Source organism: Hibiscus syriacus, unplaced genomic scaffold (assembly GCF_006381635.1).
Source record: "Hibiscus syriacus cultivar Baekdansim isolate YM2019G1 unplaced genomic scaffold, ASM638163v2 tig00110954_pilon, whole genome shotgun sequence".
NCBI lineage: Eukaryota > Viridiplantae > Streptophyta > Magnoliopsida > Malvales > Malvaceae > Hibiscus > Hibiscus syriacus.
Window position 1 is genome coordinate 602,169 of NW_024062931.1, and position 144,179 is coordinate 746,347.

The 144,179-nt window shown below is 32.6% G+C and overlaps 3 protein-coding genes, 1 long non-coding RNA gene and 1 pseudogene across 5 annotated transcripts; 1 reads left to right on the forward strand and 4 right to left on the reverse strand.

The window, feature by feature from the left end:
* Positions 1–37,036: 37,036 nt before the first annotated feature.
* LOC120148150 (ubiquitin-activating enzyme E1 2-like) lies at positions 37,037–42,820 on the reverse strand. Its single transcript, XM_039161333.1, has 6 exons — positions 42,433–42,820; positions 41,664–41,881; positions 40,299–41,093; positions 38,461–39,329; positions 37,930–38,362; positions 37,037–37,788 (listed from the first exon to the last, which is right to left on the reverse strand). Exons 1-6 carry the CDS (start codon positions 42,818–42,820, stop codon positions 37,192–37,194), a joined length of 3,300 nt encoding a protein of 1,099 aa, XP_039017264.1. The 3' UTR covers positions 37,037–37,191.
* A 2,606-nt stretch (positions 42,821–45,426) lies between these two features.
* Positions 45,427–45,542, reverse strand: LOC120148238 (annotated as a pseudogene).
* Positions 45,543–53,417: 7,875 nt separating this feature from the next.
* LOC120148197 lies at positions 53,418–56,133 on the forward strand. 2 transcript variants are annotated; one of them, XR_005518349.1, is made up of 5 exons: positions 53,418–53,775; positions 54,334–54,510; positions 54,851–55,028; positions 55,106–55,317; positions 55,610–56,133. It is a non-coding gene; the product is annotated as an uncharacterized LOC120148197 (long non-coding RNA). The 2 variants fall into 2 exon arrangements; XR_005518350.1 differs by lacking the exon at positions 55,106–55,317 and having other exon boundaries at positions 53,432–53,775.
* Positions 56,134–83,580: 27,447 nt separating this feature from the next.
* Positions 83,581–84,014, reverse strand: LOC120148196 (protein DOUBLE-STRAND BREAK FORMATION-like). Its single transcript, XM_039161366.1, has 2 exons — positions 83,930–84,014; positions 83,581–83,843 (listed from the first exon to the last, which is right to left on the reverse strand). Exons 1-2 carry the CDS (start codon positions 83,995–83,997, stop codon positions 83,609–83,611), a joined length of 303 nt encoding a protein of 100 aa, XP_039017297.1. The 5' UTR covers positions 83,998–84,014; the 3' UTR covers positions 83,581–83,608.
* A 35,021-nt stretch (positions 84,015–119,035) lies between these two features.
* On the reverse strand, positions 119,036–121,313 carry LOC120148184 (laccase-3-like). The gene is given in 7 exon segments (XM_039161355.1): positions 119,036–119,219; positions 119,306–119,440; positions 119,443–120,258; positions 120,338–120,466; positions 120,583–120,827; positions 120,901–121,052; positions 121,136–121,313. Coding segments are annotated over 7 exon segments (1,767 nt in total). The 5' UTR covers positions 121,295–121,313; the 3' UTR covers positions 119,036–119,088.
* Between the last annotated feature and the right edge of the window lie 22,866 nt (positions 121,314–144,179).

Genomic DNA, 144,179 nt, shown 5'->3' on the forward strand with positions numbered 1-144,179 from the left:
AGCTCCCAAGTACTCAACCAAGAGTGAATTTCCCCTTACCTTTGCTTTGGAGCTTTCACTAATCTCTCTCATTAAACAAGAAGCAAAAGCTATGATTACTAACTAAATTTGAAGGTTATGAAGGGTTTAGGAACACTTCCTATGACTAGAAATAACTAAAAACGGACTAAATCTTCCAAACTCCTTAAACCCCCACAAAACCTATTTTCTAAAACCATGTCTAAACTTTGATTTTATGGTCTCAAAAGGAAACTCTAGAGATGGTGATTTTGATTCTTACCTTTAAGTTACTAAACTAGGGTCTGGATACAATAAATCTTTTACCTTTGATGGCTCAAGGTTGAAAGGAAAATAAAGATGAATGAGAATAACAAGAGATAAAAAAGGTTGAAGAAAAATAAAGGGTTGTCAGACGTGAGATCACCAATATTAATGGGTTTTCAACCTTTATTTTGAACAATGGTAAAATTCCTTCATTATTCCTCCCGATTTTAGTTGCAAACTAAAAATATCTTTTTTTATCCATTATTGGGTTCAACCCAAGCCTAAATTCACTAAATCTTGGGTCAAAACTTTTTATAAACTAGGAAACTAATTCAAGGCCCAACTTAGTTGGCCCAAAACTACTAACATATAATCTAAGGCATTACAAAGAACCCCACAAATGCTACAACTCATCCTTGCTCCTTGCCTAGACCACTTGTTCTCAGTACGTATTTCACCTTCTTCTCTTCTTCGTTTTTGGTTCGGTCTTCTAGGCAAGTTTCAATGGTGGATCAAGTATGCCTTATTTTGGTACCTTTCCAAAAAATTTAACTTGGGATTGAAGGTAGGACAACAGTGTACTACTTAACATATACATGATTTTTGTATGTAACAAATACAAAATCTTCTAATTTGTTTCCATATACAATATGACACATATAATGTGGAGGCATGAAATACCTGTTAAGTCTCACACTCTACAAGTGCATGACCAGCCCTAATACCAACAACAAATATATCTTGATGACACATGACCTCATACCCTTTAGCCCTATTCCAAATTACATGACAATATATACTAATACCCTTTTTTAATTTCAAGTTTATTTTCTAATTTTAGGGCACAACTGACCTTTCCAGTTAAGTTTTTTTTCTTTTGTTGAACTAGCCAAAACATGAAAAAATGTCTAATGTCCCCAAACATCGAGATTATAGACCTAAATCTAACCCCTGGAATGGCTGAATTAAAAGCCACTGAAAAATTATTGTCAGTTGTGTCACACTTAGACTTAGTAGAGAAAAAGGCTTTGGACCAGTGATGTGGGTCCTTTATCTTTAGGTCATTAAATGTTGTCTTCTTCAGTCGTCTAATTCTTAAAGAATGTTGCTCGAATTGAGGATGAGGTGTAGCCTTGAAACATGACCAAAACAGTCGCTAAAGGTAACTACCTCTTTGTAGTTTCTTTCAATTGGCATACTTATGCCTAGTACAAAATATGTGTTCCACATTTGATAAGCATTGAAGAGCCTTTTCAAGTAGCTCCTTCACAATCACAACAAATAAAACAACATAAAAATCTTTGTAAAATTCAAATTGGATGGAACAAATTATTTCGATAGAATTATACCTTCTGCATATCACTAACCAAAGTGACTTAAAAACCATTTCCCAAGTCCAATTCATTCTGAATATGTTGCAAAAATCATGCCCAAGTCTCTCTGTTTTCCACCTCCACTACTACCCAAGCTATAGGAAAAAATTAATTGTTTCCAAGTCTACCCACAACCGACAAAATTTCACCTTTAAATGATCCTTTCAAGAAGCAATCATCCAATGAAATTAGGTTTACAAAATCTTTAAAATCCTTCCTTCAGTGAACTAAAACACATATAGAACCTCTTAAATTTAGGGTTTTTAGTTTCTATGGGCCTTTAAATCTTAAGATCAAATGTTTCCACTTAGATTGCTACTACTCAAAACAAAAATATAATCAAAACAATCTATCAAACTCAAGCACAACACTACCCCTGATATTTTCTAAAGCGCATTTCCTAGCTTTTAAGCATGTGTACATAGGTAAGTCAACTTTGAGTTCCTCTGTCACACCCCGATTTTTATTTCTTAAGTTAATTTATTTTAATTGAATAGTATTGAGGGCCAAATTGCTAAATTTGGAAAAATTTAGGGGTTTTTTATGAACTTTTTGGTTGTTTGGGGGTTGAAACATGATTGTTCCATCGATCTTTGTAAAAATAGGGGGTGTTCTCATCATTGATAGAAGCAGAAAACCCACAAATTTGGGAACATTAAATCCTTAAAACCCTCTCCTTACTGAAGCATCACCGACCTCCCCAAACCCTCATCGTCCGGCCACCGTTCGAACCACTGTTACCCCCTTTTAACTCTCCATCATCCAACGACCAAAAGCCCTCTATCCATTCACTGTAAGCCACCACCAATCATCGTGTAAAGCTCCGAGAAGGTTCAACTATTCCCCTCTCCGATTTCGGCTGCTACAAGCGACTGTAGGTCGAATCGGCGCCACCAATCAACTCGTCCTCCCATAAAGAGCAAAACCTGACCGCCCTCATTCTGGTTGGCCCCGTCGATCGATGGGGAGAAATGCTTAAAGCTTCGTCAACCATAGTGTAGCCACTGTTTTGGTTGATTATAGCCACCAAGACCGTAGATTCATCATACCGCATGTCTCATTGAGTTCTTAGTGTCCTTCCGACCAAAACCTAGTCAGAACCGTCGCGGACTGTCAATTTTATTGTCGTCCACCGTTGAAGATAGATCGATTCATTATTTCAAATTATTTTTACACCATTTTTGGCTGAATATTGATATGTTTCTGGTTGATTATGGTGAGTGCTTGAACAGGTAGTAGTCGGACAACAACTCAGAGCCCGCCATCGATGTCATGCACTACTACCAGCGCGTGGGGCTTGTTTTGGTCTAGGGAAATTTCTAGAATCGGGTCAACCCGACACACCTGTTCAACCTGCCTTTTCTACCCGTCTGATCCGACCTGACCCATTTGGTCTGGTCCGTCACTGAGTCAACTCGGTTAGGTTAACTCACTGATTTAACTCATTAACTTTGATTGAGTCAGCCCATTGACATTGATCGTTGATCGGTCTTACTGTTGACTTTGATCAGTCAGACCGTTGACTGGGCTATGACCGAAAAAGTCAAATTTTTTGAAAAAGACCTATTTTATGTTTTTCGACGTTCTAAGTCTGAATCCGAAGCCTGTTTTACCAATTTCACACCCGGTAAGCCATTTAGCAATGTTTTATATTCGAATTCAAGTTGGTTTCTCATTTAAGTTCAGTTTCTGAGGTAAATTCATTTGTTATGTATCCGAGGAATTATTGAACATTGAATTAAAGTTTAAGGAAGATCGAATGAAGTTTAAATGGTTGACCGATATGGCATGAAAATTGAGGTAATACTCTCTACCTTTTGTATGCTTTTCAGAATTCATTGATAAATGGTAAATGCGTGAATGTAAAAGATTGGTACATTAGGTGTAGTTAACTATGGTTGGTCTCAGACAGAAATTGGAATAAAGATAGAACACTGTACAAGACTCTGACGGCTTAAAAAAGAAATTGGTAGACTGATCGAAAACAAATCTCATTTAAATGATTTAATCAGTAAATAAATCAATCTCAGAATGTGTAAATTCTGATTTATATCGTTAAATGTTAAATGTTGAAAATATTTGGATAAGAAATTACCAAAAATAACATTATGAGGTAAAATTACAAAAATGCCCTTGTATTGAAAAATGATCAAGATTTCCCTTTGTGATGAAAATAACCTCCAGTGTTCAATTGAGCAAAGTACCCTGGACTCTAAAGGAACTAGAATACTTTCAATCCTAAGTTATCAAAAGTAATGCCACTGACAGAAATGAATGAAATGACGATAATACCCTTAAAGAGTAAAAAGGACTATGGATGAATATGATAAGGGAGACGACTTGAGAACTTAAATTATGATCCACTTGAATCTTGGAATCATCGATTAAATTCTCGATTTAATTGAAATGCCACTGAAGTGTAATATGATTCGAAGCATGTCCAAGCTCTGGAATAACTAAATACCCTCAGCTCTGAAATGAACAAATCAACCTCGTATACCAATATGACCATATTATATGACCAAGTTAAACATAATGAAAGTACTGTATGTATTCGAATTTCAAAACGATAGAATTACTTTGGAAACTCCGAAGTGATCGGGATAGACTTAATTACTAAATTACCTAAGTAACCTCAATGACTTAGGATTAAGTGAGTAGTTTGGATAAGTCTGGAAATGTTGAAGAACTTACAAGATATGTCATCCCTAAGGGTTATGAACCATGAATCAAGCACGTCGACATTACCTGATATCGTTGTAACGTCGACATGAAATAAAGATCCATTCAGTGATGATTATGAAGATGATCAATTCAACAAGAGTTGTCTGCATTGAAAAGTGAATACCCTAGGAGTGTAACGATTTGACCGGTTGACAATCATCAGTGCTGGGAATTGTTCAGTTCGAGTTAACTAGATATCCTGATAAATTAACATGAATCTTAAATATCATGAATCATCGTTACACCCTTATTGGATTAAATTATTATTAATTCTCCAAGAACCAAATGTTTAAAAAACCTCTGATTTGCGTGAATAATGGGAGCACTCATTTTATGTCTAAATCTTCAATAATTATGATGTAAAAGATTTTGAATGCCTTCCTGATACTTAATTGCCTACAAAAAAATTTGAATAGTGTATGATCTTGATAAACTACTTCCCGAATGAATGATGAATCAGTTAATTATCAAACCCCCTTGTATAAGGATCTTGATTTTAAAATCCTATTAAATCACTAAAGTTTCATGACCCCTTACCTGATAAATACCAAGTATCTCCGAATAATAATATATGGATCCTCTAGTGTGTTCCTTATGTGACATGTAAATGTTTTACATGTTTTAAATGTGATTTTCTGAAATCATTGATATCTTGATTTACTGGTTTATAAACTATGGTTACTAGAAATATGTTCTCTTGTTACTTGTTTTCACTGTAAAATATGATCGTTCCTGATTTATGGATCATGAAATCTACCGGTTACTACTTGAACTGTTTTATTGGGACATTATCTGGGTAGTCTGGAGTATGGAGGATCAGATCTGATCAAGCTGGTAAATGCTTACAAGCTTAAGGTGATCCTTGGGTAGGCTCTCAGGCCCCAAGGCATCATTCCCCTTGGGTTCATCATGGGACTAAATATGGTGTACAGGTGGAGGGCAGTTATATGGTTTATTTTAGTATCACACTTATAAGATTTTAATAGAGTACAATCCAGATATTACTGTTACTAATAAATCTGATTTCTACCGGATACTGTTTGGGTAGGATTATGGAGTATGGAGGTTTAGCTCTGATTAAGCTGGTAAATCCTTACTGACCTAAGGATACCCTTGTGCAGGCTCATAGGCTCCAAGGCATTCCCTTAGGGTGGCTCCCTTTGTTGTGTGCTTAGGGTAAGTCGTTATGGATGCAGTTCTGGGGAACTGCATAACGGTGTTCGGTTGGAGGGTTCTACTATGGTTTTGAAATATATTTTAAACAGTTACTGTTTTAAATATATATATATATATATATATATATATCATGAGTTTTTAATTGGAACATACTAGACATCCTATTTCATTCTCCTGAAAACATGGTACTCTAAATATTTCCTATTAACTAAAATCTTTATTACTTTTACTCAACAGAAATACAAGTGGAACCATAATTCATCCCGAAAACCTGTTGACATCTGAATCAACAAGAAAATATTCTGTTTTTCCACTTATCTATATGTCCTTCAGCATTATCTGGTAGTTTTGTATTACTGAGCTTCCCAAAGCTCACTCTTTTACTCATCATTTCAGGTTAAAAAATCGTACCAGTACAGCTATTGACATATGTAAAGGAGTTTCACCGGTGTTGCTTGTGGAGTATGGTGCATGTGAATAGGAGGCATGTAGGTTGTATTTTATTTTATATACGAGTCTGAAATCTATTTTATTTATGAATATTGGTAAATTTTACATTTGTATTTATAAATTGTTTTATGATTTTACGTGTTTTAACATAAATTTTAATTTTTTTCAAGATTTTTACGGTGGGTTGCTCCGGTGGCAATAATGTGACACCCCGAATCGAATCGGGTCACCCGCATCGGTCTATGGGTGTTACATCCTCCCCACCAAGCCTTTGCATTTCTACAATCTTTAAGTTAGGTACAATCCTAAACTTACAAAGAAAGTGTTTCCCTACCAACTTATAATTTGCTCTTGTGTTCTTAAAAGTCATAGAACGCTTGTGCTCAGTTACTAATGTCTTGATCTTGTAACATCCATCAGATTTATCCCAATAAAAATGTATAACAAAAGGGCATCCATTTCCCTTATATGCTTGTCTTTTCTGTTTAAAACAAACCTAAAATCAAAACTATTAGCTACTGCATAAGCATAAAGAGCATCCTTAAACTGTTGTTGAGGTTCAACTATCATTTCCACCCGGAAGTTAGGTTCAACAATTGAAGTATAAAAAAACACCTTACGTTCAACAATTGAAGTATAAAAAACACCTTACCACTCTTCTTACAAACAAAATCACTATTTAACTCGGTCTCAAAGCTACCAACATCTAAATAGTCTAAGTAATCAGTTTCCTCTCCACTAGTTAAGCCCTATAAAGCTGCTTTATTTTCCTTGGCAAAAAATGTATACGCTCTTCTCCTGTTCAACATCAACTCCTAAGTCTTCTAAACTGATTTTTTATTTTCCTTTGGTCTAGTATGAACTTACTTTTAATTGCAACTACCTCCTTATCATCGCCATCAGATAATAACTTATCTCTATCTAGCCAATCTAACCCACTACTATTCCCATAAGTATCATTTAAGTCTTCATAAATGATCTCATCAACTACTACATTAGGTCCACTAGCAACATTAGGACCACTCCCAGCATATGATTCACTAGCAGTATTATGACTATTGCCAGAATTAGGCCCACTACCAGCATTTGACCCACTGGTAGCATTCATTGTATGAAATAAATACAAAACAAATAGGTTAAATGTTATTATCATGTTATTAAGGAATATTTTAATATATTATTAACATGTTATTAAAGTGTATCATTTTATTAGTTTACTACTTTATTAAAGTGTATTACTTTATTAATTTACTACTTTATTAGTTTAGAAATTGATTAGTTTATTACTTAATTAGTTTTATACTTTATTAGTTTACTACTTAATTAGTTTACTATTTTATTAATTTACTGTTTTGCTTGAAACAAAATGAAAGTGTATTACTTTATTATTTTACACTATTAGTTTACTATATTAGTTTAGTCTTATGCCATATTATTACTTTAAGACTTTACTGTAAAACATAGTTAAAGTGTTCATTGTATTATTAGTTTAATTTTTTATTATTAGTAGAATCTTAGTAACAACAATGTTAACAGAGCTTTTATGTCCTTAGAAATACAATGTACACAGAACATTTATGTCCACAAAATCATCAACACGATGTACACAAAACATTTATGTTCACAAAATCATCAACACAAATATCTACAGAGCACTTGTATCCATATAATCATTAACACTAATCAATTTGTTAATATTTTAATCATCAATACAAATGTCCACATAATCATCAACATTAATTAATATTTATATTCACAGAGTAAAAATAAATGTATATTTATATCTCTAAAAATGTATGTACCTTAGGTCTTGGTCAATATATTCCCCAACATCATAAGATTGACTTTAATTTTGTATCTAAAATTTACACTAACCTGTGAAAATCAAAACATTAGATTCTGATTTAGGTTACAAAATGATAAAAGAAATAATTGACAACTTAAGCCATGTAAATACCCAAATTTACCTCTTAATAAACTTGGCTCGAAACTTTTTCTTTTTCTGCAGTTAGGGTTTCAGTTTTTTTTCAATCCTAGGTGCTTCTTCGGTTTGTTCTATGAATCTAAACCCCAAATTGATCACATTTTTTTAAATCAAAGTTAGTTTTTTTAATTTAGGGTTTGTTCAAAATGTGATTACGAATGAAGAAAATAGGGAGGAGAATAAACTCTTTTAGACAATCGAAACTCTTTTTGACAACCAAAACCCTACTCTAACAAAATCAATACACTGAAAGGATATATTGAAGGAGGAATATCAAGGGTGAAACAGAAAGGGAAGGAGAAAAATCGACTGTAATTTTTTGAATTTTTGTCTTTAGGGTTAAAAGTAAAACAAAATTAAAAATATTAAATGTTATTTTTTAATTTTGTTTTATTTTATATTAGAATTTAAATAAATTATCAGAAAATAAAAAAGACACATGTTATGTTTTAATTGGATGTCAATTTTTTTAACGGCAGTTAGAGATGGGCACTTAAAAGTGTAACGGAGTAAACCTTAGGCATCTATTTTTAGCGAAAATTCTTTAGGCACTAAAACATTTTTCGAGATAAAGTTCATGCACTTATTTTTGTATTAAGCTATTTTAAAACTTAACGTTAAATTTTGAATGGGGTTCTAAAATGAAAAAAAAAGTTTTTAATAGCGTGCACTAAAATGAAAAAAAGTAAACTTTAGGTATGATTTTGAAAAAAAAATTAAAAGTTTAAACATTAAAACGGATTAAAACTAATAATTTATATAATAAACATGTGGTTTACTCTTTTATTTAATTTACAGATCATAGGACAATAATGGTTGAGTTTTATACTCACAACGAGTTGTGAGTAGGGATGGGCATGGGACCCGAACACGACGGGTTCTGACCCAATCGTGTTAGTTTTTTAAAAAAATATTCGATTTTAGGGCAAGTCGGGTCAGGCCGGGTCGAGTTTAGGGTAAAAAATATCCAACCTGACCCGACCCAAAAAAAAATAATTTTACCTTATATATTTAGGAATAATTACAATAATACCCCTCTATATATTATTTTTTGAATTAAATCACTATTTTTATTGAATAAAAAAATATTTTTATTATTTTGGGTCGGGTCGGGTTTTTAAGTTATATATCGGGTCGGATGAAATCTTGTTTTGATCGGGTCGGGTCGGATCTCGAGTGGAGGATTTCTTGTTCTCGGGTCGGGTGGGCCAAAAACCCAACCCAACCTGACCAATGCGCATCCCTATTTTTGAGGCATGGATAAAAATAAAAATTATTAGTGGAGATAAGTGCAACGAGAGCATCTCGTAACATATCTCACCTGATTGACAATCCCTAATCAAGTAGTGTGGACAAAAAGATAAAAAAATATTTTAGCAAAGGCTAGTCCTAATATAAAATAATTTTAAATATCGTCCAAATTTATTTTCCTTGTTTTATATTTGTCTATATTTTCATATATTTTAAGTTGTTTTTAAGTTTAAATGATTCGTTCGATCCTTAAATATTATTACTGTTAAGAGACGTTTGGTTCGCAAAAACGATCGTTATCAAATTATAACTTATTATCAATAGTAGTATTTTTAGTTAAAATGATGAAACTTGTCATTACCTTCAAAATTTTAGGTAATGAATAATTCTCACCACTTTGGACACATACCTATAAAATAATAAATTCTTTTTATATGGATCATTCTCAATTCTTATTCTTTGTGTTTTGCTCAAAATTGTAAACTTAATAATAATAATAATAATAATAATAATAATAATAATAATATACAAAGAGTTTAATTTAATAAAATAATAATAAATTTGAGTAGTTAAAATTATTTTAGATTTTTAATACTTGTATATTAATTATTTTATAATCTTATGAGGTGAAAATGTTATTAATGTAAAAAGTTTAATTATTTAAAATAATATTTATTTTTGAGTTATTAAAATATATATCTTATTCATTAAAATAAAATATATTTGTCCACTTGAGATCATAATATTATTTTTATATTTATTTATATATTATATTATATTATATATAAATAAATATGATATTTTTAAAATTTATTTAAAAATATAAGTTTGATATACTAATTATAATAATTATATGTTAAATGTATTTTACTTTAAACTTGGATAGTGTAACAATTAAAATAATTTTATAAATTTTCATTCAAATATTTATATTTTAATATTAAAATTTAACATGTTAAAAAATATATATCATAAGGATAATTTGGTAAAACATGCACTTAAGTAATCTTATATTACTCCTCGAACCAAACACTGTAAGTTTACATTCTATCTAAACAAACCAAACATGATAATAACAAAATTTCCAGAGTAATGATACATTCGAATAATTTTATTTCCAAAGGTAATCTTGCATTCCGTGAATTAAAAGAAACCTGAGGTATGTCGATGTCATTGTCATCATTGTCTTCACAAGCCACAACGACATCCAGGTGTGTTGACGAAAACGGGTAAAGAAAACGAAAGAACACGAGAATTTTACGAGGTTCGGCAATGTGCTTACGTCCTCGGTGCCTAGGCGGCGCTAGAATTTTATTCAATGATATTTTAGGTCTAGGTTACATCTCTATTTATAATAGAAAACCCTGGTACATAATTACAAAATCAACCCTGTACCGTACCGCGGGGGCTGCGCCCCCACACCCCCAACCCACATAATTCGTAACCCCACAACGAGACTTTTTATGAGCCATACATAACAAATCTCCACCTTGGCGAATATCATGCCCCTTGGAAACTTCAATGTGGGTTGGGTTACCTTGCTTCTTTAACAACTCGAAACATTCAACAAGTCCAAGCAATGCTTGAACTTGTCTGTCGTAACTGGCTTGGTGAACATATCAGCGGCATTCTCATCAGTATGTACCTTCTGAAACAAAACCTCTCCAGATGCAACCAACTCTCTGATCTTGTGGAACCTTACATCAATATGTTTAGTTCTAGCACGATACACCTGATTCTTAGCCAAGTGAATAGCACTTTGATTATCACAAAGCAACTGAACTCCACCTTGTTGAACACCCAACTCCTTCACTAAACCAGTAAGCCATAAAGCTTCTTTTGCAGCTTCAGCCGCTGCCATGTATTCAGCTTCAGTTGTAGATAGTGCCACGACAGATTGAACAGTAGACTTCCAGCAAATAGGCCCTCCACCAAGAGTAAACACATACCCTGTCGTAGATCTTCTATTATCCAAGTCACCTGCATAATCTGAATCCACATATCCTACAACCAAAGGATTATCCCGCTGACTCCCAAAAACAATTCCTTGTCCCACAGTACCCTTTAAGTACCGAAAGATCCACTTGACTGCATCCCAATGTTGCTTACCAGGTTTAGACATGTACTTACAAACTTGACTAACAACATGAGCTAAATCAGGACGAGTACATACCATCGCATACATCAAGCAGCCAACAGCATTAGAATACGGAACCTTTGCCATATTTTTAGCTTCCTTATCTGTCTTAGGGCACTGTTCTGATGAGAGCTTAAAGTGATTCGCCAATGGAGTGCTAACTGGTTTCGCGCTGCTCATCGCAAACCTTTCTAGCATTTTCTCAACATAACCCCGTTGAGATAGCCGCAGTTTCCTTGAGTCTCTGTCCCTGCAAATTTCCATTCCAAGAATTTTCTTTGCAGCACCTAAATCTTTCATATCAAATTCCTGACTCAATAAAGTTTTCAAACCGATAACATCATCCATGTTCTTCGCAGCAATCAACATATCATCAACATACAGTAATAGAAAAATAAAAGAACCATCATCAAGGCTCTTAACATAGACACAACATCATACTCACATCGGTTGTAGCCAATCTTGATCATATAGGAGTCAAACCGTTTATACCACTGTCTCGGAGACTGTTTTAACCCGTACAAAGATTTCTTCAATCTGCAAACTAAATGCTCGTTTCCAGGTTGAGTGAAACCTTCAGGTTGCCGCATGTAGATCTGCTCCTCTAAATCACCATGCAAAAAGCAGTTTTAACATCCATCTGCTCTAAATGCAAATCCCAACTAGCCACCAATGCAAGTACTGCTCGGATTGAAGTGTGCCTGACCACAGGAGAAAAGATTTCATCATAATCAACTCCTTTCTGCTGTGAAAAACCCTTCGCTACCAAACGAGCCTTGAACTTCTCCCCCTCTTTTTCTGTTACTGCTGGTTTCTTCTTATACACCCATTTGCAACCAATCGGCTTCTTACCCTCAGGAAGGGGAACTAACTCCCATGTGCGATTGTGATTCAAAGACTCCATCTCCTCAACCATGGCTGCCATCCACTTGTCGTTTTCCTGACTAGTAACGGCATCATGAAAAGTAACTGGATCATCACTGCTAACAGTAAGTGCAAAAGATACCAAGTCTTCAAAACCCAATCTGTTCGGAGGCTTTATATTCGTCCGTCTCACCCTGTCTCTGGCGAGACTATAATCCTGCAAATCATCCGTAGTGGAACCACCAGAAGTCGGTTGAGAAGTTTCTGGTTTCTCAACTGGAAACTGCTCGAAATCTACCACTGTCGTGTCTTGCTTCTGCTGCAACATAGACTGTTCATCAAAAACGACATCTCTACTAATCACAACTTTCTTCGCAACTGGATCCCAGAACTTGAATCCTTTGACACCTTTCTTGTAACCCAGAAAAATGCACTCCTTCGATTTTGCATCAAGTTTGGATCTCTCATCACAGGTACATGCACATAAGCAGGACAACCAAAAATCCGTAAGTTATCAAAACTAACATCATGACCAGTCCATACCTCTTCTGCAACTTTCCCAGCCAGCGATGCCCTTGGCGATCTGTTGATAAGGTAACACGCCATGTTAACAGCCTCAGCCCAGAAGTGTTTGGGAAGCCCCGCATTCAACCGCAAACATTTGGCTCTTTCATTCAACGACCTGTTCATTCGTTCCGCAACACCATTCTGTTGTGGTGTCTTGCGCACTGTAAAATGCCTCTGAATCCCATGCTCCTTACAGAATTGTAGGAACTGTGAATCTGTGTACTCTGTACCATTATCAGACCGCAAACACTTGATTTTTCGTCCTGTTTGGTTTTCTACCTCAGCTTTCCACAGCTTGAACTTCTCAAAAACTTCAGATTTCTGTTTCAAAAAATACACCCAAACTTTCCGTGAAAAATCATCAATAAAAGTAACATAGTACCTAGATCCACCCAAAGACGATGTCGTGGAAGGCCCCCATACATCAGAATGCACATAATCAAGAATCCCTTGAGTTGTGTGCTTCGCAGTCTTGAAACGGACTTTAGTCTGTTTACCAAGAACACAATACTTGCAAAAATCGAGCTTACAGCTTTTGACACCATGCAACAAGTTTCTCTTGTGTAATTCTGCCATACCACGTTCACTAAGATGAGCAAGGCGCATATGCCACAATTTTGTCGTATCATCACAGGACTCAACAGAGTGAACTCCACCTGCAACGGTACTCCCTAACAATCTGTAGATATTCCCTGCAGTCATCTTGCCTTTCATCACAGTCAATGCTCCTTTAACAGTCTGAATGGTTTCCCTATCCTCGTCAGCCTTAGGGATAAAACTATTCTTGTGCAAAGTGCCCAAGGAAATCAAATTCTTCTTCAAGTCTGGGATATGTCGAACACCACTCAACGTCCGAACGGAGCCATCGTGCATCTTAATTCTGACATCACCAATACCAACAATATTGCAACATCGATCATCACCCAAATAAACCGAACCAGAATTAACCGGCATGTATGTCGAAAACCATTCCCTATTTGGCGTGATGTGATAAGAACATCCAGAATCAAGAATCCAAGCATCCGTCAATTGTGTCGTTGAAATAGAAAGCATATCACCCTCACTGCAATCAGAAGTATCATCCTCGACCACGTTCACAGACTTGGATGAGCCATCACGCTTCTCATCAGTCTGTTTTTTCAACTTCGGACAGTCTCGCTTCATATGTCCCGCCTCCTTGCACTTGTAACAGTGAATCGTCTTCTTATCCCTGGATTTGGATCTGGAATTCCGCTTCCCGGACCCTACCTTCTCTGGCTTCCGTCCACGATCTCGATTACCCTTGACATATAAGCTATCGGCTTGAGAGCTTTCCCCTGCATTCTGCTTCCGCTGGTTGTGAGCCAATAAGGCTGCAGTAATCTCCTCAACGTTGATAGTCTCTTTCCCATATGTAAGAGTAGTCACCATGTGTTCGTAAGAGGAAGGCAACGAACACAACAGAATCATCGCTCTGTCTTCATCCTCAATTTTCACATCAAGCCGAGCCAGATCAGAAACGATTTGATTGAAGACATTCACGTGTTGCGCCAAATCGTGATCGTCCTGCATCTTCAGCCCATACAGCCGCTGCTTCAGATACAGTTTTGTCGTTAAGGATTTGGACATAAACTGACTTTCCAACTTCCTCCAAATTTCGTCTGGAGACGATAGATGCATGACGTGATACATGACCTCGTCCGCCAAGCATAATTGTATGGTTCCTGCCGCTCGCTGCTGCAATTCTTCCCAATCTTCCTCATCCATCGACGCCGGCTTTGTAGGTCGCAAAGCCTTCAAGATCCCTTGCTGCGCCAATAGATCCTTCACCCTCGTTTGCCATAATCCGAAGTTACCCTGACCATCGAATTTCGCGACTTCGAATTTTGCTCCTGACCTCTGATACCAATTGTTGACGAAAACGGGTAAAGAAAACGAAAGAACACGAGAATTTTACGAGGTTCGGCAATGTGCTTACGTCCTCGGTGCCTAGGCGGCGCTAGAATTTTATTCAATGATATTTTAGGTCTAGGTTACATCTCTATTTATAATAGAAAACCCTGGTACATAATTACAAAATCAACCCTGTACCGTACCGCGGGGGCTGCGCCCCCACACCCCCAACCCACATAATTCATAACCCCACAACGAGACTTTTTATGAGCCATACATAACAAGGTGCTTTCTATTCGGAGGCAATTCGACATTTGTCGTTTCCCGGTCTATATCTACAATTTTCTTGTCCATTCTCTCCATGTGCCGTGGGAACATACTATTACACAGTAAGCAACTTCTATGAGATATGATATAGACATTCAAGCTCTTGTCCTTAAGTCATTGGATGAGTTCTCTCAATGTTGGGTTGTCTCTAAGGATCCACCGTTCCAAACAGTCCAGCATAACGGTGTTCGGCTACTGTTTTGAAATATATTTTAAACAGTTATTGTTTTAAATATATATATATATATATATATATATATATATATATATATATATATATATATCATGAGTTTTTAGTTAGAACATACTAGACATCATATTCCATTCTCCTGAAAACATGGTACTCTGAATGTTTCCTATAAATTGAAATCTTCATTACTTTTACTCCAAGGAAATACCAGTGGAACTATAGTTCATCCCGAAAAAATGTAGACATCTGAATCAACAAGAAAATAATTTGTTTTTCCATTTATCTGCTTTTCCTTCAGCATCATCTGGTAGTTTTGTTTTACTGAGCTTCCCAAAGCTCACTCTTTTACATCATTTCATGTTTGACATCAAGAAATGAGTTTCACCGGTGTTGCTCGTGGAGTACGGTGCATGTGATTAGGGGGCATGTAGGCTGTATTTTATTTTATATACGAGTCTGAAATCTGTTTTATTTTTTAATATTAGTAAAGTTTACTTTTGTATTTATAAATTGTTCTATGATTTTACGTGTTTTAACATAAATTTTAAATTTTCTGAGATTTTTACGGTGGGTCACTCCGGTGACCCTAACCATATCGAATCAGGTCACCCGCATTGGTCTGTGGGTGTTACATCTTCCCTACAAGCCTTTGCATTTCTACAATCTTTAAGTTAGGTACAATCCTAAACTTACAAAGAAAGTGTTTCCCTACCAAATTATAATTTGCGCTTGTGTTCTTAAAAGTCATAGAACCCTTGTGCTTAGTTACTAATGTCTTGATCTTGTAACATCCATCAGATTTATCCCAATAAAAATGTATAACAAAAGGGCATCCATTTCCCTTACACACAACCCTAATTTCTCTTTTCTATTTAAAACAAACCTAAAATCAAAACTATTAGCTACCACATAAGCATAAAGAGCATCCTTAAACTGTTGTTGAGATTCAACTATCATTTCCACCCAGAAGTTAGGTTCAATAATTGAAGTGTAAAAAATCTTATTTTTTAGAGATGGACACTTAAAAGTGTAACGGAGTAAACGTTATGCACCTATTTTTAGCGAAAATCCTTTAGGCACTAAAACATTTTTCGAGATAAAGTTCATGCACTTATTTTTGTATTAAGCCATTTTAAACTTAACGTTAATTTTGAATGCGGCTCTAAAATGAAAAAAAATTAAGTTTTTAATAGTGTGCACTAAAATGAAACAAAAAGTAAACTTTAGGTATGATTTTGAAAAAAAAATAAAAGTTTAAACATTAAAACGGAATAAAACTAATAATTTATAATAAACATGTGGTTTACTCTTTTCTTTAAGTTACGGATCATAGGACAAGAACGGTTGAGTTTTATACTCACAACGAGTTGTGAGTAGGGATTGGTATGGGACCCGAACACGACGGGTTCTGACTCGATTACATTAGGTTTTTTTTAAAAAAAATCAGTTTCAGGTCGGGTCGAGTTTAGGGTAAAAATATCCGACCCGACCCGAAAAAATATAATTTTACCTTATATATTTAGGAATAATTACAATAATACCCCTCTATATATTATTGTTTTTAATTAAATCATTGTTTTTATTGTATAAAAATAATATTTTTATTATTTTGGGTCGTGTCGGGTCGGGTCTAGTTTTTAAGTTATATATCGGGTTGGGGTCAGGGTCGGGTCGGGTAGAATCTTGTTTTGGTCGAATCAGATCTCGTGTGGAGGATTTCATTTTCTTGGGTCGGGTCGGGTGAACTAAAAACCCGACCCATGCCCATCCCTAGTTGTGAGGCATGGTTAAAAATAAAAATTATTAGTGGAGATAATTGCAAGGAGAGCATCTCCTCACGTATCTCGACCGATTGACAATCCCTAATCAAGTAGTGTGGACAAAAAGAGATAAAATATATTTTAGCAAAGGCTAGTCCTAATATAAAATAATTTTAAATATTGTCCAAATTTATTTTCCTTGTTTATATTTGTCTATATTTTCTTATGTTTAAATGAGTAGTTCGATCCACAAATATCATTATTGTTAAGAGACGTTTGGTTCGCAAAAAGATCATTATCAAGTAATAACTTATTATCAATAATAGTATTTTTTAGTTAAAATGATGAAACTTGTCATTACCTTCAAAATTTTAGGTAATGAATAATTCTCACAACTTTGGACACAAATACCTATAAAATAATAAATTCTTTTTATATAGAGCATTCTCAATTCTTATTTTTCGTGTTTTGCTCAAAATTGTAAATTTAATAATAATAATAATAATATAAAAAGAGTTTAATTTAATAAAATATTAATAAATTTGAGTAGTTAAAATTACTTTAGATTTTTAATATTTGTATATTAATTATTTTATAATCATATGAGGTGAAAATGTTATTAATGTAAAAAGTTTAATTATTTAAAATAATATTTAATTTTGAGTTATTAAAATGTATATCTTATTCATTAAAATATAATATATTTGTCCACTTGAGATCATAATATTATTTTTAAATTTATTTATTTATTCTATTATATTATATTATATATAAATAAATATGATATTTATAAAATTTATTTAAAAATATAAGTTTGATATACTAATTATACTAATTATATGTTAAATGTATTTTACTTTAAACTTTGATAGTGTAACAATTAAAATACTTTTATAAATTTTCATTCAAATATTTATAATTTAATATTAAAATTTAAATTGTTAAAAAATATATATCATAAGGATAATTTGGTAAAATATGCACTTAAGTAATCTTATATTCCTCCTCGAACCAAACACTGTAAGTTTACATTCTATCTAACTAAACAAAACATGGTAATACAAAATTCATAGAGTAGTGTTACATTCGAGTAATTTTATTTCCAAAGGTACTCTTGCATTCCGTAAATCAAAGGCACCATGAAATGAAACAATGACGATACATAAAAATTTGTTAATGATTTTTAAAAGTTAATGCTTGTTTACAAAATTAAATAAAAAAATTGTAATATTTGATTTTTGTCCGGCCTAGTTTTGTTGAGTTAATCAATCGATGAATATGGCCAAGAGGGGGGTGAATTGCCAAATAAAAATTCCGGTGGAAGCTTTTGCAAAAAATTGAAAGTAATTGCGCATCGATTTAGAGTGGTTCGACTTTCTCAACCAAAGTCTACGTCCACTACCTTAGCTATCCACACTAAGGATTTTCCACAAATTCACTAATTTGTCTTTCTTTTGAGGATAAAGAGTAACCTTACAAATCCCTCAATAAGTATACCCCAAATTCTTGAGAACACTCTTCTCCCAAAGAGAACAATACAAATTTTGCAAACTTACAAGAAAAATCCTCACAAGGCAAGATGTTTGCACAATTCTAGAACAAAGAAAGAACACTCAAGAATAATACAATTGAGCACAATAAGTGTTCTTGAAAGCAAAAATGAATATTGAATGAAATAGGCTTGAAAATGCTCAAACTTGAGGTTTGATCCTTTGTCTTTGATTCTCTCTTGATTCTTGTTGATACTTGTTTCTTGTTGTTGATCAATGGCTTCTAAGCTTGTTTAAATACACTTTCAATTGATTCTGAACGTTGGGGATGATTAGTGGAGTTATTGGAGCCGTTTAAGTGTGAAAACAATTAATAAAACAGCTTGGAGCGTGGGGGGAATCGGTACCCCCTCATGGGGAATCGGTTCCCTAAGTGTAAAATTCAAATATTTCGACCGTTAATCAGGGGGAATCGGTACCCCCTTGGGGGGGAATCGGTTCCCTCCGAGCATTCTATTTTTCTCGGAGCCAAACCATTCAGAGGTGAATCGGTACCCCCCTTGGGGGGAAATCGGTTCCCTCTGGACATTTTGGAATTTTTGGCTTTGAAATGGTTCGAAATACTTTGTAAAATTATTTTGAAATTATTTTAAGATTAAAACTTAATTTTACACTTGAGTAAGGATTAAAAATAACATTTGAAAGATTTGGAGTAATATTTTGATATTCGAATAATTATATCGAATATACTTAGAAAATATTTTGGAAAATCTTAAAATTCATTTATCTTAATTTGTTATATCAAAATATCAAAATGTATTCAACAATCTCCCCCTTTTTGATATAACAAAACATTTTGGTAATTTTAAGATTTTGAAATCAAGTTTTGAAATTACTCCCCCTTACTCTAACACTACTCCTCTTTAAAACGCTTTTAACATTTCTCCCCCTTTTTCTTAAATCAAAAAGACTCGTAAAAGATTTTAAACAAGGTTTTTAAATCATTTAGCCAATTGATTATATATATATATATATATATATATATATATAGCTTAAGCTGCTAAGATCACAATCAAGAGAAACGTTAGCCATTAGTTTCATAGTTAATATTCATAAACAATGTGACATGGTAAAATTGGTCATATATCTAACATGATGTAAATGATGAATAAATTTAACCACACCAAATATATAGAAATATAAGTTCAAACCATCCATAAATCCAAACAAATTCAAAGTCAAACAATCCTCAAAATTCAAACATTCCAAAATATCCAAAATGTTAAAACAATAAGTTTGAAGTTTTGATCCAATAAAGCTAAGCAAGATCAGGGCCTAATCGTCCATCGGTGCATCAGAAGGAGATAAATGTGACCAAATATTAGTCACATCACGTGAAAGTGCATCGACCCTTTCGTCTAATGAATCAAAATGACGATTCATCATTTCGGTGGTAGCAGTCAGATTTGAATCGATAGATGCAAGCCTCAAATCAATGTTCTCCATAAAAGATCGGAAGTATGGAGGAATTTGATACTCTGGACGAGGTTGTTCCTCTGGAGGTGCTTGTTCCTCGTGCTGCTCTGGCTCATTGTCGGAGTCGTCTTCTTCCGGAGGTTGCTCACCGGTACGAACCCAAAGACCAGTTTCTTCATTGATCTTCCATCCCGATTTAGTTAAAGAGAATAGATTGATTTGGTTTTTGAGGGGAAATGAAGCATCAAGACCAACTCTAAGCCCAGCCTTCTTAAATAAATTACTAAGAATACAACCGTAAACTAAAGAAGAACATAATTTCTTATTGGGAACAAGATTTACGGTTTCAACAAGTTCAAAAAAAATAATCTGTGGAAGGTTGATTTTGAGATTATTTTGGACACAATGAAGCCAAAATAGATCTAAGGCTCGAAGAGTAGAGTAACGGCCTCCGGATGGTCGAAACCACCAAGAGATCATTAGATGAAGAAAAACGGTCATGAAGGTCTAGAACACTTGCACTATCCCTTCGCTTATACTGAGATCCTACCGTAAGTTTTTCATTGTCTAACCCTTCATTATCTAATCCTAATGCTTTGGCAATGTATTCCGAGTCAAGATAAAAGAATCGTCCTAGAAGATAGGATTGGATCCCTATGGTTAAGGTTTTTCCTCGATTTTTAATGCAAACGGCATTAGAGTAGAATATACGAACAAGTTGATGGTAGACAATTGGTTCAAGCTCGAAGAGTTTGTCAAATTTCCACTCATGAAGAGTAGGAAGATGATGAAAATTGATGTCTAACATGGCTTGAAGAGATGGGATATGTTATTCCCGGATTTTATAGGACTCAAATTATTGACAAAACCTAAAGTAGAGATTTTGCTTACGACCGGGTTCATTGAAACAAGAATTGTGAATGGTCATGTTTGGATCATCGGGATTAGGAATAGGAATTTGTGGGATAGGTGGAGGATTTGCAGGTGAGTTTGGAGGTTGGCTAGAACGACTAGAGGATGCCCTAGAACGTTTATAAGACATGATTTAAGATAATCAGATTGGAAAGATAACCTGCAATTTTAAAAACATATGTATGCAAAATAATCAATCCCAAAACTCAATTGAGTCCTCAATATTTCAAGGTTCTTTATACCAATCCTAATGGGCAAAGTTTTTGAAAACTATTGAAAAATAAGGTTTTGAGAATCAATATATGTATAGTTTTTATAACAACAATATAATTCAATCAAAACACAATAATTTGAAAAACATTTTTTTTATTTTGAAAATTTCAAAGAATTTTGGAAAATTCTTGTGTTTTTGATGAAATTAGTTGTAAAATCTAGTTTCTAATCACTAAAAAATCAATTCCCAATCTAAAGTTCAACCTAGAACTAATTAAAACTAGTTCTAAAATCAAAAATTGATGAAATAGAAGTTTTTAGAAAAATACCTTGAAGAATTTCGGATTTGAGTGAGATTAGATGAAGTTTGCACGATTTTGATGATTCCAACAGGTTTAGGAGATGATATTTGAAGAGAATTCCGATTAAAAACGTTGTTTTGATGAAATATGGAGATAGGAGAGATTAGAGAGGAGAACGGCATGAAGAGAGAAGAAGAGAGGGTTTGAGTTTAATGGGTATTTTGCCCGTGTTAAAAACAGAACCCCATGGGGGTATCGATTCCCCTATAGGGGGAATTGATTCCCCTTCAAAGGGGGAATAGGTTCCCCTTCAAGGGGGTATCGATTCCCTCTGCACCAAAACTGATAAAATCTTATTTTAAACACTCAAAATGCTAAATTAATTTTCTCTGGTGGTATTGGCAACTCATATATTGAAAATTAATCATGTTCAATCAAACAAATTTATCATTAAAAATTAATTGAACATAAAGTTAATTTTCAACAAGAATCATAAACTCCCCTAACTAAAAGCAATGAATGCAATCAAAAATTACTATTATATGTATTCTTCATTTATTCTTAAAAATGCTAAGATTATTTTAAACACTAAGTGAAGATAGGTCAGTTAAACCTAATTCTCTCCTAAGTGTCCAAAATCTTTCCCTGTCTAAGGGCTTTGTAAAGATATCCGCTAATTGATGCAAAGTAACAACAAATTCTAGAACTACATCTTCCTTAGTGACATGGTCTCTAATGAAGTGATGTCTTATTTCAATGTGCTTAGTTCTAGAGTGTTGGATGGGATTTTTAGTGAGACAAATAGCACTAGTATTTTCACACTCTATAGGAATGGTACCTACTTCAATTCCATAATCAAAAAGTTGTTGTTTCATCCATAAAACTTGTGCACAATAACTACCAGCTGAAATGTATTCGGCTTCAGTGGTAGATAATGCAACACAATTTTGTTTCTTTGAAAACCAAGAAATCAGCATATTTCCAAGGAATTGGCAAGTACCGGAGGTGCTTTTCCTATCTAATTTGCATCCTCCATAATCCGCATCAGAAAAGGCATGCAAGCTAAAGCTAGAGTCTCTAGGATACCAAAGTCCTAAACTAGGAGTGTCCTTAAGGTATCTAAAGATTCTCTTAACAGCTAATAAATGTGATTCCTTAGGGCATGATTGAAATCTAGCACATAAGCAAACACTAAACATAATGTCCAGTCTACTTGCAGTTAGATAAAGTAAAGATCCAATCATTGACCTATATAATTTAGCATCCACATTTACCTCCTTCATCTAAGTCAAGCTTTGTTGATGAGCTCATTGGAGTGTCATAAGGTTTCCCATTTTCCAACCCAAACTTCTTGAGCATATCTTTGACATACTTAGCTTGATTGATGAAGATGTCATCTTTTCTTTGCTTGATTTGGAGTCCCAAGAAAAAAGAGATTCCCCCATCATGCTCATCTCAAATTCACTTTGCATTAGCTTAGAAAATTCTTGGCAAAGAACATCATTAGTAGAACCAAATATTATATCATCAACATAAATTTGAACTACTAATAAATCTTTACCTTTACGCTTTAAAAACAATGTAGTGTCAACCTTCCCTTTGGAAAACCTTTTTCAATTAAAAAGTTTGATAATCTTTCATACCAAGCTCTAGGAGCTTGTTTTAAACCATAAAGTGCTTTTGTCAATTTAATAACATGATTTGGAAATTTTAAATCTTCAAAACCAGGAGGTTGTTCCACATACACTTCTTCCTTTATAAAACCGTTTAAAAATGAACTTTTAACATCCATTTGATATAATTTAAATTCATAAAAACATGCAAATGCTAATAACATTCTAATTGCTTCCATCCTAGCTACGGGAGCGTATGTTTCATCATAGTCTATGCCTTCTTCTTGAGTATAGCCTTGAGCAACAAGTCTATCCTTGTTTCTTGCTATATTACCACTCTCATCAAGCTTATTCCTAAATACTCATCTAGTACCTACAGTAGATTTATTACTAGGCCTTTCAACTAATGTTCATACTTTACTTCTCTCAAATTAATTTAACTCTTCTTGCATAGCCATAATCCAATGTTCATAATTTAATGCTTCTTTAATATTCTTAGGCTCTATGCATGAGATAAATGCAACATAATTACAAATATTTCTAAGAGAAGATCGATTTGTTACCCTTTTTGATGGATCACCTATAATCTCACCATCCTTGACATAGTTGAACTCTCTTGGATAAGATGCTTCCCTTTCTTCAATGGTTGGATTCTCAAGAGGATCATGAGTTTCCTCATCTTTCGTTTCTTCCTTTGATGATGGTTCTCCAACGTCATGCCTAACATCATTTGTATTTATAATACCTACATCATCATTCAAACAAGAATCATTCCTCAGAAGGAGATTATCATCGAAAACAACATGTATAGACTCTTCTACAACTAAAGTTCTTTTATTAAATACTCGATAAGCTTTAGAATTTAAGGAATAACCCAGAAAAATTCCTTCATCACTTTTAGCATCAAATTTGCCAAGATTGTCTTTATTGTTGCTTAAAACAAAACACTTACATCCAAAAGGATGAAAATAACTAATGTTAGGCTTTTATTTTTGAAAAGTTCATATGGAGTTTTCTTTAAAATAGGCCTAATCATTACTCGATTAATAACATAACAAGCGGTATTTGTGGCTTCTGCCCAAAAATATTTTGGCAAATTGTTTTCACAAAGCATGGTTCTAGCCATTTATTCTAAAGTTTGATTTTTCCTCTCAACAACTTCATTTTGTTGAGGGGTTCTAGGTGCTGAAAAATTATGGCTAATACCATTAGAATTACAAAACTCAGTAAATCCAAGATTTTCAAATTCAGTTCCATGATCACTCCTAACACTAGTTATAGAGTAACTTTTTTCATTTTAGATTACTTTTGAAAACGAGATTAATTTTTCTAATGCTTCATCTTTAGTACTTAAGAATAGAACCCAAGTATATCTAGAATAGTCATCTACCAAGACAAATGCATATTGTTTTCAACCCAAGCTAGTAGTTTTAGATGGCCCAAAAAGATCTAAGTGGATCAATTGCAATACTCTACTAGTTGACATATCATTAATGGATTTAAAAGAAACTCGCTTTTGTTTTCCTTTAGCAAAAGCATCACAGATTTTATCATTATCAAATTTTAGTTTAGGTAGCCCTCGAACCAATTCTCCTTGAACTAACCGTTGTAAAACACTCATACTAGCATGTCCTAGTCTCCTATGCCATAACCAACTATCATGCTCATCCTTAGCAACTAGGCATAAATTAGTCATTTCTATGGAGTCTAAATACACCATGTATATGTTTCCTATTCTATGACCAACAAGCATAATCCGATTAGATGCAATGTCAATGACTTTACAACCATTAGTTTCAAATATGACATTGAATCCCTTATCACATAATTGACTAATACTCAAGAGATCATGCTTTAAACCATTCACATATAACACATTTTTAATTTGTATGGAAGAGGTATTACCTATTATACCTATACCTTCAATGTGACCTTTTGAATTATCACTAAAAGTCACTTCTCCTCCATTTTTGGAGTTAAGCTCTATGAACCAGCTTTTGTCTCCGGTCATGTGTCTTGAGCATCCACTATCAAGGTACCATGAATTTGAATTTGTTTCCCGTGCCTTGTAGCAATGCTCATTTTCCTACAAACATAGATTAATTTTTGATTTTTGGTACCCAAATTCTTTTGGGTCCATATTCATTAGTTTTCCAAATCCTAATACCCTTAGGTATCCATTTGTGTAGGATATCTTTATCTTTAGTAGTAATGAGTTCTTTAGGAACCCACATACTTCTAACGATTTTTCCATTAGAGGTTCTTCGGGGACCTCTATGATTGTAGTTTTTACAACTTTTTCTAACAAAGTTGGTTTTTGAATTTTCTCTTTTTTTCAAAACGTTTTGTTCCAACTTTATCAAAAGAAGCTTTAAGATCATCAATTTTCTTTTGATGATCATCATTAACCTTTGAAAGTAAATTTTGAAAATCCAAATTTTTCTTTTCAAACTCTTCTAGTTTGATTTGGAAATCTTTGATTTTACTTTCAAGATCACTGTTGGTCTTGGATATGAGATTCTTTTCATTTTTCAATTTTGAAATATCATTTTTATCTTTTAAAAACTTCTCATAATCCGAAGCCAACCCATTATATTCCTCTAATAACTCATCATAAGATAAATCATCTAAATCAAATGAGTTAGAGGTTACCTTAGAATCTTTCCCGAATGCCATTAAGCACAAGTTTACTACTTCTTGTTCCTCTTCATCGGAACATTCTTCATCGCTCCATGTGGCCACATGAGCCTTGTGCTTACTCTTTGATTGACCCTTCTTCTTCAATTGTGGGCAATCATATTTGACATGCCCCGGATTTTTGCATTCATAGCAAATGATAGGGTCCTTCTCTTTTGGTTTATTTTTGAGGCCTTCATTTCGTTTGAATTTTCTTTCTCGGTAAGGTCTCATCATTTTTCTGAATCGTTTGGCAAACAATGTCATTTCCTCGTCATCGTCATCTTCATCTGAATCACTCTCATCTTTTGTGGATTTGAAAGCAACTCCAATGTTTTTCTTCTTCTCCTTCTCCTTTGGTGTCTCGTCAATCTTATCGAGGTCCACCTTATCTTCAAGCATCATTTCATGAGTGAAGAGGGAACCGATTAGCTCTTCAAGAGTTAAGGACTTTAGGTTCTTAGCCTCGATGATTGTCGTCTTCTTGGATTGCCATGATTTTGGAAGTGAGTAAACTAACTTCCTCACAAGCTTTTCGTTTGGAATGATCTCTCCATATGATTTGAGACCATTTACAATCTTTGAGAATCTATCCGTCATAGCTTTGATATATTAATTTGGTTTCATCCTGAAATTTTCATAGCTATGTGTTAGAAGACTAATTTTAGATTATTTTACCTCATCGATACCTTCATGAGTGACTTGTAGTTTATCCCATATTTCTTTGGCGGTTGTACAAGATGAAACTCTTCCATATTCATCTGGTCCAAGAGTACAAAATGTGATATGGATGGCTTTGGAGTTGAGCTGGAACATTCTTGTCTCTCCTTCACTCCACAATCTTGGATGAGTGAGAGGTTTGATATAACCGTCTTCTACAACATTCCATGCTCCCATGTCACTTGCTTGAATGAAATACATCATCCTATTCTTCCAATAAGCATAGTTAGCTCTATTGAAGAAAGAAGGCTTGTTGACGGGCATCGAATCGAGACCGGAGTTGAAATTTAAAGTAGAGGTCATTGATGACTTGATAATCGATGTAACTCTTCCCGAATCGACTCAAGAGGCGATTAAACCTTCAAATGAGTGAGGCTCTGATACCAATTTTTGAGTTAATCGATCGATTAATATGGCCAAGAGGGGGGTGAATTGGCAAATAAAAATTCTGGTGGAATCTTATGCAGAAAATTGAAAGTAATTGCGTAGTGATTTAGAGTGGTTCGACTTTCTCAACCAAAGTCTACGTCCACTACCTTAGCTATCCACACTAAGGATTTTCCACAAATTCACTAATTTATCTTTCTTTTGAGGACAAAGAGTAACCTTATAAATCCCTTAATAATTATACCCCAAATTCTTGAGAACACTCTTCTCCCAAAGAGAACAATACAAATTTTGCAAACTTACAATAAAATCCTCACAAGGCAAGATGTTTGCACAATTCTAGAACAAAGAAAGAACACTCAAGAATAATACAATTGAGCACAATAAATGTTCTTGAAAGCAAAATTGAATATTGAATGAAATAGGCTTGAAAATGCTCAAACTTGAGGTTTAATGCTTTCTCTTTGATTCTCTCTTGATTCTTGTTGATACTTGTTTTTTGTTGTTGATCAATGGCTTCTAAGCTTGTTTAAATACACCTTCAATTGATTCTGAACGTTGGGGATGATTAGTGGAGTTATTGGAGTCGTTTAAGTGTGAAACAATTAATAAAACAGCTTGGAGCATGGGGGGAATCGATACCCTTTCATGGGGAATCGGTTCCCTAAGTGTAAAATTCAAATATTTTGACCGTTAATCAGGGGGAATCGGTACCCCCTTGGGGGGAATCGGTTCCTCCGAGCATTCTGTTTTTCTCGGAGCCAAACCATTCAGGGGGGAATCGGTACCCCCTTGGGGGGAATCGGTTCCCTCTGGACATTCTGGAATTTTTGGCTTTGAAATGGTTCGAAATACTTTGTAAAATTATTTTGAAATTATTTTAAGATTAAAACTTAATTTTACACTTGAGTAAGGATTAAAAATGACATTTGAAAGATTTGGAGTAATATTTTTATATTCGAATAATTATATCGAATATACTTAGAAAATCTTTTGGAAAATCTTCAAATCCATTTATCTTAATTTGTTATATCGAAATATCAAAATGTATTCAACAAGTTTTTTTCAAGGCCCACACATTTTTATTAAAGCTGATTTTGAAGTCTGGAACATCAACCGAGTTGAAACAAATTTTCAGGCAAGATCCAAACGTTTTCAGGGCATTACGTCTTCTTAACATAGAATTGTCTTTCAGATACCTTTCCAACGCATTTCGAAACGGCCCAATTTGACATCTGGAACTAAAGATATACTCATTTTAGTGAATCAAGGCGTGCAGAAATTTTGATACAAGCCTAATTCGGGAATTTGAATTTATTACGAATAATTTTATCGATTATTTGGGATTAAATTCATCTTTATACTTTCCATTATTTACTTATGACAATTTAGGATTTTTTTTCGTATTACTTTTCTTAATTATTGTATCTAGTATTAATAAAAATATACTATTTTTTTCCTTTTAAGATTTTTAATAGGTACTCTTATTTTGTAACAAGGAAGACTTTTTGTTTGGGAGATTCTTTTTCTTTGGAAGGGACTTTTGTTTTGAAGAAGAAAAGAGAGAGGAGTCACCCAAATTGAGAAATGAAAACCAACGATGGATTTAAAGGAAAAGATATTTACTTTATTTTTATTCTTCTATTTGCCTAACTTTCGCACTATTTTAAAAAAAATCTTTTTCCAAAGTTGATTTCATTTTTCAACTTTTTTAAAAAAATTCTTTTTCCAAAGTTGATTTCATTTTTCAACTTTTCTGATAAATGCTTCTTTTTTCTAATTATTTTTTGGTTAAGTTTTACCGTAGACACTTTCCTAATCATTTACTTAATTTAATTTGTTTTCATATTTAACTTGATTGGTTTTACTTATTCTAATTTGATTTTTGTTTTTTTTTTAATTTTGAATCAAAAGTGCTTCTTAACACAGGATACAACTATGCCAATCTATAGGTTATCTTTCCACTTGATAAATGAGAAGATCCCTCCACATGACCAGATGAAAACCAAGTAATTAGAGAAGATCGTCATATAGGAGACTATGTTACAATGAATTTACTGTGAAAAATATCCATCTTGGTTGGTCGATAGTAATAACAACATTGTAAAAGTTTCATCCTTGGTAAACATCCCCAAACAACAACGTCGGTAAGAATAGCCTTAGCTGAAGTAGATAAAAATATGAGGTATGTCGATGTCATTGTCATCATCGTCTTTACTAGCCCCAACGACATCCAGGTGCTTTCTATTCGGAGGTAATTCGACCTTTGTCACTTCCCGGGCTATATCTACAATCGTCTTGTCCATTCTCTCCCTGTGTCGTGGGAGCATGCTATTATACAGTAAGAAACTTCCATGAGATATGTTGTAGACATTCAAGCCCTTGTCCTTAAGCCATTGGATGAGTTCTCTCAATGTTGGTTTGTCTCTAAGGATCTACCGGTCTGAAACAGTCCAGCATAACGATGTTCGGTTGGAAGGTTCTACTATAGTTTTGAAATATGTTTTAAACAGTTATTATTTAATATATATATATATATATATATATATATATACATTCATGAGTTTTTAGTTGGAACATACTAGACATCCTATTCCATTCTCCTGAAAACATGGTACTCTGAATGTTTCCTATAAACTGAAAACTTCATTACTTTTACTCAAAGGAAATACCAGTGGAACCATAGTCTATCCCGAAAACATGTAGACATCTGAATCAACAAGATAATATCCATTTATCTGCATGTCCTTCAGCATCATCTGGTAGTTTTGTAGCTCACTCTTTTACTCAGCATTTCAGGTTAAAAAAACCGTACCAGTGCAGCTATTGACATCAGTAAAGGAGTTTCACTGGTGTTGCTTGTGGAGTACGGTACATGTGATTATGGGGCATGTAGGTTGTATTTTATTTTATATACGAGTCTGAAATCTGTTTTATTTTTTAATATTGGTACATTTTACTTTTTTATTTATAAATTGTTTTATGATTTTACGTGTTTTAACATAAATTTTAAATTTTCTGAGATTTTTACGGTGGGTAGCTCCGGTGGCCCTAATGTGAAAGCCCGGATTGAATCCGGTCACCTGCATCGGTCTGTGGGTGTTACATCCTCCCCACCAAGCCTTTGTATTTCTACAATCTTTTAGTTTGGTACAATCCTAAACTTACAAAGAAAGTGTTTCCCTACCAACTTATAGTTCGCCCTTGTGTTTTTAAAAGTCATGGAACACTTTTGCTCAGTTACTAATGTCTTGATCTTGTAACATCCATCAGATTTATCCCAATAAAATTGTATAACAAAAGGACATCCATTTCCCTTACACACACCCCTAATTTCTCTTTTATGTTTGAAACAAACCTAAAATCAAAACTATTAGCTATTACATAAGCATAAAGAGCATCCTTAAACTGTTGTTGAGATTCAACTATCATTTCCACCCGGAAGTTAGGTTCAACAATTGAAGTATAAAAAAACACCTTACCACTCTTCTTACAAACAACATCACTATTTAACCCGGTCTCAAAGCTATCAACATCTGAATAGTCTAAGTAATCAGTTTCTTCTCCACTAGTTAAACCCTATAAAGCTACTTTATTTTCCTTGGCAAAAATGTATACGCTCTTCTCATGTTCAACATCAACTCCTAAGTCTTCTAAAATGACAATTCTATTTTTTGTTTTCCTTTGGTCTAGTATGAACTTACTTTTAATTGCAACTACCTCCTTATCATCATCATCAGATAATAACATGTCTCTATCTAGCCAATCTAACCAACTACTATTCCCATAAGTATCATTTAAGTCTTCATAAATGATCTCATCAACTACTACATTAGGTCCACTAGCAACATTAGGACCACTACCAGCATATGATTCACTAGTAGTATTATGACCATTGCCAGCATTAGGCCCACTACCAGCATTTGACCCACTGGTAGCATTCATTGTATGAAATGAATACAAAACAAATAGGTTAAATGTTATTATCATGTTATTAAGGAATATTTTAATATATCATTAACATGTTATTAAAGTGTATTATTTTTATTAGTTTAATACTTTATTAGTTAAAGTGTATTACTTTATTAATTTACTACTTTATTAGTTTAGAAATTGATTAGTTTATTACTTAATTAGTTTTATAATTTATTAGTTTACTACTTAATTAGTTTAATACTTTTTTAGTTTACTATTTTAATAAGTTACTGTTTTGCATGAAACAAAATTAAAGTGTATTACTTTATTATTTTACACTGTATTAGTTTACTATATTCGTTTAGTCTTATGCTATATTATTACTTTAAGACTTTACTGTAAAACATATTTCAAGTGTTCATTGTATTATTAGTTTAATTTTTTACTGTTAGTAGAATCTTAGTAACAACAATGTTAACAGAGCATTTATGTCCATAGAAACACAATGTCCACATAAAATTTATGTCCACAAAATCATCAACACGACGTACACAAAACATTTATGTTCACAAAATCATCAACACAAATATCTACAGAGCACTTGTATCCATATAATCATTAATACTAATCAATTTGTTAATATTTTAATCATCAATACAAATGTCCACGTAATCATCAACACTAATTAATTTATTAATAGTTTATTAATCAACACAAATGTCCACATAGCACTTATATTCACAGAGTAAAACATAAATTTATATTTATATTCTCTAAATATGTATGTACCTTAGGTCTTGGTCAATATATTCCCCAACATCATAAGATTAACTTTAATTTTGTATCTAAAATTCACACTAAGCTGTCAAAATCAAAACATTAGATTCTGATTTAGGTTACAAAATGACAAAAAAAATAATAGACAACTTAAGCAATGTAAATACCTAAACTTTACCTCTTAATAAACTTGGCTCGAAACTTTTTCTTTCTCTGCAGTTAGGGTTTCGTTTTTTGCAACTTAACCACACAATCGTGTATGGATTTTTTCAATCTTAGGTGCTTCTTCGGTTTGTTCTATGAATCTAAACCCCAAATTGATCACATTTTTTTAAATCAAAGTTAGATTTTTTTTTAAAATTTATGGGTTGTTTAAAATGTGATTACGAATGAAGAAAATAGGGAAGAGAATAAACTCTTTTAGACAATCGAAACCTTTTTTGACAACCGAAACCCTACTCTAACAAAACCAATACATTGAAGGATTTATTGAAGAGGAAAATTGAGGGTGAAATGGTAAGGAAGATATGACCTGTTTCAGACAGGGAGGGAAGGTGAAGAATCGACTGTAATTTTTTTGAATTTTTATCTTTAGGGTTAAAAGTAAAATAAAATTAATAAATATTAAACGATATTTTTTAATTTTGTTTTATTTTATATTATAATTTAAAGAAATTATCAGAAAATAAAAAAGACAAATGTTGTGTTTTAATTGGATATTGATTTTTAACTGCAGTTAGAGATGGACACTTAAAAGTGTAATGGAGTAAACTTTAGGCACCTATTTTTAGCAAAAATTCTTTAGGCACTAAAATATTTTTCGAGATAAATTTCAAGCACTTATTTTTGTATTAAGTCATTTTAAAACTTAACGTTATTTTTTTAATGGGGTTCTAAAATGAAAAAAAAAACTTAAGTTTTTAACAGTGTGCACTAAAATGAAATAAAATGTAAACTTTAGGTATGAATTTGAAAAAAAATAAAAGTTTAAATATTAAAACGGATTAAAATTAATAATTTAGATAATAAACATGTGGTTTACACTTTTCTTTAATTTACTATCATAGGACAAGAATAGGCATGGGACCCGAACACGATAGGTTCTGACCCGATCGGGTCAGGGTTTTTTTTTTAATTTGGGTTCAGGTCGGGTCGGGTTTAGCGTAAAAAATACCCGACCTAACCCGAAAAAATATAATTTTATCTTATATATTTAAGAATAATAACAGTAATATCCCTCTATATATTATTTTTTCAATTAAATCATTGTTTTTATTGAATAAAATAATAATATTATTATTATTATTTCGGGTCGGGTTTTTAAGTTATATATCGGGTCGGGGTCAGGTCGGTGGAATATTGTTTTGGTTGGGTCGGGTGGACCAAAAACCATACCCAACCCGACCCATGCCCATCCCTAGTTGTGATGCATGGATAAAAATAAAAATTATTAGTGGAGATAAGTGCACAGAGAGCATCTCGTCGTGTATCTTGCCCGATTGACAATCCCTAATCAAGTAGTGTGGACAAAAAGAGATAAAAAATATTTTAGCAAAGGCTAGTCCTAATATAAAATAATTTTAAATATTGTCCAAATTTATTTTCCTTGTTTTATATTTGTCTATATTTTCTTATATTTTAAGTGATTTTTAAGTTTAAATGAGCAGTTCGATCCTTAAATATCATTACTGTTAAGAGACGTTTGGTTCGCAAAAAAATCATTATCAAGTAATAATTTATTATCAATAGTAGTATTTTTTAGTTAAAATGATGAAACTTGTCATTACCTTCAAATTTTTACGTAATGAATAATTCTCACCATTTTGGACATAAATACCTATAAAATAATGAATTCTTTTTATATGAATCATTCTCAATTCTTATTCTTCGTGTTTTTCTCAAAATTGTCAAGTTAATAATAATAATAATATAACAAAGAGTTTAATTTAATAAAATATTAATAAATTTGAGTAGTTAATTTTTTTTTATTCTTATAATAATTATTTTATAATCTTAAGAGGTGAAAATATTATTAATGTAAAAAGTTTAATTATTTAAAATAATATTTAATTTTGAGTTATTAAAATGTATATCTTATTCATTAAATATAATATATTTGTCCACTTGAGATCATTATATTATATTATATTATATTATATTATATTATATTATATTATTATATTATATTATAAATAAATATGATATTTATAAAATTTATTTAAAAATATAAGTTTGATATACTAATTATAATAATTATATGTTAAATGTATTTTACTTTAAACTTAGATAGTGTAACAATTAAAATACTTTTATAAATTTTCATTCAAATATTTATAATTTAATATTAAAATTTAACTTGTTAAAAAATATATATCATAAGGATAATTTGGTAAAACATGCACTTAAGTAATCTTATATTCCTCCTCGAACCAAACACTCTAAGTTTACATTCTTGCTAAACAAATCAAATATGGTAATACAAAATTCTCAGATTAATGTTACATTAGAATAATTTTATTTCCAAAGATAATCTTGTATTCCGTTAATCAAATGCACCATTAAATGAAATAATGACGATATATAAAAATTTGTTGACGATTTTTAAAAGTTAATGCTTGTTTACAAAATTAAATAAAAAATTGTAATATTCGATTTTTGTCCGGTCTAGTTTTTTTTCAAGGCCCAAACATTTTTATTAAAGTTGATTTTGAAGTCTGGAACATTAACCGAGTTGAAACAAATTTTCAAGCAAGATCCAAACGTTTTCAGGGCATTATGTCTTCTTAAGATAGAATTGGCTTTTAGATAATTTTCCAACGCATTTCGAAACGCCTCAATCTGATATATGGAACTTAGGATATACTCATTTTAGTGAATCAACGCGTGCAGAAAGTTTGATACAAGCGTAATTCGGGAATTTGAATTTATTACTAATTATTTTATCGATTATTTGGGATTAAATTCAGCTTTATACTTTCCATTATTTACTTAGGACAAGTTAGGATTCTTTCGTATTACTTTTCTTAATTACTATATTTAGTATTAATAAAAAGATACTATTTTTTTACTTTTAAGATTTTTAATAGGTACTCTTATTTTCTAACAAGGAATACTTTTTGTTTGTGAGATTCTTTTTCTTTGGAAGGGACTTTTGTTTTGAAGGAGAAAAGAGAGGAGTCACCCAAATTAAGAAATCAAAACCGACTGTGGATTTAAATGAAAAGATATTTACTTTATTTTTATTTTTTTATCTGCTTAAATTCCGCACTATTTTAAAAAAATTATTTTTCCAAAATTGATTTCATTTTAAACTTTTCTTGTAAATGCTCCTTTTTTTTCTTTTCTTTTCTTTTTTTGCTAAATTTTATCGTAGACTCTTTTCTAATCATTTGTTTAACTTAATTTTTTTTCATATTTAACTTGATTGGTTTTACTTATTCATTTTTGTTTTTTTTTAAAAAAAATTGAAGCAAAAGTGCTTCTTAAACACATGACAACTAATAAGTCTAACCGATACAAATGCAAGCAATCTATAGGGTATCTTTCGCACTATTTGCTTTATTTTTTAAAGGAAAAAATATTTACTTTTTTTTATTTTTCTATTTGCCTAACTTCCGTACTATTTAAAAAATTATTTTTCCAAAATTGATTTTATTTTTCAACTTTTCTGATAAATGCACATTTTTTCTAATTATTTTTTTTGCTAAGTTTTATCATAGACTCTTTCCTAATCATTTGCTTAACTTAATTTTTTTCCATATTTAACTTGATTGATTTTACTTATTCTAATTTGATTTTTGTTTTTTAAAAAATCTTTTTGAAGCAAAAGTGCTTCTTAAACACATGACAGCTAATAAGCCTAACCGATACAAATGCAAGCAATCTATAAGGTATCTTTTGCACTATTTACTTTATTTTTAAAGGAAAAGATATTTACTTTATTTTATTTTTCCATTTGTCTAACTTCTGCACTGTTTTAAAAAATTTCTTTTTCCAAAGTTGATTTCATTTTTTAACTTTTCTGATAAATGTTACTTTTTATTTTTTTGCTAAGTTTTATCGTAGACTATTTCCTACATTTGTTTAACTTATTTTTTTCCATATTTAACTTGATTGGTTTTACTTATTCTAATTTGATTTTTGTTTTTTTAAAAAAAACCTTTTTGAAGCAAAAGTGCTTCTTAAACACAGGACAACTAATAAGCCTAACCGCTACAAATGCAAGCAATCTATAAGGTATCTTTTGCACTATTTACTTTATTTTTAAAGGAAAATATATTTACTTTATTTTATTTTTCCATTTGTCTAACTTCCGCACTATTTTAAAAAATTTCTTTTTCCAAAGTTGATTTCATTTTTCAACTTTTCTGATAAATGCTCCTTTTTATTTTTTATTTTTTTGCTAAGTTTTATCGTAGACTCTTTCCTAATCATTTGAAAAAACCTTTTTGAAGTAAAAGTGCTTCTTAAACACAGGACAGCTAATAAGCCTAACCGATACAACTGCGAGCAATCTATAGGATATCTTTTGCACTATTTGTTTTATTTTTAAAGGAAAAGATATTTACTTTATTTTTATTTTTCTATTTGCCTAACTTCCGCACTATTTTAAGAAAATTTCTTTTTCCAAAGTTGATTTCATTTTTCAACTTTTCTAATAAATGCTTCTTTTTTCTAATTATTTTTTTTGCTAAGTTTTACAGTAGACTCTTTCCTAACCATTTGCTTAACTTAATTTTTTTCATATTTAACTTGATTGGTTTTACTTATTCTAATTTGATTTTTGTTTTTAAAAAAAAAACTTTTTGAAGCAAAAGTGCTTCTTAAGCAAGGGCTAACCGATACAAATACAAGCAATCTATAGGTATCTTTCGCACTATTTGCTTTATTTTTAAAGGAAAATATATTTACTTTATTTTTATTTTTCTATTTTCCTAACTTCCGCACTATTTTAAAAAAATCTTTTTCTAAAGTTGATTTCATTTTTCAACTTTTCTGATAAATATTCCTTTTTTCTTTTTTTTTTTGCTAAGTTTTATCGTATACTCTTCCTAATCATTTGCTTAACTTGATTTTTTTTTCATATTTAACTTAATTGGTTTTACTTATTCTAATTTGATTTTTGTTTTTTAAAAAAAAACTTTTTTGAAGCAAAAGTGCTTAAACACGGGACAGTTAAATAAGCCTAACCGATACAAATACAAGCAATTTATAGGTATCTTTCGCACTATTTAATTTATTTTTAACGGAAAAGATATTTACTTTATTTTATTTTTCTATTTGCCTAACTTCCGCACTATTTAAAAAAAAATCCAAGTTGATTTCATTTTTCAACTTTTCTGATAAATGCTCCTTTTTTCTAATTAATTTTTTTTTTGCTAAGTTTTACCGTAGACTCTTTCCGAATCATTTGATTAATTTAATTTTTTTCTATATTTAACTTGATTGGTTTTACCTATTCTAATTTGATTTTTGTTTAAAATAAAAAAAAATTGAAGCAAAAGTGCTTCTTAAACACAAGACAGCTAATACGCCTAACCGATACAAATGCAAGCAATCTATAGGGTATCTTTCCACTTGATAAATGAGAAGATCGCTCCACAAGACCAGATGAAAACCAAGTAATTAGAGAAGATCATCATATAGGAGACTATGTTACGATGAATTTACTGTGAAAAATATCCATCTTGGCTGGTCAATAGTAATAACAACATTGTAACAGTTTCATCCTCGGTAAACAACCCCAAGCAGCAATGTCTGTGAGAATAACCTTAGTTGAAGTACATTGAAACCTGAGGTATGTCGATGTCATTGTCATCATCGTCTTCACAAGCCACAACGACATCCAGGTGCTTTCTATTCGGAGGCAATTCGGCCTTTGTCACTTCCCGGGCTATATCTACAATCTTCTTGTCCATTCTCTCCCTGTGTCGTGGGAACATGCTATTATACAGCAAGCAACTTCCATAAGATATGCTGTAGGCATTCAAGCCCTTGTCCTTGAGCCATTGGATGAGTTTTCTCAATGTTGGGTTGTCTCTAAGGATCCACCGGTCCCAAACAGTCCAGCTCATGTCACCGTGTTTGATGACTTTGGGTGGAACTGGCTCGGCCATAGAGAACAGAGGCAATGCAAGGTTTGCAAAAGTGTTGCGGTAGTCCTCCAGTTTGCGTCCTCCATCAAGAGCCTTGTAAAGCTCCAGACAGACGAGACCTGTGGCCATAGCCGTGTAGGTAGCAATTGCAGGGATGATTCTTCCAGCAATAAACTTGGCTTTGAGCTTATCCACCTCGGGAATGCTGTAGTTCCTGGCCCTCATATTTGCTAGCCCAGCTATTAGATCCATGTGGTAGTTTGTGTCATCATCCTGCAAATTCACGAGTTGGTATTATTATTATTATTATTACTATGGAAAAGCATTTGTTACAGTTCCACAAGTTTCAAAAGTGAAAAGCATACCCAAATGATATACAGCTAAATAATCAGAACAAGAAATACAACAACCAACCTTTTCAAACTGAATAGGTTTCATCTTGAATCCTTGAGGCAATTTTTTTGTGCAAAGTTCTAACTTGAAGATGATTTCATTGACAACTGCTGTATCATCAATAGATGCAGTAGAAAGAGTGGTAGCCTTGTCATCTGTTACGATTTTCGCATCTTTCTTTGGCTGGAAATCTGGGACTGTCACTTTGTCAACAGCGTCTGCCAACATCTTTGGTTGCTTAACCCAATCAGGAATTTGAATGCCAAATGTTTCAGCTCGAAGAATAGAAGCAGCCATAATAAACTGCAGGTGGCTCAAATCAGCTGCTGAGAAATGAAGTGGGTGAGGGAATCGTTTTGGGGCAGACCAGAAGGGAGCCCCAGTACTGGTTGCAGCATCTTCAGGAAACGTATAAATCAGCTGCTTCATACGGTTCACAAAATAGTCCTCAAATCTGAGCAGAAAAGAAGGATAAGGTCAGAAATAAATGCAATTATGCAACAAAGCACTACCTTCGATACTACACATGATTAGATCAAATATCAAAAGTACCTTAGACGAGCCCAGGTGATACAATCCTGGAATGTCACACACTTTTCTTTTTCAAGACATTCAAGAATACGTTCCAAATTATCTCTGGCCTGAGCATCGCCAGCATTCCTTTGTGCAGCTTTATATTCAACTGGGTTCGACAGATAAGCATTCACTTCAGCAGGAGTTTTCTCAAGAAGACCCTCAAACTCAGACCGAGCCCAGGTCAAACAATGATCAATATTGTGAGGAAATGAGTGTACGGTGCACATTGGAGCTTGTTTCTCGGGTGGATCTCTTGAAGCACCATAGTTTTCAGTTAGATGAGGAATAACCATCTGTGTGTTGCATTTAGCACCTAGGGTTCCAGACTCGAGAAGTGGTTTCTGGAAATATAAACATCTCTGATCAACATAAAGCCTGGCATTTACATTATCCAATGCATTAATAACCACAGTTAAATTATCCCAGAAGGTATCATCAAATACGTTTTCGGTCTCAGGAGCCACACGGTTTTGCAAAGCTTCAATATTTAAACAAGGATTTATTGATGCTGCAGCAGAAGCAGCAACTGTGGATTTGGCCTGCCCAATGTTCCAATCCCGGAAAAGAAACTGCCTGCTGAGGTTGCTCTTCTCAATAACATCATCGTCGGTGATTGTCAGCTTTCCTTGGTTACCACATGAAACTCCCATCAGAGCAATATTTTTTAGTAACTCACAACCTAGTGCACCAGACCCCACGATAAACACTTTAGCTTCCTCCAGTTTCTTTTGGAGCTTGAACCCAAACACTGAAATGTGTGCATCATAACGGCTATTTACTGGCCTGAAATCACTAGGGTCCCTGGGCTCGGTTGGAAGGGACTCCACAGAATCAAAATAAAAGAACTGTAGAATCAAATAGTAGAAAATTAGAACTGAGAAAGTGGGGTGTATGAGTTTCAATCAGCTGTAAAGAAAAATTATTAAAATCTTGTTTTCAAGTATCTGTGGTAATAATAAAAAGGAGGAAGATGGGTAGGTTTAATGGCTTCAAAAAGATGTTTGAGCTACAACTCAAGGTATTCCATCCTGCCATTAAGTATAGCTCCTTTCGTTTCGAAAGACTCAATTAAATTGTTAATCCGATAACTCCTCTTCCTCTTCTATGTTAAAACCAAACAAATTTTACCTTCTTGTTTAGTACCCAAAGAAAATTGATCAAGGCACATATAATTCCAACAATTCATGTTTAAGGGTGAGTGGAGTCAATTCTAAAAGTTTGAGATCGAGGTTATGTCAAAATAAGGTATACTTTCGCTAAATCAGAAGTGTGTCCAGTTTCTCTAAATTTGGTTGGGGTCGAAATTTTGAGATTTAGAATCCAAAGATCTTAGATCTTTCACTACCCCAACTTACAATGTTAGAAAATTACAACACTGCTGACAATCTTTCAGTACATTGATAAACTCAAGTTACAGATCAAGTCAATCAGAGGTAGTTAAGACAATATATCAAATTACCAAACCATTGGCCTCTTTAACTATATTAATAGTAAATGAAAAATTCAAAGCCTCTATTTAAAATACAAGCAAATGAAAGTCTCAGAATATAATATAATAACTTAAAGAATGTAAAATTGGGATTAACTAAAGATACTAAAAGTGGAGCAGGCAAAATGTCTCTTCAAAGTAAACACCAGATTGGGTATTGAAGATGCAGAAATGAACTTTATTTCAGACGCATGAACCTAGAAAAATGAGTAGCACCAATAGGTCCACCATGCTTAACTGGCTTGTATGAAATGGAGAACTCAGTAAGGTAATGGCTAATCATTTCACTAAAAAGCAATTAACACAAGGAATAATGAACACTAACATGAAAGAGGGGATGGAACTTTCCAGAGCATGCTTTGACAACCTCTTGTCCTACAATTCCACCAAACATGGCAGCCATAGGATTTAGTACAGCCCTGGAACCAAAGGAAAAGAATCGCAAAAGTTTTGGGTTGATATCTTCCAACCTTCCATCTCCCAAACTCTCATTAATGTTACCGGCAATAGAAATAAGCTTATTAGCATCTTCTTCTGAACCAGCAACAGGAAAACGTCCCAAACCAGAGACAAACTTATCCAATGCTTGGAATGCCAGGTGTAACAGAGGTGGACGGTCAAACTTTGAGAAATCACTCAGTAGAAAGTCACCAGGGTCTTTGAGAGCATCTCTTAATGGTTTAAAATTTAATACCTTGGGCTGTTTCACTTGGGTGACAATTCCACCTTTTATATACCTACCAAAACTAGTGGTGTCCTCCTCAAGAGTAAATGAATATGGCTTTGCACTCTTAATCTTCCTTGGTTTTCCATCATTTAGCTCCGTCATTCCATGAACTTCAGAGAAGACAACAAGATCCCCATCTTGAAACTCAAGCCTTTCATCGTCAACAAATGATACAAGTGCCGGATTGTCATTGCTAATGGACGCAATTATACCTGTGTGAGGATCCTCTCCATCAACATCAACCACAGTGAACCCAGGTCCAAAATCACAAAATATAGAACCAAAAAGACCTCTAACTTCAGCCTTGATGAAAGCTATGGGAGGCTGATGAGTATGACAGTAATCATTGAACTCAATGGCTTTCTCGAAACTGATATCAGTAAATACAACAACCTGAACAAAACAACGATGAAGACTAGTCACACGGATGAAATATGCAGAGAACATAAAAATCATCAAAATTAGAAATGTAATTTAGAGCAAGGATTTATATTAAATTGAACACTTTGTAGGGTAAACACACTTTCCCAGATTTTCTTTTACATCCAATCTCTTCCCAGCTTATAAGTACCTGAACTTAGGGTAATTCTAGAACAAGGAACTTAAAATAACGATAAGGCCAACTTATGTAAAGTATTATCAATTATGTAAATTATAACAAAAATTATGCAAATTATTACTACTTCTGCAATAATTTGATAATCTTTTACGTAGCTTGTCCTTAACTTATCCTTGTTTTAAGTTCCTTATTTTGGAACCACCCCTTAACTTAGTTTTACTCCTAACCAAATATGTAAATAGTTGAATTTTGAGATTATTTGGTCAAGCTTCAGCATTACTTCCGTAGGTTTCTTATGAAACGTAAGAGAACAATCCTAGATTCAGTTAACCTTTAATACTTCGAATATAATATAACATGGTAATCAAATATAAATTTGGAGAGATCCAATGATGAGGAAGTACCTGAAAGTCAGAAAGTTGTTCCTTTGTTAATTTTGTTGTTAAGGTGGAAATGATCACTGCATTGTTAAGTTCTTGTAATTTTTGGACAGAGGCAAGAGCCCTGTTTTTACCAACATCCCTCTCAGAGAACACAAAGTTACTGGACAAATCCCACAACTGCAATGCCCCTTCATCATGCAAAGTCACAGACTTGACACCAGCAAGAATAAGATATTTTGCTTCACAAGCAAAATACATAAAAGTATCAGTGGAAAAATCAGCCCTGATGCTGCAAGAAAAATGTACCAAACAAATATAAGACATCAAGATCCCAACCATGCCAATAAAATGGGGCGTTAATCAATAACTATCATATATAAATCATACAAGGTAACCGAAACATAGTTTTGAACCCAGGGGCGGGAGCAATCATGAATTCCATAAAAGTTCATAGATGTATTGAGTTCTAAAATAATTTTAAGCTGGTAATTTTCAACGATCACTTAGAACCTCAAATACCAAAGTTTTCACAAGAAAATTCGGAGAAAGACACGACCCAGCAAATGAAATCATTATAAACAAGACAAAACAAATTTTAAAACCCTAAATATCAATTCATCAAAATCTAATCAGCTTTTACAACGCATAATTCTGTACAAACAGTCTATCGAAATTCAACTGGATCTATCTTGATCAAAAGGAAATGCAATTATGCCTCTGATTCGATACAAACCAGTTAAAAATTAAGAAAAAAAAAAGATAAAAAAATCTAAGTTCGAAAAATTCACACCAATCTCAGCACCAAGACCCTGCATCCCGGATATAAGAGTATTCGACGCGAAAAGCCGCCTCATAGTCTCACGGCCATAAACAGCTAGCTGCCGGCTATGCAGATCCTCATCGATTTCAGCATGATTCGCATCGCCAAGAGCCATGGTCGATGGTGAAGATCCAACAACCCTACTATTACTGCGATATCCGATTCCTCCTACTATTACACTATTACCGCCGTTCCTGGCCGTCGATTCGTTATCCGCGGCAGCGATGGTGGAGCTATCAAGGCGGTGCTTCTTGAAGGATGATGCGGATGCACCCTTGTGGTTGGTGTTGCCGGAAGTTTCGGGATCAACTTCTATAACCATTCTTTCATCAGAAGCACTTCTCTTTCTAGGAAGCATATAGATAGGTGAACTGCCGAAAAGACCACAGAAACCAATTGAAATTACGGTAATGCCACCACAATAGAATATTTTTAGGGCAAACTATGCATATAGTCTCCTATGTTTTCGCTTTTATCAACTTTGATCACCAATTTAAAAATTAAGGGGGAATGACCTCTAATATTATTTATATATTTGATTTTAGTCTCTAATATTATCGATTCATTTAATTTTAATCTCTCATCTATTAAATCCCATTTGATTTTAATCTCTTAGCTATGTTAGGGACTTAAACAAAAGGAGTTAACGAAAATTAATGGTTAAGGAACTAGAATCGAACGTAACAATAATGTTAGTGATCATTACCCTTAATTTTTAAATTAGTAACCAAAATCGATCAAATAAAAAATATAGGGAACTATCCGCATATTTTACCCTATTTTAATAAGCATGTTTGTCGACGAGAGGAACAAAGTTTTGGTAGAAATACCCACCAAGATCGAAACTGAAATTATAAAGCCCACGACAAAACCTAACTTGGCATTCAATTGATTCAAAGATTTCAAAAAGAAAACAGCAAATAAAGAACACCGATTAAGACAATCACCAATAGAAGACTAGGGACACGAAGTAATTGGATTCCGTAGTAGATGAATTGTTATTCGAGAATCATAAATATTAATAGTGAATTTCAAAAACTCGACTTGAAAATATCAATAGTGGATTCGGGTTTGAGTCAAACTAGACTCGATTTGAAAAATCGACTTTTTTGACTTGAAAAAACTTACTCAAAATGACTTCAAATTGTAATTTCATAAACTCGACTTGAGAAAATTTCAAGTTCAAATAACTTCAAAATTTTTAATAAATAATGGATTAATTTTCAAGTTTAAGTTGAATTTTTCAATATGATATATGTATATTACATATGAACAAATATGAACAAATATATATGTATTGTATTTTTTTTATCAAAAATCACATATGAATGGATTGTTATATATATGTAATTAAATTTAAACAAAAATTCGACTTCACTCGATTTGACTCGAATTTTATAAACTCGACTCGAAAAAATTTCAAGTCAACTCGAAATTGTAAAATAGGATTTGTCAACTTAAATAACTCAAATTTTTTGACTCAATTCGATCGAACACTCATCCCTAGATATCAAGGGTGTAAGTGTTCAACATCAAAAGGTTAAAAGTTATATTTTAACAATTATTACCTTATATTTACCCATATTAATAATAAAAAAACAATAGAAGAATAGGGAAAATTCTAGAATATTTGAAATGCACTATTAATTTATAAGATAAAATTTATAAATAATCATTAAATTATGTTTAAAATAATATGAGCATATATTAAATTTTTAAAAATTACATAATGAATATTAAACTTTGATTTTTGTTATAAAATAGGTACACACTATTAACTATTATTAAAGAGATAATGTAACATGTTAAATTAATAAAAATATCTCATTTGATTCTTTAACCATAATTAAATTTTTATTTTTAACATTTTTTTATATTTCCAAATAAAATAGAACCAAAACGTAAAAATTATGCTCTTTTAAAAAATAATTAGTTATTAAAGAAAAATTAAATAATAGGTAAATGACCAAATATGTAATTTACACTTAAGCAAGGTCTTGAGTTCGAGTTCATGTGTATGCAGAAAATCTCCACTGGAAGACTCACCCACCAAAATTAGGTATGTGAAGCGGGTCGATCCTAATTGGTCAAAACGAAGCCTTGTAACAAGGAAATCAACCAAAAAATAAAACAAATATATTTTTTAAAGATACACATGTGCCTATTTTTTTACATAAGTAATGTTATGCCAACATTTATTGTTGTTCTATTGTTTGACGTGGGTCATTGTTAGATAATCACGACTACTTATGGTGTAATGAAAAGTCAAATAAGTCGTATCTATGTGCGAAGATTGGATGTAGGTGGAACGTGTAAAACAATTATATTTTTAGTTCTTTTAAAATAAATTTTAACTATTGGGTCTATTTCCATAATACTAAAATTAGTTCTAAGACCTGTAACTGTAATCTTTGATCTATCACGACTACTACATAAAAACATCTTATTTAAAATAAAATATACAAGTGAATTTATTATTAAATTAATCAACATGCTTGAACCATCAAGTAATCTCGATGGTCGAGATTAAATAGAGTATTATTATTTTTTTAAAGTCTTGAATTCGAGTAATTGTGTTTACAATATGTGTGTATTGTAAATGGTTAGAAAAGATTCTAAACATATGCTACCATTTTAATTAGCCAAACTATTAAAAAAGTTAATCAACATACTTTAATATAAGATAAACCTTGATTTCCCTACAATCAAACTTTATAAGTTTCTTTTTTTTAGATCAAACTAAGGTGATTACGAAGTTGTATCTGATCTAAATACTCTCAACCATTTCACAATGTATGCTCAATCACCCTGCGACAACTGCTAGTGCTCGAACCCGTGACCTTTAGGAGCAACAACGATTCCTTTAACCACAGGGCGACAGCTGTTGGTGCTCGAACCCTTGACCTCTATAAACAACAACGATTTTTTTAACCACTGAAGTAAGTTGGTTCGTGCATAAAACGAGGGATGCAACACAAGGACTTCTCAAGAGGTCACTTATCCTAGTACTATCGCCCGTACACGCTTAACTCCGGAGTTCTTATGAGATCTGATATATTAGTGCTGGTATGATCGCACTCAATTTTCTAAGTTTCAAACAAGTAAAAATGATAAATTATAGTTTAGGTAAAAAAATATTATATACAGAATTGAGGGTTTGTTTACTAATGTCGACACCGTTTTTCGTCTGGGCAGGGAAAGATTGATACCGACCCGGGAGTTTTCTCTTTTGAAAAAGAATTTCGAAATGTGAGAAGTCGCCACCAATCATTTAAGGCACGATTGGGACACCGTAAAAACCAAGTGAGTTTAATAAAATATTTTAATTTTATAAAAATGTAAGTTTTAAGGTCTGTGAAAATCTAGAAATCGTGTTCGGAAGTCAGTTACGCGTGTGGAAGGATTAACACCCCCACAAGCGCCCAAAAATTGGTACCTAGTTGATTACCCTATATTTAAAATTGGAAATTTAAGTTCGATCTTTATTTAATTTGAAAATCATTACGGATGCAAAGTTGAAAAGGGTATTAGTTTATTGAGACTGATAACATTCGCTCCCAATCGTAAATGCGGGAGATCAACTATTGTGCCTAATAACTGAATATTGCCTCGTTTTTAGAAAATCACGATGCGGTCTTTGAGAAGGATGTCGACTTATTTCGAGAATCACCAATAGTCACCCCCTGAGCATACTTACAGGAAATATACCATTAATTCTCTAATAAGTGAACATTGCCTTAGGTTTAAAAAAATAATGCAATCAAACAAATTGTTATTTAATTCTAATTAAGCTTAGGTAAATTAAAGGTTTTTCTAGCTTAAGGTGTCAAATTATGAAAATTAAAGGACCTAGAGGCATAAACCTAAAAGTGTAGACTCTAATATTAACCCTATTTGATTTTAATCAATTATCAGATCGAATAACCGAGATGATCCCTCGAGCATTGAGGCGAGGGCCAACTCAAATTATTCTCTAAATTAAGGGACTCAGTTTGAAATTAAGCATAAAATGAAGGCTCGAAAATATTAACCTATTAAATTTTAATTATTTGTGTAATTCGAATAATTAATTCGGGACTTCGAGCAAAAGCGAGAACCAAATTAAGAATTCGTTTAAATTTAAAAATTAATTATGAATCGAATAATTAAGGAGTCGAGTGACTAAATTAAAATTAATATTAAGGTAAATGCTAAGGATAAGTAATTATATTATCATATACTCTCAATGTAATATATTATTATAAACTAATAAAATGTGTTCGATATATTCATAAATAAAAACAAGTAATATGTACCTAATATAATATAAGTAATATAAGATATATTTAATAAATGTAAAATATAATGTGAATATAGTAAAAACATATCACAACATTTGATGATAATAAAATAATAGAAAGTTAGATATATACATACATATACACGTAAACATAGGAGAATAATTGTTAATCCCATACAATTAATACAAACATATTTGTACAAATAAACATATATTCATGCAATTAATGTTTAGCTATTACCATGAAGTAAATGCAAATGTAAATATGATGAATAATTTTTAATGGGCTAATATTAAAGGAAATAAATACAAATGCTAACATGATTCTAAAATGGATGGAAAGTAAGCTTATTTGGTAATTACATGTGAATAAAGTAAACTAAAATAAATGTAGACTTAATTATACAAAATAATAGTAAATTTGACTAAATTAATAAAAAAATAAACGATCATAATTATATTAAATAAGTAAATAAAAATATAGATTAAAATTAAAAGGCTAGATGACAATAGTAAGGAACATCCTCTATGGAGTTTGATTTGGAAGCTAGAAGTTCCACAAAGAATTCGTACTTTTCTTTGGCTATTATTCCATGATCGAATTCTTACCAATGCTGAACGATCTCGTTGGCACCTTTCTAGCCTAGTGGATTGTAAGATTTGTGGGGCTGTTAGGGAGGATGCTGACCATATTTTACGTCATTGCAGTATGGCTATGAATCTGTGGGTAAGGGTTATCAAGCCTGAGAAGTTTAATGAGTTCTTGGCTCTTCCTTACAAGATTTGGATTGAACGTAACTTAAGGGCTACTGAAGTGTATGAACGAATGAATGATAATTGAGATATTCACTTCTCTGTTTACTGTTGGCACCTTTGGAAACGAAGATGTAGTATTCTCTTTGATCCAAATTATGTGGAAAGAGAGGAGTTCATTTATCGTTGCGATCGCTTTGTTGATGATATTGTGATTGCTAAGGTTAGCACCACTAATTCTAGTCCATCGATATCTAGAAGTATTTTGTCTTGGATTCAGCCTCCCACGGGTTGGATTAAGGGAAATTTGGATGGGGTTGTAAGAACGTGTGATAATATGGCGGCTGCAGGAGGTGTTCTGCGCAACTCTGAGGGAGAATGGATTTTTGGTTTCACGCGTAGCCTAGGAAGGTGTTCGATTCTTACCGCTGAGTTGTGGGGTGTTCATGATCTCTTGTTGCATGCTTGGAGGCTAGGAATTTGAAAAATTGAACTGGAAACCGATAATCTAGAGGTTATGAAGATCTGCACTTTTTCTTCGGTTGCGCTTCTGGGGAGTGCTTTGGTTACTAAAATCCATGAACTGCTCGAACTTGAGTGGATCATAAAGGTATCACATGTATTTAGGGAGTAAAATATGGTTGCGGATAGGCTGGATGCTTTGAGTCGAAGAGCCCCCATTGATGCTACTGTTTTCTTAGAGCCACCTTCGGAGTTATCTTCCACGCTGCTGCGAGATCTTCAAACCTCTAGCTAATTATTGTCTTATTGGTTGTCCCTTTTTCCCATATGTATGGGGTAAGGGGGAGGTAAGATAGTAGGCTACCCCCAACACCAGGTTGAGAGCAGCTTCCGTAAGAGACCTCCGAATTATGAAATGCTCTCCGTGGGACTCGATCCCACGACCTCAAGGTTAAGAACCTTGTGCTCTACCAACTGAGCTGGATGGTCATTTCTAATTCTTGTCTTATTGTTATATCCAAAAAAAATTAAAAGGCTAGAACACTAAATACAAAAAAAGTAAAGTGTTGAAATTATGGACTAAAATAGAAAACATGTGTGAAATTAGAGGGACCTAAAGGAAAATAAATCATTTATTTAAGTCTAAAAAAATATGTTCAAATAAAAAGGAAAAACTACAAAATAAGTCAACAAAAATTTGAAAAAAATTAAAATATCAATACACATGAGCAAAGTATAAAAATACTCTAAAATAGGATAATAAAAAGAGATTATACCAAAAATTACAAAGAACAAAGAGAAATGGAAAATTCTGAAAACGGTTCCTTCTAGTGACCTTTTTGTAAAAATACTGGAATTATTGGTAGACTAAAAAGCAATTTTCCTCGAAATTGTTCTATAAATACAACATTTTCTCCTTTTTTATATTTTTTTTTTCATTTTTTCGGTTTAAAAAAGAGAGAGAGGCTCTCCCCTCTATAGAATCCGGCCATCGTCGGTCGTCTGGTCATCGCCTGCCTGGCAGCCGTCTCTGGTGGCCCTTGGCCACCAAAATTCACAGTAAGGCTCGTTTCGGGCTCCTCGTCACGGATCTAGGCTCGGTTTAATACGAAACGGCTTCCATCGTATTGAAAACGGCCGAGACCGTTCAGCTTTTCGGGTTTCAGTGACTCCTCCGACGATTCAAGGTTACCCCGATTCCCTCCTTTTTTATTTTTTCGTATTATTTGCTGTAAGTATGCTGGGATCGTTGGTTGTTAGACTGAAAAAAACTACGTATTTTCTATTTATTTTTTGTTCGAACTGTGGGTTTTTATTTCAAAATATGTATTATTTTTTTAAAGAAAAAGAACTAAAGATATTGTTTATTCGAAAAAACTAAAAAAGAACCCTCTTTTTTTGGGTCCAATAGTAATAACAGTAACAAAAAACAAAGAAAAATAAACGAGAAAGGCCTTCGAAATTAGGAGAAAAAAATAACCTGGGAACTCTGTTGTTTATTTCTTTAAAAATCGGATTACAGTGTATCTTTTAGAGAGACTTCTCTGTTTTTTTCGCAGGGGTCTTTATACTTGTTTTACATAAATGAAATCATCATTTTTTCTTGTTTCTTCTCTCTTGTTTTTGCAGTGGAGTGAGGTTGGGGCTGGCGTGCAGGGCCAACTTTCCTCTGGTTGGTGCAGGAAATGGTGGCCAGCGGTTGGGGGAGAGGGGCGGCTGCTAGCTAGGCTAGATTAGGCCCGGGTCGGGTCTATAGTTGGGTCCCGGGTCGTTTGTTTCTTGGCTTAACTTGGGCCAGTAAAAAATGGTGTTCACAACTAAATATATATGAATGTGTGCGTGCCAATGATAGTAAATTTAATATAATAGAAATTAGCAAAATTTTACTTGCCCCAAATTCTTTTATTAGCAAGAATATTTACAATCCATTTAATGGATTCAATGTGTTATAAAAAATGTACCATTAAGAGCAAGAAACTAATTTCAAATTTTAATCGTTCTTTTTCCTTTTATATGTCAAACACGCATTTGTACATTCATTTTGTGCATGTCCAATTAGATCAGTGTATATTAATTTTTAATATACAAACAACGTATTCTCAAACATACATTTTTTATTAATCCGAGATAAATACATCACTCAGCACTAACAATTGCAAAGAAAATAGTCTAGAGATTATAACTCAAGACCTTTGACTCATGAGAGCAATGCTCTGACTAACTGAGCTACAAGATCAATGATTTTATTATTTATTAATTAGCTTAATTTTTTTACTTCATAATTTTATTCAAATTTGTGATAAGTAGGAAGAATTATGGAACATTGATATATTATTTACATGTGCATTGTTTTAGGGATAAAATAAAATATATAAGTGAATTTATTATTTAAATTAATCAAATATAATTGAACCCATCAAGTAGTCTCAATAATTAAAGAGTGTTATTTTTTTTAAAGTCTTAAATTTGAGCAGCTGCGTCTACATGGTATGTACATTATAAATAGTTAAAAAAGATTCTAAACATATATTATCATTATAATCACTTAAACTATTAAGAAAGTTCATCAACGTACTTTAGTATAAGAGAAAAATTGCTTTTCCTACAACCCAACTAAGTTTCAAATAAATAAAAACGATAGATTATATTTTATGTAAAAAAATTATATACAGAGTTGAGGGTTTTGTCTACTGAATATAGTTTTTATACATGTGAATAATAGGGTTTAGGATTTATTATGTACGTATGTTCGACATGATGAAGGCTGGATTGAAAATGGACTTTGAAATAAATGGTGTTATATATTTTTCAAATGGGTAAATTTTATATTTTGTCATTTATATATCACTTAATTTATGTTTTGGTCACCCAATTATAATTTTATTTAAAAAATATACTTAATGTTATGTTTTGATTCTGTTTTGATCACTCACAATGATAATATTAATGTGATATTTTTTTAAGTTGATGAAACATTATCTTACTATGACATAAATATTTTATTAATTTTTAATGATAAGTGAGCAAAATAAACTCAAAACATAATTTTTTATAAATTTTAAAAATATTTTGAATTTTTAGTAAAATTTTCAATTTTAAATTTTAGAATTAGAATCAAATTGGCAAAAAAAAAAGAAAAAGAAATAAATATTATATTTTAAGAATCAGGACCAAAACTAATACTTTTTTTTTGGAAAGTAAATAGCAGGATTTATTAAACTAAAATATGAAAACAAAGTCATTAACAGCTGGCCCGCTGTTTGGGAAACCGAGAAAACATAAATAAAAAAAAGCAATCAAAAAATAAAAACAACTTTTCTAAACTTAACCTAACTCACAATCCGGCCGATTCTCTCCCCATTATCTCTGAGAACTCAATGAAGCTCATCAATTGGGAGGTTCAACATCTGGTAGAGCATTGGTCTTTTTCTACTCTTCAGCAAGCGTCTTGAGCGATGGCAATCTCTCTCCGATCCTCCAATATCTGTATAGTCGCATGCTCGGGGGCTTCCTCTATCCAGTACCTATCCTCGTTGTCGTCAATTTCATCGTTGGTTACGAGGTGAGCGACTCTGTTTCCTTCTCTCGGTGTGAATCTGAAATCACAAGAGTCAAAGCCCTTTGCTATCAATGAAGCTCATCAATTGGACGTTAAACATTTGGTAGAGCATTGGTCTTTTTCTACTCTTCAGCAAACCTCTTGAGGGATGGCAATCTCTCTCCGATCCTACAATATTTGTATAGTCGCATGCTCGGGGGCTTCCTCTATCCAGTACCTATCCTCGTTGTCTTCAATTTCATCGTTGGCTACGAGGTGAGCAACTCTGTTTCCTTCTCTCGGTGTGAATCTGAAATCACAAGAGTCAAAGCCCTTTGCTATTTGTTTGATTTTCCAGATTAAGGCACTAATTTCAGATTTATCTGGGTTTGAGGATTTTTAATTTTTCTGTTATTGCTCTGGAGTCACCTTCGAGAATAACCCGTCGAAATCTCAGATCTGCTGCTAGTTGGAGACCATGACCCGCTGCTATAGCTTCTGCTGCAAACGCGGATGAGACATGTAAGGTCAGTCTTCTGCATGCTCCCATCTCATAGCCTTAGTCGTTTCGTATTACGATTCCTGGCTATGTATTGGTCTGATGATTTGCGTTTTGCGTCGTAATTAATTTTGACTACGTTGTCTGGGGGTGGTTTCCATTTTGTTGGCTCCAATCTCGTCGGTCCTTTTATCCTGCTATTCGTTATGGCGAACTGTTGACACTGATTCTTTATGAAAGAGGTAACATTACTGTCGTGTTTTGCCCTTCGTTGGTTCTTCTGTTTCTCGCATACCAGAGGACCCAGATGGTAACTAAAATTTCTCCGTGTTTGCCTGATGTAGTGTTGTCCAGTATCCAACTTAGCCATTCCTTGATGTTCCATTGTGAAACTTGCACCGGCCTTTGGCCAAACTTCTTGTGGCTTACAATCTCTATCAATGTGTAGGCTTGATTCTGTTTGATTTGGGCATAGCGTACATAATGAGTCGTTTATTACTCTTCTTGTATGTAGCATCTGTTTTGTTGGGGCATAGTTGTTGCAAAGTTTCCAGATTTGTATATTGACTTTCCTTTGGCATCGAGTATCCCATAGCTTTTTAGACATCAATGTATATTCCTCTTCCGTGCTCACCCTGTGCATAAGTAGTTTGTAGCGACTTCGGACAGTGTAGTCCCCTGAGTGTTCTCCTCCCCAAACCTTAGCATCTCTTTGATCGAATCTTAAGATCGAGATAGATTTAATCGCAGTTGCCTCTTCTGGAGTAAAACTTCATCTATCAATTCTTCTCCCCATTTCCTTGAATCTTGGCATATAAGATCTGGAACTCTTACAATATTGTCTCTTTGTGGAGATGTTATTTTCTTTGGAAAATCCCCTGGCGCTCTAAATCTAGGAAACTCATTCCTCCTTCCTCTTTGAGTTTACTTGAATTTCCCCATGAACTCCAGTGTATTCCTCGTTGTTTCTATGACTTTTGCCACCAAAACCTGTTGAGGATTCTTTCCAGTTCATCACACAATGTTTTAGGTAATAAGAAGCAATTCATATCAAATAATGGTAAAGCCTGCAAAACTGCTTTTATGAAAACTTCTTTTCCTCCTTGTGATAATGCCCGAGTACTCCAGTTATGGATTCTTGCCCACATCATCTCTTTCATCTCGATAGATGTTTGTCTCTTATTCCTGCCTATCAGTGTGGGTAAACCCAAATATTTTCCCGGATTGGATATATTCTCCACTTCCAGAATTCGGCTTACATCACTTCTATTAGAATCAATAACATTCGTGCTGAAGAAGAGGCCGAATTTATCGAAATTTATGAGCTGTCCTGAGCTATCTCCATATTTTCAAAGAATTTCTTTCAAATTACCTGCCACTTTTGCTGTTGCTTCGCTGAAAATTAGACAATCATCAGCGAATAAGAGGTGTGTTATAGTTGGAGCGTATCTGTTGATTTTTACTCATTTCAAAATACCCTTTTCTTTCTATCAAAAAAAAAAAACCCTTTTCTTCCGCTTTCCGTAGGAGAAATGAGAGGCCTTCACTGCATAGAAGGAAGAGATAGGGACTCAAAGGGTCTTCTTGGCGAAGGCCCCGGTGTGGTTTAAATTGTTGTCCTGCTTCACCATTAACAATTATTGAGTATGAGACTGATGAGACGCATCGGTTGATTATGTTTATCCATCTTCTGTCGAAACCTAGCTTTTCCATTACAAGCCATACATAAGGCCATTCAACCCGATCATAGGCCATTATATTACAAACCGAGAAGGAGAGAAGGTTAGTTTTGACATTGACAAATGAACATCTTTTCACAATATGATTTCTGCTTGTAGCATAGAAGGTTTCTCCATTGATTTTACAAGAACTCGGACCATCTTTTGCCCATAGAGGCGAATCCTCTGAGGGCTGATCGTTATTATTCAAATGCCACAGTTTGTACATTTTGAATATAGCAAACTGCTTATTTCCTCATGTGATGGTGATGTTTCAAGAGGCGAATGCTCCTGTTTGTTTCCAGTTTAATTAATTTACGGGCAAAACACAACCAACTGTGATGTTCACAGACAGTGCTGTCCAACTGCAAAAGTCCTGCTCCAACGATGTCATTTAGAGCCAATGAAGAGCTGTTTTAAAATTTTATGGATTTAGTGCCAATGAATCATTTGCTTGGGTATTTCTTTAGTGATTTCATATATACTTGATTGTATATTATATAGTAAACAAAGATTCGGACATAAAACTTCGCTAAAAATATTGTAATTTGGATACACAACTGTTTTTTCATATTTCTATGATGCATAAAGTTTGACCCTTATGGCTTCTTAAACTCTATAGATCCTTCATTACCTGAAAACTATGCGACCCCATCAGCTGCTTGAGCAAATGGTTTGTACTGCCTTCAGAGCATCAGCTGACACTCTAAGCCAGACAAATTTTGGAAGCTTGAAGCAGATGAACATGAAAACGGACCAACTCTACCGACTATGGCATCTACGTTAAGGACTATGCAAGGTATTGTCCGTCATTCTTAGAAGTTTCCACTTTGAAATTGAGATTAATTATATTTCAAGCTCTTTTGTATGTTGCAGTCAACCTATCATCTAATGTCAGTAAGACAATTGAAGACCTCCGTCAGCTTTGTGTCGTTTTAAAATTTTATGGATTTATTGCCAATGAATCATTTGCTTGGGTATTTCTTAAGTAATTTCATATGTACTTGATTGTAGATTATATAGTAAACAAAGATTCGGACTTAAAACTTCGCTAAAAATATTGTAATTTGGATACAACTGTTTTTCCATATTTCTATGATGCATAAATTTTGACCCTAATGGCTTCTTAAACTCTATAGATCCTTCATTACCTGAAAACTATGCGACCCCACCAGCTGCTTGAGCAAATGGTTTGTACTGCCTTCAGAGCATCAGCTGACACTCTAAGCCGGACAAATTTTGGAAGCTTGAAGCAGATGAACATGAAAACGGACCAACTCTACCTGACTATGGCATCTACGTTAAGGATTATGCAAGGTATTGTCCATCATTCTTAGAAGTTTCCACTTTGAAATTGAGGTCAATTATATTTCAAGCTCTTTTGTATGTTGCAGTCAACCTATCATCTAATGTCAGTAAGACAATTGAAGACCTCTGTCAGCTTTGTGTCATTTTTGAACATGTTGAGAAGTTGTTAACACTTGCAGCTTCTCTTCATCGTAAATTTAGACAAGAACCACGTATCGCACATGCCATTTTCAGTTACTTCTAATACTTTAACCTTCCAACCATGGAAACAGGTTCTGTGGATGTAGTTACTGAGAAGGTAAATAGCCTCAATGCCGTGAATCTCCTCAGTTTTAGCATTCTAACTGATTAAACCCTCTGTTCTCATGGTATTGGTGAATCACTATTCTAGATGGATATATTTTCAGAGGACTATTTCTTTAGGAAGGCCATTTGATTTCAGTTTTATGCTTCTGAATAAAATCAAAACGAAAAAAGTCGCAAATATTCAGCAGTTTTCTACTACGTCTTGTTTGAACATGGATTTTTCTAATGAAAACTTTCCTGCTATTGTCTGACTACAATTTCTCTTAACATTGCTGCTGCATTAGGAATTTGTCATGAAGTTGCAACTCAGGATGAGAGACAAGTTGTGTCGAGACTCGGATGATTTTATTCAGAAGCATAAAACTGAAATCAAATGGCCCACCGTGAATCAGTCGTGGAGAAAAGTTTTAAGCATGGGCAATCATCTTAATGGCCATGAACCGATTATCAGGGAGATCATCTTTAGAATGTCTGATAACGCCAGTGGCAATCAATACACAACCAGCAGCCCCAGGGTTTATAAACACGAAATAGAAACATATCAGATTTATACACGTGGAACCTCAAATGATCTTCGGGTAGCACTTGCTATCACAACATATGATTAAATTCCATTTCAAATAATGTATTTACAATAAATTGATTCGTAGTTTTATTCATTTTATGGTTTTTTTTTACTAAATAAACTGAGTTTTGGGGGTTTATATTCACCTTTTAGAATGTTAGCAATTTAATGTATCTAGCAACTGGATATTGCCCATTATAGCAGATCAAATATTTTGCTTTTGAATACATGCATTTTTTTGTATAGGCTCTAGATAATGGAATAAGTGTTGAAATATGTCACCAGTCATTTACTTTATCGAAGTTGTGATATTCAGTTATTTTAGTATTCGAGAGGTAAAAAATATATTTTCATTTTTCAATTTAAAAATCGTAATAACAAAATTTATTGACATGCAGATCATTGACATCTTAGTTCCAGCTTTGTTTATTATGTATATTTAATAACAAATTGTTTAATATGTATATTTAATAACAAAATAATTATTGCTTTGTTGATGCTTTTAACAATGATACTTAGTTCATTTTAGTAGTATTTCTCAACTTTGTATTTCTAATCTCATTTTTTTCTTACAAGCATTTCATCGAATATCTATGTTTCACCTGAGATGACCTGTATCTAACATTACACTTAGAATCGTTGATGATCCCGATAGTCCCTTGATCGGATCTTCTTTCAATGGACTCTTATTCAAGTCAACACTTCCACATAATTCAAAATTAGATTAGAATTTCTCATGCATCCCCTACTGAAAAGTTACGTTGGAAATGAGAAGAGAGAAGCGAAAAAAGAAATTCGAGATCAAAAAAGAATTTAGGGTTTTAAATGAAATTAAGATTGTGTTGCGAGTTTTAAAAGTTGAGGGGTCTAAATACAAGCGTCTGAAAAGTTCAGTGATCATATTACAAATGTACTAACGGTAGTATAACGGTGTCAAACGGCCGTTTACGTCGGGGATTATATTGTAAACGAACTAAATATTGGAGGACTGTATTACAAGTTTTAAAAGTTGGGAGACCTAAATTAAAGTTTTAAAAAAGTTTAGTGACCATTACTATACTTTACCCTTAATTTAATTTAGTATTATTAGAAGTTAAGATAAATTTCTGGTAAATTTATCTATATAAAGAAATGGACGTTCCCTATTTGAAAGAAAAAAGAAATCAAGTTACAATAAGTAGATTAAGTAAGTCAATATGACTAACTTCTTCTATTTGATTTATTTACCTCATAAAAGCGTGTATTCACTTCCAAGTTTCAAGCCCATCCAGATGGGCAGAGGCAAAACCTATCCTTTCACTGTAATATTTTATTGAGGAAAAGAAAAACAGACATCTTTTCACAATCTTAGAGGCAATCTTCAATATCCCAAAAAACGGTAGAGATTAGAAGCAATTTTTGACAATGGGAACGTCTCAAGCCCAAATGACCTGAAATTTCCAATTGCTTGAACAGCGTGAAGTTTGATTCCAGTGCAAAACATATAATATATCAAGACTCTATCATCATGGATTAAATAAAACAACAATGAAGGAGAAAGCAGTAATTACACACATGATCAACACAGCATATTAACACGCTTTCTAAGACGCTAATAACTTTTATGTTGCAACTAATAACTTTTATGTTGCAACGATACACGGGATGGATATGGAAATGTGAAGTGATAATTTCTAAAATTACATGTATGATAAGGGTGTGAAAAATATAAATAAAGTTTGAAATTCGTAATTACTACAAAATTACGTACTAGACCGTATCTAGTCTCTATCATCATGTCCGATTGAAACGTTTCAAGTTGTGTTAGAAACATAACTAAAAGACGGTTCATATATAAGTGTAGACACTCATTTTCGTCCATATATATATTATACAGTTTGCAAACGGTTTTTGAAAATACTTATATAATATATAGTTTTTAAAACACTTTTGAAAACTATATAATATATAGTTTTTAAAACATTTTAGAAAATATATATAATGTATAGTTTTTAAAATCATTTTTAAAACTTATATAATATATAGTTTTTTAAAACATTTTTTTGAGAATTTATATAATATATAATTTTTAAAAACATTTTTGAAAACTTATATATAATATACAATATTTAAAACATTTTTGGAAATTATATAGTTTTAAAAAAATCACTTTTAACAATTATATAGTTTTTAAAAAAAAACATTTTTGAAAATTTATATATAATATATAGTTTTTAAAGAAACATTTTTAAAAAAATTTATATTATATAGTTTAAAAAAATACTTTTTATTTGTTATTATTATTATTATTCTTATTTATTATTTATTTGTTATTATTTATTATTATTTCTTGTTTATTTTTTTTGTTCAAGGTCCAAAATAAGGTTCACATAGTCTAAAGTGGGTCTGACCCAACCCGTACCTAATATATAAGGATTAGGGTTTTCAACGCCTGTCACAGGCGCCGCACAAGGGAGAAACCAACATTTAAGGTGCGAAGCGGCTGGCAAAAATCCCGGGATTGACCCATCCCGGGATGACCGGCCTCACGACGCTCACAACCCCCCGTATTTCGAAACTAACAAATGGCCAGAGGGGGTATAAATACCCCATTGTCGAACACTGCCGAAGACCATCAACGAAAAACAACGAAAACACACGGCCAACAAAAACCATCACCACAGAAATACCCTCGAAAATATCCGAAGCATAAACACAGTAACCCGAGGGAAACACCATCACGAAAACAACGACCACAGAAAAACCAACAAGCCACAAAAACACGATATCAAAGCAAAACACAAGCACATCAGACAAAAACAAAAAATGAAAAAACCAAAGCCTTTCTCATCAATAAGAGCGAAGAAACGACACCGGAGAAGAATGAACCATCGGTAGACAAACCATTCGCCGAGGAAGGTAAAATGTCGGAGCTTCCCTTTTAGATCTAGGCCAATTGAGGCCATTTCACGGTGATTGGTGGCTAGATTAGGGCTTTCGAAGGGTAGGTTTATAGGTAGTCGGCCGCCGTGGGTGATAGCCGGATTGTTCCCCAAGCGGCGGTCGTCAGCGGGGCTCCATCGGGGAGTTGAGAGGATTAGAGAGAGTTGATGGGCGTTTGTTTTGAGAGAAAGTGAGAAATGATTTGGTTTGGGGTTTATTTTTTGGTTATATACTAACCCATTGGACGACTCGCTTCGACCCGACCCGGAGGGGTGGGATCCGCGTGTTTTAGCGGTAAAAGGGGAAATTGTGTTTTGGTCCCCTCATTTTTAAACAATTCATTTTAGTCCATTTACCTCAATTTAATCCAGAATTCCTTTGATTTTCATCCTCTGTTTTGTTATTCTTTTAATTCAGTCCTTTTTTATGCTTTATTTTTTTATTACTTATTTAATATTAATTTTATGATATATACATTTTATTTATTTCTTTATTATTATTTCTTTATTTTTATTATTTACTTACTTATTTTTATTATTACTACTATTATTCTTATTCTTATTTTTTATTTTTATTATTATTATTATTTTTCCCTACATTTCATTACATGTGTATACATATATATATATATATATTATTCTTATTTTATTTTATTTTCCCCCCTTATATTATTTATTTATGTATTCTTTTTCATCTTCTTTTTTTGTTTATTATTGTTACATTTAGCATTTTTTTCTTACTCTGATTCAGCATTTCATGACAAATCTAACATTTCCATATTTTCAAGGGTCTTTGTTCAACCAATCAAAGGTAATTATTCAAATCAAATTTTAATTTTTAATATTTAATTTTTAATTTTCACAATTAAGACAACTGACAAATTAATTGGGACCGAAAAGGCGGTTCAAGGGTATTAATCCTTCCTTGAACGTAACCGACTCCCGAACCCGACATAATTCTGGTAAAACGCAGATCAGGTAAGATGGTGTCCGACCTACCTAAGATGTTTTTTAAAATGGTCGGTGGTGACTCTAACCCAATTATTCAAGTCGAAACCCAATTCCGGGCCCACCCGAAAGACGGCTGCGACAGCTTGGCGACTCCGCTGGGGACAGGTAAGTGAGTCAGGTCAGAATTAATTTTCGGTTGTCTTTTTAAGCGAAAATAACAAGTTTAAATTTTAATTTATTTATTAGATTATAATTATTTATCTTTGATTATTTTTCAAATAAATAGTTGTACTGACGTTTTTTTCAATGATTTCAGATTTTCAAAATTTTTATCTCAGGCTCTATACTTGAGCTCCAAACCCTTTTTAAGTGGGGGTGAAAGCAACGCCTTCGTGAGAATTTATTCTCTGTGCGGGCCTAGTAAGTAACCTTCTTGATTCATATACTTTATGTCTTCGTGTGAATTTATTCACCGTGCAGGCATAAGGGAATGTTTCCTCTCGAGTTTAACTTAGTCCACATAAGCTTATAATGGGCTTAGGACCAAGGATGTGGCAAGCGCAAGGGGGCACCAGCAGGGAGAACTCAGGTACCTTTCTTTAAAACCTAAACCAAGAGACTACAAAGAGTTAGAGCCCACCCCAAAGCCCCATTTCAAACCCTAGGCTGCTTTGATATTATTTCCTGCTTTATTTTCTGTTCAAAGCATGTGAACTAGAAATTTATGCGGTTAAGACTTGTTCAAAATACTCTTTCGGGATAAAGATCATGTCCGGGTAAGATTAATAAGCATGTGGGGTAGGACCTTTTATTATTTATTTTTCTATTATCCTTATCTTACTAACCTTTTTCCTTTAATTTTTATTTTTTTTTCATTTTTTCCATTTACATCATTCAAAAGAGGTGTTGATCAACAAAAAACGTGTTCGTTAAACATAAATAATCTGCATTAATGGACATAGGGGTTGTAATACAAGAGATAAAAAACGCAGAGGTCCGACTATGGTCATAAAAGATTCAGAAGAAAAAGAGAGACACTCTACAAGACAGTTATCTGTCACGTTCGATCGTTCGATCAAGAAGACATGGTGCCCACAATCGAAGAGTATATCACTTTGTTGGATTATGAATGACTCATAATGAACTGGGATTTACGCCAAGCATATAAAAAAAATCCACTTTTCGAAAATGGTTTAGCAAAGGTTGCAGGGGCAAGACGAGAAAAAGGTTGCTGACCTGAAGAGTCCCTTCAAAGAAAACAAGAACAAGATGGCAAAGCGATAGTTGAAATTGGAGGTCATTATTGATGAGTTCAAGAAACAAGCGAATGAACTTCAGATAGTCCCTTTGATGGAGGATTCCAATGGCATTTAGAAATGCAGTCATCCGAGACTTATTGAAGCAAGTACAAAAAGCAGCTCGTCACTTGTACGATTTAGCCAGAGGAGCCAGAACGGTTTGACATGATATTCAACCGGTGACAGAAAAAAGACGGAAGACGAATCAACCTGTCAGAGACTGTTCGGGATCTTTACCTTTAAAATGTTTTTTGTCTCTTAAGACGTAACACTTTTGTCCCCAATAAGGATTATTATAATAACATACATATTTTTGGATCAATGCCTCGAACATTTCATGCATCATGCATTCTTGCATATTTTGCATAATTTTTCTTTTTTTCATTGCATTCACATGAACTAACTAAAGATGACTCATAAGAGAGGGATATAAACACTGGACGTACCTCCACAAGCTTGGGACACGTGTCATCCTCACAATACAAGCGCAAAGGAAAATGGAAGCCAAGATTGCTCAACTTGAAGAGAACATACTAAGATTACAAAAAGAACTGAAAGAAAATAAATCGAAATCAAAAAAGTACCTTGGATTTCATCACTAGGAACCAGGACTTATTAGTTGACCAGATTATTTCACGGTTGTCTGGCTTGAATCAAGTGAATGCTCCTTGGGCAAGTGAGGCATCTTGATGAGGCCTTATTCAATTTTGAGGCATCTTGTTTGAATTTGTTTTTTTGAATTTTCTCATATTTGGAACTTGTTTTTGAACTTTCTTTGGATGTTTCAATGAATTTATGCGGAGCATTGAATAAAATTTATAACTTGAAATTATTTGAATATCAGCTGAATTAAAAAACTCTGTAAATGATTCAGAGTTACAGATTGTAACATCCTCAATACCGGGTTAGTGATCAAATTGTAAAGTTTCAGAATTTGGTGACGAGAGTAGAACCATGGATTAGTTCAATGATTTATTTGGAAATAAATCATAAAAGTTGTTGGTAATTATTAAATGAAGTAAAGGGTAAAATGGTTAATTGACAAGGAAAGATATTTTCTCCCCTTTATTAGGAGATTAACACGTGGGCGAGAGGAAGATGAAAACTCACTTTTTCTTCACTTGCTTTCTTCTTCTCCAACGTGCCCAAGCTAGGCAAAGGTGAGTTTCTTTATTTGTTGATTATTAGCTGAAATTTAAGGTTGAGTTTTGATTATTAGGTGATGATTAAGCATAAGAAGAGCTTAAATTATCTTGAAACAATAAGATGAAGAGAATAGATGGGATTAAAGAAAAGAGATGAATAAGTGAAATCTTAAAAGATGGTTCTTTAATAAGGTTTTAGAGTGAATTTGACTTGTCATCAATCTAATTAACATATATGAAGTATTAGAATTGGAGTTGTAACATGTTAAAATTTGGGTATGATTCTTGAATTTCTTAAGGAGAATAGGATATGGAGGTTAAAGAAATGATTATTGAGTAGAAATCAGGGCAAATATGTATATGTAAGTAAGGAATATGAAAGGGGATGAAATATGAAGCATTTGAGTTGAATTAAATGGATTTTCGGGCTTAAAATGCAAATTCTGGGCAAGGTGTATCGATGCACATTGAATGTGCATCGATGCACTCTTTAAAGAAGAAACACCGAATGCAAATGGTGCATCGATGTACAAGGAGTGCATCGATGCATCCCTTTAAAATGAAAACATCGAAGGTAATTTGTGTATCGATGCATGGGTAGTGCATCAATGCACATGTTAAAGAATGCATCGATGCACTGTAGCATGCATCGATGTACTTCAAGGGGAAATTGAAATAGACATTTCTTCTGGTGTAAGAAATGATAGATTAGATTATAACAATGGGATACTGATATGTATCAATGTATAATTATGTAGATATCGAACACGAACAAGTTCCGAGTTAAGTATCAAGTTAAGATTCGATCGAAAGAGAGGAAATCATAAAGTGGATTGAAACTTAGTGATGCCAAGGTGAGTGCACATTATTTAGTATTGATGTTAAATGGAAAATAAGACTTATGATAAGTCTATTTCCAATAGTAAAATGCATGAATTCATAGAGGTATGTATTTGTTATGATTTATATGTATGCATGAGTATATGTGTTATTGATATGATTCTATGATCATAGGATGTAAACTATGTGATAAGTGATAAGTGACTATATGGAATTATATTAGAACAAGAGATGACAATGATTTACATGTCATATGAAAACCAGAGAAGTGTTATAAGCAAAGTGACATATATGTGATATATGATGGTACAAATGATAATTATAAGATTATATGATAAAAGGAATCAATGATAGTGATAAGAATGAAGATGATGATATAGTTACTTGTGCGTATTTGATTTACAATAGGATATATGTTTTACATGACATGATATATATATGTGTTATATAGTATACGTGAGTACATGTTAAGGTATATGTGAATGAGTATAATTGATTGACATGATAATATAATAACAAGTCTATCAAATATATAATATGGACATAAAAGATCATAGGAACAGGAGATAAGAGATATGAATGATAATGGCATATATGTATGTATGTATTTGTTACATATAACATTATATGAGTTATAAGAAATGATTACTAGTAAATGTTTACATTATATGTTTATTGTCTCACTAAGTCATAGACTTAGCGTGTGATTATTTCACATGTAGGTTACAGAAGTGAGAAGAGTAAAGAGCAATGTGGAGCAAGACAAGTCAGTTCTCCTTACCAAAGGTCAGATCAGAAGAAAGATGAATAATATGTATGTTAACAACTAAAGTTTTAGTTGGCATGTATTCAAAATAATATATTGTATAAGCTCTGAATAGTTTTGTAAATGTTTTGAATAAGTTATATGTTATAAAAGTTTTAAATTATTCACTAATTTTGTACAAGCAAAAGTTTTGAAAAGTCAATGTGATACCTCAGACTCGGATCCAGGTCGGATACGGGTTGGGGGTGTTACATTTAATGGTATCAGAGCTAAGGTTTAGCTGATTCTAGGCTTAAACTGAAGTTAAATGAGTTTTAAAAATGTGTACATGCCAACATAGAGTGAAAATTTCTGATCTGATAGGGTAAGGAGTGTGATGTCTTGTTAATAGAGTTAAATTGTTATGTTATATAAGATAAGTGAATACTTGAGAATGATTTAGGAGATATATATGTTATATGATTGAATTGGATGATCATATACACACGTGATATATGATAGAAGAAATAATATGAGCACATGAATATATGAGAGCTTCCAAAGTGAAGCACAAGGCGATAGACCTAAAGGTAATATCATTCACCTTCCCTAGCCAGGCAGGGAGAAGAGCGAAAACCTCAGGGAATGCCTGTATAAGATTAGATAATGTTTCATGATGTTGAATGAATGTATAGAAATAGTTAAAAGAGTTAAGAGCACCTGAGTTCAAGGGTGAATTTGAGAAAGGTTCTGTTATTACAGACCTTTGAATAAATGATATGAAGATAATGTTAGATGGTTGTTATTTCTCCAAAGTGGAGAAATTAAATTGAGAAGTTTCATTATTATGAGAGAAAGCTAGAGTATGGTGGATAAATGTCACCATAAGAACGTTAAAAGATCAAATGATGTGGTTAGAATTGTAGAAGAGTTTAACAATAAGTGCATCAGTGATACGTTTATAAAATGAATGAAATCAGAGTTATGGATTTGAAACAAAGAAATAGTATAGTGTATAAGCAAGAGTATGAATATGATAAGGGTTTGTACTCTAGAAGAAAGAGTTAGTGTTGACTAACGAGATTACATGCTGAAAAATATGTTGATCATATGAATGAGATATAGTGAAGGAAATAACGATACTTATGGTTGAGGGAAAGTAAGGATTGAAAGAGAAGTATAAAGTAATATGAAATGATTATGTGTATTAAAGTACATATAAGGATTAAGAAATGATGAAAGGTAGGATGTATATGATTGGTTGACTAGGGTTTGTGCCCTAGATTGAACAGATGTTATTGACTAGATATTAGAGTAAAAGTGATAGAGTTATATGATGGTAGGAAAAGATAAAGTTGAGTTAATCAATTATGATGTGAAACTGAATATAGTTGTGTATTCTGATCAGATCACTATGATGTAGAAAAAGAGATAAGTATTTGCATGAAACCTTAGGGAAGAAAAAAATACAAGTATAAGAAATGATAAAGAATGAAGCTCTGTATAAGAAATGGGTGATCAAAGTTATGAAGATGCAATAGAGATTGGTACATAGAGATGAGTATATGTGATAAGACAAGAGTATATGAATATGAAAGGAAATATATGATTTATGTATAAGGAGATTTCAATTTGGAACAAATAAAGGAATAATGGAATAAAGGAATGAAAGATTAATTAAAGGAAGTAGCATGAGAACATTAGAAGATATGTTCTTATTGATATGTTCAGTGAAAATTCGAGGACGAATTTTCTTTAAAGGATGGGAGATTTGTAACATCCTCAATACCGGGTTAGTGATCAAATTGTAAAGTTTCAGAATTTGGTGACTAGAGTAGAACCATGTATTTGTGCAATGATTTATTTGGAAATAAATCATAAAAGTTGTTGGTAATTATTAAATAAAGTAAAGGGTAAAATGGTCAATTGACAAGGAAAATATTTTCTCCCCTTTATTAGGAGCTTAACACGTGGGGGAGAGGAAGATGAAAACTCTCTTCTTCTTCACTTGCTTTCTTCTTCTCCAACTTGCCCAAGCTAGGCAAAGGTGAGTTTCTTTATTTGTTGATTATTAGCTGAAATTTAAGGTTGAGTTTTGATTATTAGGTAATAATTAAGCATAAGAAGAGCTTAAATTATCTTGAAACAATAAGATGAATAGAATAGAAAGGATTAAAGAAAAGAGAGGAATAAGTGAAATCTTGAAAGAGGGTTCTTTAATGAGGTTTTAGAGTGAATTTGACTTGTCATCAATCTAATTAACATGTATGAAGTATTAGAATTGGAGTTGTAACATGTTAAAATTTGGGTATAATTCTTGAATTTCTTAAGGAGAATAGGATATGGAGGTTAAAGAAGTGATTATTGAGTAGAAATGAGGGCAAATATGTATATGTAAGTAAGGAATATGAAAGGGGATGAAATATGAAGCATTTGAGTTGAATTAAATGGATTTTCGGGCTTAAAATGTAAATTCTGGGCAAGGTGTATCGATGCACATTGATGCACATTCAATGTGCATCGATGCACTCTTTAAAAAAGAAACATCGAATGCAAATGGTGCATCGATGCATAAGGAGTACATCGATGCATCCCTTTAAAATGAAAACATAGAAGGTAATTTGTGTATCGATGCATGGGTAGTGCATCGATGCACATGTTAAAGAATGCATCAATGCACTGTAGGATGCATCGATGCACTTCAAGGGGAAATTGAAATAGACATTTCTTATGGTCTAAGAAATGATAGATTAGATTATAACAATGGGATACTGATATGTATCAATGTATAATTATATAGATATCGAACACGAACAAGTTTCGGGTTGTGTATCAAGTTAAGATTCGATCGAAAGAGAGGAAATCATAAAGTGGATTGAAACTTAGTGAGGCCAAGGTGAGTGCACATTATTTAGTATATTATGTTAAATGGAAAATAAGACTTATGATAAGTCTATTTCCAATAGTAAAATGCATGAATTCATAGAGGTATGTGTTTGTTATGATTTATATGTGTGCATGAATATATGTGTTATTGATATGATTCTATGATCATAGGATGTAAACTATGTGATAAGTGATAAGTGATTATATGGAATTATATGAGAACAAGAGATGACAATGATTTACATGTCATATGAAAACCAGAGAAGTGTTATAAGCAAAGTGACATATATGTGATATATGATGGTACAAATGGTAATTATAATAGTATATGATAAAAGGAATCAATGATAGTGATAAGAATGAAGATGATGATATAGTTGCTTATGTGTATTTGATTTACGATAGGATATATGTTTTACATGACATGATATATATATATATATGTTATACGTTATACGTGAGTACATGTTAAGGTATATGTGAATGAGTAAAATTGATTGACATGATGATATAATAACAAGTCTATCAGATATATAATATGGACATAAAAGATCATAGGAACAAGAGATAAGAGATATGAATGATAATGACATGCATGCATGCATGTGTGTGTGTGTGTGTGCATGCATGTGTGTATGTATATATATATATATATATATATATATATATATATATATATATATATATATGTTATATGTTATACGTGAGTACATGTTAAGGTATATGTGAATGAGTAAAATTGATTGACATGATGATATAATAACAAGTCTATCAGATATATAATATGGACATAAAAGATCATAGGAACAAGAGATAAGAGATATGAATGATAATGACATGCATGCATGTGTGTGTGTGTGTGTGTGTGTGTGTGTGTTACATATAACAGTATATGAGTTGTAAGAAATGATTACTAGTAAATGTTTACATATATGTTTATTACCTCACTAAGTCATAGACTTAGCGTGTGATTGTTTCGAACGTAGGTTACAGAAGTGAGAAGAGTAAAGAGTAATGTGGAGCAAGACAGGTCAGTTCTCCTTACCGAAGGTTAGATCAGAAGAAAGATGAATAATATGTATGTTAACAACTAAAGTTTTAGTTGGTATGTATTCAAAATAATGTATTGTATAAGCTCTCAATAGTTTTGTAAACGTTTTGAATAAGTTATATGTTATAAAAGTTTTAAATTATTCACTAATTTTGTACAAGAAAAAGTTTTGAAAAGTCAATGTGATACCTCGAACTCGGATCTGGGTCGGATACAGATTGGGGGTGTTACACAGATCTTTGACAAAATAACACGATTAAAAGCCGATAAAACAAGAGACTTTGACCTTACCCAGAATATACACTCGAACATCATATCCTTCTCTTACAAGAACCAATATAGCATTCTCCTCTCATCAGGGTATAAACAAGAGAATTTACATTTAGGTCCGCATAGGTGCGGACAACATGGAGCATCTTTTACATATGACAGTTATTATACTTTTTGTTTAAGACGTTCAATGATGATCGTTATCTTTACAGATGGAATAGTCGAGTAGGTGAATCTAGTTTAGGTCAGTTACTTGGAAATTAAACTCTAAAGATGAGATTCCTTGACTTTTAACAACACAAAGACTATAACAAGTTCTTCTTGACAAACTTAATGAATTGGACTCGTATACCCATATTATAATTATATATATATATATATATATATATAATAAAACTTGAGTTGTTCCTCTAAAGCAATTGGTTAAATGTCCCGGCTTTATGGATAAGATTCAACTAGCCTGACAAAGGTGATTATATTATACAATAAAACTTGAGTTGTCCCTCTAAGGCAATTGGTTAAACGCCCCGACTTTATGGATAAGATTCAGCTAACCTGATAAAGTTGTTTACATATTGAGTTGTCCGTCTACAGCAATTGTTTAAATGCCTAAGCTTTATGGATTCAGCTAGCCACACATGGCGAATTAAACTTATTTAAATAAGGAGTTTCGGTAAAAATAGACTAAGGGAGTTAAGGAACACCTGTTATAGTCAAATACACAGGAGCACTCAAGAATTTTATTTTTAGACCGATATTTCTGCACTACCTTTATTAGAGGAGCTTACAAAACTTGAACAAATGGAAGATTTCAGAGAACCGAAATAGAAGGTATAGTAATTGATAATGTTAGTTGCGTCATTTTGTCCGCATCCAATTAAAATGGCAAGCCAAAGAAAAAGCATGTTGCGATGTTTCAAAAAATGACATTTTGGATGACTGAAACCTTAAAAATGAGGCCAACCTAAAGCTAACTCATCTATTTGAATATTTGTCAAAGAGTTATAACTCTTAAAGCATTAAAAGAGATATTGATTCATTTGATATACTTTGAACTCATGTTTATAATTTGATTCAATTGCAAGCCTGAATTAAGGAACAATATTTTACAGAATTTCCCCCCCTAAAAACAAGAAAAAGGAAAAAAATATTTTCAAATAGGACAGTCTCAAATATGAAAGGTTTGTAAAGCCAAAGCTCGAGAAGCAAATGGGACACGATTGATCCCAAGGACCAGATTGGCGGACAGATCACGGGACTCTAATCCAAGAGATAAAACATAACTCATTCATGTTGCATGTATCTTAGGCATACTTAAGAGCATCACATTTATTATTTTTCGCATACATGCTTTTTTTTAAGCTTTTAGAGTCAAATTTCGACTTCAAGACGAATGATACTTGATTTGAAAGCACCTTTAAAGATTGATGGTGGTTGTTTAACTCAGCAACAAGAAGCTACACCTCAACCAATTCGACGGATTGAAAGATCGATAATCAACTTTAGATGAGTTCGAAAACCAGTGTCCAGTTCAGATTAACTCAACGACGAGTGGCTAGTTCCCGATTGACGTTTTCAAGTCATATTTCAATTCTACGACGGAAAATATCCGACTGGCAGAATTTATCACTAGACTTTCCTGTGAAGGGTAGTCATCCAAAAATCACATTACTTGGTTCAAACCCGCTCAGGGGAACCACCTGGAAATTATGACCGACTTAGACCTGTGAAGGGAAGCCATTTTTTTAAGAAACTATCGGCATCATAACTCAAGGGTTGTCTGTCAGCCAAGACCTTCGAGTTCAACTACGCTAAGCTCTAAGGCACATCATTTGCAGCATAGCTCAAGGCTAAAATGGTTATCTGCCACCAAGACCTTCGAGTTTGATTACGCTCAGCTCCAATGTATATCATTTGCAGCATAACTTAAGTTGAGAAGGGTTATCTGCCAAACAAAGATCTTCGAGTTTGACTACACTCAGCACTAAAGCACATCATTTGCAGCATAACTTAAGTCGAAAAAGGTTATTTGTCAAAGACCCTCGAGTTCGATTACACTCAACTTCGAGGGAACATCATTTACAGCATAACTCAAGGCTATAAGGGTTATTTGTGACCAAAAAACCTTCGAGTTCGACTACGCTCAGCTCCAAGGCATATCATTTGCAGCATAACTTAAGTCGAGAAGGGTTATCTGCCAAACAAAGACCTTCGAGTTCGACTACACTCAACTCCAAGGCACATAATTTGCAGCATAGCTTAAGTAGAGAAGGCTTATCTTCCAAAGACCCTCGAGTTCGATTACACTCAGCTTCGAGGGTACATCATTTACAACATAACTTAAGTCGATAAGGGTTATCTGCCAAAGGCCCTCGAGTTCAATTACACTCAGGTTCGAGGGCACATCATTTACAGCATAACTCAAGGCTAGAAGGGTTATCATTCACCAAAAGACCTTCTAGTTCGACTATGCTCAGCTCCAAGGAACATCATTTGCAACATAGCATAAGTCGAAAAGGGCTATCTGTAACACCCCTAACCCGTATCCGACCCGAATATGAGTCTGAGGTGTCACGTTGACTTTTCAAACTTTGTCACTTAAAGAAAAACAGGGAAATTTTAAACTTTCATTAAAACAAAATACGTTAATTTACATAAAAGAGATCACGAAATATAAAATCGATCAGAGCATTCGTAATTAACAACTTATTACATGTCAACACTCTATACACAACCCAAAATACCTACTTTGCCAATTACTTCTGATCTGATCTTTTAGTAGTGATGTTATTCTTGCCACTTCTAGTACTGCTCTTCTTGTTTCCTGGTACCTACGTGTAAATCACTTACACGCTAATTCATATACTTAGTAAGGCAATAAATAAACATGTAGCGATAGATTCATGAATACGCATTCTTACTATTTGATCATGACATTTCAATATGCATGTATATATTTCACTATAACTGATATAATCATGTCATGTACATATGAAACTTATCTTCTTGTATCACTTTCACCTTAATTTATCTTTCAATTGCCCATGTGCATTATTGAGAATAGAGGTATTTGAGTACATTGAGGTTGTGCATTGATGCTATCACCACAGCTCAATAAATTCCCTCATGAGGCACTGAATATTTGTTCAGTATTTGTCCCGAATGACCACTGGATACGTCCCGAAGAACTAATATACCCTCGACTCTTGGCATGCCAACTATACCTATAGTTATCGTATCATATAACATGGGCTTTAATATGAATAAATTTCTCATTTCATATCTTTTCATCACTTTTCATATAAACCCATAATTTTTTCCATTATTTCACATACCTGGATTATATTCTGTGGCAATGATATTCGTTACTTCAATGTCATATGAACATATAATGAATTATGCATGCAATCACTATTACAATAGTATATATGTGCATATACATGGGTATGGAATCATTAATTCAACTATCAGAGATAGACTTATCACAAGTCTTGTCTCTATACACTTTAACTATAAAATACACTCACCTTAGCCTTGCTTTGATTCGATTATAATCCTTCGATTGTTCTGGTATAAGATTACGCTCTAAATCTACATAGTAATACATTGATACTTATCAGCATACGAATTGATATATTCCAAACTATTAATCCTTACGCTAAAAGAAAGCTATTTCCATCTCTTACTGAAGGTATGCATCGATGCACTACACCATGTATCGATGCATCCCTTGACGGGTACATCGATGCACTATCCATACATCGGTGCATAAATCCTATTCGATGTTTGTATTTTAAGCAGGTGCATCGATGCACTAATGACATTCGATGTTCATTTATTTTAAATGAGTGCATCGATACACTCCATTTTCATCGATGCACCTTCACCAAATTCTGGGATTTTCTCTTGATACATCGGTACATATTGAATGTGCACCAATGCACTCTGTCCAGAATTCATTTCTTGAACCCGAAAACTTATCCATTTCAGCATAAATCTTTCATGTTTCATCCCCTTTTATATTCTTAACTCCAATACACATACTTAAACCAATCTATACTCATTTATTTCATCTTAAACCTCATAATCCTATCTCCTTGTGAAATCCAAGAATTATACCAACTTTGCAACATGATTTAATTCCACTTCTAACCCTTAATATGTCTTAACTAAATTGATGAAAAGTAAAATTTAACTTCTAATTCTAGATATGAACTCTATTCCAAGATTTCATTCAAGAACCTCTAATCTTTAATCTCTTCTAACTCCATCATCCTTAGATTTTAAGATAACCTAAGCTTTCCTTAAGCTTAGTTATCATCTAATAATCAAAAACCAATCTTAAATTTAACAAGAAACTCAATAATCAGAAAACTCACCTTTGTTTTGCTTTACACGTACAAGGAAGAAAGAAGAAGAAAAAAACTCTGGAAGCCTTTGTGTTCTCCCCTCTTCCACCCACGTGGATACATATATAACCCTTCTTTTCTTATTTCCATATAAATGACCTCTTTGCCCTTCTATTCCTTCTTTCTTTCATTTCAATTCCATACAATAATTTATAAATAAATCTTTATACTATTCAATCATTCTATTTTAAATCACCAAATTATGAGACTTTACAATTTAATCACTAACCCGGTATTGAGAATGTTACAAATCTCCCCCTTAAGAAAATTTGTCCTCGAATTTTCATTACGCAAAGAGATAAACAAGACTTTAACCAATGGAATAGTCTTGTTTCTTAGTTGTTTAACCTCATGAGCTAGTATTTGAATAGGTTCCTCTTTATAAGTCAAATTTGGTTGAACATTGATCTCTTCAGTATTCACAATATGAGATGGATCAGATCGATACTTCCGAAGCATTGAGACATGAAAGACATTATGTATCTTTTCCATTTCAGATGGCAAAGCTAGCTGATATGCTATTGATCCTACTCTCTTAATAATCTCATAGGGTCCAATGAACCGAGGACTAAATTTTCCTTTACGTCCAAATATCAAAACCTTCTTCCAAGGAGAAACACTTTGTCTCCAATTTGATATTCTAATTCATTTCTCTTTAAATCTGTATATGATTTCTGTCTATCAGCTGCTGCTTTGATTTACTCTGAATCACTTGAACTTTTTCTTCCATTTCTTGAATCAACTCGGGACCAATAATTTCTTTATCGTTAAGCTCAAACCAATTCAACGGCGTACGACATCTTCTTCCATAAAGAGCTTCATAGGGAGCCATTTTAATGCTTGACTGATAACTATTGTTATATGCAAATTCAGCAAGTGGAAAATACCTTTCCCATGATCCTTTGAATTCGATTACGTAGGCTCTTAGCATATCCTCCAAAACTTGGATAGTTCGCTCGGATTGTCCATCGGTCTGAGGATGAAATGTTGTACTAAAGTTCAACCGAGTTCCCAACGCTCTATGTAATGATTTCCAAAATTACGATGTGAATCTAGGATCCCAATCAGAAATTATGGAAACATGTATACCATGTAAACGTATACTTTCTCTAACATATGGTTCGGCATATTTATCCATGGAGAAATCAGTTCGCACCGGGATAAAATGGGTTGATTTAGTCAATCTATCTACAATCACCCAGATTGAATCCCTTTTGTTCGGAGTTAAAGGTAACCCCGTCACAAAATCCATTGTTACATTCTCCCATTTCCACTGAGGAATTGATATTGATTGTAATAGTCCCGACGGAACCTGATGCTCAGCTTTGACTTGTTGACAAGTCATACACTTTGATACAAATTCCGTAATGTCTTTCTTCATTCCAGACCACCAATATCGACTCTTGAAATCTATATACATTTTGTTTCCTCTTAGGTGCAGCGTTAATGGACTACAGTGAGCTTCCATTAATAGATCAGTCTTTAATTCATTATCATTTGGAATCACTAGCCTCCCTTGATAATATAGGTTCCCATCCATTTTCATCTCATAATCTGTACACTCTTAATTCCTTATTTGATGTAGCTTCTTTGAACACTTTTCATCTCTAGCCTGCAATACTCTAATTCGATCTAGCCATGATGGCTTGAGAGTCAATTCCGCACATATGGTACCGTCTCCTCTTAACGATAATCTAGCATCCAAAGCTCGTAAGGCTACAAACGTCTTTCAACTTAAGGCATCCGCTACCACATTCACTTTCCCTGGATAGAAATCGATCATTACGTCATAATCCTTGAGAAATTCCACCCATCTTCTCTGTCTTAAATTCAACTCTTTCTGAGTCATCAAGTACTTTAAACTCTTATGATCCGTATACAAGTAGCACTTTTCACCATACAAGTAGTGACGCCAGATCTTAAGAGCAAACACTACGGCTGTAATCTCCATATCGTGTGTAGGATAATTCTTTTCGTGTGGTTTTAGTTACCTCGAAGCATAGGCCACTACTTTTCCTTCTTGCATTAACACGTATCCCAAACCGTTATAAGATGCATCAATGTACACTACAAAGTTCATGCCAGACTCAGGTTGAATCAACATTGGAGCTTCTGTCAAAATCTTCTTTAACCTTTCAAAACTCTCTTGACATTCGTGGGTCCACGAAAATTTTATCTCCTTTCTCAACAGCTTAGTTAAGGGTAATGCTATTATGGAAAAGTTTTTAACGAACCTTCGATAATAACCAGTTAATCCCAGAAAACTTCTAACTTCCGATACATTCTTTGGAACTTCCCACTCCAGAATAGCTTTAATCTTTTGAGGATCCACTCGAACTTCTTCTGCAGAAATTACATGTCCAAGGAATGTCACTTCACTCAACCAGAATTCATATTTAGAAAGTTTAGCATAAAGTTTCTCATCTCGTAAAATCTGCAAGACAATTTTCAAATGCGAACTATGCTCTTCCTCTGACTTTGAATATATTAAAATATCATCAATGAAAACCACCACGAACTGATCTAAATAGGGTTGAATATTCTGTTCATTAAATCCATAAAAGCAGCTGGTGCATTCGTAACTCCAAACGGCATCACGATAAACTCATAATGACCATACCTCGTTCTAAACGCCGTCTTTTGAATATCTTTCTTTTGAATCTTTAATTGGTGATAACTTGAACGTAAATCAATTTTCGAGAATACTGAAACTCCCTTTAATTGATCAAATAAGTCGTCGATTCGAGGAAGTTGATATTTATTCTTGATAGTCACTTTATTGAGTTGCATGTAGTCAATGCAGAGACGCATTGAACCATCTTTCTTCTTAACAAACAAAACTGGATCTCCCCATGGTGAGACATTCGGTCTGATAAAACCTTTTTCCAGTAATTCTTGTAATTTAATCTTTAATTCTTACAACTCTTTTGGAGCCATTCTGTATGGTGTCATTGCAATAGGTGAAGTTCCAGACATTATTTCAATCTGGAATTCCACTTCTCTATCTGGAGGCAAACCCGGTAACTCTGCAGGAAAAACATCAAAAAATTCTCTGACTATAGGAATTACTATAGGAATTTCGTCAATTCCTTTCTCCTTGGTTCTAACATCCAATACATTAGAAATGAACCCTTAACATCCCTATAACATTAACTTCTTCGCCGACATTACTGAAATTACATTTGCCAATGGATTCCATCATTCACTAAATATCACCACTTCTACCCCTTCTGGACTTCTCAGCGTTACTCTTTTCATTCTACAGTCAACATTAGCATAGTAATGATATAACCAGTCCATTCCCAATATCACCTCGAATTCGTCAAAAGGTAATTCCATCAGATTAGCAAGAAATTCAATTCCCTGAATCCGTATGGGACATCCTCAATGTAACATTAGTCCACCAAATCCTTGATTGCCCTCTTAACAAGGAAATTACTTCATCTAGCTTCTCAGCATCGGAACAATGAAGTCCCTCAAGCATGACTTTCACATCATTAAGCCAATGATCCGTAGTAACAGGGCCTTCCCCAGCTTCCCCTATATTCATTTTCGGAGTTAAAATAGTAGGAGGTTAGAAACGCGTCAATACCACGTCTAACGTTCTAAAGAATACATCTTGTTCATTCACAGTCACTCCAGAGGGTGTATGTTCTTCACTCTGCCTGGCCAGGGCAGGTGAATTGCTACTTTCAGCAGGTCTATCATGTCCCGCTTCATTTCTAGAACTACTATGTATGGACATCTATTAAGACACAATATTATCATTCTATTAGCAAAACAACATACTTACTATTTTATCAGATCAGAAGTTTTCACTATTTTGTTGGCATGTATACATTATAAGACACTCTAGACTTCAGTTTATGCCGAGAATCGACTAAACCGTATCTCTGATACCATTAAATCTAACACCCCTAACCTGTATCCAACCCGAATATGAGTTTGAGGTGTTACGTTGACTTTTCAAACTTTGTCACTTAAAGAAAAACAAGGAAATTTTAAACTTTCATTAAAACAAAATACGTTAATTTACATAAAAGAGATCACGAAATACAAAATCGATCAGAGCATTCGTAATTAACAACTTATTACATGTCAACACTCTATACACAACCCAAAATACCTACTTTGCCAATTACTTCTGATCTGATCTTTTAGTAGTGATGTTATTCTTGCCACTTCTAGTACTGCTCTTCTTGTTTCCTGGTACCTATGTGTAAATCACTTACACGCTAAGTCATAGACTTAGTGAGGCAATAAATAAACATGTAGCGATAGATTCATGAATATGCATTCTTACCATTTGATCATGACATTTCAACATGCATGTATATATTTCACTATAACCGATATAATCATGTCATGTACATATGAAACTTATCTTCTTCTATCACTTTCACCTTAATTTATCTTTCAATTGCCCATGTACATTATTGAGAACAGAGGTATCTGAGTACATTAAGGTTGTGCACTAATGCTGTCACCTCAGCTCAATAAATTCCCTCATGGGGCACTGAACATTTGTTCAATATTTGTCCCGAATGACCACTATGTCCCGAAGGACCACTAGATACATCCCGAATGACCACTGGATACGTCCCGAAGGACTACTGGATACATCCCAAAAGACTAATATACCCTCGACTCTTGGCATGCCAACTATACCTATAGCTCTCATATCATATAACATGGGCTTTAATATAAATACATTTCTCATTTCATATCTCTTTCATCACTTTTCATATAAACCCATAATCTTTTCTATTATTTCACATACCTGGATTATATTCTCTGGAAATAATATTCATTCCTTCAATGTCATATGAACATATAATGAATTATACATGCAATCACTATTACAATAGTATATGTATGCAAATACATGGGTATGAAATCATTAATTCAACTATCAGAGATAGACTTATCACAAGTCTTGTCTCTATACACTTTAACTATAAAATGCACTCACCTTAGCCTTACTTTGATTCGATTCTAATCCTTCGATTGTTCTGGAATAAGATTACGCTCTAAATCTACATAGTAATACATTGATACTTATCAGCATACGAATTGATATTCCAAACTATTAATCCTTAGGCTAAAAGAAAGTTATTTCCATCTCTTACTGAAGGTATGCATCGAAGCACTACACCATGTATCGATGCATCCCTTGACGGGTACATCGATGCACTACCCATGCATCGTACATTGATACTTATCAGCATACGAATTGATATTCCAAACTATTAATCCTTAGGCTAAAAGAAAGTTATTTCCATCTCTTACTGAAGGTATGCATCAAAGCACTACACCATGTATCGATGCATCCCTTGACGGGTACATCGATGCACTACCCATGCATCGTGCATAAATCCTATTCGATGTTTGTACTTTAAGCAGGTGCATCGATGCACTAATGGCATTCGATGTTCATTTATTTTAAATGAGTGCATTGATACACTCTATGTGCATCGATGCACCTTCAACAAATTCTGGGATTTTCTCTTGATGGATCGGTACACGTTGAATGTGCACCGATGCACTATGCCCAGAATTCATTTCTTGAACCCGAAAACTTATCCATTTCAGCTTAAATCTTTCATGTTTCATCCCCTTTTATATTCTTAACTCCAGTACACATACTTAAATCAATCTATACTCATTTATTTCATCTTAAACCTCATAATCCTATCCTCCTTGTGAAATCCAAGAATTGTACCAACTTTGCAACATGATTTAATTCCATTTCTAACCCTTAATATGTCTTAACTAGATTGATGACAAGTCAAATTTAACTTCCAATTCTATATATGAACTCTATTCCAAGATTTCATTCAAGAACCTCTAATCTTTAATCTCTTATAACTCCATCATCCTTAGATTTTAAGATAACCTAAACTTTCCTTAAGCTTAGTTATCATCTAATAATCAAAAACCAATCTTAAATTTAACAAGAAACTCAATAATAATAAAAGTCACCTTTGTTTTGCTTTACACGTACAAGGAAGAAATAATAAGAAAAGAACTCTGGAAGCCTTTGTGTTCTCCCCTCTTCCACCCACGTGGATACATATATAACCCTTCTTTTCTTATTTCCTTGTAAATAACCTCTTTGCCCTTCTATTTCTTCTTCCTTTCAATTCAAATCCATACAATAATTTACAAATAAATCTTTATACTATTCAATCATTCTATTTTAAATCACCAAATTATGAGACTTTACAATTTAGTCACTAACCCGGTATTGAGGATGTTACACTATCTGCTAACCGAATACCTTCAAGTTCGATTACACTCAGCTCAGAGTCAAACCAAATTTACATAATAACTCAAGGCAAGAAGGGCTATCTGTCAATAAAATTATTGAGCTCGATTCCATTTAGCTCGATGAAACTTCAATCACACTATTGTTCGGTTGCAATCGAGGCTTTCAAGTCGAGAAGAAGACTTGGATTAGTCGTGCCTTAGTGACAAGAAATTTTTTTCCGACAGCGTAGCTTAAGTCGAGAAAAGCTATATGTCAAAGAAGACCTTTCGAGTTTGATTTCGTTCAGCTTGAAGGCCTATCAACCATATGGTGAAGTCAATGGACTACTTTCCAGTCGAATTTTTATCCAATGTCTTTAATTCGAAAAGAATGCCAAAGTGGACTACAATTTGGCAACGAGAAGCCACGTTCTGATTTAAATTTCGAACTACAGCTTCAAATTTATTTCAAGATAGACTCAACTACAACTTAATTCGACATGGAGTTATTTTTTTAGAGTCAAATTTTCAACTCCACCGAACGAAAATTTGTGTCATTTTATCTTTGTCCTATTTTTTGTTCCACGAAAAAGGACAAAGAGGGGTAGCTGTAGACACTCATTTTCGTCTATATATATATATTATATAGTTTGCAAATAGTTTTTGAAAATACGTATATAATATATAGTTTTGAAAAACATTTTGAAAATGTATATAATATATAGTTTTGAAAACACTTTTGAAAACTATATAATATATAGTTTTTTAAACATTTTAGAAAATATATATAATATATGGTTTTTAAAATCATTTTGAAAACTTATATAATATATAGTTTTTGAAAACATTTTTAAAACTTATATATAATATATAATTTTTAAAGCATTTTTGGAAATTATATAGTTTTAAAAAAACATTTTAAAAATTATATAGTTTTTTTGAAAATCATTTTTGAAAATTTATATATAATATATAGTTTTTAAAGAAACATTTTTAAAAAAATTTATATTATATCATTTTTAAAAAAAATACTTTTTATTTGTTATTATTATTTATTTATTATTATTAATTCTTATTCATTTATTTTATTTTTATTTTTTTGTTCAGGGTCCAAAATAAGGTCCAGATAGTCCAAAGTGGGCCTGACCCAGACCGTAACCAATATCCAAGGATTAAGGTTTCCAACGTCTGTCACAGGCGCAGCAAAAGGGAGAAACCAACAGTTAAGGTGCGAAGCGGCCGGCAGGAATCCCGGAATTAACCTATCCCGGGATGACCGACCTCACGACGGTCACAACCCCTTATTTCAGAACTAACAAACAGCCAGAGGATGTATAAATACCCCATCCTCGAACACTGCCGAGGACCATCAACGAAAAACAACGAAAACACACGACTAACAAAAACCATCACCATAGAAATACCATGAAAATATTCGAAGCATAAACATAGTAAACCGAGGGAAACACCATCACGAAAACAATAGCCACAGAAAAACCAACAAGCCACAAAAACATGATATCAAAGCAAAACACAATCACATCATATATCAACAAAAAAAGAAAAAGTCGAAGCCTTTCTCATCAATAAGAGCGAAGAAATGACACCGGAGAAGAAGGAAGCATAGGTTGACGAATCGTTCGTTGGGGAAGGTAAAAAGCCGGAGCTTCCCTTTTAGATCTAGTCCGATTGAGGCCATTTCACGGTGATTGGTGGCTAGATTAGGGGTTAGGGCAGAGAGGGCTTTCGAAAGGGTAGGTTTTTAGGTAGCCGGCCGTCGTGGGCGGTGGTCGGATTGTTCCCCATGCGGCAATCGTCGACAGGGCTCTATAGAGAAGTTGAGAGGATTAGGAAGAGCTGATAAGCGTTTGTTTTGAGAGAAAGTGAGAAATGATTTGGTTTGAGGTTTATTTTTGGGTTATATACTAACCCATTGGACGACCCGCTTCGACCCGACCCGGAGGGGTAGGATCCGCGTGTTTTAGCGGTAAAAGAGGGAATTGTGTTTTGGTCCCCCCGTTTCTTTAAACATTTCATTTTAGTCCATTTACCTCAATTTAATCCAGAATTCCTTTGATTTTCATCCTCTGTTTTGTTATTCTTTTAATTCAGTCCTTTTTTATGCTTTATTTTTTATTATTATTTATTTAATACTACTTTTAAGATATATATATTTTATTTATTTCTTTTTATTATTATTTATTTATTTATTTGTTTTATTTTTATTATTACTACTATCATTATTATTTGTTTATTTGTTTATTATTATTATTTTTTTGTGTTTTCCCTACATTTTATTACATGTGTATACATATATATATATATATATATTATTCTTATTCTTATCTTATTTTTTCCCCTTATATTATTTATTTATGCTTTTTACTCTTCTTATTTTGTTTATTATTGTTATATTTAGCATTTTTTTTCTTAATCTGATTCGGCATTTCATGACAAATCTAACATTTCCATCTTTTCAAGGGTCTTTGTTCAACTAATCAAAAGTAATTAGTCGAATCAAAATTTTATTTTAATTTTTAATTTTCGCAATCAAGACAACCGACAAATTAATTGGTACCGAAATGGCTATTCAAGGGTACTAATCCTTCCTTGACCGTAACCGACTCCCGAACCCGGCATAATTCTGATAAAACGCAGATCAGGTAAGATGATGTCCGACCTACCTAAGATGTTTTTTAAAATGGTCGATAGCGACTCTAACCCAATTATTCAAGACTAAGCCCAATTTCGGGCCCACCCGAAAGACGGCCGAGACAATAAGAAGACATATCAATTCAAAAACACCCAGATCTCATCTGAAAATTCATCATAAGTTGATTGATATTCCAAGCTTCAAAATAAACTCCAAGTTCTCATTCAAAATCATATTTTTTATTATTTAAGTTAAATTTCAATAAAAAAAACCATGGATATAGGTGTGAATATCAAATGTCGTCCTGATATTTCTCCAAAAATCTTTCTAATAAACCCAACTAATTTTAATCGTATTCTATCAACATGAGATGTTCCCGATACATACCTGAATTGTACTCGTCCCGTGCCTATCTCGAGCACATATTAAATACCTAAAACTGCGTTAGGTTACCCAACAACAATACAACATAGTTCATAAGAACAGAAAAACACAAATGTAAAAAAAATTCTCAAACATTCTTACCTTGCTAGTAGCATCGACTATTGGGTATTTATGCCTAAAACAGTTAAAATTTTCAAAGTCCGTTTAAATGTGTCCTCAAGCAACTAGATATAATCAGGCTCATTCTTTAACATGTACAAGATGTAATATGTCACAAGGCCCCAAAATTTTAGAGGCCCTACACTTTAAAAAAAATATGTTAATAAAAATTATTTTTCAAAAAATTTGTTATTATTCCTTTATTAATTTTCATGACAATATTTTTTTAAATCTTTTAATTTTCTTCTTTATTATTTCAATAAATGAATTGTAACCATTTCTTCCTAAAAACTCACAATAAATGAATTACAATCATTTCTTCCTAAATCCCTCACTAAAATAATGATTTCTAATGGGAAAAAAATATTTTAGGGGCCTCATTCTATAATTTTATTTTATTATAAAATAATTTAAGGGTCTCATTTTAAAACGTAACACAGGGTCTCCACATATCTTGGGACAAACCTGGATACAACATCAACGGTAAGGGAACGGGAAAGGATGGATATTGTTAAAGCATTACTACATTCATTGTTATCATATTTTACTTGTCGGATTATTAAAATGTTAATCTTACCAAAATATTAGCATTTTTTCAAACTTAACTTGAATAATTGTACAATTGCCTTTTTAACGTTCAGTATAAATTGTATAATTGCTAGCGCATAGCAAAGCCGGAAAGGCTTAACAATTTTCTAATTAATATCATAGAGCAGCTTATTTTTCATAGAACTTCTACCAAGTTAATCTAAGAGTAAAGTTAACAGCATGTAGGGAGGACATTCAATGTTTACCCATTGTGCTTGGTGGAGGGGAACCGGATGCAGCAGTCTTGATCTTGAATGTGCGGTTTACGCAGATTCACTACCGCATAGCTTCACCATCTGGCTTACATGCAATTTTCGGTCATTGCGCTTTTTGATTCCCTTCCTGTACAGAGTGCTGGCAGCACAAGGTGCTGTCTTACGAATTGGAGGCTGCGCTTTGCATTTCTCACTCCTCTTCCTCAAGTATTCTGCTGCCTGTTCCTGAACTGTGAAATATAATTAAATCATTTTTTCATGGCATGAAATCAGACGAGACACATTCAGGAATAAAGTGATTACATACTTTTCGTTAGTATCTGTTTGGAAACATCAATACAATACCAAATATTTGCATATAACGAATTGGGTTGATGATTTTTGAAGATTTAAAAAGTAGTAAAATATGTATGTAGTGAGAGATACCAGAGCGGGAAGCTGCCGATGTTAGAACACAATTATTGAGTTTGCTTATTCTTTCAGTAAGTTGCAGATTTTCATACCATTGATCTGTTTTGGATCGTGCAATTTCATTCCTCTGAAGGCACGATAATGCATAATCACAGGCCTATAGAAGCCACAACCAAATTAGTAGCACAATTAATCAACTGGAAGAATAAATCTCAAGGCTAGAATTATTGTTGTAATAAATTAACAAAGTGAGAGATTGAACCTCAAGTATGGCGAAGATGAAAACATGCATTTGTAAAATACCTTTGCAGAAATAGCATAAAAGCTATTCTCTAGTGATTGCTCAGCAAAATTAAGCCATTCCACAGGTGAAACTTGCAACCATTGTTGGATATGAGACTTGTGTTCGCGAAGAACCAGAGCCCCGTAAGCCGTACCTCAAAGCCAAACAACTCTGAACCAAAAGAATGATAATTAAATTTAGAAGAAAAAAGAAATTCAGTGGCAGAGAAAATAATGGATTAAACAAAAACAACAGAGCGATCAAATAAAATCAAGGATTTCTGTAACCTCGATATCACCGATGATAGCGAAGGCTTGAACAAAGAATTCGAGAGTGGAGAGCTGTTGATCCACAGTTTTGGCTGCAATATGGCGAATAGCTGAGAGATAATCAGATCTGATGAACTGTTTTAAGGTGGACCGTAGTTGAAAAAGCGATTTAACGTCGTTGGAGGCGAGAACTGATTCGAGAATGCGAAGAGAATCGTCGTTGAATCTGCGAAGAACGAAAGGAAAATCATTAAACGAATCAAAGAGATATCCTGGACTAAAAGGAATTTTTGTTTGAGAGATTGAGTGAACATTTTGTTGTTGATTGGGGAGCGGAAAAGAGCGATTTGCTGAGCAACGCGAGAGTAGGGGTCTGACATCGTGGCTTAGAGAATTGGACGGAAATTGGAGGCTAGGAGTTAGTTTGAACTTTAAACCTTATATAGATAGTTTTGGGCCTCAAGCCCGTACAATGCAAAATTAAGCACAGCTCCATTATGTTAGGCTGTATATTTAATTGACCCATTAGGCCCAACAAAATTTTATTTCAGAATCTACGGCAAATGCTACAGTACAAGAAAAACACGTATTGACGATACGATGAGTTTACTCAAACAATAATTTAAATAGTCCCAGGTAAGTGGACCCTGTGGGGTTCAATATTATAATATATCTCCTCCTACTCGTCAAGTCGATGTTACGAGTCCGTTAAAATTATTTTTTTCAAAATTCAGTAATAATTTAGCCCTCGAATTTGTTCAATTACATCATTCTATATCATATCCCGGACTTGAAAACCTAAATTATAAACCCTAAACCATAACCCTATTACCTCTAAACCATAAACCTTTATCACTAACTTAATGTTTATAATTTAAGGTTTTAAGTTAGGGGAATGGTATAGAATGATACAACTAAACAACTTTGAGAGCTAAATTGATGCAAAAATACTATAAGAGCGAAAATAATAAATTGGGTTTATTATAGGGGCAAATATGACCCTTATGCCTTTAAATTGTGGAACTCGTCACGTCGATGTGAAGAGTTCCTTTGGAATTTAAAATCAACTAGCAATTTGCAGTGGTTGGGCAATGGGAAGAAGAAATGATCATATTGGATTTTGTCACCTGGACGTGATAATTTTCACGGGATTTTAAAAAAAATATATAGTTATTTATAGTTATTGGGTTTAGGTTTATAAATATGGGTTTGGGATTTAGGATTTTTATTGTGTCTTGTTAAGAAGAAGAAAATTACATTTGAGAAAACTTTTGGAAGAATTCCTCAAGTGTCTACCTGAAATGAATTATTACGTCTTGATAATGTTCATATTTCCTCACTCGAGCTCACCCTGAAAGAATAACGAGGCAATAGTCAGCGAAGAATGACACTTAAAGATCCACATAAACATATTATTGTATATCTACAACAATTCGGGTTGTATCCAACCACATTTCTTCATGGTTTTAAGGTGAATCTAACACTAATTTCGGCATTGATTGAACGTTGGAGCTTGAAATGCATACTTTTCATTTTCTAAGTGGTGAAACGACGATTACGTTGGAATATATTACTTACCAACTTGGTGTTCCGATTAATGGTGCAGCACTAGTGAGGCACAACAATTACAATTGATTCGATATTGTTGAGGAATTTTTAGGAAAGAGGTCATCATCAAATGTCTTAGACTGGATGCGGGTAGGGATAACTTGGATGGAGTCTGAATTTCAAGTGAATGAAGACTCTACCAAGGATAATGTCAAATTTGCAACCCAATCATATCTTCTCCAATTATTTGGAGATATATTGTTATCGAATAAATACGAAAATTTGGTGCACACTCAGTATATTTTGGTCTTGAATAATTTCACTGATTGTTGTAATACTAGTTGGGGTTCAACGATTTCGACAATTTTTTATCAATAATTTTGTAAGGCTACAATCGTTGAAAGATGTCAAAAACTTGATGTTTCACGTTACCTAGTCTTGCTATAGTCCTGGGTGTGGTATCGGTTCTTGTTTTTTACGCCAATTACATCATCCTCAGTTGAGTTTTCTCTAGCTAAAAGGTAATTTTTAAATTTATTTTTTATTAATTTTTTAAAGTTATTTTTTATCCTTATTTTTTAATTTATATTTATCATTATATTATTTAGATGACAACATAAAATTATCGAGATGAAGTTTTCGTGTGCAACAAGAATTGATATACGAAAGAGGATTTATATCACCGGTCGACATGTGGTAAATATTATTTTAACAAATTATTTAAATTTTAATTTATTTATAAAAATTTATAATTTAATTAATGTTTACAGTTTTGTTGGATTCTATATTGTGAGCTGGAGATCTACTGATTACTACCACTGGGATTTTTTGAAGGCTCGGAGTTGTTGTGTGTTATAACGACTTTACTTCATTTTGCGATTATTGAGATTCACGTCGCACATAGAATGTTTACTTTGTTCTTATCTTAACTTAGAAATATGTATTTTATTTTTATTTTAACTTAAAATATATATATATTATTCTTAACTTAATATATATGTACATATATTATTGTATCTTAATTTAAAAATATTGTTAACATATATTTAATAAGTTAAAGTAAGAATAAAATATATTTAATAAATTAATATAAAAATAATATATTTTAAATATTTTAAATAAAAATAGAAATAAAACATATGCTTGATCTTCCAACCATTTTCTTGAATATTTTTCAATAAAATTAAGAATAAAATATTGTTTGATCTTCCAACCATTTCCTTTTCCCAATTTTGAACGGTTTTAATTTTTTTATAGAAAGCCGATAGTTTAATTAAAAATAGAAAATATCCAAATTTACAATGAAAATTTACAACTATAATTGTAAATCTAAAATATAATTATGACGTTTTTTTATTAATATTGACACAAAAACTAAACACTTAGATCATATAAAGACCAAAGAATGAAAAGGTTAAAAAAATCTAATCAAAAAATTCGAAAAAAATATAAAAAAAAATATGAACAAATATGACATAATCAGTAAACAAACTACAAAGGGGATGAAGCTACTGAAAGACTATCGAAAAATCATAAATCAGAGTTAAGCGGCATGAAAAAACTATCCACGAACGCAAAACATGTATCCAAATCAATTCGAGAGTCCAAAACAAGGAAGATCAGTATGATAACTGTCAACACACCTTTTCGTCCAGTTACAACACTCTCAACAACCCCGATTTAGTGGGATTCAGAAAACAAACGTTAGAGTTTTAGTAGGATTCAAACTCCTAAAAATATGATAGAGTTTTACAAGGATTCAAACTCTTAAAAATAGGATAGAGTTTTACTATGATTCAAACTCCTAAAAATAGGTTCCACAAGCATTTTAAATAGTTATTGTAACTCATTATTGTAACACACGATTTACATACAAAATACAGAAGAAAGCACGAAAAAATACAAAGGCAAAACTATTGTAAACGATTCGAAAATGAAATAAAATGTAGCATCTTTTTTCCTTGATTCGTTCATTTCTCGCATGTGCATGTTATTTTTCTTAAGATTTGGTTCAAATAACCCAAATCGTGGGTTGCGCCGATGACCAAAAAGGGGTGGGTTTCGAAGTTTCGAACCTAGATCTACCCCCGAGGTGTATTCCTATTTTAAATATTCAATTATTCCCCCTAAATCAATTTTTTTATTCAAAATTTGCTCATCGATTTGTTTTTCCTTTTGATTCGGTCCCTTAAATTTACGTTTTAATTATTATTATTTTATTTATTTAACTTTATTTATACGCATATTTTTCTTATTACTCATTTTATTTTATTTTATTGTTTTGTTTTTTTTCTTTTTTTTCATGTAATATTTTTTTTTACATTTTATGCATTTTTTTTACTTTAGTATATATTTTTATTTTTTAAGATATATATATATATATATATATATATATATGTTATTTTTATTATCGTTTTATTAATTTATATATATTTACTATTTTTTATGTTTTTTATATATATATATATATATATATATATTTTATTTACTTTTTTATTTTTATTTTATTTATTTTATTTATATATTTTTTTTCTTCTTTATATTTTTTCTTTATATATTTTTTATATTACTTACTATTTTATCTTTGTTTTCTTTATCTTATCTTATCTTTTATTTAATTTATTTTTTCTTCATTTTAATTTTATTTATTTATTTCTTACCTTTTTATCTAACACGTTTCTTGGCTCTCTTAAAGGTATACCTTTAAAACTATCTAAGGTAAGTAATTGGGATCGTATTTTTACCTTTTAATTTTAAATTACAATTTTCTTAATTTAAGACAACCGTAAATTGCGTAGTGCCGAAAGGGCAGTTCAAGGGTGCTAACCCTTCCTTGATTGTAACCGACTCCCGAATCTGACACATCTTTGGAAAGATGCATATCAGGTAAGAAATAAGGTATACGATCAACCCATTTGTTTTAAAATAAATTATCGGTGGCGACTCCAATTCGTTTAATCCAAGTTGAAGCCCAATGCCGGGCCCACCCGAAAGACAGCCGCTACAGCTTGGCGACTCTGCTGGGGACAGGTAAGTGAGTCAGGCTAAGGTAATTTCCAATTGTCATTTTAATGAAAATGATAATTTTAAATTTTAAATTAATTTTTTGATCCTTATTACTTACTTCTGATTATATTTTTTTTGAATAAATAGTTGTACTGACTGTTTTCTCAATGATTTCAGCTTGTCAAAACTTGTTTTTCATCTAAAGCTCTAAACCTGAGCTCCAAACCCGTTTTAAGTGGGGTGAAAGCGACGCCTTCGTATGAATTTATTCACCGTGCGGGCCTAGCAAGTAGCCTTCAGGATTCATATACCTTATGTCTTCGTATGAATTTATTCACCGTGCGGGCATAAGGGAATGTTTCCTCTCGAGTTTAACTTAGTCCACACAAGCTTGTAATGGGCTTAGGACTAAGGGTCTGGCAAGCCCAATGGGGCATCAACAAGGAGAATTCGGGTACCTTTTTAGAACCTAAACCGGGAGAGTACGGGGAATTAGAGGCCACCCCAAAACCTCATTTTAAACCCTAGAATGCCTGAATTATTTCTCGCTTTACTTTCTATTCAAAGCATGCGAACTAGACAAATATACGGTTAAGATTTGTTTGAAATTAGCATGCGGGATAGAGCTCATGTTCGTATAGAAATAATAAGCATGTTGGGTAGATATCATGTGAGGTAGGACTTTTCATTTTCATCATTTTTTTATTATCCCTGTCTCGCTAACTTTTTCCCTTCATTTTTGATTTTGTTTTTTTTCATTTTTCATCATTTACATCATTCGCAAGAGGTGTTAATCCAAAAAACATGTTTGTTAAACATAAATAGTTTGCTTTAATGGATAATGGAGTTGTAATACAAGAGATGAAAATACATAGGACAATCTACAAGAAGACTATGTATCAAATTCAATCCAGAAGACGTGGTGCCCACAATCCGAGTTTACACCAAGCACATCAAAAATCAACTTTGGGTTGGCAAAGGTTGCAGGGGCAAGATGGAGGTTGTTGATTTGGAGAGTCTTTTCAAAGACAAAAAGAACAAGATGACAAAGCGATGGTTGAAATTCGAGGTCATTGCTGACGAATTCAAGAAACATGCAAATAAACTTCGGATAACTCCTATCGATAGAGGGCTCCAATAGCGTTGCCGTTAGAGAACATGCTCAGCAAAGGATGAAAGCCAGAGATGCAATCATTCGATATTTTTGGGAACAAGTACAAAGAGCAGCTCGTCACTTGCACGGTTTAACCAGAGAAGCTGGAGCGGTTCGAAATGTTATTCGGCCGGTGATAGACGAAGGCAGAAGACTAGTCAACCTGTCAGAAGTTGTTAGGATATTTTTTCTCTTAAAAGATAAAATACTTTTGTCCCTCAATAGGGATTATTTATAATAACATGCATGTTTTCGGATCAATTCCTCGAGCATTTCATGCATTTTTGCATCTACATTTCATTTTTAAGCATTTTCATAAACATGAAATTTCTTCATGGAGGATTGGATGCAGTGTTTTTAATCACATGACACCACATGGAAGAAAGATTTTAACAATTAAAAAAACTGAAATCAGTACATTGGGAGCTTGATCAGCTGATTGTAGGGTCAAGCCTGTCAAGATGATCTGAGAAAAAAAGTCCACATATCCTAAGGGCTACGATGTTGAAGCTGTGTACAGTTACCTCTTAGGAAGCTCCAAACATTCCTCTGAGAACTGTAAGGCACTGAAGCATAAGATTCAAAACCTGAGGGATTCAGGGGCATGGACAATCGAGAAAGGGGCATTGCATCTGCCATTTGCACTGAGAGCATTGTTTTGTTTGAACACATTTTTTATCTTTCATGTTTGCTTAATCTTTTAAACGACTGAATTTATGCTACTTTCTAAGGTGGAATAATTGAACAAATTTTAATCTTTAGTTCTTCGAATATTAAATGAATTAAATATTCTTTTAATTCTTCAAGAATTATAGATTTTTGACATATGACAAGATTATACCTTTCTTATCCTGTCTCAAACCCCAAAATAAAATACTTTAATTATTTACCCAAAATAACTCATGGTCATTACCAAAAGACCAGATTTTGACATTATCACCCTTTGAAACTTTTGAACCTTTATTTGAGTCAATAAAGTCACACCATTGTCTCTTTAGACTCAAAATTGACTTTTGTATACCATTAAAACCCAAGGCATCGAGTTGTTCTTTTGAACATGAGCATTCTTCTAAGACACAACTTGAGGCATATGAAATGATGAACGACTTTCTTTCTTCATCCTTTCACAACAAGAGAAAATATATATCCATTGTGTCCCCTTTTGAGCCTATAATATTTTTCTTTTGATTCAACCCTAACCAAGGATCACCCTCCACACTGGGGGGCAAGGTGGAAGAAATCTGCTCATGTGAGTGAAGACATCAATCCAAATGAGATACCAAATGCCAAGTGCGAAGATTCAATCAGAACAAAAAGGGAAAAAAGAGAAAAAAGAAGAAAAAAGCAAAGAGAAAATAAAAAATAAAAAAGAGAAACAAAAATAAAGAAAAAAGTGAAGAAAAAAGAAGACAGGACGCATATGCAAAGATTCACTCGATTCAAATGACGCGTCGAGATTTAAATTATGAGATTGATCAAGCACAATTATTCCAGAATCACTTTACTCGAAGATCATGGATTATCCAGAGAAAATCAAGAGAAACATATACGAGCAGATTCAAATTGAGTAAGACGTGATTGAAGGCATGAAAATGAATTGATCCTTGGTTTAATATCCTGAAACACTTGTTTGTGCTTATTTATCCTTTTCTAATATAACCATGAACCATGGCCTACATTACGTGCCTTAAAAGTCCCTTCTAATCATACATGGATTTCTAAACAGAATAGACTATCTTCAGATTTCATCCCGCCCGTCAGGATTAATCTTTATTTGCAAAAAGTTTTTTAAAATCTTTAATGCATAATAGAAAAAAAATAATAAAGAGGGTTCAAGACGTAAATTCTGAATGAAGACTTGAAACCAAAGGAGGATTCGAGTTAAAAACCTAAAAAGGCGGCTTGAATATAAAAATTATGCAGCTGAGGCGATTGCACAAATTCCTTGATAAGGCATCTCACAATCCGAGCGTGACCATGAAAGTTGGGATTCGGAGAACTCTTCCAGTAAAGGAGCAACAAGCTACCCCATCAAACCTTTGAGCATCAAATAAACAAAAATGCCAAACCTCTGACCAAACACAATAACCTGAGACTTTTTTTACCCATTTCCCAAAGATAGCTTTGATCTTGGCACTTGTCAAATAACTATAATTTATTGAAGGATTAACAATGTAATTACTTCTTTGATATCCAATGAACTCTAGCTTTATGATTTGTCTCGACTGTAAAACCGCGAAAGGGGTAATATTTTCAAAACTTTTGATTAAACATTTTTCGAAACTCTTTTAATTGATATTTTCAGAACTTTGTAAGTAAAAGAGAAAGAAAAACTTTTTTTCAAACAAGACAATCTCTCTAGAGTGGATCTTGGTAAATGACATGTGGCTCTCAGACACAAAACTCAAGCTTAGAATCAATGTTGAAGCAAAAAATGAGGAATAATGAGGGCATCTTTGAAGATTCAATATCGAATATTGGGGCATCTTTGGGGATTCAACATCCTGATGCGAATTATCAGATCTTCTTAAGGCATTTTCCTCCACTTGCAGGAGCAAGCAGGCAAAGAATGAGGCTCCATCCAAGAGATAAAAAAAATTAATTCAGGTTGCATGCATTTTAGACATCACATTTATCATTTTTAGCATACATATTTTTTTGCAGCTTTTTGAGTCAAGTGTAAACTTCAAGACGAAAAATACTCGATTCAAAAGCACATTTAAAATTTGAGGGTGGTTGCTCGACCTCATAGCAAAGGGGCGACTGTCTGACGACAAAACAACTTTTAGAGTCTCGTTCAGAGTCAATTTCAACTTCACAACGAAGGATATTCAAGCTAAGGCTCAACTTCACAACGAATGGGCCATCCACGGTTTCAACTTCACGACTAAGGGAATCGTGCTCACTAGCAACATTCATTGGATTTTAACTTCACGATGAAGGATATCCAATTCAAGGCTCAACTTCACAACAAAGGGGCCATCCACGGTTTCAACTTCCCGACGAATAAATCGTACCCACCAGCAATATTTATCTTCAGGAATAGGCAGATTATCGATCGCCTTTGAGATTGTTTCTCTCGAAACAAGTGGTCGTCTCGCTTGAGACTAATTTACCCAAAACAAAGTTTTAACTCTCTTGAGACAGTTTCCCTTGAAACAAATTTTGTCTCTCTTGAGACAGTTTTCCTTGAAACAAATTTTGTCTCTCTTGAGACAGTTTTCCTTGAAATAAAATCTTTGAATATGTTTTCCTTGAAACAAATTTCGTCTCCCTTGAGACAGTTTCTTTTGGAACTAGGTTTTGTCTCTCTTGATACAGTTTCTCTTGAAACAAATTTTGTCTCTCTTGAGACAATTTCCCTTGAAACAAAGTTTTGTCTCTCTTGAGACAGTTTCTCTTGAAACATAAATCTTTGAATATGTTTATCTTGAAACAAAATTTTGCCTCCCTTGAGACAATTTATCTTGAAACACGAAAAAAACCTTCGAAATTGTTTCTTTTGAAACACAAAAAAAACCCTTTGAAATTGTTTCTCTTGAAACACAAAAAAAACCTTTGAAAATGTTTCTCTTGAAACCCAAGACCTTCGAGTTCGATTACACTCAGCTTCGAGGGCACATCATTTGCAGCATAGCTCAAGGCAATAAGGGCTATCTGTCAACAAAATTGTCGAGTTCGATTCCATTCAGCTCGATGACACATCAATCACACCACTTTCCGGTTGTAGTCGAGGTTTTCAAGTCGAGAAGAAGACCTGGATTAGCCGTGCCTTAGTGACAATCAATCATTTTCAAGCAGCACAACTTAAGTCAAGAAAAGCTATCTGTCAACGAATATTTCTGAGTTCGATTCCGATCCAAGAGCTTTAAATCGAGAAGAAGACCGAAGGGCAACGAGAAGCCACGTGCTAATTCAGATTCCGAACTACGGCTTCAATTCCATATCATTTCAAGATGAAATCGACTTCACGACAGATGAGTCATCCACAACTTAATTCGACATGGAGTTATTGAAATATCAGAGTCAATTTTCAACTCCACCGAACGAAAAGCGTGTCTTTTAATCTTTGCCCTATCCCCGTTACATGACTATGGGCAAAGAGGGGCAGCTGTCAACACACATTTTCGTATGGGTACAACACTCTCAATAACCCCGATTTAGTGGGATTCAGAAAACAAACGTTAGAGTTTTAGTAGGATTCAAACTCCTAAAAATAGGTTTCACAAGCATTATAAATAGCCATTGTAACTCACTATTGTAACACACGATTTACATACAAAATACAGAGGAAAACACGAAAAAATACAAAGGCAAAGCTATTGTAAACGATTCGAAAAGGAAATAAAAGATAGCATCTTTTTTACCTTGATTCGTTCATTTCTCGCATGTGCATGTTATTTTTCTTGATATTTAGTTCGAATAACCCAAAACGTGGGTTACGCCGATGACCAAAAAGGGTTGGGTTTTCGAACCTAGATCTACCCCCCGAGGCGTGTTCCTATTTTTAAATATTCAATTCTCCCCCCTAAATCAATTTTTTTTCTTTGAAATTTGCCCATCGATTTGTTTTTCCTTTTGATTCGGTCTTTTACATTTACGTTTTAATTATTATTATTTTATTTATTTAACTTTATTTATACGCACATTTTCCTTATTACTCATTTTATTTAATTGCTTTGTTATTTTTCTTTTTTTTCATGTAATATTTTTTTTACATTTTATGCATTTTTTTACTTAGTATATATTTTTTTTTTTAGATTACATATATATATATATGTTATTTTTTATTATCTGTTTTATTAATTTATATATATTTATTATTTTTTATATTTTTATTATTTATATATATATATATTATTTTTACTTTTTTATTATTATTTTATTTATTTGTTTTATTTATATATTTTTTCTTCTTTTTATTTTTTATTATATTTTTTATATTACTTACTATTTTATCTTTTTTTTCTTTATCTTATCTTTTATTTAATTTATTTTTTCTTCATTTTAATTTTATTTATTTATTTCTTACATTTTTATCTAACACGTTTCTTGGATCTCTTAAGGGTACACCTTTAAAACTATCTAAGGTAAGTAATTGGGATCGTATTTTTACCTTTTAATTTTAAATTACAATTTTCTTAATTTAAGACAACTGGAAATTGCGTAGTACCGAAAGGGCAGTTCAAGGGTGCTAACCCTTCATTGACTGTAACCGACTCCCGAATCCGACACATCTTTGGAAAGACGCATATCATGTAAGAAATAGGGTATCCGATCAACCCATTTGTTTTAAAATAAATGATCGATGGCGACTCCAATTCGTTTAATCCAAGTCGAAGCTCAATTCTGGGCTCACCCGAAAGACGGCTGCGACAATAAAAAATAAGTGTCATATTGATCAATCGTGGCGATATCAAATCTAACTATGAGAAAAAAGATAAACAAAAACAACGACTAAAAACCCGAAAACTACCAAAAGACAAAAAAAATATCACAAAAACATAATTATTTTTATTAAAAAAAATTAAAAAAAAATACAAAAATAAAAGACAATCGACGGTCAGCAACTAACATTAAAATCAATGTCTCCACCGACTACACAAAATTAAAGAAAGAAAACTTGATTCGATCTATAAAAAATGACACAAAGTGTAGAGAAAAAAAGAGAAAGAAAAGGGCAGCTAGGGTTCCTTGACTTCTAAATTTTATTGATTTTGAAAAGCTTTATTCATTTTTTTTTGAACGGATTAATTTTTCAAAACCAAAGGGTAACACTAACATACATCATATATAAAAAATATTGTCATGTCAATCTTAAAACAAGCAGAAGCCTATAAACATTATTGTCATGGCAATCTGAAACCAAGCAGAAGCCTAGGCTTAGTGGTTTGGTGTCTGGTTATATCTTCAAACTTCAGTCTCATTGCTTGTTAACCTCGCGCTTGAACTTGAAGAAGCGTGGCATGATATTATTATTGAACTCGATTCTACCATGGTGGTTAACAAGTTTAATAATAGGGATCTTAATGATTCCACGTTAGGCATACACATGGCATATCCGTGATGCAGGGTGGATGCACTAAGTCCTCTAGGGGTTAAGTGTGTATTCTCATTATTTAGAGAAGAAAATGAAATTTAATTGAACATGTTAAGGAAAAAATGAAAAAAAAATATAAAATTTAGTTTTAATGAATTAAAATGTATCAAATAAGATGTAATTTCTGATATTATTAAAATTTGAAATATATTGTTTTGCTTTGCTCGCACAAACTATAAATTCGACCAACTCGATTCTGCCCATATGCTTATTCATTTGTCTAGTGCAAAGTTATGGGCCAAGGACATGTAGCTTTAACCCGAGGTTAATTTTATAAATGTTTGATATTTAAAAAAAACTTAAAATTAATATAAAATAGTATGTGTTTATAATTATTATTTAGTTATTAATAATGTGTTGTAAATATAAGAGTGTAAACATAAATCCTTTAAATAAAATAATATTTTCTATTATTAAGGTCATTCAATGAATTCTTATAAGTATTACACCAAATAAATTATCTAAATAGTTAAAAAGATAATTATTATCTCTAAGATCTTAGATTTTAACTCCAATAATTGAAAGGTATATGAATATTCATTGTCAAATTATTGAGAGTCTTTACTTCTACTTGTATGCTTTGATTTTTTTTTTTTTGAAAGAAAAGTTTTGTATTATATACAAGGTACAAATACAAAACAAGACTAAGATTAAAAACTTATTAAAAAAACTCTCTAAACTTAAGTGGAAAAAAAGAGCGACTCAAGTTAATATCCGACAACAGAAAACATGCAATTGAATATTTTTTAAAAAAGGATACTAATATATGAATATATAGAGAATCGATCTAATTATACTCTTTCAACAATCAACATGTATTCTCATTAACATAATTTATATATAAATTTTCTAAATCACATTTATAAACAATAATAATTAAATTTATATTAAACAGTACTCCAATAAATAAACAAATATACTACATAAGAACTTAATGAAGAGGGGCACATGAAGGAGTGAAACCTGGGCCTCCACGTGTAAATGTGTTGATCATAAATAAGCTGCGTGACAGTGACCCAAATAAATTAGGTGCGTTGGGTGTCGATTCCTCAGAGAGTCAGAGTTCAATTGTTTGAATGGCAAAACGACAATTATAAACATATAACAGCAGGCAGTGAATAAAACTTTACAACTACTCATCCAAATGCACTGGGCCCCCTTTTTACTTGCCCATTGGGTTTTGCTGCACCCTACCTTCCTAGACTTGCCTCTTCCACCGCTCATTTCTTCAATTTTTTTCTCCTTTTTATTAAAATTCATAATATTTTTTTAATTAAATAATTTCAGATTATTATAAATGAATATTTTGATAATAAAAGTCTTCAAATGTTACTGCTTAAATTTTGATCTTCCGAAAAAATGATATTTTCCTTTTATAACTAAAAATATTTAATATATTCATAATATAAATGAAAGAATATATTTTATAGGTAAAATAAATTTAAAATAATTAGATAAAATAGGACAAAATTCGTTGGCCATTCCATCTTCAGATTTCCCTTTTTGGGTTAGATACTTCCTCCCTCATCCTTTTAAGCGTGGTATATAATGAGTTCTTTTAAGTGAATCCCACGTTTTTTTAATTTGTTTAAAAATAAATTTAAAATTTTGAAATTATAATGAACGATAAAATATTTACTTTAAAGTATAACAATTTAAATACTTTACAAACTTAAGATAATTATTATTTTAAATTGTTAAACCATTAGAAAAGAAAAGAAGAGAAAGTATGGGCATTAAGTAACGAGGGCTTCTGACAATAATCGTAAGTTAGGAGCAAAGATGGGTAGAACCATGAGGTCCATAAGAGAGCAGGAAGGATCCCCTTTTGGTCAGATTCAGACTGAGGGAAGAAGGGAGAAGAAGAAAGTGTAAGAAAAGGAATAAATTTGACCAGATGAGCAGATTTTGGTTGGTTTTCCCAATGGGTGCAGCTTCAGAAAGAGAAGCCATTAATGGGGGAAGTCACAGATTTCAAATGAAAATGAGGAAAGGGCCAAGGAGCAAAATCCAAAGGCACCTCCTCGAAATTGGCGTATGATTTGAGAGTGGGAGCTGAACCCTCTGAACCTGGGGGACCGGAGACCCTGTCACCTCCTCCTCTCACCACGCCACTGAACAAAGGAAAGAGAGAGAGGTCACACAAAAAGAGGAATAGCAGGGGTGGGCTGCCTAGAAGCTTTAATATTTATGGGGTCTAACAAGCTACATGCAATCAATCAATCAACCTAATCTAAATAAAAAGGTATAGGGAATGGATTTGATGATGGTGCAAGTGCCGAGGTATCCCCTCTTCCTCCGAGTCAGGGTCAGCAATGCCCGTGGCCCCTACCCTCATTTTCCGTTCCCCCATCCCGCAATGTTTTGCTAGTTAACATGCAATTCAATTCAATTATTTTAACAACGTTGCTAATATCAAAATTGGATAAATTAGCGTAATGATGTTAGGGTCAAAAACAATTTGAAATATGCATTAATGAAATAGTATTTAAGGATTTAAATTATTTGCTATAATAAATTTAAAGCTCCCTAAGTTTTATAAAACATAAAAATTTTATTATAATTTATCCTGAAATTATAATGAATTATAATAAAATATTATATTTTTTTAAATCGATTTTTAGAACTCATTATAACCACGTGATGAATTAAAATAAAATATATATTTTATGAAATTCGAAAGGAGTTCTAAATTACTATAATAAATGTCTTGGATAATTTTTCACCTATCATATTTCTCTATTTTTTTGAAACAATATTATTTTTAGTTTTACCTATTAAAATATTTAATTGTCGATACTTTTATATTTTAGGTTAAACAATCTACAAAGTTCTTTAAATAAAACAAGGTTCTGGACTGAATATGTACCTCAATGAGTCTTTACAATCGAGGATGAAACTGCATTGATCATGGAAAACGCTATGGTCTTTAATCTTTTGTGGTTTAATTATTATTTTAAACTAATAAATTAAAATTTGATTTTTTTTTAATTTTTTGGTTTAATTATTCTTTCATCTTTTAGTAATTTTAAATTATTAAAAATTAAATTTTCATATAAAGTTTTCTAATAAAATGCTCTTTAAATTTTATTTTATTTTAAAATTTTACAATTTAAAGTTTAAGATTTAGATATTACGCTTAAAACATCTCTTGTTTTACACGCATAAACGAGCTCAAACAAATTACAAATTTTCCACTATTTATTACCTTTGAGCTTGAGAGAAAGAAGATGAAAGTGTCTCGGAGGTAGTTAAGGATGGGCATGGATCGAGTCAATTCGGATTTTCGGTCCACCTGTTCTGATCTGAAAATTATAAATCTTCCATCCGACTTGAATCTAACCTGAAAAATATACATTTTCTACCCGATCTGTTCTGACTCGAAATAATATATTTATTAAAAATATCATTTTTATTCAATAAAAGTATAGATTTAATTGAAAGAAAATAATATAGAGGATTATTATTATAATTATCCCTAAATATATAAGTTAAATTTATAATTTTTTTGGGCTGAAACTAATCGATTATTATTCATTCTAAACCTAAACCCAACCCAATTCAAACTTAACTTTAAAAAAATCAGATCCGATCAAATCGAATAAAATTAAAATCCGGCAGGTTGGGTCTCATGACCGTACCTAGGTAGGTTGGTGAGGAGAAATGAATGAATCCCCTCTTATACCATTTTATCGATCATTTAATAGTAAAAATGGAATATTACTCTCCCGGCCCTTCTACTCTTCACTTGTTTTCCCATAGCCCCTTTCACTTTCCTTTCGCTCGAGTCAACCTGGCTTATTGTCACCTTTCACGTTCTTCGATTGGTGAAATCTCCAACGTGCCCCCGTAGAAATCAAGTTTAATTATCCTACAACCGGTGGTCCTTTCCCCGTTTATATAATACCATGCAAAAATTGAACATGATTCATCTCACTTAAGTATGTTATTAGTACAGTAAACAAACATGGAACATGAAAATTTCATGTTTATTCTTTAAGCTAACAATTATTAAAGTTGAACTCGTTTAGGAATAAAATATATGTACTAACAGGACACCTCAAAGCAATGGTAATTAAATATGGAATCAATTATCAGTGATGTTGTTGCTTTTATGTGCAACATGTGCTCATACCAGATCCCTACTTTATGCAAATTCCAGGGGTGATTATAGCTTAAATTCAAATGCATACTGCCATGAACCAGAAGAAAAAAATGTTACGTATGCGGAGACATTATCAACCAGTGACCTAAAAAATAATTTAAAATATTTGTTCGAAGTTGCAAATAACGAAATTATTTAAAAAAAATATTTTTAGTTAAAATATAAATGAGTCATAATTTAATATATATATATATAAATGAGTCAGCAATTCTACATTTGATTTAAAATTTATCAAGGTAAAATTTATATTAAAAGTTCAAACGTGTGTTGAATGCCTCTTTTTTACAAAATGTGTTGTATTTTTTTTCGGATCTCTTTTATGAATAAATTTTTGTTCATTAAGGTTTTTAATGAAATTTTTTTAAGTTATATATCTTTCGGAATATTGTAATTATTAGCTGAGATCACAGTCAATCTCATCGATCGATTATCTGATGGTCATATCTATTTATATTTAGAGATGGAGTCAAAATATCATTTCAAGAAGATCAAATACAATTAACCATATAAAATAAAAATAAAATATAGTTAAAAATGAAAAAGGAACAGACAAACTTACCAAAATAATCTAAAATTATGAGTATATCTTTTTAAAAATAGAAAATTTGGGAAGGGACAATACCCAGGACAAATATTTAACTTTGTCCCTGTTTATAATAATCGATTATTATTCTTTACTTAAATTAAAAGAAATAATTCATTTATAATCTTTTTAATTTCATTTTTACGTCAACAAAATAAATGATGAAATGGCTGTTTAGGTTTGCCGACTGTAATAGGATTGTTAACTAATGATGGTTTCATTGAAGAATGAATGTGGGGATTCATAACTGTAATGTCAGTTCTCACTAGTGATCTAGGGATGGTAATTTATGAGTATCGATCCGACACCATCTCATAGGGTCTGAATTAAAAAAAAAAAATCAAAGTCGGATCGGTTTTTTTAAGGTAAGGTCGGGTCAAATAAGGTTCGGGTAGAAGGTGAAAAATTTTTAATCTGACTCGAAGATGATAATGTAGTTTTCTTAAAAAATTTATTATTATTTTAATTAGATCCTTACTATTTATCGGGTAAGGTTGAGCCGGATTTATACTCTAAAAAAATTGGATCAAATCAAATTTGAGTAGAGAATATCTATTCTCAGATCGAATCAAGTTGATTAAAAACTTGACATGTTGCCATCCCCATAATGATCATATACGGATAGTAAAAGATAATTTATGAACTTTTGCTCGTTCTATTAAATTAAAAATTGAAAATTATTAGTCAAATTATGCATGAATCGAATGACTTCAGAAGTAAAAAATTATTATTATTTCGTGAAATCTCAAGATTGAAGATCAATAATATCATGAGTGTGAACATTCAATATCAATTGATTGATAGTTATATCTCTTATATTTACTTTAGATTAATAAAAAAATATTGATCAAATTATAAATGATTAGTTTTAAAAATATATATAATTTAATCATTCAATTATAATATTATTATAAATAAATGACCATATTAAAATTAAAACTATTCATACTTGAAAATTCCATCAATGATAACTACGTTTTACCATAAAGTAAATGGCTATCAATAAAAATCTTTTCATCGATGAATATTAATCATTTATATGGTTCAACAAGCAAGATTTGCAACCTTACTAAGTACATATGTAACAAAATTTATTCTTTTAAGATAAGATCGATTGACAACTGGTATATTCTGAACTCTATATTTCAAAATTATCAATAAAATATGAAAGAGGATATTCTTTAATTATTCAATCAAAAACATATTCTGTATGAAAAAAATTGTCTACTCTCTTATCTAATGTCTCGCAGAATACTAAACATTAGAGCCGGTTTTAAGGGTGTTTTTACCAAAATATCACCCTTAGATCCAAAAATTACCAATCAGATATTTTCTCTCCAAATATTACCGATCTAGTATCATTTCTGACATGGTGACAATAAAGTGCGGATCACCATCTGCACCTTCTTGGGGTTCTGTCTGAGCTGGCGCCACTTAAGGGAAAGACGCAGATAGTCATCCGTGTCTTTGCGGGATTATGCGCCTTCCATTATGCAAGTTGAATTATTGGTACTCAATTATTATCCAAGCCTGAAAAATTGGCTTTTAAACGCTCTCCCTCACCTATAAATAACAACTTCTCTGAATGCAAACATCACTACACCAGAATTACTTTCTTATTCTCACTTTTATCAATTCCTTCTATTAAGCTAAGTAGATTTTGTTATTGTTTTTATAAGGTAAAATTAATTTTTATTATATTATATTTATTTTATATTTAATTATTTGAACAAATTTTATTGTACTAATTATTTTATATTATTTTTTGTGGTTGTAAAATTGGAAAGCATGATCGTACTTCGAGACATTTTGTCGATACGGTAACAATATGAAATTGTGTTATTTAAATTATTGTGAATTTTTTTTAATTTTTTGGATTAGTTTATATTTTAATTCATATGCTATTTATTTAATTAGGTGTATTTCAGTTATTGTTTTTGCATATATAAGACTCTCAATCTTTCAAACTCCCAAAATGACACGTATTTCTCCTATTGTTTACTATGATAGAGAAATTCGAAAAGATGAAACCGACGTCGTCTTCGCATCAAATCATTTTGTTAGAATATCCTTCAAAAGAAACATCACACTTGAGGAGTTAATCACTAAAATTTCAAGGATTTTTCATTCTAAAAGTACTATAAGTGTAACACCCCAACCCGTATCCGACCCGAATACGAGTCCGAGATGTAACATTGACTTTTCAAAACCTTTTTCTTACAAAATATCGAAACATTTGAACTTATATTAAGAAAATATGATCATATATTGTTCAATTGTGTTTGGTATAAAATTTTAAGATAAAAACGTATTTATGAACAGTAAAATACGGTATAAATAGTACTGTGAACAGTAATGAACAGTGCCATGAACAGTGATACAATGCATCGATGCATTGCTACAGTGCATCGATGCACCAAAATTTTGAAGCCAATTTATGCATCGATGCACTGCTACAGTACAGCTATAGTACTGCTACAGTGATTTTCGTAAAACATATATAAAACTCGTAAAAATTTAACCGTTCATTTATGTACATTTACATAAATACGTTTAGCATTAGAAAACTCATTCATATGATTTTACAAACTAATTAGAGCATATCGTATTCAAATCTTTACTACATGCCAACCACTATAATTATTACAAAATACATATTATTAATTTCTTTTCTGATCTGATCTTTGGAAAGGAGAAACTAACTTGTTTGTATAACTCTATCAATCTTTCTCTACTCGAAACCTACGTGTGAAACAATCACACGTTAAGTCATAGACTTAGTGAGGCATATAAAACATTTAATGAAATTCATAAAACATCTCACATAACATAATACATACATGTATATATACCAGCATTATCATGATCTCTATCATATTCATACACTATTATCATTCATATTTCTTATCTCTTGTTCATATAATCTCTAATGCTCTTATCATATATATTATGTCATTCCCTACAATTCATATCATATATAAACATATATCATCATATAATTCTTGTAACATTTCATATCATCAAAAGCATATACATCGTATATATTATATTTAATCTCTTTATTAGCCCATGTACACTGTTGAGAACTGAAGGTATATGAGTACACTGAGGTTGTGCACAAATGCTGTCACCACAGCTCGTATAAATTGCACCGAAGTGCCACGTAGAATTTGCACCGAAGTGCCGCGTAGAAATGCACCGTAGTGCCATATAATATTGTCCATAAGGACCACATATAAATTCCTTAAGAATCATATACATATACCAAGGATCAAGTAAGTGTCTCAAAAGACCTCATACATGCTCCAAAGAATATATATACGTCCCGAAGGACCACGTAGAATTTGTCCCGAAGGACCGCGTAGACCCTCTACTCTTGGCATGCCAACTATACCTATAGCTCTCGTATCATATAACATGGGCATTATTCTTATGTTTCATATATTCATGTACTCATGTCATTTCTCTTGTAATCTCATATCACATGTACATATAATCGCGTAGTTTCCTTTCATGTCACTTTTCATATGAATTCATATTCATGTCACATAGTTCATATCACTTTGCATGGATTCATATAAATATATATATATATGAATTGTATTTCATCACTTATTCTCATATCATATAACATGGTCTATCCTCTTATGTTCATATAACATATAATGCATACAAATTACATTCAAATATGCTTTTACTCATGAATTCATACATACTACAAATCATGTCATATCTTGTTCTCATATGTTTCCAATACATCACATATATCACTAGTGTAATTTCATGAAAACATGTAAATCATGTAGCATATAAGAATATATACTAACACACACATAATAATACTCACATAACATTTTAAAAGTTACTTCTTACCATAGTAACTCCATCATTGGCTCATCGCAAGCCAATGTCTGTTCAAGAACTTAAGTACAAAATAAATTGCACTCACCTTAGCCTTATTTTGATTCAATCCCAATTCTTTGATTGTTCCAGAATTTGTTTAGGCTCACTTTCTACATAAACATAATTTTCGAGATGAATTTCAGAAGCCTAAACCTTATAACTTGATGTTAATAACTCAGACTAATTTAATAAGCCAAATTTCAACTTTTCCTTTAAGAGTGCATCGATGCACTATGGGTGCATCGGTGCACAAAATAGCTTCGAAATATCCATGCATCGATGCACCCCTTAATGCATCGATGCATCTTCAAAATTATCTTAGTGCATCGGTACACAATCATAGTGCATCGATGCACCTGCCCAGAAATCACTATTCATGCACGAAAATTCACTATATCACTTAAATTCTTCATGTTTCATTCCCTTTCATATTCTTAACTCAATTATACATACTTAAACTAATTTATATCCATTTATCTCATCTTTAACCTCAAAAATCCATCTTTCATATGAAAATCAATAATCATACCAAATTTTTCATGTTATCCAAACTTAATTCTAACACTTCTAACTTTTTATTCTCATAGATGACAAGTCAAATTCATCCTCCAAATTCATTTAAATCTTCCTATTCAAAATTTCACTTCAAAACCCATTTTCTTTAATCTACCATAACTCCTTTATCTTTTGATTTTAAGATAACTTAAGCTTTCCTTAAGCTTAGCTATCATCTAATGATCAAAACCCAAGCTTTAAATCAACAAATTCGAAAACTTACCTTTGCAAGCTTGGCTCTCTCTTTCTCTCGTATATCATTTAATTACCAATAAATGACCATTTTGCCCTTTAATTCCTTTGATAATTACCAATAACCCTTCAGATATTATTTTCAAGTAAATCATTGAGCTTTTCAACTTTTCCACTTTAATCACCAAATTCTGAAATTTTATAATTTAATCGCTAACCCATAGTTTGGGATGTTACAAATCTCCCCTCCTTTTAAGAAAATTCGTCCTCGAATTTTCATTGCCCACATTGATAAGAAAATTTCTAATATTCTCACGTTGTTTCCTTTACTTAATCTTTCCTGTTCATTGTTAACATACTTATCTTTTTCTCTTACTCAATCATCTATTATCGTTTATCATATAAACAGTAACCAATAATCTCATCCATTTCCGTCTTCCTCTCATTCGATTCTACATTTTCCTTTGACCTTTCTAAAATTCCATATAATATCTCTCATCACGTATACAATAACATCCAATCCTTACTACTCAATATTATGAATCAATTGATTTCCTTCATCCTGCTTTAATTGCTTTACACCATAACCCAAATCTTTACTCATTCCTTAATTCTTGTCAGTATTACAATACACAAAATCTTTTCATATAAACTCACGTACTTGTTAAATGAATAATCACCTTTTATAATCCAATGTATTAACTTTAAATCTTCTTCAAACATACTTAAACATATACTTCATAGAATCAAACAATCTTTTCACATCACCTTACACATTTTTCGTCTTTCTATATCAAACTTATCATCTATACTTCCATATAACCTTCATCACATTTGATCCTTTATACTTCATCATTTTATTTCCTTATTCCATTATTCTTTTAAAATCAAAATCTCCATATACATAGATCATATCTTTTCATTCATGTTCACATACTCTTTTCCTATCTTACTTATACTTATCCTTGATTATCAATCTTCATCACATCTTAATAACTTTGATAAGCAACTTCACTTATACAGAACCTCATTCTTTACCATCTCTTGTACTTGGTATTATTATTTTTTCTTCCTCAAAACTCTCTTTGAAACTTGTAAATACTCTTTTCTTTGCCTTCATCATATCTATATGATCCAATTACATATCCATATTCAAAACCATATCACACTTAATTAAAGCACTTTATCTTTTTTCCCAATCTTATAACTCTATCACCTTTACTATCACAGTTAGTAAATATCAACTGTTCAATCTAGGGCACGAGCCCTAATTAATTAATCATATATTTTTTCCCAACCAGAATTATCTCAATAATAGTTTACTTAACTTGTCAAATCCATATTCATTCTCATACATCAAGAAATTTTCTTTACTCACACTAAACATTTCAACATCTTCCATCTTATAAAATAATCATTAACATACTTATTTCTTAAACTTTTCTATTACTCTTTATATTCTCTTGAACATTCAAATCCTTATCTCCTTCACTACATCACATCACATAATTAAAATATACATTGTATTCAAATCCATTTCATATTTGGCTATCATAACCTAACAATATCTTATAATTCCAATACATTTTCATCACATAATTTTGTCAGCCATTGCTAACTCTTTCCATCTATAATGTAAATCCCTTATTATTTCCACACTCTTGCTTATACACAATACTATTTACACGTCTACTATTCCTTTTTACATATCATCTCTTCAATAAATTTTTCGTGCTATCATAAACTTCACTTCGTTACTTTAATTCTTTCATTACCTTTTTCCTTATGCTTTTACATTCCTTTCATATCATTTATACTTTTCCTTCTTTATCCTTTTAACTTTTCCATCAATCCTTAGTTTCCGTCAAACATACAAATCCTTTAACTTAATACACTCACTATCACACTACTTTATTATTCAACTCATTTCTTTCAATCAAAACATAAACCTTCATCAAACTATCCATATATTTATTATTCTCAATCAAAATAATTCATTCACTATTTCCATCACTTATCAAGCCTTTATTCTCATTCCTCCATAATAAAATTCCTTTGGTTCAAATTCAACCATTCCATATACCTTTGTCTTATAATCGATCACTGATATTCATATTCTTAAACCACTCATTGGTCTTTATCCATTTATCCTTTTATAATCTGCATTGTCTTATACATAACTAAACCATATCATGTCCTTCATACTCTCATGCTCTTATATATTTCACATACTTATCCTTAACTATCACTCCTTATCACACTTTTAGGACTTCGATAGTCAACTTTACTTGCACAGAACCTTATTCTTTATCATTCTTATACTTATATTTTCTCCACTTGTTTCAACAATCACCAAATTTTAATACTCATCTAATCCATTTAAAATACTTTTTCTGCTTCAATTTTCATAATTTCTAACAGACCTTTTAACCCAATTCACAAAGGTTATCTTTAACCCTGCCTTATTATTAATTAACTCCTTGTTTAATCTTTTAATATCAAACCCTACTGCTTGAGTCTGTCGGAATCTCATCTGCTTTGATTCTCTGGCGGAGAATACAACTAATTCTTATCTGGTTTAAAGTTAAAAACCAGAATCTCTATCTTTCTTTGATGGTGCTTAACTCTATGAAGCACTAATTCTCTTAATCATCTGAGATTTTTGTTCTCAAATCCTTTTATTCTTAGCTCTCTCTAGAGTTTTAACACGATTAACCATTTCTTGAAATGAAAACAATTTCAAAACCAGTAACACCCTTTTAATTTAAGGCGCAAGCCTTAAACAACCAATCACATGTATCCTTCTTATCATTCTTAATCAGAATCAACTTAACAATAAATCTGCTTAACTTATTAAAATTATACTCATACACATACATGTGTAATTCCCTTTCTTCAAACTCATATATTCGAGCTTCATTTGTCTTATGTGCTGGTCATCGATTTACTTATTCTTGAATTCTTCTACAAACGATAACCGCGTCACTTGTTTTTTTTAACCTCTTATGGTGACATTTTATCCACCATATTTCTAACTTGCCCACATAGTAACAAAACTACTCAATTTAACTTCTCCAATTTGGAGAAATGAAAATCTTCTAACATTATATTCCTATCATTTAATCAAATTTCCATAACAATGGAACATTTCTCAAATTCACCCTTAAACTCGGGTGTTCTCAACTCTTTTCGATACATTCATTCTATAATTATAGAGGTAGAAAATTAAAAACACATCATAATATCATTTAACATCATGAAACATTCTCTAATCTTGTATAGGCACGCCCTGAGGTTTTTCGCTCTTCTCACTGCCTGGCCAAGGCAGGTGAATGCTATTACCTTCAGGTCTATCGCCTTGTGCTTCACTTTGGAAGCTCTCATATATTCATGTGCTCATATCATTTCTTCTATCACATCTCACATGTGCATATGAATCCATATCATATAACATATGTCATTTGCATATGTTCACATATCATCTATCATATCATATAAACACATATATCTCATAAATCGTTCTCATGTATTCACTTATCTTATATAACATAAACAATTTAACTCTATTTACAATACAATATACTCCTTATACTATCAGATCAGAAAAATTTTCACTTTATGTTGGCATGTATACTTTTTAAAACACTTTTGACTTCGTTTTTAGCCTAGAATCGGCTAAACCGTAGCTCTGATACCATTAAATGTAACACTCCAACCCGTATCCGACCCGAATACGAGTCCGAGATGTCACATTGACTTTTCAAAACCTTTTTCTTACAAAATATCGAAACATTTGAACTTATATTAAGAAAATATGATCATATATTGTTCAATTGTGTTTTGTATAAAATTTTGAGATAAAAACGTATTTATGAACAGTAAAATACGTTATAAATAGTACTCTGAACAGTGATGAACTGTAATGAACAGTGCCATGAACAGTGCTACAATGCATCGATGCATTGCTACAGTGCATCGATATACCAAAATTTTGAAGCCAATTTATGCATCGATGCACTGCTATAGTACTGCTACAGTGATTTTCGTAAAACATACATAAAACTCGTAAAAATTTAACCGTTCATTTTTGTACATTTACATAAATACGTTTAGCATTAGAAAACTCATTCATATGATTTTACAAACTAATTAGAGCATATCGTATTCAAATCTTTACTACATGCCAACCACTATAATTATTACAAAATACATATTATTAACTTCTTTTCTGATCTGATATTTGGAAAGGAGAAACTAACATGTCTTGTATAACTTTATCAATCTTTCTCTTCTCGAAACCTACGTATGAAACAATCACACGTTAAGTCATAGACTTAGTGAGGCATATAAAACATTTAATGAAATTCATAAAACATCTCATATAACATAATACATACATGTATATATACCAGCATTATCATGATCTCTATCATATTCATACACTATTATCATTCATATTTCTTATCTCTTGTTCATATAATCTCTAATGCTCTTATCATATATATTATGACATTCCCTACAATTCATATCATATAGAAACATATATCATCATATAATTCTTGTAACATTTTATATCATCAAAAGCATATACATCGTATATATTATATTTAATCTCTTTATTAGCCCATGTACACTGTTGAGAACTGAAGGTATATGAGTACACTGAGGTTGTGCACAAATGCTATCACCACAGCTCGTATAAATTGAACCGAAGTGCCACGTAGAATTTGCACCGAAGTGCCGCGTAGAAATGCACCGTAGTGCCATATAATATTGTCCATAAGAACCACATATAAATTCCTTAAAAATCATATACCTATACCAAGGATCAAGTAAGTGTCTCAAAAGACCTCATACATGCTCCAAAGAATATATATACGTCCCGAAGGACCACGTAGAATTTGTCCCGAAGGACCGTGTAGACCCTCTACTCTTGGCATGCCAACTATACCTATAGCTCTCGTATCATATAACATGGGCATTATTCTTATGTTTCATATATTCATGTACTCATGTCATTTCTCTTGTAATCTCATATCACATGTACATATAATCGCGTAGTTTCCTTTCATGTCACTTTTCATATGAATTCATATTCATATGTCACATAGTTCATATCACTTTACATGGATTCATATAAATATATATATATATATATATATATATATATATGAATTGTATTTTATCACTTATTCTCATATCATATAACATGGTCTATCCTCTTATGTTCACATAACATATAATGCATACAAATTACATTCAAATATGCTTTTACTCATGAATTCATACATACTACAAATCATGTCATATCTTGTTCTCATATGTTTCCAATACATCACATATATCACTAGTGTAATTTCATGAAAACATGTAAATCATGTAGCATATAAGAATATATACTAACACACACATAATAATACTCACATAACATTTTAAAAGTTACTTCTTACCATAGTAACTCCATCATTGGCTCATCGCAAGCCAATGTCTATTCAAGAACTTAAGTACAAAATAAATTGCACTCACCTTAGCCTTGTTTTGATTCAATCCCAATTCTTTGATTGTTCCAGAATTTGTTTAGGCTCACTTTCTACATAAACATAATTTTCGAGATGAATTTCATAAGCCTAAACCTTATAACTTGATGTTAATAACTCAGACTAATTTAATAAGCCAAATTTTAGCTTTTCCTTTAAGAGTGCATCGATGCACTATGGGTGCATCGGTGCACAAAATAGCTTCGAAATATCCATGCATCGATGCACCCCTTAATGCATCGATGCATCTTCAAAATTATCTTAGTGCATCGGTACACAATCATAGTGCATCGATGCACCTGCCCAGAAATCACTATTCATGCATGAAAATTCACTATATCACTTAAATTCTTCATGTTTCATTCCCTTTCATATTCTTAACTCAAATATACATACTTAAACTAATTTATATCCATTTATCTCATCTTTAACCTCAAAAATCCATCTTTCATATAGAAATCAATAACCATACCAAATTTTTCATGTTATCCAAACTTAATTCTAACACTTCTAACTTTTTATTCTCATAGATGACAAGTCAAATTCATCATCCAAATTCATTTAAATCTTCCTATTCAAAATTTCACTTCAAAACCCATTTTCTTTAAATCTTTTCTTGCACTTGACTACCTATTCATTGAAAAAATTCATTATATACTCAATAAAATTATTTATATACGAATTTAGTATTAAAATTACCTCAACAATAGTAGGAAGACTAATGGGTTTACACGACCGGACATGAAAAGGGAACGTTATACCACGCCCAAGACTGAAGAAGAAGGAGACATCCACCTATAACATTTTTCAAGAATCAGTTGCTCGACATATTTCCCTATACATAAATGCCAAAACTGCATATCCCCAACTGAGTGTGCCGACAACGTAAAAATATGCGAGGTGACGCAACCACATACAATGAACTATGTTGCGATTTGTTTGGGCATCAGGATCCATCATATGTGTTGTAATATGAAAGCTCGTGCATACATTTTAACTTGTTCATCGGAGGCATCGCAACTCAAATGTTTAAAAGTTGTATCCAACCAATTTAACGATATTCGACCACCGTTGAAATTAGGCAGGACATATCGAAGATACCCCTCACACAAGAAATGCCAGACACCATTCGCCTATTCAGAAATCACATACTCATCTACCGGAAGCCCCAAATGTATGTAAACATCCTCCAGCGTAATAGTGCACCTTCCACACAAAAGATGGAATGTATGTGTATCTGGTCTCAACCTCTCAACCAGTGCAGAAATAAGGTTGAATTCAAGGTTACAGTGCTCTTCATATTTCGCTACATAACCGAATCAAACCTCGTCTAAATATGACTAGACACAAGTAGGTATCTCTAACTTTACGTTACGAATGAATGGATCTAATATACGGTGTATCTTCTAATTTAATAAATAGTATTCAAAATATAAACTAATACTAAAAATTAAATAAATAAAGCATTCACAATAATTAAAATAACAACACAATTTAAAATTGTTACTGTATCAGTAAAATATCTCGAGATATGATTTCCATCTAAACCTAGCAACCCGCCTTCCAATTTATGACTACAAAAAGTAATAAAAAATTAGTACAATAAAATTTAATAAAATAATAAATTATTAAATAATTATAATATAATAGAAAATATTTTACATTCTGAATATAAAGATTAATAATAGGAAGAATGAGAGAATTGGAGATTTGAGTGTGGCTTGAGGGTTGTGTTGAGTGTGGTATTTATAGGAAGAGTGGAGGGGGAGACGAGTGGTAATCACTGTTAAAGATGGAGGGTTGTGGAAAATCTGCGCCTTTTGTACGTGTCAGAACCCCGTGAAGGCGCTGATTGCGATCTAGGCTTTTCCCTTACGTGGTGCCAGTTCAGACAGAACCCCACGAAGGCGCGATGGGGATCCGCGCGTTATTACCACTGTGTCATTAAGGGTGCTAGATCGTTAATATTTAGAAAGATGATGTTTGACATGTAATTAATGGTGATATTTTGGTAAAAACACTTATTTTTAAAGGTACAACATGAGCCAGAGCCCCCACTTTTTAATTTTGTAATTAAGGGCCCCTAAAATTTTAATTTTATAGAATATACCTTATTTTCTACTTTCTATAATTGAAAAATCACAATTTAATTATTTTTATGCTTTATTAATGTAATATTAGATTAAATTTATGTAATATAACTTAAAATTTGGAAAATAAAAAATATAATTTTGTTTTATATGACTTATTTTTGAGCTTTTGATAGAAGTTTACCTAATTTTTTTTAATTTTATAAAATAGTCATTACTTTTTAACTTTATAATTGAAGGCTCATAATTTAATTATTTTTATGGTTTATTGATATAATGTTAAATTAATTGTTTAAAATAATATAATATGGTTTCGTTCTATATGACATTTTTTTAAGGTTTCGCTCGGGGCCCCAAAAATATTAAAGACGACTCAGCTAAACATATTTATTGGTAGAATCTAACATCATATAAGATATTGGAAACAATTATAACAAACATGAAATTAATATAATATTTTTTTATCCTGGTTGAGTCTTAGGTATGTCCTGACCATGACTGGAGGAGTCATCTCTTACCTATAGTTTTATGTACAAAATATATATATATATATATATATATATATAATATTTTTGGAGAATAATAAGTAATTTAGGAGAACATGTAATTTGAGAGAATAAAGACTAAATTGATAGAATTTTTAAATGTGAATGATTAAGTTAATTGAATTGTTTTATAGGTTGATAGAATTAGTATATTATATAAATTTAGGGATTAAAATTATTATTACACCAACTCATATCATACTTTTATTTCAATTTTAACGTTCAAATGACTTGTTTATAATGATGTTTTTAATTAAATGATTAAATCGTAACCCGTAAAAGTGACCTATTTATAATGTTTTTAATAATGGAGTAGCGTGAGGTATAATTTACCGTAAAATAATAAAGGGTTCGTACATGTAATGCCATAAGGCTTTCCTCATGTTATCTGGCTCTCTAATAAAAAAATTTGAGAAATTAGGGTTTGCCCCCCAGCAAAGCTGCAATAGTGGTAGAAAGCGAAAGTCATGTTTTTATATATTTATTTTATTATTTTTTTGAGGGGGTCATCATCTTTCATTAAGTAAGATCCTTTAGTCGACAACCGAATGGGTAATACTGTAATGCGTAAGAACATAACGTAGTCGGCAAGCGTATAAGTCAAGAAGATTCAATGCATAATTTAAAATAAATAAATAAATCGAAACTAAATTCATACTCTCGTCAAATGGCAGGCAAGTCTGAAAAAAAAGGTGTAAAAACCGTCCCTCCAACTTGGTTAAAAAATATTGATAAATTCATGGTCCAATAGAACCTGGCAGCCATGCCCCCAAGTCCTTTCTCCCCCTCTTATAAATACTGCCACCCCACCTCTTTTCTTCCTCGCCATGTGAGCTCTGAGCATAAATTTACAGGTTTTTAATGGAGTCTGGACCGAGTATGGAAGAATCTGTAAAGCTCAGGAGGGATAGCGCCAGCCATCTCAAGGTGTTTTATTTCTCGAAATAACATCTGTGTATGGCGCTATCTATCCTGAGTTTCATGGGTTCTTCCTGCTATATATGTAATCTCGTGCTGTTTCAGGTTCAAGAAAATGGTAATTTTTTTGGTTTTGGTTTTACTTGTCAATCTTGTAAAGCTGCAGGTTTTCCCCCTTGCTTTATGGGGTAAAGGGTACAAGATCTTTTTGGGAATCCTATGGAAAGTAAAAACTGATTATGATTTTCCAAGAAAGGGTTGGTCTTGAATTTTCTTTTGTTCCAATATATTTTCTCTCATCTCTCTTGAAATTTTCTCGGTTGGGTTTTGTTTTTGTGTCGTATTGCTATGTATTTTCTTTCTAGGTTCAACCATACAGACTTATCTGCAACAACGAAATCACTCCAATGCATTTTCTAGGGATTTTTTTCCCATATTGCAGTGCCGTAAGCTAGGGTTTTGACTTAAATTTGTTTGCAGGCTTTTTTTACTCCTGTACGACGTCGTCGAAGTCGCGTTCTCATTTCCACAGTCGTGTCCTTTGTGGTTTATTTCTTAATCACCATCATTATCTGTCTTATCAAGCAAAGCAAATGCGATGCTGTTAATTAGTGATGGAATCTAATTTTCTCCATGCAAATGAACCATTATCGAATAATTAATGAAGCTTCTCAATTTCGGGTTGATGATGATGATGATTCTGACTTTAGGTGATCCCATCTCTTTCATGCAAACGCAGTAATCCCTTGTCTTCCCCAAATACGTGCAAGGCTGGCCATTAAAGGACAGCTGTATGGCTGGGATGAATTGATTCGAGGATGGTGGGAGTTTTAAAAGGAGATTGATCCGACTTTAGGGCACAGATATGGGGAACAGGAGAACCAAATCTGGTGTTATCATCCTCACTGTGCATATCATTTTGCCCATGTAATACATGCATCTTAAAGGCAAGGGGGAGAATGTGCTTCAACAGAGCACCCACCTCTCTACAGTTTTTGGAGATTAATCACTCTTTTCATCTTTGCGTGTGAAAGATTTTGAATAAACACATTGCGGTGCATATAATTGTATTTTCCACCTCAATTTTCTTTACAAAGTCTAATAACTTCTAGAGGCGAGAATCCCTGTAGCTGTCTAATTGACTTACGAGTATTATTTGACTATATTAATTTTAGAGTTACTTATTATAATATAATATGTAAATGATATACTATCCTCCTTAATCATCATAGATTAAAAAAAGTATACTTATTTTTATCACATGGTATCGCGTAAGAATTGTCTCTGAAAAAGTGTTTTATAAAAGAATAAGTCTGAATATTTCATGATAATTTAATCATTAAATATAAATTTAAATACATCTTGAAAAAAAATGTGTTGTCGATATTCCATAAAGATGACTATATGAACTGATTGTGGACCTGTGGTAGTACAATAGAGGTGCACCATTTTTTTATTATTTTATAGAAGCAATTAATTTAAAATAGAAAAAAATCTTGAATTATAATAAAAATTTACAATTACAATCATAAATTTAGAACATAATTAAAAATATTTCTTATAATTATTTAAACAAAATTAGTAATTTAAGATCTCATAAGTCCATATAATGAAAGATTAAATATAATATATTTTTTTAAAAATAAATATAAACAAATCTGATCGTAAAACGGGATCAAACTATTAAAGATCACCAACAAACTGTAAATCAGACTCAAGCGACATGAAAAATTATCAATGAACGTAAATCAGGTATTCAAATCTAATTTTAGAGTACAAAGTAGGGAATACCACAAGATATCAGATAAACGCTCTATTGATCATTCATGACGATATTAAATTAATACTTAGAAAAAAGATAAAAAAAAGTCGAAGAATCGAAAAAATGTCAAAAAATATAAGAAAATGTGTCATAAAGACTGATAAAAACGTGCAATAAAAATAAACTTATTGAAAAAAAAGATGTGATATTGAAAATAAAAAAATAAAGAATTTTGGTGATCGACAACTAAAATTAAAAATAGTATTGTCGTCAATCAACAAAAATAAAAAAGATGTAAGTGACACATCAGTGAGAAAAAAATAAATTTTTTAAAGATTTTTTTTAAGTGCACCACTTGTTAACAAATCGTGTAAATTAAATATTATATTTGATTGCATTAGTGTATAATGATTTTATATTAGAGTCGGAATAGAAAAATTCATAAAATAAATATTTTATATACAAAGATTATTTATAAATTATTTTTTATTAAGTTAAGAGGATTACAAAGTGGTATAATATTTTAAATGCTTTCAATTATTTGACAATGAACGCTCAATCATCCTGTTATAGTTGCTGGTGTTCGAACCCGCGACCTTTAAGAACAACGATTCTTTTAACCGCTGAAATAAATTAGTTTGTGCTTATCTATAAATTGTGATAATATTGAAGGAGTATCACTTGTTAATAATAACGCGGATAAAGTAAATATTTTTTAATATAGGATAATTATAAATGAAGATATTTATTTTAAATATTATATATTATTTGATAATTAATATTTAAATATTTTATAATGGTCGATGTTTAATCTTAAAAAATATGTCATTTCTTTAACCATTAAATATTTTTTTTGATTTATGTAAAAGAGATAAATTTGATAATATTAATATATAATAATATGTGAAAGAGATAAACTTATATATATATATATATATTAATTGAATAAATGGTAGTAGTGTTAACAATGTTGGTGATGATGGTCTCGATGGCATTTATAATGACGAATTCCAAAGATTTGTTCATCCATAATCAATCGAGTAACGATAATACAGCATTTTCCCCAAGTTGAAGAATAGGTCCAAATTATTATTATCAGATAATATATGATTTTTTGTGATAATTTGAATTAATTAAAATTAATTAATTTCAGATCAAAATATACGAAGGATCCTTGCAAAGGAGGACTTTGATGGAAACAAATGAATTTTAATCGAGCCCATTAAATGGGAAAAGTAAAAATAAAAAGCTAGTGTTCCCAGCCCAATATCCTTCACTTGCCTCCGCTGCTGCTTCTAAACCCCATCCCATTGAATTCGATATCATTTTACAGAATTTGCCACCACCCGCCACTCTCGTTTTCACGGCCGCCGACATCCTCCGCCCTTCTCAGAGCCACTGTAGAATGACTGCAAGCAGAGCCTTCTTGTTGAAGTGATTGAGTTAAGCAATCTAATCCCCGCCCAGCCTCTTAGTACCTAGGCCTGTAGACTAATTGATCATTCAACGGAAAGTTCGTTTATATACCAAAGAATATGATAAAATTTTTCTGTTCATTTGATTAAGTGAATGAACACAAACAAATGGTTCATTCGTACATATATGTTCGTTTAATTAAATTAAATCTGAAATTGTAAGTTATATTATTGGATTTTATGTGGTTACTGTTGTTATGATTTATGTGCGTTTAATTTCATTTGAGTTCGATTCGTTCAGTTATCATTTTAATGAAAGAGCGTAAACGAGCACGAAAAATAACGAACATACAGAAACAAAAAAAATCTATTCGACTAGTTGTGCAAGTTTGTTCGTTTCTTTAGTTAAAATTAAACAAACGAACATAAACATCCCTTCATTTAATTCGTGTACATGCCTATCATTACCCAATAGCCGAAGGACTCATTGCCAAACCGGCATGGTAAAATCATAGTCATCCTTCATTTAACTCGTGTACCTTTTCCTTTTGCCTATTTTTTTATGATTACTATTGAACATTCGAAGTTTCAAAGTATTTGGTCATTAATATGTCTCCTACTTTCACGACCTGCTTCATTCAACCAAACAATTATTAAGGGCCGTAGTTATTTGAAGTTGATAAGGAAATGCATCCATCTTTGAAATCTCCCCACTGATGTTAGGTTTAGGAAGCTGTTTTTCTATTTACCATGTCTTCCTTGTTTTAAAACTTCGTTATTTGAATATTTTTTTTATAAATTTTTAGTCAATTAACAATATATACATGACCCGTAAATATAATTACTCAAATACGAATTTAAAAAAAAAACATTTACTTTTACAATTAAAACCACTCAAAAGATTCTATTTTTTTACCTCTTACACAAGGTAAAATGATAGAGATGTTTCGAATTATCTTGATGTTACCTCAGTTTTGTGAACTAAAGGCAAACCTATAGTCTTTATCTCATGTTAATAGGATATGTACGTAATAATGATCAAATACATAATTATATTAATTTCATTAACTATTACGTCAGCTCTTATGTCGAATATTGACAGTACGAGATTTGATTGATATCATTTAAATATCTAAATATTTTAATTGAGAAGATTAAAAAGTTGATGATTAAACTAAAATTTATCGTAACTAAGTGATTGACTTGTTAATTAAAATATTTAAATAGTTAAATATTTTAAAACTTATAGGTTTTAGTTTTTTCATATTAATCGAATCGATTGAACCAGTTGTATGTATCGCTGGTTCAATTTTCTGAATGAGGTGCATCATTCTGACGATGGCCAATGCGTATGTATATTGAGTTAAAATCAATATTGTAGCAGAGGATATAAATGCTTTTATATATAAGTCAAAGTTGTTGAAGAATTATCACCGCCCCCTCGTTAGAACATCATTCGGTGGCTAGTACAATCCTCTTGTCCAAGTGATTGACTTGTCAGAAGAATTTGATGGAAGATGGTTCGGGATGACAAAGAAATCACTATTAAAACCAGTTTTCATGGAGAAACAAGGGTTTACACACGAAGGCATGATTTTATGTTTGATGGATGAATTTTAACTTATAAAATTTCAAGTGTTAAATTTAAACTTACAAAGTTTTAAGCGACAAAATTAAATTTTTAATAAAAATCCATAAATAAAATTTAAGATATATGATAATTTTAAATTTTGGAGGACTGCTTATATCCTTCCCTACTTACATGTGCTGTTTGTTTTCATTGTTAAGGCGAGCATCTGTTATTTTTATTAAACGGTAAAATTTTTAAAACTAGACATAAAACAAACCATGAAACTTATTATACTGATCCTTGTTCTTAGGATCTAGGAACAGAACATTAACGCAAACAAAGCTATAAAATGCTTGAAACCAAATCCAAGTAATAAATCTTCGAGGACTTGAGCAAATGGCTGATGCCGGAGTGCCTAATGCTCTATGTTTAACATCGGGGCAGATCGAGTGGTGGAGGCTGCACCGTCTGCAATATCCCGACTCCGTTCTCGACTAGGAAAGCTGTGGCCAAACCCCAAGGGAGATGAGTGTCTATATGACAATGAAGCAGCCAGATTCCTGTGCATCAACATATGGAAGCTGTTTAATTTTGACTTGAGAGGAATGTACTAGGTATTATTATTTATGTATTTTTGGCATGTTACCTGGATTGTCTGCCTCGAACCGGATGGCAACCCAACCACCAGGAGGTGTTCCGATTGTATTTCTCTCTGGCGGATCGATAAGGTTGAATTTGGCCGGATCAGTTTTGGGATTGAAGTTACCGAAACCACTTCCACAACATAGAATTGGTAGCCGTGAAGATGCATAGGATGATTTTCAATTGTGACAATACTCGTATCCTGGAAGACTATTTGTACCTTGGAACGATACTTTAGTTTAAAGAGCTTTGTTGCCTTAACAGGTTGCCAGAGACCTCGGGGCACATTACCCGAATAATCGAATTGAATGGGCGGAAAAGGCGGAAAGTCGGTGGTGAAGATACCGGGCTGACCTTGGTAGTAGGCCTGCATTAAGGAGTTCCTTCTCGGTAATACGAAGGAGACATTGTTGATGCTAGCAGCAAAGCGAGTTCCATTGGGGCCTTGGCATCGAGGGCTATTAGGATTTGTGCAATTGATCAGTCCTAAACCCACTGTGAAAAACAAGCTCTCATCGATCTCGAGTGGAACCTTGGCCTTGGAAAGACTCCTTAGCTGTGCAGTGAATGCAGTTGCAGTGGCCGTGTCGTTAAATCCCGGTAGCTGAGGGAAGACCGGTTTTAAAGATTGCCCTTTCTTTGCACTGCATGGAGCAGAATTATATTCAAGGATTGCAGTCGTGGTGGTATTGTCGAAGGGCGCATTGGCGCTGTTGTAGGCATGTGCTGCCATGTAGTAACATGCCGGAGTCTGATCCGCGGTAAGAAGAACATCGGTCGTCTGGCCAGGAGTTATCATTATGACATTCGTCGCGAATGGCTTGGTGTAGGCAGCGTCAATGGCTACAACAGTTAGTTTGTGGTTAGCCACACCGAAGAACATCTCTTGATTCAATGCAGAGTTGATGATCCTCAAGAGAATCGTCTCGCCTGCCTTCACGGGAAATATTGCAGTTTCTGCATTTATAATCGGTCAGTTACTATATCATCTCCTGCCTCGATGCTCGTTTTTCGATTTAAAATGGCGAGAACATACCTTTGCTTGAGCATCTATATAGATCCCCTGGTTGACCATTAATTGTCAATGCATCAGATATATTTGGAGCAGCTCCAGTGAAAAGTGCCAGCCTTAGAACATCCATTGGATTCCTATCCCACCATTCTCCTGTTTATCATCATTATCATAGTCCATTTGTGTTATGCTATATATATATACACTTATACATATACATATATAAATATATGTATGTATCTGTACAAAGATCGAAGACAAAGTATTACCAAGAAGAAGAGGAAATTCTCTCTTGGGCATAGGGAAGGGGTACGGAGAACCCAACTTGGGATATATGATCAGAGCTCCATAAACTGTGGCTCTAAGCCATCTGCTATGAGCATGCCACCACAAAGTCCCCTCCTGGTTTTGGATGGTAAATCGGTACGTGTAAGACTGTCCTGGTCGGATAGGACACTGCGTCACAAACTCGGGTCCATCGGCCCATGGATTCCGCAGTTGTCTCACTCCATGCCTGATTAATGGACTGTCATAAAATGATACAAACAACGGTATAGTTGTATTGTATAGTTTGTTATAAAGATTACCAGTGGAGGGTGACATTGTATCTGGCTCTGTTTATAGCTGTGATCACCAGAGTATCGCCGTCTCGCACTTCCAATGTCGGCCCCGGGAATTGCCCGTTCACCGTAATCGTACTATGTGTTCTGCACAGCCTCTTCACTGGTCTTGCTTCAACCTGTTTCCACAAGAAAAGGGGTGAAATTTCAACAAGAAGGTATTGTTGTACTTTATTGAAATCATGTAATGAAGAAATCGTACAACAAATTCATGGAAGTGAATTGCTGCATCTGCAAAGGATACTAGGAAAGCAAAGAGTAAAAGAATGCTAAAGAACAAGTAAGAGGAGCTGCATGGTTTTGCACTGAGTTCGTGATACTCCATTGCTTTGAGGGACTGTTCTGTGAGCTTGGTCTTCATGGAGAGCAGCTATTTATACTGTGGAAAATGCAGGAATGGACAATAATTTAACCGTTTCTTCATACTGGAAAATTAATATATTATACTGAAAAATTAGGTTTCAAGTCAACCAGAGAAGTTAATTAGTTCAAAGAAAAAGTTAGTGTAACCGTGAAGAGGATTTGGTGCACCCACTTTTGGACCAATATGAATCAACAAAGGGAGATTATGTATTCTTGATTCTCAAATGAGACTACTTGTGATCTGTCACAGTGCTGTCATCACCCATCAGCATATACAATGATGGATAGAGGATAATGTTGGGACAATATTTATCTTAAAAAATTTAAATTCGCATATATTTTAGATATTTTTTACGTTCGTCTTTGAGTATATACTTCCATAATGAACTGTGGACCAACAAATTCTATGATTTTTTCAGTAAAAATACTCCAAATTATGTTTTGGCATATAATGTAGACCAATCATTTTTCCACCTCACTAATCACTATCTATTTGTTATTATTTTTAAATATATGTATTGGTTATTCGTTTAGAATGAGTGTATATTTTTCTATATTAACGTTTAGAACGAGTATAGGACAGGTAGAATGAGGTTGAATTTTCGTTTGGATTTGGTAGAGGAAACTTAAATTATGATTTTAGCCCTTTTATGTTCAAGCATAAAGTTTAGTTTTATGTTATATTTTAGTATTATTTGATTGTCTATTTTTATAATGTCATAAATTAATTTAAAGAGTTGATTATTATTATTATTTTTGTTAAAATGAAGTAGATTTTTATTAAAAAAAACTTCGATAAAAAATACAAACATCTTCAATTGAATAAGGTTTTTTAAGGGGTAAATTATGTCAAAGGTTCGTAAACGAACTAAAGTTACATGGGCAAAAAAATCCAATAAATAAGATTTTTTTTTTCATTAAACAGAGAGATATTATATGCTACCTTTAGAAGGTAAGACTATGGTGTCTTTGGGGAGGTAGGTATCGCTGAGATTCACGATATTACTGCTAGTCAAGAACCAATGGTCTCAAGTAGTTATTGAATCGGATTCCACTATGGTGTTAATAAGCTTAATGGTGGTATGGATGACTTATCCACTTTTGGTTTTCATTTGCAAGCAGTGCGGGATAACTTAACTACTAATGTCTCTTTTTATTGTTGGTTATGTTGAGCATAATTGTAATAAGGTTCACACGTTAGGCTCTTGGGCTCTTAGTTCTGGGCGTACCTTATTTTATGACTCGGTTTGTCCCAAGGTTATCATATCTGATGTATTCAATAACGTTAACTACTAAGGTCTCTTTTTATTGTTGGTTATGTTGAGCAAAATTGTAATAAGGTTCACACGTTAGGCTCTTGGGCTCTTAGTTCTGGGCGTACCTTATTTTATGACTCAGTTTGTCCCGAGGTTATCCTATCTGATGTATTCAATAACGTTAATTTTGGATAATATATATGTTGGACACTCTTTTCCCCTTAAAGGACTAGAAGAAATTTTTAACGAGGTTGTAGACATTAATTTTTCATTCTATTATTATTATTATTATTAAAATTATTATTATTATTATTACACAAATATTACAGGACCAAAATATTACAAATCCCGGAGCCCAATAACCCAACCTGTTTACAACCCCAATCCAGGCCCAACCAGGTGGCCCAGCCAAACCCTAAAATCAGATTAGGGTTTCATCATATCAACCCCAGCCGCCAACTATCTCAGTCGTTGGATTGAGAGATCCAACGGTTCACAGAAGGTCCAGCATGAAACCCTAGGGTTTCATAACCCTAGGTTATCATCCCAACCGTCGCCTCCAAGCTTCCAACCGCCTCTGCCGAAGCTCCTTTTCCAGATGCCTCGTCCAGTCGCTGCCAACGTTCCATACTGCCATGACGCCTCAACCGAAGTCTCCAGAAGGTCTACGCCGGCCGTCTACGTCGCTACTACATTGTGAGTCACCACTATAGTTTGGTGACTCACCGAAGCCTCCTCCATTGCCCGGTCCGAGAGCAGTATCATGGTGGCCTATAAAGGCACCGATCTTGTAGAGAAGAAAAAAACACAGAGGAAGAACGGGTGCAAGAAGAAACAGACAACAACAACGAAGACCGAGAGAACGAACAATAACCCCAAACGTCACCGGAAACCTTCGAATTTCGAAGGTAAAAATTTAGATTTACTCCGATTAGGAGTTTTTTTAGGGGAAACCAAAGCCAGATTCGACATTGGGGTAGTCGGGGCTTTATTGTTGGTGGCAGCCGGTCGGAGACCGGTTTCCCTCCAACGAGGGAAAACCAGAGGAAACAAGATCTTCTCTCTCTAATGAGAGAGAAGCAAAAAATGAGAGATTTGGCCCCTTTAGGGCCGGTTATAGGGTTTATATACCCTCATCAAAACGACGCCATTTTGATGAAGGGTATATGCGTAATTTAGGGGATGGTCCAATTACGTCCGTAGTGCTCAAAGTTTGTAATCTTTACGATTTAGTCACTATAATTAATTTCAATATGTTTTAATTTGATTTCTTAATTTTATTTACTTTATACTTTAGTCCCTTGCCATGTTTATATAATATATAGGTAAAATAACCAATTTAGTCCCTTATAATTTAATTAAGTTTTATTTTAATCACTGGTTAATAATTAAGGGTTAATCACACTATTAGTAATTATATTTTTATAATAATTCGAAATTATGTCTATTAATTTAGATTTTATATTTTAATCCTATTATTTTAATTTTATGTGTTTTAGTCACTATTTAATTGCAATTTAATTTGTATTATTATTTCAATTTCAATATGTTTAAATTAGTACTTTGATTATTATTTTATTTTATGTTAGTCATATAAATATATATTTGATTAAATAAAAATGTTTATTTATTTTAAATATTATGAAAAGGGTTGTCTTAACTTAACTAGAAGTCTTATTTCAATATTTTTAAATAAATAAATATTTTAGTATTCATATATAATTATTTTAGTTCTTTTCAAATTATTATATTTCATATTTATTTAATTTTAGTCATATTAATATATGTATATGAATAAGTATTATTTAATTAAATTCACCAATTAATTAAATAATAATATTTATTTATTTTTAATTACTAATAAAGTGCGGTCTTAAAATAACTAGACGTCCTATTCTTTGATATTAAAAATAAATAAATATCTTATTTATAAAAATATATATATTTACTTTATTTTTATTATTTTAAAAAAAATCATTATATTCTTCTTAATATTTATTTTTAATATCAAAGAAAATGACAGTCTTAATATAACTAGATGTCTTATTCTGGTATTTTAAATAAATATCCTACTTATAAAAACCAGAAAATACATATTGTTTTATTTAAATTATTTTTTAGGAAAAATTATTATTTTTAATATTTATTTATTTTTCAAATATTAAGAAATGACAGTCTTAAAGCAACTAGATGTCATTTTCTGATTTTTAAATAAATAAATATTTTATTTATAATTTATAAAAATTATTTAATATTTTTTCCTTCCTTAGAAATATCAGATTAAATTTGAAATAACACGATTGTAAATTAAATTCATATTCGAATTCTTAAATTCTATTATTAGAGACAATTTATAATCAACAGATACCAATTTTGGGCGTTGTGGGGGGTGCTAATCATTCCCCAAACGAAACCAACCACAAATCCCTTTTTATTATTAAAAATAATGAATTTTTGGTTAAACGCATACTAGTTTATCTTTTAACTGATGTTTTCTTGAAAAATATTTTAAAAATGATTTTTAGGTATTCAACCTACCTAATCCAAAAGGCCGATGGCGACACCAAAACATTTTAATAAAAACCATTTATTCGCCATATTTTTCCCGCCAAGTAAAATATCGTGCCCGGACAAAAACCGGTTACGACAGCTTGGCGACTCCGCTGGAGAACCTGGTCAAACCTAAGTCGATTATATATTGTCTCTATAATTAGAAATTGAGAATCCAATTTTATTGAATTTATGATTCTTTTTATTTCTTTCAATATTTTTATATACACTTGTATATTTATTCGTATTTAATTGCTTTTAAGATATTAATTTTTGTGAAAATTTCTCCTTACACACAACACATACATTACATAACATAAGCTTTATAATCAAGCTTGTCCCTTTTAAGTGGGAGTGAAAACGACGTCTTCGTGAGAATTTATTCTCCGTGTCAGGCATAGAGAAATGTGTCCCCTCGAATTGAACTCGATCCGCTTAAGTCTGTAGTGGACTAGGATTGAGGGTTTGTCAGCCCAAGGGGCACTAACAAGGACAGTTCGAGTACCTTTACTCCTAGTACTGAAACACTGCATATAATAAACCCTAGAAATTCACCCGATCTAAGACAGTACTGAACTTCTGTCCGTAGGTGTACACAAAGGAGAAATAAGTTCCAACTTTTTGTCTTTTTAATTTATTTGATTTTTTCCTTTTTCTGAATAAATGCATGCGAACTAGTAATCATGTGATTAGGTTAATTTTTCCCAAACAAAGCATGGAACTATAAAGCATGAGGTTATGATTTATACCTTGATAGATAGGATCTTTTATTTCCATTAATTGGTACTAACCAATTTTTTTTTTCCTTTCTCATTTTTATTTTTCATACATTTTGTTTTTCTCTAACTTGTTTATATTGATTTCTTTTGTTTGCATTGCATGATCATGGCATAACCAAAAGGTGTTAACTTGAAAGACTGTTCATCAAATTGGAAAGAATTCATAAATGGACAAAAAGTTTTATGATCAAACAAAATATGACGCAACCAAAGAAAGATATCATGAGGAAACTCTGAGGATAGAAGCGAACTATGCACACAAATATCCTGTTATATTAATATCAAAAGTATTCCACAAAGATCCTGTTAGATTGATACCAAAAGCATTCTACGACAAGAGTATCAGGCAGGGCATTCAAAATAAAGGAGGTTTTTATGAAGCTCAAGCATGTTATTTGAAGGATCAAAACAAGAAATTGAGCACAGAAATGGAAACCATGAATGAAGATTTCTAGAAGATTAGTCAAGCCTTTCAAAATGCTGGCATAGGAAATACCCAGAAGAGTGGATAACAGGGGTCACCAAGTTGAAAAAGAACTGCAACATATATGAAGATCTTGTCCAAGAACTTGAACACAAAGGTTCTCTTACAAGGGAAAATGAGCAACTCCGAGAATTGACACAGAAGATGAAGAAAAAAGAGAATGGCATGGAAAAAGCCGCAGTCCCGACAAGTAATATGGCCGATGAGTTGATAGACTTAGCTGACTTTACAAGGAATTGAAGCAGACTGATAACTCAACTTTTGAGCATGAATGGAAACTAACTTAGAGAAGTTAGAGGGAAAGTTATCCCCTATATATAAAGTTTTGTTGAAGTTAGGACTGAAAGCTATCTCATACATGTAAAAGTTTTGTTTGATGCACGGAAACTTTTGTGTTCAATGAAATCTGTTCTAAGATGATCACTCTTGAGTAACACCTTTTCATACATGCATTTGCATTTTTCATCTTTGCATTTTTTATTTTGCATTTATACTTTTATGTTTGCTTTTGTATTGCACAATTTGCATTTTTATTGTAATATTCACATATTTACATTTGCATTTTGCATTTTTTTTATTTTTACGTTTGTATTTACATTTTCATTTTTGCATTTGCATTTTGCATAATTACATTTTATTTCAAACTATTTTACATGCATTTAATCATGACAACGTGGAATAATTCGTGGAGAATTCCATGACATAATTTTTGAAATAAAAGTGGAGCTAACTTAGTCTTCCTAAAGAAGGATAAGAGCCATGAATGAGATTTTAGCAAGGGTTGGTAGAATCGAGAAACTGCAAGAGCAACTTATCAAGACTCAACAAGAAATGACTGATCATGCAAAAAAATTCCAGGTTGATTCAAAAGAACAAATGACCATGTTAATGGACATGATGAATGATATGATCCATGGAGGGAAACCCTTAGAGGATCCCGCTGTGAATGCTATTAATGAGGTTCTAAATGATAATGACGAGTTCGATGTGATAGTGTCTAATGATCAAGAACCTATTAGTGAGTATGGTAATTCAAGACAGCTTCAAGATTTGGTCCCAAGAGGCATTGGTGAATTAATGGTGAATGAAGAATCAATGAAAGAAAAAAGTTCTGTTGTAAGAAATAAGCTTTACCCAAAGAAAAAGGGCATAGAAAATGGTCAAAGGCTGATCAAGAAGAAAAAGAATGTGCAGGGTTTTCAATTTCCTCCCTTCCACTTTTCAGGTGAAAAATTGCATTAAAAATGCTCTGAGCCAGATTAACTACTCCACGACTTGTTCAGCCACAGTAGCCTCCAAATGAGAATTGGACCTATAAGAAGGTTCCTTGGATAAACCAGACTGGAATTCCAAATTGTTTAGCTAAGGTTCCTGGTAACCTTGAGGGAAATTTCCAAGATCTTTAGAGCAAGCAATTAAAAAATGCAAGGTAAAAAGGGGGTTAAGGTTCAATGCTCAGAAATCGTTGCCTCAACAGAGACTAATGTGACCAAATCCTACGAAGAATATCGGGCGCAAGAAAATGAGAAAGGAAATCAAAGCAAAAGGGCTTCCATGAATGTAATCTGAGATTGACCCATAGTCTAAAAATAAACTTGGAAGATGCAACCATGAAAACATCTCAAACATCCATATCAGACTTCCTGAGGACAGATGAAACTTTGGGCAGGTTAGAGAACATGACGAATACAACGCCAATCACAACTGCACTATGTGTTTAGATCCGGGACAAAGCTATTGTCACCAATAAGAATTGTTTTGATCCCAATTTCCAATTGATAAACGAGGAGATGAGATCTGACCACAAAACTGCTAAGAAAAAAGTAGAGGTTGGTACGTCTGAGGAATCATCCAAACGAGCCCAGATAAGAGAAATGATCAAGAAATGGGGGGGACTGAGGACAATAACCTGATCCTATTACACACCCAACATTAGAGGAGTAATGATGCATAAACAAGTGGAAGTATTATCTACCACTGTAGTACTTTCTATTTTCTGCATCTTGTTTGAATTTATTTTTGTTCCTTTCTCCGCTTTTTGTGCAATAAATAAACTTGTGTTGCTTTTATGGTTATGAGCAAGGAATTAAATTTTAATCTTGAAATTTTTGAGTATCAAGTAGATTAAATATTTTTTTCAAGAATTATAGATCTTTGGCAAGTGGTAAAATTATACCTTCAATATCCCATCCAACGCCAACTACTTGACCCTTACAAAAACCAATCCTGATACTACATTTATCTGAGACTCTGAAGTCACGTCTCTACCCGTTTTTGATACACCAAATCCAGATGTTTACTTCTTGGGTAGAGTTGATTGGTTTATAACATTCCATCATATACACGAATTCAAAAGTCACATATTTGTCCTTCCAAATACAAAACCATCATAAACCAAAATACCTCAAAAGAACCAAACTTTCAATTATCCGTGAATCTTCTGCAAGAAGAGACGAGATAAGGCATTATGGATCAACTTATCGAAGATAATTTTGAGTGATTGGGGCATATTCAAAGAAGAAGAAAAAGATTGATTTAGATAAATATATCATGCATTAATTACATTGTTTTCATGTAAATAAAGTTAATCTTGAATATTCATCCCTCTGAGATACCTCTTTTTACAAAGGCTTCTGTGTATGAGATGACGAACGTCATTGTTTCATTTATCCTTTCAAATATATGTATATATATATACCTTGTTGTCCCCTTTTGAGCTTATAATATTTTTCTTCTGATTCAACCTTAACCAAGGATCACCTCCACATTGGGGGGTAAGAAGAAGGATATCTGCTTACAAGAATAAAGATTATCAATTACGAAGGCAAATCTTCATGAAATGAAGAGAGTTTTGAACTACAAGGTAGGTCAAATACGAAGTGCTTGAAGATCAATCCATTCAAGAATAATGAAAGAATTTTCGAAATGCAAGAGGAAAAAGAGGTTCTCAAAGCAATTGAAGTCCTATACTAAAAAAAAGGGAAAAAGGGAAAAAGGAAAAAAAGGAAAAATTGAATCAAGATGGGTGACTCATTAAGCCTCAAGTTACAAGGTTGATCAAGTGCAATAAGTTCAAAGATTAATATTCAACAAGAATCACAAGAAATGCTGGAGATGAATGAATCTTATGGAAAACCCCCAGCAAAGCAGATCCAAGTCAAGCAATGCAAGATTGAAGGCATCATAATGAATTGATCCTTGGTTCAATTACCCTTAAAACACTTGTTTGAGCCTTTTTATTCCTTTATTTCGTAACCATAAGCCCTGACCTACGTTACGTACATGAAAAGTCCATTCTAATAATACATGGATTTCTATGTGAAAGAGACTATCTTCATATTTCATTCCGCCTCTCAAGATTGATTTTTATTTACAAAAAAATGGTTTTTTAAATCTTTAATGCATGATATAAAAGATGAAAAAAGGGGTTCAAGATGTAAATTTTTAAATAACATCTTGGAACCAAAGAAGGATTCGAGTTGAAAACCTGAAAAGGCGGCTTGAATATTGAATGGTGCAACAACGACATAAGAGACGATCTTAAGCTCTTGATGAAGCACCGCACATCCCAAAGATGTTCCTGAAATTCTGGAACCAAGAAGTATCTCTATGAGATGAGCATAATAACCATTCCTTCAAGATAGTTGAAGCTCAAAGAGACATATATGCTGGATCAACATGATAGACCTTACTTTACCAGAATCAACCTAAGCCTTAAATCAACCAATAATTTTGACACTTGCTATAGGATTATGTTTTTTTATTTTAAAGTGTAGTTGATTCTTTTGATATTCTTTGAATTCATGATTATGATTTGATTCTATTATGAATCTGTGATAGGCAACACTTTACAAAATTCTTTCATTCTTTGATAAAGAAATGAGGAAAAACATTTTCAAACAAGACAGTCTCAAATGAGGAAGGTCTTAAAGTAAGTTGTTGTCTACTTCTATTGAAGAAAAATAATGAGCAAGGCCAGAATGATGAAGCATTCTTGAAAGCAAGTGGTCCAAGAAGCCAGAAAGTCTGGAGAATTGAACTTGTAATGCATCTCTTGTGACATTATCAGCAACTCATCAAGAATGATTACCTTGTTCTAAAGGGACACACTAAAATCCCATTTCAACTAAACCTTTCCATGGTTCGGGAAGAGTGGATATGGAGGTGTCTATCTTGAAGCAGCAAAAGAGTCAGTCACTGTTGCAGTCGTTGCAATAAAATGCACTAAAAATAATCTTCTAGTTCATCCTGATGATGTTTATTTCTTCCGGTAAGGTTGTTACACTGGATGCCACCAACAACAAGATCGAATTCGCCAAATCTACTCATTAATTGCTCCAACCGATCACCATTCAGTTCTTGCGCATCTGTTTTCAAAGGTATGCCAAGACAGTAAAAGACAACCCCTGCATCACTGATCCCAAAGAAAAAAGATAGGACATTGATACCACCGGAGAACATGTCTCTAGCAGATCCTCCTCCTCGTGTATGGTTTTTAGGGAAACCTAGAAACATTTCCACCTCGTCAGGTTTAAGTGGAATAACTTTATTCCTTCCAACCCATACCAGATTCCATTTTCGAACTCATCAAGAACATACTTCTGGACACTCGAAGGTGACTCATCGTCATAAGCTTCAAGAGCCTTACGGATACATTCTGTCAATTTGGCACTTCCTGTACATGTTTGTAAACAGTTCAACTTTTTTCTTGGATCCCATGAAGGCTACCATTTTTTTTCAATGGAAAAACATCATGTATGGTGCGTGGAGGAAGTGGAATAAGAGGAAATTTGTTCTCAATTGGCAGATTATGATTATAGCCCCTTTTCCGTGAAACAACAAAAATACTTCGAATCTACAAATTCAAGCTCTACATCGTATAAGTACCGTGACATTTTGGTCCAAACACCAACTAGAGCAAGTATCACATTCTCGTAGTAGAAATAAGGAGGCCCAATAGCATCTTCTGGAAGTGTTCTTTGAGTTATCTGATATGTTTCGGTAGGAACCCCAAAACTAATCATTGGATTTAAAAATGAACTGCATGATCGTCTTCATTAAGAAACTTCTTTTCAAACTTCCTCTGCTTCTTTCTTTTCCAAAAATCATAGCCGAGTTTTGTCTTTCTTGTAATTGGGGTCATTGCATAATGGTTTCTATCTTCTACCGGAAGAAGTACGTCAGCAGCCTTAGCCATTTGAGCAGTGCATATAAAATCTTTCAACTCTGTAGTTGATGAATCCAGGCCACATCTCTCCATGGCTATTGAAGCTTCAGCCTCTGAGTACCCCATTTTCATCAAGTATAACAGTTTATTCTCCTCATCAGAATCAGAATTCAGGATTTTCTAGGTATCAGAAGAACTATCAATATCTGTGAAATCATCTTGAAAGATCGCTTCATAATCAGATGAGTAGTTATCAGAATCAACATGTTGCATGGGTGCAGACATTTCAAGAGCCTGTACCACTATATATGTAGTTTTGTTATTGCATCAAAATAAGATTATTGTTGACATAAATTGGTTTCTCTCCTACAGAAAAGTATATTCCATAAATAGCCTTCACTGAAAACAAGGTTCATTGTGTCGGCCTGGAATGAATTACCAAGCGATTTATACAACTCTGTCTGACTAGATCCCTCCAGATCCAAAAAAATGGTCACCTCATTCAGAAGAGGCACATATCTCAGACATTTTCGTCAAAATGATTGATTACTTCTTAAGTTTGTGACAACATGAAGAGAATCCCTCAAGTTACTTGACAACTGCTGTTTAGTGACATCAGAATTAGAGTATTCAAGATAAACAGATTTGAGGTACGGATAAAGCCGCAAGTACCCACAACAGTACATTGTCAAAATTGGACCTCGTAGGGATCATGATATTGAAATCAAACAAACATTGAAAGTAAGACTTACAGTTTAGAAGGTTGGGGCATTTCAAAGGCCACTTCAGACAGATCCATGTGGGGCATTTTGAAAGCTCCCATCAACAAGAAGTAATATTGGGGGCATACTGAAAGCCCATTTCAATCAGAATTAGGAATATTGGTGCATTTTGAATGTATATATTAGCAAATATTGAGGCATGCTGAAGGCCTATATCATCTTATGAAAAGATCATTGACTTGAGCAAATATTTCCAATAAGACAGAAATATATGAAGAATGAAAATAGTAAAACAGTGACAGTAGAGCTGACTATACATAATTGCTTCGTTAATCAGCTTTATTTGTTAAGCTACATCACGGTTGCGTGGATAAAGATGGTCCTCAGGTAGACAATTCGATTCAGAGTCCAGTTCCTCAAGATCTCGGCTTCGAGTTTGGTCTTTTGTGTGTCGGTGATGATTAAAAATATTTCTTTGAGGTTTCTGGCAGTTAGTTTCAACCATAATTTTGGGGTTACGAAGCTATTTTTTCACATCAGTCTTCGCTTACTTGATAACATTGAAGAGAAATGCTCGATTACGTATATTACCCTTATTCCTATTGTTACTGGGGTTATCATTGCCAGTCAGGCTGAACTGAGTTTTCATCTATTTGGTTTATCATATACGTTTCATCTATAGCAGCAAGAAGTCCATGGACCTCCTTTCGTACATGGCTCCTATAGCTGATATGTTTCTACTTCCTACATATCTCATTGTGGAAGAAAATGTGATCGGTATCACACTTTACCCTTTTCCGAAATGATATCAAGATCAGTTGGTATCTCTTATTCAATTCAACACTAGCATATTTTGTGAATTTGACCAACTTTTTAGTCATAAAACACACCAACATCCCATTTGTATTCCCACTGAGTTTTTTCTCAAATGGTCTTGTGACATCATACAAAAGCTTTGAACACTATGAAAAAACTTCACTTACGAACATCTGGGCAGAAACCACATGGAAAGAATGAATGTGTTGTCAAATGTTTTACGAACATCTAGGCAGAAGCCACATGAAATGATGAATGTGTTGTCAAATGTTTTACGAACATCTATGCAAAAGCCACAGGAAAGGATGAATGTGTTGTCAATTGTTTTACTAGCATCTGAGCATAAACCACATGAAATAATGAATGTGTTGTCAAATGTTTTACGAACTAGTTATAATGATGAACCAATGCTGTGATCATATGGTTTCCATTTTTTATTCAAGATAAAGTCTGACTTCTTCAATGCCAAGGTTAGAAGTGAGATATAATGAAGATTTCTTTCCACAGAAGAGAATCATAAAATTTTAACAACAAGAAACTAGTGGAGCCAACTAAGGTTGAACAATAGATTGTTGTTAAACATCTTGACATGATATGGTCTGAATGGCTTTGTTCGAGATCCAATTAGATGTGGAGACATGAAAGGAATTAGGATAAATCCTCCTTATGATGTGTTTCAAGAGTCAAATCAGAACAGATTTTACTCTCCTAATTACTCTCTGCTGAGTTTAGCATATCTATATTTACATTCTTCAAAGATGATAGATTCTCTCTTCAAAGATGATAGATTCTCTCTTCAAAGATGATAGATTTTTCTTCAAAGATGATAGATTCTCTTTTCAAAGATAAACTTTATTGGATTTCTACACAAGTCCAGATGAAGAAAGCCGATGCTATCAAGATAAAAATGGGGCATTAAGGTCATAATTTTGATTACGGCAAGAGTTCCATAAATGAAACATTTCTTTTGATACTTTCATGAGATAAAGAAGACACAAAGATACAAGTTGATCAAATGGTTCTTCAGTTTTATGGCATAAGTTGCTACACTGATATCCAGAGGTAACCCTGGAAATAAATGATCAAGTGAAGGAAGACCGAGTTCACCACTTTGAAGTCAAATAAAGATTGCATCAACATTCATGCATTCATAAGAACATCATTTGCACAATAGACAATGCATTACATTGATACATTTGATTTCATTCAAATATGAAGTTTTACAGATCTTCGTATGAAAAAGAAGATTCATGATGGAAAATACCTTACAAGAAGAATGTAGAATTCAAAACCTCAAATGCAGGAATCACGCAAATATATGAAGAATAGATGGACGCAATCCATAAATGAAACATTATTTTAAAATGGGGCATGTTACCCAATCAACAAGTTATTTCAATGAGAAAACGATTTTCAAAGTTTCTCATTTAATCTTTTCTGAAAATGAAATTGTTGAAAAGTAAGAAAACGATTTTCATAGTTTCTTACTTAATAAACTATTTCCCACATCTGTAAGACCTACAGTGCATGATGTTTTTAAAGCCTCCGGGTCATCCATAAGACCTACAGTGCAGGATGTTTTCAAAAAGCCTTCGGGAGCTTTTTGATGTTTTTAAAGCCTCCGGGTCATCCATAAGACCTACAGTGCATGATATTTTCAAAAAGCCTTTGGGAGTTTTTTGATGTTTTTAAAGCCTTCGGGTCATCTGTAAGACCTACAGTGCTAGATGATAAGACCTCAGGGCTATCCGTAAGACCTACAATGCAGGATGTTTTCAAAAAGCCTTCGGGAGCTTTTTGATGTTTTTAAAGCCTCCGGGTTATCTGTAAGACCTACAGTGCAAGATGATAAGACCTCAGGGCCATCCGTAAGACTTACAGTGCAGGATGTTTTCAAATGAGATTTAAAAACTGATTTTCAAAGGTTTCTTGATCTTAAATCCTCTGGGTCATCTGTAAGACCTACAGTGTAAGATGATAAGACCTCAGGGCCATTCATAAGACCTATAGGAAGAATGTTTTCAATATTTCCATCCTACTCAAAAGAAGCCAAATGAAAAATTATTGTCTTTTTCGTCTTTGCTCTATTCTTGTTAACACAAGAATGAGCAAAGAGGGGCAGTTGTAGACATTAATTTTTCATTATATTATTATTATTATTATTATTATTATTACAAATATTACAGGCCCAAAATATTACAATCCTAGAGCCCAATAACCCAACCCGTTTACAACCCAAACCCAATCTAGGCCCAACCAGATGTCCCAGCCAAACCCTAAAACCATATTAGGGTTTCATCATATCAGCCCCAGTCGCCAACGATCTCATTCGTTGGATCTGAGAGATCCAACGGTCCACAGAAGGTCCAGCATGAAACCCTAGGGTTTCATAACCCTAGGTTATCATCCCAGTCGCCGCCTCCAAGCTTCCAACCGCCTCTGCCGACGCTCCTTTTCCAGATGCCTCATCCAGCCGCTGCCAACTTTTCACACTGCCACGACGCCTCAACCAAAGTCTCCAGAAGGTCTACGCCAATCGTCCACGTCGCTACTACATTGCGAGTCACCACTATAGTTTGGTGACTCACCGAAGCCTCCTCCATTGCCCGGTCCGAGAGCAGTATCATGGTGGCCTATAAAGGCCACCGATCTGCAGAGAAGAAAAAAACACAGAGCAAGAACGGGTGCAAGAAGAAACAGACATCAAAACACGATGAGACCGAGAGAACGAACAACAACCATGATGTATAACAAGCAACCAATACCAGAACGGAAAATAATAAAAAGAAAAGAGAATGAATAAATTATCTTACCGAAGAACCCCAAACGTCACCGAAAACCTTCAGATTTCTAAGGTAAAAATTTAGATTTACTCCGATTAGGAGTTTTTTTAGGGGAAACCAAAGCCAGATTCGACATTGGGGTAGTCGGGGCTTCATTTTCGTGTAGGTTATTATTTTTCGGCCGACGGTGGTGTTGGCGGCGGTCGGTCGGTGACCGGTTTGCCTCCGACGAGTGAAAACCATAGGAAAAGAGAGCTTCTCTCTCTAATGAGAAAGAAGCAAAAAAATGAGAGATTTGGCCCCTTTAGGGCCGGTTATAGGGTTTATATACCCTCATCAAAACGACGCCGTTTTGATGAAGGGTATATGCGTAATTTAGGGGATGGTCCAATTACGTCCGTAGTGCTCAAAGTTTGTAATCTTTACGATTTAGTCACTGTAATTAATTTCAATATGTTTTAATTTAATTTCTTAATTTTATTTACTTTATACTTTAGGCCCTTGCCATGTTTATATAATATATAGGTAAAATAACCAATTTAGTCCCTTATAATTTAATTAAGTTTTATTTTAATCACTGATTAATAATTAAGGGTTAATCTCACTATTAGTAATTATATTTTTATAATAATTCGAAATTATGTCTATTAATTTAGATTTTATATTTTAATCCTATTATTTTAATTTTATGTGTTTTAGTCACTATTTAATTGCAATTTAATTTGTATTATTATTTCAATTTCAATATGTTTAAATTAGTACTTTGATTATTATTTTATTTTATGTTAGTCATATAAATATATATTTGATTAAATAAAAATGTTTATTTATTTTAAATATTATGAAAAAGGTTGTCTTAACTTAACTAGAAGTCATATTTCAATATTTTTAAATAAATAAATATTTTAGTATGCATATATAATTATTTTAGTTCTATTCAAATTATTATATTTTATATTTATTTAATTTTAGTCATATTAATATATGTATATTAATAAGTATTATTTAATTAAATTCACCAATTAATTAAATAATATATTTATTTATTTTTAATTACTAAGAAAGGGCGGTTTAAAATAACTAGACGACCTATTCTTTGATATTAAAAATAAATAAATATCTTATTTATAAATATATATATATATATATATATATATATACTTTATTTTTATTATTTTTAAGAAAAACATTATATTCTTCTTAATATTTATTTTTAAAATCAAAGAAAATGGCAGTCTTAATATAACTAGATGTCATATTCTGATATTTTAAATAAATATCCTACTTATAAAAACCAGAAAATACATATTGTTTTATTTAAATTATTTTCTTAGGAAAAATATTATTTTTAATATTTATTTATTTTTCAAATATTAAGAAATGTCAGTCTTAAAGTAACTAGATGTCATTTTCTGATGTTTTAAATAAATAAATATTTTATTTATAATTTATAAAAATTATTTAATATTTTTTCCTTCCTTAGAAATATCAGATTAAATTTGAAATAACATGATTGCAAATTAAATTCATATTCGAATTTTTAAATTCTATTATTTGAGACAATTTATAATCAACAAGTACTAATTTTGGGCGTTGTGATGGTGCTAATCATTCCCCAAACGTAACCAACCACGAATCCCTTTTTATTATTAAAAAGAATGAATTTTTGGTTAAACGCAGACCAATTTATCTTTTAACTGATGTTTTCTTGAAAAATCTTTTAAAAGATGATTTTTAGGTATTCGACCTACCTAATCCAAAATGCCGATGACGACACCAAAACATTTCAATAAAAACCATTTATTCACCATATTTTTCCGCCAAGTAAAATTTCGTGCCCGGACAAAACCAGTTACGACAGAGGTCATTCATTCTCTAAAAAAAAGTATAAGATTGAAATCCATAAAGTGAGCCAACATTAATATATATAACCACTTTGAATAAGATACAATTAATGCAGAACTACTACTTCTGATAAACAAAAGATTAAACCTGCGGGCGGTTTTAGCATAGAATTCAGGCTCAGCATGTAAACATCAATCAATTAACTGATACAACAAACAAAAGGGTTAGTTTTTTCTTCGATAATCAATAGTATTTGGTGTTTAATATTGAAATGAAGCAGGTTTTGTGATCAATAAGATCAATGCTGGTACCTAAAACTTGAGACCTGATGAAGTTGGTTGCCTGCCAACTGACTTCGGATTAAAAAAGAAGAAGAATTATTAATGTCAACATTTTTTTCATACAAAATAATCCCACAGATTGAGACTTCTGAGAATGTTACAGCAGTAAAAGTGAGGGATTATTAATGGCAAGTAATAAAGACAATACAATTAGAAAGGTCTGATCAACTTTGAATTAATCCGTCTAATTTTAGTTTCTTTCTAAACATCTATTTGTTAGAAGAATTTAAATAATAAAATCATTTACTAAGATTAACTCATCAATTAAAGTAAAAAAAAGAAAGATAAAAAGCTAGTTATAAATTTTTATGTAATAATATATAGAGAAATTATATAAAAATCATATAATAATATTTTTCTCCTTTTCTCTTTAAGTTTTTAAATTTTGTTAGATTTGTAACTCTCTAACTTTTTTTTTTAATTATTTTTGTTGTTGAGGAAAACGACATATAATATCCTTAGCCATAAACGGCATCAGTCACAAGCACATTTGAAGGAGAATCAAAAGCGTAATAGATGGGTCTAGAAATAGATAATGCGAACTGTGCAAGTCCATTAGCAGCCATATTCGTCGAACGACGAATGTGATGAACAGCAATGAGAGGATGCTGCCGAAATAACTCTCGTGCTTCCTTCAAGGATGAGTGATCAACCGGGGCTTGCAACAAATTATGTATCACATTGGCGATGCCTTTGGCGAGTGCAGCAGCTTCAACGAGTGCAGCCTCCAGACATGGATGGACCAAGGGGAGACGGATATAAGTCTCCTGAAAATTTAAAATTACTATAAATTTTAATTTTTTTCTATATATTTCTTATTAAAAATTTATTTTGTACCCTAAAATTTTAATTTATTCCCCTAACATAAAAGTCTGCCTCCAGTCACTACCTCCCTCCAGAGGACCAAATAACGGGATTGCATGTGCAGTTACGACCAACCCATGATGATCTCGAACAATGAGGCCAACTGCAGGCGAGTCAGAGACGACAGGACATGCACCCTCAATGTTCACCATTGTACCTAGGTTATTGTGGGGGCAGAACCACGAGTCAAGCCATGCGCCGTTGAATAGGTTGTAAATAAAATGACACAGACAATAAGTTATTCGAAATCGATTCAGTTAAGGCTCGATAAATATTCAAATCGAGTATACTCGATTTGAATCAAACTCGAATCAAGTTCTTAACAAATCGAAATAAACTATTTGATATTTGACTCAAAAAACTCGTAAGCAGCTTTAAAATATAATATATTAAGATATTATTTTAAAAAAATAAATTATTAATAATATTAGAATTTATATGTTGATTTAAAAAAACAATGTAAGGTTTTTATGTATTTATAGTTTAAGTTCGAGTTTGAGGCTTCAATCTAATTAAGTTTTAGATTTTTCATTTCGAACTTTTATGAACTTCAGTTCATTATTTCGAATACGATTTGAGTTTAAAAATTTTAAACTCACAAAATTTTAAATTAAATCAAACTTTATTTTAAACTTTTTAAATAAAGTTGAACTGAGTAATACTCGACCTCGATTTGCTGGTTCACACTTCAACCGCTGAATAAGCAGAGAGCAGTGAACGGCTAGAGACTAGAGAGAATGACTTGTCACATCAGAAGCAAATGATCCTGCCAGATATGTCAAAGGAGGTACAAGGAAAATCCCAAACTGATGGCTAGGAACAAGTAGTGATAGAGCCAATCCAGCAAGATGTATCTGCAACCAATTTTGATACATTGGTACGAATTAACTCATAAAGTATATATATTTTTTTTCAACAACCAGTTTGAAGTAACGTCTAGATGTTTTGCCTCGATAAAAAAAAATCATTTTTAGTAGAACTGATGATGTCTAGATTACGCAATAATTTTTGGATAAAGTATATAAATGATTCTTCAACTATAAAATATTATTTTATTAAGTCATTTAATTATTAAAAACTATAAAATGATCCTTTAATTATAGAATGATTCTTTATTAAATCTCTCGACTATTAGAAGTTACAAAATGGTCACTTGACTATTCATTATGTTCCAAACTCATCATTTTCCGTTAAAATGGTCTTTTGATTATAGAATGATTCTTTATTAAGTCCCTCGACTATTAAAATTAGTGGTTGTCTAAGTTGTATTTAATATCTCAAACATTGGGTCAGTGACTAAAGTGTAAGAATTTAAAATTTAGGGGTTTAATTTTTGATAAATTAAAAAGTTCAAGGATTGATTTGGAAAATTTTGTCTATGACCTATTATCAAAGATTGAAGAATTGAAGGGCAAAGTGGTTTTTTGACATGAAATGAATTTAAAATTCATTTTGAGGCTATATAACATGTGATGCAATGAAGAAAGAAAAAAATAGTCTGAAAACTCTTCTCTTCATCTTCTCTTCTTCCTTTCTCCACCGTGAACCTACATGCTAAGGAAAGAGACTTAAAAGTTGGTCGTTTCTTTTAATTTTGAATTGGTTTTTAATCTTTGTGTGGTATAGAAGCTTAAGAAAGCTTAAAGGTGACTAAAAACTATGAGATTGATGAGTTAAAATAGGTTTTTAAGAGAGTTGATGATTTGGTTAGTATTTGGATTTTAAAGGTATATTTGACTTGTCAAAGGTCTGAATAATATGTTTGAAGTATTAGAAATGATTGGAAACAAGTTTGAAGAATGGGGTTGATTTTTAGTTTTTAGTATTCTATGAAGAACTTTAGATGTTAAAGGGAAGTTAATTGATGTAAGTTGGTTGGGATAAGTGTGAATGAGTTTAAGGGCATGAATGGAGTTAGAAGTACGATATTTAAGTGAATTTTGGGTTAAATTCGAAGTAAAATAAGTGAAATCTGGTCAAGGGTATCGGTACTGGAAGAACAATATCGATGCCATATGAATCGGATGAACAACATCGGTACTGAAGGGGTAGTATCGATATTGGGGGTATCGATACCAATAGTAGGGTTTCAATACTATAATGAAAAAAGAAAATCCAGAATGCAATTTGGGTATCGATATTGAGGTCAGTATCAGTACCATAGAAGGAAAGTATCAGTACTGGGTATAAAGTATCGATAGTACCGATACTGTTTAGCTTAAAATTTGTGAAATAAGTGTTTTATTTAGTTAGGTAAATACTGATTAGTTAACAATTAATTGAGCTCCGATATTCATATTGGTCATGTTAACGTGCAGATTCGATCGAAAGCAAGTGTTGAGTGAATTGATGTATAAAGATAGTGAGCGAAAGTGAAAATGATGTATTGCTTAGGGCTTAAGTGAGGCAAAGGTGGGTGCAACTCACTTATTTTATACAAGATCGGAGGACGACTTGTGATGCGCCAACCTCGAATATTTTTTAATACAATGATTTGTATTATGTTATGAAATATAATTTTATATTGATTATTAATTGATTTTTATTTATGATTTTGGGTATGAATTACTCAAACTATTTTATATGATAATTTATTTTTATAGCATGTGAATATTTTGGGTATGAACTACCTAATATTGGTTTTTTATGAGATTTTTATTTCTGTGATTATATGAATGATTTATATGGAGAATAATAAATGATTTTGAATTACATCCTTTGTATGAGTATATGTTTTTTTTGAATAATTGATAACTTGAATAATGCTATGTGAAATATTTATATGGTTAAAAGCCCAAGTATGTGTTATGAGAATTAGAGGTATAATTGGCATGCCAAGAGTCAAGGGTTCTACACGGTCCTTCGGGACAATTCTATGTTGTCCTTCGGGACAATTCTACGCGGTCCTTCGAGACAAATCTATGTGGTACTTCGGTGCATATTCTACGTGCACTTTGGTGCAAATTCTACGCGGCAGTTTCGACTGCAATTATAGTGCACAACCTCAAAGTACTCACATACCTTGAATTCTCAGTGATATAAGTTGGGCTATTTAAACAAATTAATATGGATTGAATTGCGCATAATAGAGTATTTAATTTATATGAAATGTATATTATTTTTCGTATTTGATGTTTCTTTTTATGAAATGTTTAATACAATGTTTTATTATTTTATTATACTCATTTATACCTCACTAAGTCAAAGACTTAGCGTGTGAGTGTTTTCACACGTAGGTTCAGAGGAGTCAGCAGAGTAATCAAGGGCATGATTTGAATAATAAGTGATTTTGTTATTTGAAATTTTGTTGGCATGTACTATAAATGTGTAAATAATAAATGCTCTGACATGTCTTGTAACTATGTTTTATTAAAGTTATGTACAAATATTCAGTATTTGTTTTCATTGTCAAAGTTTAGTCGGATTTTCAAAGAGTCAAAGCGTTGAATGGTCAATGTGACACATTCGATTTGTATCCGGTTTGGGTACGGGTCAGGGGTGTTACATTGGACATTAATATGATGATTGATATATGATAGTCATTTGAGATTTTATGATAGAATTTTATCATTTCACAGTTAACAAGTTAATGTGCAACTTAGAATACCATCAAATTTTTAACATAAAAAAGACGAGTTTGGAACATAGTTAATAGTCGGGTGACCATTTTGTTACTTTTAATGGTCTAGGGACTCAACAAAGCAACCCTCTATAGTTAGATGATCATTTTATAACTTTTAATAGTTAATAGACTTAATAAAGCAATACCCTATAGTCAGGGATCATTTGTGTACTTTACCCTAATTTTTTTTATGTAATTTAAGAGAATAAAGATTCACATAATCCTAAATTAATCTATCATAGATCAACAAATTCAACCTTGTAAGAAGTAAAAGTTTTATTAATATCATTATTCAATGTCTTAAAAACAAATATCTCCTCACATAAATAGTCCTTTTTTCATTTAATTTTGATTTTTATCTCTAAACTTTTAAAATTCTAATTTTTATCCATTAAATTTGCTTTAAGTTTAATTTAATCATAAATCTTTTTATTTTATTAATCTAATCCCAATTTTTCTATTTTTCTATTTTTTTTAATAGAAGCTGCTAGTATTATTAAAAAGTGAAAATAACCAAAATTACAATAAGAGTTTACAACTATCATCGTAAATTAAATACATAATTTGGACATTTTTCTATAACATTGAAATTATCCACTTTAGATCATATAAGGACCATACATGAAAAATGTTAAAAACCCAACCAAAAGACTCGAAAAAAATAGATACAAATAAATCTGATTGCATCGGCAAACAAACAACAAAAGAGAATTAAGCTATTGAAAGACCACTGAGAACAACAAATCGGAGCCAAGTGTCATGAGTAACTATCCACGAATGCAAAATCGTTCATCCAAATTTAATTCAAAGGTCCATGGCAGGGAATATCATAAAGATTTTAAATAACCGTCATCTTGATCAGTCGTGATGTCATCAAATCCAATCTTGAGAAAACATAAATAAAAGAACGACCAAACGACCGAGAAAAAAATGAAAAACATACCATAAAGGTAGAGATAAACATGCCATAAAAATAGAGATAAATGTATTATAAATGCAGAATTATTCTTATTATAAAAATTAAAAAAACAAAGAGAAAAAAGAATTGACCGTTGACAACCATCATTAAAATTAATACCGCCGTCGATTAAACAAAATAAAAAAAAAAGTTGATATGATCTATAAAAAAGACACAAACTCAAAGTAAAAAGATAAAAAAAAGGAGAAAGAGGAAGGGAAGGAGAGAGCGGTTTGGATTTTTCTATTTCGTTCTATTTTTCTAATTTAATCCTGAAATTTTAAAACTTCATAAATTAAATATATGATAAATCATTTATAAATTCTAACCCCGAGACATGACACAACGAGCCTTAATCATCTTTAAAGGCGGAGTAAGGAACTCCTTAATCGATTCAATAACCACATTTGAACCTCGTTTAATTCCATCATTTTGCCCTTGCTCAGATAATTTCATGATATTAAAACACTGTTTTAGTATATGTTTATAACTTTATTATAAGGAATAATTTATATTTATTATTTTAAATTAGTTATCACTTAATTAATGTTAAAATTATATTATAAATTATAACTAATAAATTCAAAATTATAAACACACAACCAACTAAATCAGAATATTGTTAAACAATTAAGCACGTGGGTTGTTAGTGTATTAATGAAGTTGTTGAAAGTGGTTATTGGGCTGTAGTATTTG

What these genes read in the sequence shown, in the direction of transcription:
- LOC120148150 (XM_039161333.1), bottom strand. Translation starts at nt 42,820, where the DNA reads ATGCTTCCTAGAAAGAGAAGTGCTTCTGATGAAAGAATGGTTATAGAA. An exon ending in GGGTCTTGGTGCTGAGATTG is followed by an intron (nt 41,882 to 42,432) that starts GTGTGAATTTTT and finishes TTGCTTGTGAAG; the next exon opens with CAAAATATCTTATTCTTGCT. An exon ending in AACCTATTCAGTTTGAAAAG is followed by an intron (nt 37,789 to 37,929) that starts GTTGGTTGTTGT and finishes GTGAATTTGCAG; the next exon opens with GATGATGACACAAACTACCA.
- LOC120148196 (XM_039161366.1), bottom strand. Translation starts at nt 83,997, where the DNA reads ATGTCAGACCCCTACTCTCGCGTTGCTCAGCAAATCGCTCTTTTCCGC. An exon ending in TCCCCAATCAACAACAAAAT is followed by an intron (nt 83,844 to 83,929) that starts GTTCACTCAATC and finishes CGTTCTTCGCAG; the next exon opens with ATTCAACGACGATTCTCTTC.